Source organism: Marmota flaviventris, chromosome 16, assembly GCF_047511675.1.
Source record: "Marmota flaviventris isolate mMarFla1 chromosome 16, mMarFla1.hap1, whole genome shotgun sequence".
NCBI classification, from domain to species: Eukaryota; Metazoa; Chordata; class Mammalia; order Rodentia; family Sciuridae; genus Marmota; species Marmota flaviventris.
This window is the reverse complement of record NC_092513.1, coordinates 16,880,084-17,024,262: the sequence shown is the minus strand read 5'-3', so window position 1 is coordinate 17,024,262 and position 144,179 is coordinate 16,880,084. Positions and strand designations below refer to the sequence as shown.

General features: G+C 43.9%; 1 protein-coding gene across 1 annotated transcript; it reads right to left on the bottom strand.

The window, feature by feature from the left end:
• Nucleotides 1-27,246: 27,246 nt before the first annotated feature.
• Nucleotides 27,247-139,890, bottom strand: Alpk2 (alpha kinase 2). Its single transcript, XM_071602713.1, has 13 exons — nucleotides 139,328-139,890; nucleotides 126,269-126,396; nucleotides 123,319-123,436; nucleotides 102,315-104,028; nucleotides 65,323-68,683; nucleotides 60,948-61,095; nucleotides 58,190-58,317; nucleotides 58,056-58,091; nucleotides 52,867-53,141; nucleotides 51,198-51,286; nucleotides 47,649-47,866; nucleotides 42,563-42,611; nucleotides 27,247-28,118 (listed from the first exon to the last, which is right to left on the bottom strand). The coding sequence occupies exons 2-13, from the start codon at nucleotides 126,375-126,377 to the stop codon at nucleotides 27,911-27,913; spliced, it is 6,453 nt and encodes a 2,150-aa protein (XP_071458814.1). The 5' UTR covers nucleotides 126,378-126,396; nucleotides 139,328-139,890; the 3' UTR covers nucleotides 27,247-27,910.
• Nucleotides 139,891-144,179: the final 4,289 nt, after the last annotated feature.

The window sequence follows — 144,179 nt, the reverse complement described above, 5'->3', positions numbered from 1 at the left end:
ATTGGCACCTGAACTTCTCAGCCTAACACTGGACCGAGAGAGAGGCAGAGGGAACATTATCATAGTGATCAAGTGGCTCATAATTTCTGACCAAGTCCCCTTTTCAAGGACTCCATGAAAAAAATATATGTTGCCTTGTGAACTGTTCCATATAGCTGGCCACAGCTTTCCAGAAAATTATAGCAGAGACCACCAAGATGGGTACATTTCAGACTGTCAAGAGTGTGGGGTCACTCTGTTCCTTTAACTCTTAAAAATCTAGATTATTGCTGGGCATGGTGGTGCACACCTCCCAGTGGCTTGGGAGACTGAGGCGGAAAGATCACAAGTTCAAAACCAGCCTCAGCATCTTAGTGAGGCCCGAAACAAACGTCTCAAATAAAAAAAATGAAAAAAGATTGGGCATGTGGCTCAGTGGTTAAATGCCCTGGGTTAAAAAAAAAAAATCTAGATCACCTTGGGATTATACCTAGAAGGCTCATGACGCTCCTGGGGAGCAGGTTAGGGACAGAGATAATTCTAGCCCAAACCCCAGGAGCAGCTGTCTAGTATGCAGCAATGAATGAATGCAGCAACTAAGTCCTTTCTTCATGTGGCATCTTATGAAATGCCTTGGCTTTTTCCAAATGAGGTCTCTGATGATGAACGGGCAGGTGCAGTCAGAGTGACTTTGAAGTGGAAATGCCACATCAGTACAAGTCCCTGTGATAACCTGGAAGGCCCCACAACCTCGACCCTCTCTCACATTACTGGCTTAACTGTTCTGGGATATGTCTGCATGTAGGTCCATCCGCCAGGGAAGGTTCTTTCCTCCGATATCCTTGTGGTTTACCTTTAGTTTATCCTGATACAAGAGGTGGCACCCAGGCCTCATGCATGCTAGGCAAGTGCTTTGCCACACGCAACCCTCATGTTTTACTCTTGAACCTACCTCATCAGCTCTCTGATCAAACCCCACCACAGTGGGGCCCTGCCTACTCACACACTCTACTCTAATTGAGTCTGTCCCTAAAACTCACTGCCCCCACCCCCGCCCCGCCCAGGATTTTCCTTATTTTGTATATTATCTGTTTCCTGAATGGAATCTTCCAGAAGGAAGAAGGAAGGCCTTTTCCTGTGATTATGTTTGCTTTCTTGTTTGTGTTGCTGCCTTGAGCTCACACCAGGCTGGACTTCAACAAGTGACTCTTAAATGAATAAATTAGCGCAGACACTCTGGAGGTTCCTGTTGGTGTTGATGGAAGATCCCCTCTGAGAGTGTTTGCTCGTCCCCAGCGGGGGAGGCCATGAGAGAGGGGGGCCAGGTGAAGGGTCAGAGAGCCTGCATCCTGGGACTCTCTTCTCAGAAATCCAAGAAGAGGGGCCAATCTCTGGAGAAACTGTGGCAGCAACAAACCCTTGACAGAATGTGGAGAGTGTCTGATTAATTCTGTTATTAGCATATGAAGAAAAAAATGTAATCTAGAATCTTGACTGCATCTTAGGTTTAAAAGTGTGTATGTGTGTGTGGTATAGTATGAGAGAGAGAGAGGAGTATTGATTTGGGGGATGGTTGAGAAATTTGAAAATGAGCTGAATATTAGATGCTGCTCTAGGGAATCACTATCAACTTAGCTCTGATAGTGGTACTCAGGTTCTAAGTAAAATATTCTTTGGGGATATGTACCAAAGTGTTTAGAGGAGAAAAATCATAATGTCTGCAATTAATTTTCAAGTGACTCCTGAGAGTGGGTACTATTCACTCATATGACAATTCCTACTTTGTCCCCACCAAGATACCACCAGCGTTTTGGGCCTGTTTCCACCCATAAGAGGAAGACCTTAGTGGGCAGTGATTTGTACGACGACAATGAGAAGCCACAGGTTGCTGTCAACATTTGGTTTTCACTTGGGTCCTGGACTGTGACATTGATTTGAAAGTGATTCTGGTTCCCTTAGTCACATATCAGAGGCATCCTCCAGTCCCGCTGTGCTCTGCCCTCTTCTTGCACATACCAGGTTGGACTCCTCTGGTCTCTTTCTTTACTAGGGGAATACATAACCAATTAGTCAATACAGCCCATGACCTTTGTAATTTCTCTACTTCCATCTTTGTTTTTCTCTATTCATTACTAAAGACTAATCCACCTCTGTTTCACCTGAGGTTTCAGAGCAAATGACGAGCAAGTATTCTCGGTTTTGCTACATAGACAGGAAACCAGTCTCAGAAATAAAGTGTCTTGTCCAAAGGCAAAAACCCAAATGGCAAAGAATCTTGAATGAGTCTCAGGATTCCCACTTCCCAAACCTCAGCACCCCTCCTGGCAAAAATGTAGCATTCTTCACTCAACCTGATCACCTCCGCCCACCCACCCAATTTCAAAACGCCTGCAGCTCATGGTGGGAAGATGAGGAGTCTGTCACCTACCAGGGTGGAGCCTGCTTCCAGCTGCAGCCTGTAGAAGGTTGCCTGGTTTCGTTTTGCCCCCCTTGGTGAAGCCCACTTTTGCAGCCTGTACCTGAGCACAAACATTAGTGATTTCGATTTTTCCAGCTGATCTGCAACCTTGTGGGATTCAAAGCTATCTTCTCTCAAAATGAAGATCTTCCATTTTATTTCTTAAAAAAATAAAAACAAAAAGTTTTAAAAATGGCCGAGGAAGGATTTGTATGGTTTACCAGAAGAAGTTTGGAAAAGATTTATCCTGTCTCTCAAATTCAAAATCCTTGCAAGCACCACGGCTGAGAATTCAAACAAAATAATCTGTGAGTTGAACATGTGCTTCATCCTGGTTTTCAAAACGAAGGGGAAACTTTCAGCCAACAGACATCACAGACCAAGAGGAGTGAAGGACAGTGACCTCAGATGAGCTTCGGGGTGAAGCCTGGTGAGGAGGGGAGGTTGTCCTGCCCTTGGAGAAAATGTCCATGTGGGCAACCCTCAGGAATCTGTTTCACTTTAAAAGAGAAAATCCTACAGTGATTCTGAAAGACATATGATTGCTGTGACCAAGAGAAGCAAGAAAATACAAGGCAGCTCCGCCACTGCAGTGCCAGGCATGTGACCTTTAAAAAGACCATGGAGACGCCATCTCCACTGGACAAAGCTGGAGAGCACAGGGCCTTGGGGAATTCCAGAGGGCCTTAGGGTGGTACCTGCATTTCACCATGGACTTTGGAGTTTTACCAAGATGTGCCACACAAGCCCTCAGCACTCGTGGGCTCCTGTCTTTTCTAGGGCCGAGGGGCAGCACCACCTCAGTTGGTCAGACGACCCCAGGGAAGGACCTTGGTCCCCCAAGGGAGGTTCAGGAGCAGGAGCAGGACCAGGCCTGACAGGCAGCAGCAACTCCTTGGGCTCACTTCTTGAGACGGGCTCTCAGGCAGGAGCCAGAAAGGGCAGAGCATATTTTACCTGGAAAGAAATAGGGCAACTAAGAGGAAGTGAGGGATGGGGTGATGGTACCAGCTGGTCAAGGCTGCCTATCTCCTCGCTCATCACCAGCTTCCACCAGAAAAGCCAGACCCGCTTCAGATGGAGTCACTCTCTTTAGTTATTCTCTTTAGAAAGAGGAACGAAACTGTTTCCTTTTAAAGCTTCAGAAAGCAAACTGCCTATATGGCCTGAAGAGGAAAAGAAATGATGGGATGTTAAAAGTCACAGCTGGCAAGAGGATTCATTTAGGACCAAGGCAGCCTGCACAGGCGGTGGCTGTCGCTTTATGTCCCTCCTGACTCCAGGTTGTGAGCTCGGTTGGCCTCGCTCCCCTGGTGGCCCCAAGCTTAGAGATAGTAGGAGGAGCTTCATAAATAATGGCTGGTGTGAACCAGTGAACAGATCACAAGTCCGCCAGGAAGGGCCAGCTCGAGAGGAGCATGAGATTGGTTTCCAAATATTGGTCAAGAGCTCTAAGTTAGGATGTGCCAAGGATAGAGTTAATTTAATGTGTTCATATGCCTGGGTGGCTTTTCTGCTTCTAGAAGCCTGAGGGGAAGACAAGGTAATGCACTGGGGTCGTCCTGGGAGGAGAGAACTAAACAAGGTTAGGGAAGGTCTCTGCCGGTGCAGCTGCCTTCTCTACCCCTTGGGCCTCCATGCCTGCCTGCCTGCTGGCAGTGTTTGACCAAAGGTGATACTGACTTAGTGGACTAAGGTCATGCCCTCCCTTCCCCCACAATCGATCATTTAATGTGACTTATCAGAAAGAGAAAGAACTGTTTACTTTTAAGCCCTGAATCCCATAAAGGGAGAGGGGAAAGGCCTAAAAGCCACAGAAGCTCAGGGCTCTCACCCACAACTTCCTCCTGCACAGCCGGCAGATATAGGGAACATGGACCCAACCATCCTGCTGGCCAGAGGAGCGCCCCTGGGCTTGAGAAGACCAGCACAAAATGAGGTAAGTGCCTCTCTCCAGGGGCCCAGCGGAATGAGAGTGAACTGCTAACTCAGGTGTTTAAAGACCCACACATCACCTGAGCATCCCCAAGTGTGGAACACACTATGTTTGAATTTTCTGCATGACTCTTCTTCACTTTCTTCAGAAAACCTGGGGGAAACTGGAGACTTTATGGAAGATTCTTCTTAGTTCTGTGGAGAAGAAGGGTGAGGCTAGGGATAAGTGGAGGGCCAGAGGCAATGTGAACTTCCATTTCTGCCCTGGAGTGACAGCACTAAGGTACTTCCCATATTACAAGAATCTGATTTATTGATAACACCAAGGGCTTCAATCAGAATTCCACCTGTGTGAGTGACTTAGGTTTATTTGACCAGGAATCCTTTCCTTTCCTGTGCTTTAGGGCAAGCACACAGGCAAAATCCACTGTGCATTGTTCTTGTACATCTAAAGTACGGGTATTGGAGCTGCTTCTTTTGTGTCTAACTTGTATTGTTTCCTCAATGGCTCTAGAAATAGCTGGCCACCTGTACAGAAATAATACTGGTCTCCAAGCCTCAGCCATTGTTTTTAAAAGAGTCCACAACTTGGTGGAGAATTTACCTAGCGATTTGCTCTCCAGCCTTGGTTGGTGGTAAACACAAATAATAGATGCATGAAGAAGGAACTTTCCAGATTTTCCTGGGTTTTTTTCCTTCTACCTGGGTTTCTAAGAGAAGATGCTGCTTTGCCCTCTGTTGTCAAGAACCTTCTATTTTAAAAGTTCCACGTGCTTTTAAAATGACATGACTCAGAAATATGATACTGACTTCCTTTGTCTTCACCTAGACTATAACAGCCTAAAAAAAAATCAAATCAATGCATTTAACACATCTATTTCATATGACAGTAAATGTGGGTTTGGAATAAAAGTGCATCTTATGTATTTTTTTTAAAGAAATCTTTTTTTGGGGGGGCGGGGGTTACTAATAGGTTTTGCAGGAAGGAGGCAATTCACAGTCCCTAAAGCACTCTCTCTCTTCTTGGCCCTGTGGGGTTGGCCTTTGAATAGTCTTAGCTCCCAGGAATAAAATACTGAAGCATAGATAAGCGGAAATCTGACCTGAGAAAGAATAGCAGCTCTGCAGCATTCCTGGCACTTGTGAGTCTAATGTGTCTTGCTGGGAGGTTTAGTGTGCACAGATACTTACAGGTGACAATTTTGCTGAAACCAAGCCCTGCTTGTTTCTCATACTCACAGTTCAAAGAGAAAACTGCGTTGAGAATTGACCACAGCAGCTAGAAATGCCTACAGATTCAGTCTCACTTAGTTTCCTAGACAGCCATTAGGAACAGCTTTAGTTTCAACAGCCACTGAGGAATGCCTCACACTCAACCCCCCTGAAGGAGATCTCAGGAAGTAAGGCACTCAGAGAGACAGTGGGCGATTCATAGGATGAGATCAGAGGCCTTGAGACGCTGAGATCCTGCAGGACCTTAGCTAAGCTGTGGACAACTCTGTTGGCATTTGAATAAGTCACCCTGGTTGATATCCAACATCTTTTCCTTAAGCATTATTTTCCCCCACAGGAAAAAACAGGTGTTATTATTTCCCAACCATCTTATGAACTCTGTGTGTGTGTGTGTGTGTGTGTGTGTGTCTGTCTGTTGGGACTTGAACCCAAGGCTTTGTGCAATGCTAGGCAAGCATTCCACCACTGAGCTATTTCCTAGCCCCTCTATTGGATATTACCCAGTATACTTTAATTTCAATTGTTAAATTTGAAATATAACTATTAAATATAACTATTTAATCTGCAGAATAAGAGACTGTGTGAATATATATATGTATATATGTGCATATATATGCATATACATATATATGAACAAGAGTAGCCCCTGGCATTAACCTGAGGACCCTCTCTCAGCAGCACCAACATTTCATGTTTGTGGCAGACTATAGGGTATTTAAGTAAGGTGGATCACAGCTTCTAAATACCAGAAAAGAATTTGGCAAGAAGAAATTTTTATTAGAGAATCCAGAAGGGAAAAAAAAAAAGACTTAACATTTTAAAAAATCTAAGCAGTTACCGTGGAACACATCTATAATCCCAGGTACTTGGGAGGCTGAGGCAGGAGGATAGAAAGTGCTAGGCCAGCCTAGGCACCATAGCAAGACTCTGACTCAAAATGAAAAATAAAAGGGGCTGGGGATGTAACCAGTGGTAGAGTACCCCTGGGTTCAATTCTTCTCCCAGAACAAATTTAAAATTATAGTTATTTTTCTCATTACAAAAGTATTACATAAATTGCAAAAATTAATAAATGCAGAGACGTGTAACCATAATTCTTCTACCCGAAGGTAGCTGCGATTAACATTTGATGTTTTTGCTTCAGGGTATATACACTTTTCACAGTAAGGGGCTCATGCCGTGTATGTTGCTTTGTAAATTACTTCTTTATTCGATAACAAATCTTGAATTTCTTTCCAAGTCAAAACCATTTTTCTACAACAACAAGTAAATAACCATGATGTATCAGAAATACATAGCCCTTCTCCTATAGTTAGACATTTAGGTTGTTTCCAATTTTTACTGCTATAAACAACATCACTATGGACAACTTTGGGGGTAAATTTTTCTACAAATTTTTTACTTTTTCCTTGACATGGATTTATGGACCCTAGAAACAGAGTGGAGGAATTTGGCTGAGACTTTAACTATAATACATTAACTTCCTCCTCTCTTTTCTTCCCCCCTTGTTTATTTTTCCTTCCTTTTCCATTTGCAGATTATCCAAAGCCCAGAGCAAACAGAGCTCTCATGGAGCAGTGAGCTCAGGCAATGCACCAAGGCCCTGAGGCGTGGGCCGAGCCCTGACCCAGTGTGGCCTTCTCTGGGGATATCCTGGCAGGACCCTTTCCTCTAATGAACACTTGGCTTCTCCTCGCCTCTTCCCAATCGAGCTGAGATTCCTAGAGCCGCATTGTGATGGCAGCAACATCCCTGGTGTGACCTGGAGGTGGAGATCTCTGTTCTAAATTCCTCCAGCTGACAAAGTAGAATGAGCCGGTGGACTTGTTAGGAAGAGTAGCAAGGAAAGGGAAGGACACACAGTCCATCACATGAAGTGCTAAGGTCTGTGGTAGGGACTGGGGCCAGTTAGAACTCCAGGGTTTGCATCCATTGTCTGAGTCAAGTGGAGCCCACTGCATGGGGAGTGCCACCTGAAAGACAGGTGGGTCAGCTGGCACTTTCCTGCCGCCTCACAAGTGACAGCGTCCTGGGACGTCAAGCTGGGGCCACAGACTGGAACTGAAGGAAGTCAGTCATGTAGTGGAACATAAGTAAATCTACAAAAAGGAAAGAGGAAAGGGGAAAAAATAGGTGGGGTTCAGCACTCCAACCCCATGGAAGCTGGGTTGCCTGGGGATCAGGGGCATTTTACCAAAAAATACAGAAAAGTTCATTCCCAGTTGCTCAGTCCAGGCCAGTTTCATGGTTAAAGCAAGGCTCTGGTCAAATGTTAACCACTCAGTTATCCTGGGGGAGGGGGGAAATAGCCCACCCCCAGCTGTCCCTTTTCCCAGCATTTGGGGAAAATGAAAGAGTAGGTAAAATGTGCTTATTTCCTTTCATTCTCTAGTGTGGGCAGGGGTTCACATAATAGTTGGAAACCATTTTTAACAGGAAATCTGAGTGAATCCAGAAGGGATTTATTCACAGAGCTCCCTTGCTACAAAATGAGTATTATTAACCAAAACTTGACTCGTTCCCTCTTCTTTTCTCCTTGTTTAGCTGCCCCCAGCTGCCACCCACCACCGTAGTGGAAAATGATGGTGGTGAATAAGATTTAAAGTTTGAGCCCAGCAGGCTGCCTCCCCAGCCAACAGAAGCCACTGAGAGGAGCTCACGGCGAAATGCTATATCGCCATCCAAAAAAAGTCATTCTAATTTTCTTAGACTGCAGTTTGATCCCATTTACTGATGATGGACTGGGAGATATGGTCAGATGAGTTTTGGGGAGAATCCATTAATCCAGTGTTATTCCCATTTATAATGTGGTCTTCTGCTAAGTATTTGTGTTCTAAAATCTGTTCCCTCTGGGGATTCTTTCTCTCAGTCCTCTTAGAAAACTGATGAAAATAGATTTGCCATCCATTTCCAACGGGGGTCTTTGCTCCTGTCTGTGGGAGGCCTTTTCTGGGTGGTAGGAACGCACACCCGGCAGAGGAACCCTTTATTACCTCTCCTCTCACAGAACACAACCCTTCCCTCCGCGAGTCCTTCTCTCTCCCTGTCGCTGAACTTGCTGGACACCCACGATGCCTCTTTCCTCTGCTCAGGTCACCTATATGGAGCTGGCGAGGATTCCTGATGGCCGGCAGTGACAGTGGTGGAATGTGGGGACGAAGATGACTTCTTCCCAGCGACAGATTTTCCTTAGCAGAGCTGTGGAGTGTGACAATGGTGTTTGTGTCCAAACTATCAAACGCCATTATCACACTAAATAGCTACTGTTAGGCAATCCTTCCGCTCAATAAGTATCTTGGCATCTGTTCGGTCTGGGAAAGAAGGTTTGTCATATACCAGTGCTCTCAATTTCTGAATAAAAGTCTGGTGCTCTTGTGCTTATGTGTCTGTCTGAACGCTGCCTCTCCCCTGCCGTTGTTAAATAGATGGTGATTCTGATGATGGAGGAAGGAAAACCAGCTCAAACTTGGTTTCTCCTCTGTCCTCTCACAATACAGATGGCTTCTGGCACCAGATGTGTGGGGATTTCTTCCCACTAGCAAGTAAGCAATTAATTCTGCAGGTGACACCAACTGGGTGTCCTCTAATCCACTGCAGTTCTGACACTGACTACCTGGAGACGGCACCAGATTCCACAGAGTGGGGGGCTCAGTCCCCAAGACAGCCCCTTCCCTCCACTTCAGATGCCAATCGCAAGCCCCGGGTCATTTTCCCTCGTGCTTCTGAGCTGCCGGCCTAAATCAGAGGTCCCAACAACAGTCTCCGTGGGTTCAACTAATTTGCTTGAGTGGCTCCCAGACTCAGGGAAATGCTCACTTACATCTGTTAAGTTGTTGTAAAGGGGACAAAAAAGGACATAGAGGGAAAGACGCACAGCGCAAGGTATGAGTGACTGAGCCTCCGTGCCCTCTCCAAGAGTGTCATCCTCCAGGAACCTCCTCGTGCTCAGCCACCTGGAAACTCTCCAAACGCTATTTCTTATTTGTTCGTTTTGGTACCAAGGATTGAATCCAGGGGCACTTAAACACCAAGCTCCATCCCCTGACCCCCCCCCTTTTTTTTTCAGAGACAGGGTCTCAGTAAGTGGCTTAGGGCCTCACTAAGTTGCTGAGGCTGGGTTTGAACTCCCAATCCTCCTGCCTCAGCTTCTCAAGCCGCTGGGAATACAGGTGTGCACCACTGGCCTGGCCTTTTGGAGTTTATAAAAACTCTATTGCGTAGGTATGAGTGAAGCATAGGCAAACGTGTCAAAATGTGATTGGATAAAAAGGGGATGCTCTTTTGCTAAGACTGGGTGGGAAACCCAGCAAGGTTGTCTGTTCCAATTCTTCTTGGCCTCTGTGTGCAGAACTCCTCCTGCGGGCATGGAGCAGGACGCCCTGGAATGAAGAGGTTTTAATGACCTGCCATGAGACAAGGTAGGTCAGAATTATGAGCCAGGAACTGAGGGCAAAACCCCCAAAATATCATGATATCACCATAGTGATGAATTTTCTTATTTTCCTGGGTTAATGAAAAGATTAGAGTCCCCCAGTGTACCCAGCACCAAGTTAGGTATCTGGTAATCATTCAACCCGTGCTTGTTGAGTTGAGTGAATAGTTTTGGAAGTATGAGATGCACAAAACTGAAACTGTGTTAAATCTGGTTATGCAAACCACAGGCACAGGGGTGTTAAAGTAAATAACTCCTTTTCATCATAAAAAAAAACCCTTATAATAAATTTGTACGTGGCTTAAATAACCTTCCAGAAATTCTAGAATATATTTTATTTCTACCGATTTTAACCAATTACCAGGCTGATTGCGAATTTGTATGCAAGGTCCTTCTTTAAGTTTTGATGAATTACCATCAGAAAATTACATATAAACAGTAATGTTAGTGGCCACGGAAAACCTGAACATGTTAAAGCCCTGCAGCTTCTGAAAGAGTTGGCCCAACTGGGTGGTCTGGTTGGGAACACATTCTCTTTCTGAGAGGCATCCAGAGTAAGGAGCAGTTTCTCTATGTGGCTAAGGCCTCCCTCCTGTGACTTGGCTACATGAACTAGTCTGTTTAATCAAATTTGCAGGGTTGGATCAACCATCAGAAACAAATTCATTCACTCAATCAACCATTTATTTATCAAATAAATATGTATAGAGTGACTCCCACATGCCCAGCACTTTCCTAGACCCTGGAGAAAGTTTTGAATTAAATATGCCTGACATTATTTCCAGAGATAGACATTCACTGGCACACATTCTGTTTGGGATCTTCTAATGATTCCAATTGCATTTACTGTGAAACCCAATGAGCAAGTTGATTCCAAGTTCCTTGCTAGAAAGCACCACAGAAATGCAGCCCACACTGTCAAAAAGAGACCCAGACCCTCTTCCCCATGAAATAATTAACACACTTTCCTTTGTATGTGTGTGTTTTCTGGAGAGATTACTAATTGAATGAGCATTGCTAGAGGGCTTTACTATTGCAGGAAAGTTACTCTCATGCACACTGTTTGATTTGATCTATACAACACAGGGAAAAGAAGGCAAGTTGTGGTCCCCTCCCACAGAGGGCAAACAGAGACTCCGGATGCTCCGGAACCATCTGGTCATGCAACCACAACTCAACATGGGGCTCTTACATCTAAAGTTAGGTGCTTTATGTGTAGCCTGCCTTGGCCTGGTTATTCCACAAAACCTCAAGCTCCATGGCTGAGTCTGTGTAGAAACCAGGTCAATCACGCCACTGTTGGATCGATACCCTCCACCTCCCACCTGCTTGGTCAACGGACTCTGAGGGAAAACCCTAAATAAGAGAGGACTGTGTCATGCGAGGGTTCCCAATTCAGGGAAAGCCCAACACTGTCATGGAAAAACGAGAGGAAAGAGAAGGAACATCTATGCGGTGGTTTTGAGGTCAGGAAGGAGCAGACATCTCAGTGACTTGGCCAACTGAGACACCCCTGAAGGCTTCTGACTTTTCAGTCTCCAAATTGTTCCCAGGTTTGAGGACAATGTGAGCGCTTGGCCCTATTGACTCCTCTTCCCTCCACTCATCCTGAGACTTTGCTCTGATGGATATGAACTGGGAAGAAGAGAAGGGCAAACTTTCTTTTCTACTAGCTTGGCTAATTTGTTGTCTTATTACAATGACTGCCTGGGTTAGTTCTGCATTCACATTTGAAGGCCTGTTTTTTCTGTAGATCTCTAAGGAACATACATAGAAGGCCAAAGTTCCACATCCACACTTTAAAGACACATTTTACAAAATCCTGCTGCTCCAAATCTGTGTCGATAGGGCATCCTGCCCCAGACCAGCTTTCTTCTTCTCCCCTGCCCCAGAGATTTCCAGCCAGTCATTTCCAATAAAGTATTCCTGGGGTCACTTATTGACTCCAAATTTGTCAGATGAAAAAGTCCACGTACTTGGGCATGCCTTACATTCACACCGGAAAGGGGGCAGCAGAGCACAGGCAGCCTCAGTGACTTGTTTTCCTCTCCAGGAGACAGACCACTTGAGTCTGCCTTTGCTTTGTGGATCACGCTGGTAAGGCCCTAAGAGTCCTTTCATCTTAGCACAGTGTGTTCCTTGAACATGACAATTTCCACTTAGGGCCTGCCCTACTTTTCATCCAGCGCCAGGGGAGGTTCTGTGAAATTACGTGGCAGTTACCATATGTCAGTGGTTCATCCACACATATTTCTCAACTCTTTTTTTTTTTAACCTATAAAATTCTCCACTTGCATAATTTTTTTTCACAGTATTATCTTTATTTAAGTATCAGAAATATTTTCAGTTTTAAAAAAATGAACCCAATTTTAAAAAAATGGTTTCAGTAGTTTGAAGTATTAGTAACTTGATGGAATGGAAAAAATGGGAGTGTTATCTTTTTTATGCTGTTGTTCTTATTAGTTATACATGACATGGAGTATAACGTCCCATTCTTGTGGTTGTACATGATGTGGAGTAACACTGGTCGTGTATTCATATATGAACACAGGGAAGTTACAGTCTTTCCCATTCCAACCCCTTGCCTCCCCACCACTCCCTCCTGTCCAATCTGGTGAACTTCTACTCCCCTCAACCCGCCCCTTGTGAGTCAGCATCTGCATACCAGAGAGAACATTCAGCCTTTGGTTTGGGGGGATTGGCTTATTTTTGCTTAGCATGATTCCACTTGTATACTTTTCAGAGAAGATAATAGTATTCTAGAACTGGAAACCCAGTTTACTTTTTGTTCTAATGAGGAAATTGAAAATAGGATATTCTAGAATTCACTGACTGGGTCCATGTTTATGATCTCTGTCTCTGGCATCATAATCCATTCACTAAGTAGACCTGTTGGGTGGCTGCTCTGAGCCTGGTATTGTGCAGGGCTTCAGGGTACAAAAAGGAATGGGACTGGGTCCTTTACTTGAGCTGCTCTCCATCTAGGAGTTGAATAAATGCCTGAACACACCTGTGCTTCACTGGTCCCAAGGTGAACAGAGACACAGAAACCTGAGATACTTGGATTAGGCCCTTCATTTCCTTCCAGATGAGGAAACCCTGATCCTTGAATGTCACGATCTCTTTTGTTACTATTGTTTATTTTGGTGGATTCAATGCCACCAGGTCACAGAGAAGGGCATGCCTTTATTTGGGGTGGCAGTGCTGTAATGTGGTCTTGCTGCTTTTATTTTGCCCCTTGACAACCTAATGAGGAGCCCAGGATCTGCTGGAGGTTAGAGGATGGCTCCGGATGCTTTTCAGTTATGTGTGTGAAGAACTTTAATTTCCCACAGGAGCTGGCGAGGATGTGAGCTGGCTGTTCATATTGCAGACGGGGCTGATAATGTAGGAACCAGGCCAGGCCCCGGGGCTGTTCCCTCCCAGTGCTGCCTCATCCATAGGCACAAAATGCCTACTCCAAGATCCCAATGAACACTGCACTGCCCCTCAGCTGCTTCTCCCTCAGGACAGGCTCAATGAAGCTGCTGATCCAAAGCCACGGGAGTGCTCTCAGGGCCTGTGTGGGAGTGGAGGGATGGGGTATCCACCGTCCTCTCTTTAATATCCAAATTTCTTTCCAAGTTTCCAAAGGAAAAGGAAAGGGTCCATAGTACACACAAAAATGCTCACAGAAATGTGATTCTGGAGATTCTGAAGGACCTGGGCACATGACATCTTAATTTAGAAAACAGTATCACACGTGATCTGAAAAAAGATTTATGTGACACAAATTTAGGCACTTAGAGTATTTAACCACAGTGCACAGGAGGCAAGGACAAGAACACAAACTCTGGCACTGACTCACTCACTCATTCATTCAACCAAGTTCAACCACATGTTCCCACAAGGTGCCAGACCTTACAGAGTCACTGGTCACTGAGAATTCAAAGATGAGATGATCACCCAATCTAGCAAAGGACACAGACAGGCCATGAGTAATGGCTTCGTGGAGTTAAAATAGACAGAGGCATCTCGGGGCTTAAGGAAGGAAACACCGTCTGTAGTAGGTGAGCAAGGTGTGAATGAGCAAAAGAGCCAAGTGCTCCAGTGCTTCCGGTACTTCTGGCAGCCGTGGAGTGAAAGTCAACATTGTGATCTCAGCAAGTCAAGCAGAGAGGTTTCCACCTTGGCAAGAGGCTGGGTTACCTTCAAGTTCCCAAAGCATTGCCCGCCATTTCTCTCCAGAGAACAATTGAACTGTGAACCTGAAATTTATTTGAAGGGGATTTTCCTCTCTCAAAATGCAGCCAAACACCCACAAAAAGAGATCAGCTTTAATTAAAAGAAGCACATTGCTCTACTTAGCAAGTGTGTGTGTGTGTGTGTGTGTGTGTGTGTGTGTGTGTGTTATGCACATGGAGAATTTCAATTTCTGAAAAGACCTAGGTAAAATGCTTTTAAAGTCTTAGTCAACTAGGACTTTTTTTTTTTTTTTTGAACCAGGAAAACCAGTGCTAGAGCTCTGACATGGGCTGAGCCTAGGCCACATTTTGCCTGGGACACTGCCCCCTAGTGGTAGGCTATGCCTCTGCCCGTCACAGCAGTCCTGGGTCTAAAGGATTTCAGGTTTGCTCCTAAGTATTCCACAGCGATTGCATTAGGCCTTCCCCTGACCACGAAATCCGGCTTTAATTTTTGTAAATTTCATTTTCAAAGGCTTGGGGGAGAGAGGGAAGAGAGTGTAAGTGACTGTTCTATTGAATATCTGTTGACCCATTAAATACAACAGACAAGAACTAATTTTGTCCTACCTACATGACTAGTTTCTTCCTTTTCATTTTCCTGGCACATTTAGCCCGGTAAAGAGCTAATTAAAGTCCTTCCCATTTCTTAGGGTTGCTTGTCTTCCCTGTAGCACATCTTGCCCTGTTTCTCTGCTTGGCTTCACATTGCAGCTGGGTACGAAGACGTCAGAGATTGTCTCCCACATACTTGGAGGCGCCAGCTACTGTATTTCTAGTCTCTCTCACTGACAACTGTGTCTGAGATTTTTCTAGTCTCTCCCATGTCTCTGCAGGAGCCAACTATATATCTCAGAGTAGGTCTTTTGCTCAGCAATTAGAATGCTGGATTGGGAGAGACAGAAAAGGACAGCTATGTGTCCTTTAGGACACACCACATCACCACCCCAAAGTGTAAGATATTTTATTTGCAAGAAGCAATTTTTTTCCTTTGGTTATCTCAAGTAATTCATTCTTAGGGCAGTATTTTTAAGGATCTATTATATGCAAGGCACTGTATTTCTTCTGGTGGAAAGACAGGGGAAGAAGTCTCAGGCAAAGGAAATAACACAAGGGAGTTTTTGAATGGGATGGACTTTGACCAGCCAAGGAACTGGAAGCACATTGGTGTGGCAGGAACATGACAGGCAAGAGGAAGATGGAGAATGGACAGAGACTGCTGCAAGTTCCTGGTGTCAGGACAGAGAAAGAACTCACAAGGAGGGCAGGCATGGTGAACATCATCTCCAGTGGTCATGCCTTTTACTGATGGGATCACTGAGACTGGGGACTGGGGACTGAGAGCCTGCAGGCCAAATCTGACCTGCTATCTGCTTTTGTATGAACTAAGTATTGTCATTATGTTGAGGGCCACAGCCGAGTCAGGATGACGCATGGCATTTTTGCCAGAAGTAGTGGTTGAGAGGTGACGCCAGCGAGCCATTAAGATGATGACTTTTGAGTTCTCGTGGAGTTCCCGTGGAGTTCCGGTTGAGCTCTCCCGGGGATTCCTGAAGAGTTCTCAAGTTGGTTGGAAAATTTCCGGGAGAGGGAGTTCCGGTTGGTGTGTGGTGTGTTCCTGGAGGAGCCGCGTGGGTGGCATTCGGGAGAGTTCCCGGGGAGTGTGCTGGTGGGGTTCGGAAATAAAGTTTGTTCCTGCTTGAGTGGCTTGTGATTTGTGCCCAGCCAGACTGAGGCATCATTACACTTTTACAAAGTTGAAAAATAATAAAAGAATACTTCATGATATGAGAAATTTGTATGAAATTCAATTGCAAGGGAGATTTGTGTGAAAATTCAAGAATATTTTAATAGTCGAATATGAAATCTCATTCCACCAGATTTTATGTGAAAAATCTCAGGCACAGTTAGTGCTCAGTGAGAGGGACTGGAAATACAGTAGCTGGTACATTCACATAAGTGGGAGATAATCTCAAAGTCTTTGTATCCAGCTGCAACTGGAATATGAATAAATAATGTTTTATTGGAAGTTACCAATGGTCCCTGTCTGCCCAGATTATTTAAGTTTAGAACTGATAGTCTTAAGTCTTGGAGAACTTATCAGTCTCAGACGAGGAAGATTTTTCACCTGGGTGGTTGAGTAGTTAGGACAAAGACCACATGGTCCAGTGAAGTTTGAAACATTTGTTCTCTGGTCCTTGACAGAAAAAGGTTGCTGATACCTGATCAAGAAGACCAAGGGGCTGGGGTTGTGGCTCAGTGGTGGAGTGCTGGCCTAGCATATGTGAGGCACTGGTTTGATCCTCAGCACCACATAAAAAACAAGTTAATAAACAAAGATATTGTGTGTCCCTCTACAACAACAAAAAAAAAATGGAAAAAGAAAACCAAGAAGGTTTTAGATATCTATATAAACATACTGACCAGCGATATATAATAATAGAGCAACAGATAAAGCAAGACAACATAACTATACAATACAACTTCAGGAGCATGTGGATGGAGCTTCTTTATTTTCCCGTTAGAAGTTGACTCATTTTAAAACTTAAACAAGATTGTGTCACTCTCCTGCTCAAAATCCTTCTATGGCTTCCCATCCCATTGGAAATAAGATCCAAGACCTCCCCTCCTTTCATCTGCACCTTACTTGCTCCACTACACCCATCTCCTTGTCGCCAGCCATGCTAAGTGCCCTCTTGCCTCAGGACCTTTGCAATTGCTGTTCCTTTTATCTGGACAATTGTCCCTAGATAAATATATGCTACACTTCTTCATTTATGTATCAATACAAAGTCATCTTTTTTTTTTTTTTTTCCTGGACCAGTGATTGAACTCAGGGGCGTTCAACCACTGAGCCATACCCTCTTTTTTACTTTTTTTATTTTGAGACAGGATCTCACTAAGTTGCTTAGGACCTCAATAAGTTGCTGAGGCTGGCTTTGAACCCTCCTACCTCAGCCTCTCGAGCTGCTGGGATTACAAATATGTGCCACCATGCCTGGGGGCTCCAAGTGGCCTTTTTAGAGGCTTCCCCATCATCATAGAACCCTGTGCCACCTATCACTTGTCAGTATATTTATATTCTGTGTCCATGCTTGAAGGTCAGACATATGAGGACATGGACCTGACTGTATTTCCAGTTCAAAGAACAGAGATAATTGTGTGATGGGTTGGTATCAAATATTTACTGAATAAATCAATGGCTAGTGAAGTCAAGGATTTTTTTTTATGTCTCCAGGATTATGTACCTACTCAATGGCTTGTATTATTGCTAATCAGTATTTCATTTTACCAATATTCATCCTGTTACAATTATGGAGCTGGCTGTCTCGGTCACTCACTGGCCTTGTTTCCTACCAAACACCTAGTCTTTGATCTTCTGGAATCTACCCTGTGTATCCCATACCAGATACCAGCCTGAAATGCTGCCCCTTCTCTCTTCCTAGGGATGCAGTCCATCCAGAGGTGGACTCAGGGTGATTTCTTCAACTCCCTGAAACTGGCAATGACAATTTATGCATAGATGCATTTTTCTGGGGTGAGGATCCAGAGCTGTCAGCTAATCCATAAGAGTCCTCAAGCCTCAGAAGGCCAAGGAGTTCTGAATTTAAGTGACAACAGTCCTGTGTCCACAGCGTCTAGTCTGTGGGGTGCTTTCTGCTCTCTGTACCTTGCCTTGCCTGCGTTCTTCCTGCTCTCATTGGTGCCTCCTTTCTGTCAATTTCTGAAACCATGGATTCAAGTTCAAAAAGGGACGTGACCTAAGCATGTGGCAAGAAGGGTCTTCAGGAAGGGTTTTGAGGAAGAGGGGTAACAGGTGGCAGGCAGGTTTGACCTTGGCAGGGAAGTCATTAGGTCCCAAGGCAACCTAGCAAAGAAGCGACACACCAGGCACTCTGCCTGCACTGACTTCAGCTGGACCCGCTCAGGTTCACCCTGCCTTGAGCAAAGGCCCAACCTGCCTGAAGCCACCTTCTTTCCTTCATGCAGGAAAATTCCTACTGAGTGCTCATGATAGGCTCCCTCCCTGGCACACAGAGATAAAATCTATCCCTGTCTTCACGAAACTAGAAGATTGTACCCAAATGCAAAGAGGTGGACTTGCCAGGGGTTCTCTAAGGACATACACTTGGGGACTCAAAGGAGGATGTCCTGGAGAGGTGACATCTGAGTGCAGGCTTGGAAGACCAGAGGGAGGTTATTCAGATGGAAGAGGAGGGAAAAGCCCTGCATGAGCTTCTGGGTGCCACTGCCTGAAATTCCCTTAGAAGTAACAATCTTTGTGTTCGCCTTTCCATAGAGGGGAAGAGTAAAGCAAATCCAAGACCTACTGGGGCGCCAGCGGTGGGGAGGGCAGGCAACAGGCACAGAGAAGGAGGCTGGGGACAAAAGAAAACACACTTCACCAGCAACCGCTGCGCTCCTGACCAGCATACCAGCATCACCTGGGAGCTTGTTAGAAATGCAAATCATCTGGCAAACCACAGATCCCTGAAATCAGAAACTCTGCTAGGGCAGCACCTGCGTTTGAACAACCTTCCGGGATTCGGATGCAGGCTCAGATTTGAAACCTCCGGCGTGGAAGCCTGATTTACTGTGGTTCTCTTCAGTGTTTATTGAGAGTGACTGAGGCGATCAATCAACCAATTACTCCTCTTTGGAAGGGAAAAGAGTGCGTGTCCTCAGCGCTGGCTGCATCGTTAGACTCGCCCCGAGCTAGAAAGGCCACGCCCCGGCCACGCCCCCCTAAGACCCAGCGAGGGACCCAGACTTGAGTGCTAAAGCACACTAACAACGCCCCGATGCTGGTGCAAGGGTGGAGCACTGCAGTAAAAGGAGGTAAGGTGCTGTGCTTTGAATGGCTTGGAGAACTTTGTTCTTAAACATGTACATCAGAGGTAAAGGTGCGTACCAAGTAACAAGTGATTTAGACAAATGGATCTTTTTTCCCCTTGGTACCAGGGATTGAACTCAGGTGCGCAGGGTCTCACTAAGTTACTTAGAGGTTTGCTGAGTTGTTGAGGCTGGTTTTGAATTTGCACTCCTCCTGCCTCAGCCTCCCGAGCCGCTGGTATTACAGGCCTGCTCGACCGTGCCTGGAAAAATGGATCTTTCTTCCTGCCCCGCCCCCCCCCGTCCCCCCCCCCCCGTCCCCCCCCCCCGTCCCTCCCCGTCCCCCCCCCCCATGATTTAAAAAAAAAAATGGAGGTAGAGAGCTTTGGACAGCAGATACACAGTGTCCTCAGCAATGAAGTCTCCTTCTGGATGTCCATCTAATCTGCTCCTGGTGGCCACAGAACACTCATCTCCCCCAAAGGAAACACTTACAGGAAACCAAAAAAGTAAACAAAAGGAGGGCCCTGCCTAGCCCTATCCTCTCCCTCAGGAGGCCCCACCCAAACCCCTCCGATTAGATATCACTGTACAGAACTGTGGTATCTGACTACTCTTAGCAGCAAGGGAGTCTGAGTTGTGGCTGAAGCTTAGGTCTTCAAAATCAAAGAGAAGTTCGCCAGTGAGACCCCTGTTCACAGGCCCATCCTGGGCCACCCTGCCCTCCTCCTGGGTGGGAAAAAAGCCCAGTGGTCTGCTTCAGCCTTGGAATCTAAAAAGGAAAATAAGCTTGAGTATGGGCTTCTGCCCTGGAACATTTCGCAAATCCATGCTTGGTTTTTTTCTCCCAGGATTCAGGGTGTGGTGTGCTTCTTTGGTGACTTGGCCAAAGATAAGCATTCAGACATGTCCTTGGGTGTGTGATACTGGCCACTTATGCCACCATACCTCAGTAAAAGGCTGGTGGCAATTGGGATGGTACTCCTGTGTGCTTTGTCCATAGCCACATGCCACTCAAACATAAGCCAGCACTCTACCTGGGCCAGTCCCCTGGTTGCTGCTGCATCATATCCTATCACCAAAGTGAGGAAAAGTCAGCTCAAAACCCCAATGCTCAAGTTCCCCCCAGACCACTTCAGTCCGAAGCCCTGGGGTGCGACCTCATAGGAGTATTTTCTGAAGCCCCCAGTATTCCAGTGGCCAGCCAAGATTGAAGAAGTCTGGCTTAGTGGGCTGAGGGGGGAGAGGTTCCCTGAGGAATCGGGTGGAGATCTAGAGAGAGCCCAGAGAAGGCATTTCTAGAAATAGATAAATAAATAAATGGCAAAAACTAAGGGGATTCGTCCAGTATTCAAAGGAAAATGTCGTATTTGCTTTTAAAAAATTGTTCTCCAGGAAATACTGACCTAAGAATCAAAGATAATGCCCAGAGTCCCCAGATAGGAGGGCAAGTGGAACCTCAAAAATCTCACCCACCGGGAGGATTTTTCTAGGCAGGCAGCCCTCTGCTTCCCCCAGGATATTTAAAACAGGACTTGACAGCAAAGGCTTTTGCTCCATCAGGCTTTGGGGGCTCCCTCTGCTACATAAATGGGTATATGGGGAATTTGGACTCTAGGAGGTGGAGCAGCCAAGACAGGGGACAGGAAGGCAGGGCTAAGTGGGATCATCTATATCTTCCTATGTGGGCAAGGGGCCCAGAGAAGGCTTCTCCCTCATCTCAATCCTGTCCCTGGGAGGCAGAGGGGGAGAAGATGATTTATGGGCCCAGAACCACATCTAATTTAAATCCTCAGTCATCTGGGGCAGTGAGGGATTGGTTTGATTTATTGGTTTCCTGTAACACAGACATGGAGACAACAGTAAAAGCTGTATTGATCTTCAAGACCATATCATGAGGCACCGTTAGAAGGACATATAAATACAGATATAAACCGTGATAAAACAAGACCGTCTCTGGGGAAGCCATGGCAGTACCAAGTGAACTAATTACTGAGGGACAAATTTTCTGATGTCTGTTGATTCTGAGAAATATCTGGGGCTACTTGCAAACATTTGGTTCCTACTCTTGAAATCCATCTGCCTGACCGGAACTGCCAGGGCTTTCCTACCACCAGCCACCCCCCGCCCCCGCCCCATTGCACTCTCAGTCAATGTAGGAACTGCCTCAAAAAAGAAGTTTCTGGATGCTGAAATGGATCCGCCTAGTTTGCTTTGCGCATTGTTCTTCTTCCCTCTGTCTCTGGGTGTCTTAGTTCACTCAGGCTGCTATAACAAAACATCCTGGACTAGGTGGCTTATAAACACAAGTCTATGGCTGGAAGTCCGAGATGGAGTCAGCAGTGTCCCACTTCCTGATTTGTAGATGGTGTCTTCTCAATGTTTAAGCTCAAGTGGTGGAAAATACAAGGGGTCTCTCTGGAGCCTCTTTTATGAGGCCCTAATCCCATGCATGAGGGCTCCACCCTTAGGTCCTAATCATCTCCCAAAGGCTCCACCTCCTAATACCATGATCGTGGGGGTTAGGATCTCAGCAAATGAACTTGGATAAACTCAAACTTCAGTTCATGGCATTGGGTCACTCTAGCTCCCCTGACGTGCTTCGGAGCCCCCGCTGGAGATGGTGCCTTGCTGGCTCAGAGATGCCTCAGGTGGTCAGGGGCCCCAGTCTCTGCTCCTCCCTTCGATTGCCACAAGGCAAGCAGTCTCCAGGTTCCAGCAGCTCAGCCCATGTCCACAACTAAGGCCCCAGTACCCACGAAGCCCACATAAACAGGCCAAGATCCCTGGGCAGCCAGCAAAGGCTACCTGGAGCCAACCCTAGCCTACTCCTCCTTCCTTCCTGGTGGAACACCTCCTTGTGTCCTTGTTTCTGAGAATTCCTCCCTGGGGGATCTCCTGAGAGTCTCCCCATATGGACCCCCTTTCTTTCTTCTCTCTGCTGGTCCATCACCTCTGCTGATGCTCTATTCAAAATTCACCACTTTTAGAAAGATGGAAGATGACCGAGGAACAGGAAGTGGGAAAGCCTACGGATCAGAGAGGTACCTGTCTGAAACCAGCAATTCCTGGACCAGTTTTAGGCAACAAGAGACTTGATGCTTCAAAGTAAGTTTTTGAAAGACGTGTGGCACAACAATCAAAACTCAAATGCCAAGAACCCTGGGGTGGGCTGACAGAGGGCCTCTACAGGGTGGGCTGAGAACTTTTGAAAACTGAACCTTAAACAAAAATTATTACATAAACCATACATGGCATAATTTCTTCTCATTTTCTTAAATAACAACAATAGTGAAAAATACAGTTAATTTACAGTTGTAAGTCATTTTTCAGTAATGTTTTATTGTACTGTTTCCTCCAGTGAATAGTAAAATGATTTATGAAACTCATTTATCTATTATGAATGAAGTACAGATATTTCTACATGTAGGTCTTCTCTAAAAAACACAAGGTCTGGGGGTTGTAGCTCAGTGATAAAGCACTTGCCTTACATGCACGAGGCCCTGGGTTTGATTTAAAAATAAATCACTAAAATAAAAGTATCCTGTCCATTTATAACTAAAAAAAATATTTTAAAACATTTTAAAAATACAAAGTTTTATAGCTATAATAATGATTCATATTTATGGAATGCCACCCTAAGTCAGTTTTTTTCTGTACATGAATTAATTTTCACATCCCTACAAGATAGGTATCATGACATACCCATTTTTCAGATTGGGCAATTGGGATTCAGAGGGATTGTTGCTCTCTAAACTCACGTAGCAGTTTAGTGTTAGAAGGGCCTGGAGCCTCATTGCTCAGGCTGCCCTTCTGCTTTAGGAAGGTTTTCGGTCTAATAATTGTGCCAAGGATCCAGGGAAGCTAAATTTTAATTACATTTTCCTAAGGGAGGAGGTCAAACTTCTCCATCTGAGAACACCAGCATGGGTGAGGTAACATGCACAGATGGGTGAAAAAATTGATATCAAAGTGTCTTCTACATGCTGGTCATCTTCTAAATATTGAGATGCAGTAGTGAATAAAACAGGAAGAAAAAAATTTTGCTCACAGAAAAATGCCATTGTGGCATGGAGGAGATAGACAATTAAAAAAAAAAAAAGTCTGTTATGTCCCATGGCGATGACAAGGCACAAAGCAGAGAAGAGGTAAGAGGAGCTGGGGGAGGGGCCTGCAATCTTAAATAGGATGGTCAGGGAAGAACTGTCTGAGAAAGTGGCCTATGAGCAGATACTTGAGAGGCACATTCCAGAAGATACAGAAAACGCAACCCCCCCTCCCCCGCCCAAGGCTGGGGAGCTCAAAAGAGAGCGTGAAGACCAGTGTTGCTGGCGCTGAGCAAAGCATCAGTGAGATGAGGTGGGAGGTATTTGGGAGATCGGGGAGGGTCCCATTGACCTGTGTGAGGAGCGTGGCTTTCGCTCTGAGGGAGACAGAAAGCCACTGGAGGCTCTAAGAACAAAAGCAGCCTCTTATTACTAACACGGAATTGACTGCAAGATCGTGGTACAATTTTATTGGCAGAGAGCTCTTGGGACAGATTTTTCCATGAGACCGTTGAGGTCACTCTGCAGGAGGGCTGGACAGGGAGAAGGCAGCCTGGGTGTTGGCCCAGGCGCTGGCATGTGGAGCAGGTGTGCTACAGCAATGCATAGAGGGGAGAGATTTCCCTAAAACTCTACAACAGGAACCTCAGGACCACCACGAGGCCGGGAAAGAGGGTCAATGAAGGGATTGGCAGACACCATCTCTACTTACTGCCACCTGCACCTGAGCCTGAACAGACTGGCCAGAAGTGCATGTAGAGGTGAAAGATGAGGATTGAATTGCTTCCCCCCCGAGTACCTCAGAATACAATATTATTTGAAGAGATGCTCTTTTGCCAAGTTAGGCTGAGGTCATTAAGGTGGACCCTAATCCAATATGGCTGGGGTCCACATAGAATGGGAAATTGGGACAGACGCAGGGAGAACATATGTGAGGACAAGTTAAGCTACCACTGGCCACAAGACTACAGAGACCAGGAGACAGGCCTAGAGAAGAGCCTCTCACACCTCTATCCAGGACTTCAGCCCAACTGAGACCATAAATTTCAGTTGCTAAATCTCCTAAGAGTTGTGGCACTTTGTTCCTGCCTGGAAACAGTCCTGGAATGGCTCACAACAGCAAAACCACAAGCCACTACCTGCCATTCCATGCAGGTATCATCAGAGGGGAGATAATGGGATGGAGGGGGATGGAGGAGGGATCTCCCTAGCAGAGTTGCTTCTGATACTTCTGGGCCATGAAACAGAAAGCCGAAAGACTGCTGGGTGTGGTGGTGCATGCCTGTAATCCCAGTAGCTTGGGAGGCCGAGGCAGGAGTCTGTGAGTTCAAGGTCAGCCTCAGCAACTTAGCAAGGCCTTAAGCAACTCAGCAAGACCCTGTCTCTAAATAAAATATAAAAAAGGGTTGGGAATGTGGCTCAGAGTTAAGTGCCCCTAGGTTCAATACACAGTACCAAAAAAAAAAAAAAAAAAAAAAAACAAAGTTGAAACACTGGCTTTTCTTTTTTTTTAAATAATTTTTTTTAGTTGTTAATGAACCTTTATTCATTTATTTATATGTGGTGCTGAGAATTGAACCCAGTGTCTTACACATGCGAGGCAAGCGCTCTACCACTGAGCCACAACCCCAGCCCAAAAGACTGGCTTTTCTTGAGGTGGAAAAAAAAGTCTCTGAGATGATTAATCTATCCAAGACTATTTGGGCCTCTCATGAAAAGCAAAAAAAAAAAAAAAAATTGATCAATTGACATAATTAATTCCTATAAATATTTGCATATCACATCATAAAATTGAAGGCTGGGCCCACACAATCCTATGGATGAAATTGGCTTCTGTCTTGGTTTTCAGCTTTTAAAAATCACCTCAGAACAAGGAGACTCTCAGTGATTTCAGATCTGCCTGGATTTTGGCAAACAGGTGGAAACTAAATCATGTACTGGGAGACAGACAAGGGTTTTATGCCTCTTTAAAATTTTTTTTTTTAAAACTAGTTAAGCCCAAGTGGCATCTGCAGATCTAAATGGCAGAGAAAGGCTGCTCTGTTCCATTTGGCACACATGGTCCCCCCAGAGCAGAACGTACACAGAGAAAACTAGCAGGCACCGGGCTGGTGCAAGCCCCTCCCATCTGCCTCCAGTTGAACACAAGCCCAACACACACAAAGCAGGATGTATATTTAGAAAGGAGAGTGCTTTGTAATTAGAAAATAATGGTTACTTATTTTGGCATTCTTTTTAATACGACTCTGTTGAAACCCTTTGCTTTTATGAGGCTTGTCAGAAACACGGCTGGGAAGGCCGGGACAATGAGATACCATGAAATATTAATACAAGCCAGCCCTGCACACATCCAACGCTAGACCTCTCCAGAACACCATGCCTACTGGCAAGAAGTCATCGTGTGCCTGCCATTCTAATTAGTGACAAACCTGCCATTGAAAACACAGGCCCATTTTCATGAATCTTTCATTCGTTTTTGTGATCTGCCCATCACAGATCTGCATTGTCGAGCCCATCAGGAAACTGAGACATGTACATATGTGACCACCCTGCAGGCATCAGAAGTTACAAAATCCCCAGCTGGACCCACTGTGCCCTCCTAGCTCAGGGCTGGGCTGAGGAGGCATTGTATTTGGAGTCTTTCTAACGCTGCACCCTTATGGAGACCAGTGGGAGAATCCACTGAAACCAGATGGGTTGCAAACTGAACCAAAACCACCACAGTGGGGGATGGACATTTATGAGGCCCTAGAACCCCATCTTTAGTATAGGAGAGCCCGTTCCATGCTCACCCTGTTCACTGTGTAAGGAAACAGAACTTTGTTTCAGGACGTAAGGGCTTGGGTGGCAGACAGATGGTCACACAGCTACACAGGACCATCCCCAAGAGCCTTGGCTGGGTCGAATCCCACTACAGAGCCCCTTCTGTCTCTGAGCCTCCAAATGTCTGTAAACAGATGAAATCAGATTATGGTCAACAATACAGGCACTTTGAAAAAAAAAAAAAAACAAAAAACCTATGCATCTGTGAAAGGAGCAGGGATATCCAGATCCAGGAGAAGCACACCGTGCACTGACTGCAAATGCACAAAATCTGGGAGCAGAAAATCCTTTCCCTCCAACTGTCCTCTCCAAGTCAGGATTCAAAGCCAGCTAGGGGAGGAGGGTGCCAGGGTGATTTTGCTCTTCATTTTATACCTTCCCATACTTGTGCTGATTTTTTTTAAACATAGAACTATAAATTATTACCAAAAACTGTCTGGTCTGTCAAGAAGGGTCTGGTTGTACATATATAGATAGATGATAGGCAGGTGGATAAATGGATGGATGGACGGATGGATAGAGAACCAAAATGTGCTATTTTTGTTTACTTTTAAGGAACTTTCTAGAACTCTACTATTAAATGCATCCATATGATCTTTATGGGAATAGCAAGCAAAAGGTCAGCTCATAGAAAGGCTGGAAATGGGTAAATTTTCTGAAAAAATATGAACTATAACTGACAAGGGTTTCTTCTTCAAATTCCTTTTTTTGGTACTAGAGATTAAACTCCGTGGCACTCAACCACTGAGCCACATCCCCAGCTCTATTTTGTATTTTATTTAGAGATAAGGTCTCACTGAGTTGCTAAGTGCCTCGCTTTTGCTGAGGCTGGCTTTGAACTCATGATCCTCCTGTCTCAGCCTTCCCAGCCACTGGGATTACAAGCATGTACCACTGCGCTGGCTCAAATTCCTCTTTAAACAAAAATATCAACTATGCTGTCTTTTTTAACAAAATCCCTAGCTTGAGGAAATTATTTTAAAGCTAAAGAAGTCAAGAGTTCTCTAGTGAAGGCCAACTGCCCCTGTAAGAGGACTGCACACATGTTCCCCTCCAGTTTTTGCTTTTCCCAGAATGTTATATAGGAATACATAGGGAAGGAGACAGCACGCAGTCGGGGAGGGCAGGATCCCTGTGAGCTCAGGCCAGGATCAGCCCCTGCCTTCCCCTGCTACACGCTGTGAGTCAGTCCGGGGTTTAGGGAGACCAGAGTTAAGGAGCCGAGTAGAAAGTGACGGAACCTAAATTGCAATGTAAGAACAAGGGAAAACACAGACACGAATATTTTGTGCTCCAGCAAATCTATTAGGAAATGACTAAATGACTAAGTCCTGGGGGAATGTGAAATACGGTACAAATTCCAAAGAACAAGTGTCTATGATGACATATGCAGCTTACGCTTTTTGTTTAAACGTGAATTTGTCAAAACAGAAAATTGTCACTGGCTGTGTGAACAAGGTGGGAAGTGGCCTTGTGTTCCAGAAGCCACCACCCACAGCAGCAGCAGCATCGTGGACACTGGTGCAGCAACTTGACATTCATGATTCTGTTCCCATCACAGCTAGATATGTCTGGAAACCCCGATTAGGCAGGGACGAGAAGCATTGGGGCTTGGAACGGACCCTGCTCAGCACCAAGTCTTTGACAACAAAACCACGTGCAAATAGACAAAGAGGTACGTGACACCAAGTTGGTGCCAACATGCTGTGTGTACAGAGAGCAGACTGCCTTTGACGCTGACGACTGATGTAGTCTCTCCACGAGTCTGGTCACAAATCTGTCCCAAAATCACTTTAGCAGACGGCAGGTGACTGGTATAGAAGCATCTTGGGGCAGATTCTGGTGGGAGTAAGGACGGCCACATACTCTGCAAGGAGTCTCCTGTGTGGGTGATTTTCACTCCCAAGCCCTTGTGCTGCTGGCTGGAGGCCCCCGCTACTGAGGGGTGCTAGGTTTTCTTTTCTGCTGGGGTCCCGGGCTCTGGCTTCTTCACCGTTGTCTGAACTTTGCTTTTCCCGATGCTTGGCCTCTTGGGTTTCTGGGTGTTGTTTTGAAGGGATTTCAGCCCCAGCATTTTACAATACTTGTTACACTGGTGTAGTGCTTTAAACTGATCGATGAAGGTCATGGAACAGTTGCCTTTAAATCCTTTGTACCTGTAAGTTTGTGGGGAAAGGAAATGGATTTTAAAACAGGACACTTCACCAGTTTAGAAAGAAAATTCTGGACAAGTTCCCAGGTCCCCAAGTCTGCCTCTCCACCTGCAGATTCACAAGATCCATCAGGAAAGCTGGTTGAAAGCTTAGACCTCCAGGGCTCTTGACAGAATTTCTAAGGGTAGCAGAGTATTGCTGCTTATTTTGTAGCTGGAAAGTGACCATGCATGTCTCTCTGCCAGCCACCAGAGAATCCCTGTGTTCCACATGCACTGACTCCAGGAACACTCCCTTAGAGAAGAACATGGCTGAACAGAGTGAATGTGCACACCAGCCATACAGTCGCCCGAGACTGGCACCTTCCTGAAATGGTCTTCCCTCTCACCACAGATGAGCTCCCTTGAATCCAAAGGAATTTGTACTTCAATGTGTGTCACCCATAAATAAACACTTAGAAGAAATCTGTTCATATACCTGTATGGCCCATCTTGCATTCACTTGGCCCCTGCCCATTGATGCATTCTGCACATGGCCACCAGAGTGACCTCTACAACACATGAGTCATGCCGTTCCCCTGCTTAAAACTCCACTTCTGTTAAGATGAAGTCAAAGTTCCAACCCTGCCTGCAGTGTCCCTGGCTGGTCACCTCTCCCCACCCCTGACCTCATTTCAGTCTTGGAAGTAACCACGTTGGTATCTTCCAGGTGTCTCTGCCCAGACCATTCCCTCTGCAAGGGATGGCCCTGCTCCCTTCTCTTGTCCTTCCTGTCTTCAGTCCTCCACTTATTCTGCTTCCTCTAACAAGCCTTCCTGACCTCAAAACCAAGTCACATTCCCAGCTGCAGGATATCCAAAGGGAGCACCTCCACCTCACAGCACTCTGACATGCACAATCTGACCTTGTCAGAGGAGGAGTTGCTTAATGTCTCTCCCTCCCTACACTGCAAACCCACGAGGGCAGAACAGAGGCCAGCACCCTCTCCTCACTGGTATGCTCCCAACACCCAATCCAGGGAAACTCCACACCCAGAGGATGGTCTAAAAACAAACTCCGGGGTGGTTGTTCAAAGAGTTTTTTCAATGTTCTCCTGTTGTCTTGTGTCTGGGCTATGTCCTTGAAAATACAGACATATATGAGGAAGGGACAGTTACTTTCCTCCCCCAGCTTCTATACAGTACCTAGCCAAGCTCTGTGCTAGAGGGGACAGGTACAACAGAGGACAAGCAAGCTATTGACCCCATGTCACTTGTTGTCTAGGGAAGGAGACAGATGTCACATCATTATGGTGACATGCGATGCAGGTGAAGCACTTACTGCTGGATTAGTAAGACATTAAGCCTCTCTGATCTGCTATCAGTTTTCTCATCTTTAAAATGGAAAAAATAGTAACACCTAGCCCGTAGGGTTGTCGAGAGGATGAAGTAAGAGAATCCATACAAACTACCCAGCTCAACAACTGCCTCAACAGGACCCCAAAGCTCAGGAAACAAGGCCAAAAATGAACATGGAATGGCATCAAATTAAAAGGCTTCTACACAGCAGAGGAAACAATTAAGAATGTGAAGAGGGAGCCTACAGAATGGGAGAAAAATCTTTGCTAGGTACTCTTCTGACAGATAATTAATATCAAGAATATATAAAGAACTCAAAAAACTTAACACCAAAAAGGCAAATAAGCAATTAAATGGGAACTCAACAGGCACTTCTCAAAAGAAGACATCCAAATGGTCAACAGATATATGAAAAAAAATGTTCAACAATTAGGGAAATGAAAGTGAAACCTACACTGAGATTTCATCTCACTCCATTTAGAATGGCAGCCATCAAGAACACAGACAATAATAAATGCTAGAGAGGATGTAGAGAAGAAGGAACACCTTTACACTGTTGGTGGGATTGTAAATTAGTACAACCACTATGGAAATCAATAAAGAGGCTTCTCCAAAGACTAAGAAATGTAACCACCATATGACCCATCTACACCACTCCTTGTATTTATCCTGAAGAATTAAAGTCATCAAACTATAGTGATATATACATACCCATGTTTCTAGCAGCACAACTCACAGAGCCAAACTATGGAACCAGCCTAGGTGGTGGAACAGATAAAGAAACATGCATACCCATGGAGTTTTATTCAACCATATAGAAGAATGCAATTTTGTCACTTGCAGGAATATGGATGGAATTTGAGAGTATTATGTTAAGCTAAATAAGCCGAACTCAGAAAGTCATGTGTTTTCTCTTCTACGTGGAAACTAGAGAGAAAAAATTAAAAAAAAAAAAAAAGGTGGGGGAATCTTATGAGAGGAGGAGGGGGAGGGGAGGAGAAGGAGGGGGAGGAGGAGGAACAACCAAGGGAAGGGGAAAAGAGAGGGTGGGGGGAAATACTGAGGAACAATATTGACCCAAATTGTGTTGTTATATTGTGTGCATGCACAAATATGTAACCATAAATCCCACGATTACGTATAATTATAATGCACACACACAAAAAAGAAAAAACCCACCTAGCTAAGTACTTGACACATAGAGAAGATTCAGTTGCTATTGGCCTTCTTATATTCATCACTATTATAAGCGGTGCAGATGCTGGGTCTTCCTGTGAAAGGATGTTAAAGTTGAGACCAAAGAATGAGGGATTTTCAGAGGAAAGGAGAGAAACAGGGTGTGCCTGGCCACTGACATGATTTGCAGGGCCCAGGGCAAAATGAAAAGATGAATTTCCTGTTCAAAAATAATGAAAAATTCCAGGAGAAAAACAACAGAGCATTAATCCAAACGCAGAACCCTTCTGCATGGGGGGGCCTCGTGCTAGCACATGGCTGGCAGAACCACAGGGCTAGCTCTGCTGGGGTGAGAGTTCAGACCATTTCTAACTATCAAAACCAGACACAAATTGGTAAGAAGAAGTCTGCAACCCTGGCATGATGTAGATGCGATGGCTGTATGAAGAAGTCGGTGTCCACACAGCTGGAATGAAGGGGGAGTGGACTGTGCTCCTCTCCTACCATCCAAGCTGGGTTTGTGCCCTTTAGGTGTGAAAGCTCTTTCCTTTCTAGAGCTACAGTTCCATCCTGACGGGCTTGCTACAAATCCTGCCTGCCCTCTCCTCCTCCCTGCTAGGGCGTGCTCTGCCCTGGGGAGCCCACAGTCCATTTCTTTCTGAAAAATGACATGGCCTCTATAAGTCAAGTTCATTTGTTGGGGGAAAAAAAGTCAAACAAAGACAGGAGTTGAATCTAGCAGAGTAGGGAAAATTCTCCTGCTAAGCATGTCATTTTTACATCTCTATCTTTCTCTGTAGGAGATCCCAGAAAAGGTCGAAATGCCAGCCCTTCTGCTCTTCCTGAGCACGCCCTGGGGACACACGAGGCCAGCTGAGCCTGCTTGTCAGACACCATGGTAGCCTCTTCCCTTCTGCAGAGGCCTAATTGCTTCTCACCAAATCCCAAACATCTCAGACAAGCTGGGAATGTTATGGACAGCGACAGCCTCCCGGTTCAAGCACATCAAAAATAAGTCCTGGTCATTCATGTCAGGACTGCTTGGGGCTTTTAAACCTTCAAACATCTCATCTCTACAAAAATGAAAAACAACTACCTTATGCTGTGGCCTCCCAGAAAGGTCACGGCTTCCTCCTTTAAGCACTGCCTTGTGACTAGGTGCTAATGCTGGGTAACAAGCAAGCCCTTATCTAATGGTTCCAGCTCTGGAATGGAAAGAGCAGAGTTTGCTCAGAGGAGCATGACTTCTGGGTAGCCCAGAGAAGCACAGATCTCTTCCAAGAATCCAGCTCCTTCCTTTTCTTCTGCTTAACCTTTTACCTTAGATCTTCAGAGAATGCTAATAGCAGACAGCAGAGACTCAACTCAGGGTTGACTGAGATGACCCCATATGGGCACAGTAAGGCCCAAGGGCCAAGGCAGCCCTTCCCTCTCCCAGCCTCCAACTCCCTGTGAGTCCCAGATGGAGTATAATCTCCCTGGAGCCCTTTGGGCTCCATGCCACAAGAAGGAATTCCTCCAATCTTGTCCCTGCATCTTCCTAGATTTTCCATGGAATTAGTGGTGCCTCCACAGGCCATGACCTTTCCCAGGACATTGTGTTATATGCCCAGGACTCCTGTCCAGGGCAGGCTTTTTCTATTAATATTCAAGACCAAATGAATGGATCCCAGCTTCATTCTCAGATACTTAGTCTTGCCCAGGGTGGGTTTTTATATCCATTTCAGTACATTTCTTTCTTTCTCTATATTAGTTTGTTTTCTGTTGCTGTAACAAAAACCTGAGGCTGGATACTTTATAAAGAAAAGAGATGGATTTGGTTGATGATTCTGGTGGCCAGAGGATTCATACATGGCATTGGCATCCTGATAAGGATCTCCTGGCTGCATTATATTATAATATAGGAAAGTTGAAGGAGAAATAGTTGAGTTTTGAAGGGGCCAAGTATGTGGAGTGGCCTTCCTATATAACAACCCACTATCATGAAACTAACTTATTCCACGAGACCAGCATTAATAGGGCCCTACGTCCACAACCTAATCACCTTCCCTAGGCCCTGTCTCTTAAGGATCCCACCTTCTCAACACCACCACACTAGAGACCACTTTTCAAAAAGGTGAACCTTTAGGGGACACACTCAAACTACATCCAAGCCAGTGTATTCCCCTTGTAATGTTGGACTTTCCATTTGGCCTCTCGGGTAACAGCAAACTTCTGTCTCACAGCTTTTGTGGATTTGTTTGTTTTGGGGCTTGATTTTTGCTTCCCAGCATCTACAGAATTAAGACTCTATCTCCTTCACTTCATCTCTGCCTCAGCCAAGAGGTTGGGCCTCTGCTTTGACCTATTGTTCTCTCAAAGCAGCAGCCATTACCATGCTTGCTTGGGAGAAAAACAGAGTGGTGTTCTAATGTTTCTAGGCCAGTTAACCCTGGATTTATTCAAAGTTCAAGTTCAGCAAGCTCTCATCTACCCAAGCAATGGGAAACACAGTCCTCCTGCCTGGGGCCCACTTTGCACGCCACACATGCCATCTGTTGCCCTCGGGACTGGAGGTGACCACAAATCTGGACATTCATGATAGCTCTGTTACATGGCCATCACTGCAGAAATGCACACTGTTTTTCTTGCTGGCTAGATTACGGGGTTGAATGGCATCCCCCAAAGTCACATACTTCCCAGAAGCTCAGAGTGTGCTATTATCTAAGAAATAATGTTGCAGATGTCATTACTTAGAATGAAGTCATTTTAGAATAGGCAGGGCCCTTAATCCAGTAAGACTGGCATCTGTACAAGAAAAGATAGAGGCACATGAGGAGAAGGCCACATGACGTGTGAGGCAGAGATTGGGGTGATGCGCCTACAAGCCAAGGAACACTGAGGACTGGGCACCCATCAGAGGCTGGGAACAGGAAGGAACAGCTCTTCCTTAGCCTCTCCAGAAGTAACCAGCCCTGCCAACACCTTGCTTTCAGACTTCTACCCTCCAGAACTACAAGACCATAAATTCCAAACAAGTTAAGCCTTTAAATGGTGGTGAATAATTACGGCAACCCTAAGAACCTAATACAGTGGATTGAAGAGTGTGGATTTTGAGATTTTTTTTCCCCATATATTTCCATTTTTAGAAACCTTAGCTCTGCTGAATTGGACTAAATTTAACTATCTTTAACCTGTGATTAGCATAATTTCCTAACCTATCTCTATTTGTTTGTTTAACTAGCCATCCTCTCAGAACCCCTGAAGTAGAACAATAAATGTATTCCTGGCTGAGAGTGGTGCAGATTACCCAGAGATCTTGTTAAAATGCTGGTCTGGATCCAGTAGATCTTGAGTGGGGTTTGAAGTTTTGCATTGCTAACAAGCTCAGAGTGACCCAGGGCCTCACTTTGAGTCACAGGGACAAAAACTACTCAAAGTCTTGAGAGATCTCAAATCATTCCCATTTGACCTTGGAAAGGTCTTTACCTTTAAAGCAGGACACAGGCACAACTTGCAGCCTGCATCAGACAACATAATCAAGTCACACTGATGTTCTACTTGAGGAAGAGGTAAGTAGGTGCCTGTTTCCACAGTCCTGTGCTCACTCAACCAAGTGTTGACACTTGCTTTGTGTTAGACGCTGTGTGAGACCATTTCTTGCTGGAAAATGATTTTTCTCTCTTCTCACCCTGATAAAGGATGGCTCAGACTTGCAGACTCACAAACAGCACCACTGGACCGTGCAGCTGGCTTTCCCCCCAGTTGGTTTGCTCCAGGCTTCCCTCTGCAAGGGATTGCCTTCACACACAGCCAGAGTGGGAGGGGCGAGAGCCGGCTGCAGAGCTGCTCGATTCTGGCCATGATGAAGAAAGCAATGTTCCTGAATGGATTCATAAAGGGCTCACTTTAAGAAAACTTAATAAGGCAAGAAAAATCTATATAGAAGGCCCCCCCATAAGTCAATAACCCTTTTAGAAGCAAGCTGGAAAGCTGTTTATAACAGTTTTAGTTCATATCCTTTCTGAAAAAAAATTAATATATAGGAAATGGCTACAAGGGCAAGGAATTCCATTTGAGGGAGCAGGTTAGGTAAAATAAAGCCCAACTTTGGTGTGTGTGTGTGTGTGTGTGTGTGTGTGTGTGTGTGTGTGTGTGTGCAGGATAAAGCCAAGGCTGGATTTGTGCATTGTAGGACAGATTGTCACTTATAATGTAAGGAGAAAGATGAGAGAGGTCTCCCACTATGGAAACATCTAGTAATTCCTGAAATTCCATCAATACCTTTCATTTCTTCTTGTATATTGATTCACTCCTTCATTCAACAGGCACCAACCATATGTCAGACACTATAGGAAAACTAGAGGGGATCATTGAGCTACGTGGCTCTTTCCCAGACACTGCCATCTTGCAGGGCAGACAAACACACCAACTAGTATTGTTAGTATTCTGTGATAAACTGCTGTAGGACCCCAGAAGATACAAGTTTTCACACTTCCTCATGGATTCTGAGAAGGTTTCACAGCAGAACCATGGCTTGGGGCTCATCGGGCTCAGCACCATCAGTTCACAGCTTGCCCTCAGCAAGAGCGGCCATTTTGAGGGGGGTGAGGTTGGAGGACCCTTGTGAATCAGCCATTTTTTTCCCCCTGTGAATTGGTTCTTCCTAAAAATATGTTCTAAGAAGCAAGAATCCCACCAGATGCTTTGAAAAAAAAAATTCTGTGATGTAAATTCTGTGAGAAATGCATTGTAATGTAACCACATCTGTGTTTTCTAGAGAAGTTGTGTTATAAGAGTCTCTTTGGACAGGTGACCTTCAGCAACTAATCTCCACAAACTCCATGGGGACTTTAACAATTTAGATCTGAGGTGACCCCCAAAAGCTCATGTATGAGATAATGCAAGGATTTTTATAGATAAAAGATTCAATAATAAGTGCCTTGACCTAATCAATGGATTAATCCACTGATGTGGATTAACTGGGTAGTAGGCAGGAAGGGTTTGGCTGGGGGAAGCAGGTCCATGGGGGTTTGCCTTTTAGGTTGATATCTTGTCCCTGGTGAGAGGAGTTCTTTGCTTCCTGACTGCCGTGTCTTGAGCTGCCTTCCTCCAACACACTCTTCCACCATGATGTTCTGCCTCACCACTTCCAGCCTAGAGCTGTAGGGTCAGTCGACCGTAGACTGAACTCTTTTTTTTTTTTTTTTTGGTATCAATTATTGAACCCAGGGGTACTTAACCACTGAGCCACATCCCCAGCCCTTTTTATTTTTTATTTTGAGACAGAGTCTCACCAAGTTGCTAAGTGGCTGAGGCTGGCTTTGAACTTGTCATCCTCCTGCCTCAGCTTCCTGAGCTTCTGGGTATATAAGGTGTGCAGCACCACACCTGGTTAGACTGAACTTCTGAAACCATGAGCCAAGATAAACTTTGCCTCTTTATGTTGTTCTTGTCAGTGTTTTAATCACAGTGGTGAAAAAAGCTGACTAAGACAGATACCAGTTCTGGCCCCACCATCCCTCCCTGGCCTGTCCAAGTAGGCTCTTAGTGTTTGGCCCTGGCTTCCTGCCTCATCCAGACAGTGTGTTCTCCCATGGTCACCCGGAGTGTGAATCAGATCAAGGTCAAGCAAGTGCTGCAATGTTCCATCTTCCTTAGTACAAAACCTGGGCTCACAGGCTCCCTGTCCCTAGCTCCTGCCCACTCTCTGCCCTCATCATCCAGCCCCATGGCTCCTCCCTCGGCCTCAGTCTAAGCAACAGCCTGGGCTGCCTCCATGGAAACCAGCGCTGGTCCTTTCTTCCCTCAGCTACCCAGCTGGAAAAAAAAGCAGAACGCTGTGAGTTTCCTCCTTTTGCATAAACATGAGAGAAAGGAGGAAAGGGCACCCTGCCCGCTGGCGAGAACATCCTAGAATATCCCAGCACACAGCAGGGCTCCTGTTCTTGTTGCTGCTGAAGCACCCCCAACCCAAGGGGAGCTCTATGATGGGAGCCCTGAGGAAGAAGAGCAGAGAAGGGCCCGGAGGAGGGGGAAGGGCAGTCATCCAGCCCCTTCTTGAGGTGGCACGTGTTCTGTCCCTGTGAATATGCAAGAAGCAGAGAGTCCACTCCTTGTCTGAAGCTGAGACTGGAACCAAGGGCAAAGAACCAAGGAGGGGACAATGGAGGGAAGATAACCCTCAAATAAGCAGTCTGAGGGTCATCCATTGTTCCAAGCCCAGGGTGCTGGTTCCCAAGGTCACCCTCCTTCCACCTGCGGCAGGGAGCATCTAGGGCCACAGACAGCGAGGGCCAGGGAGGGCCAGGGAGGAGGGTGCTGGAGTCCCTCAGGCACAGACTGCTGGAGATGGCACCCCTCAGGAGAGCACCTGGCTGACGCCTGGACAGGTTAAGGGTGGGGGACAAGGCCACATTTCCAGGGTGTGGCTGGCTGGACAGCGCTGATGCCTGGCCTTCCTTACTGACAAGTTCCAAAGTCCTCAGGGAGACAGACCACTCCAGTCATTAGTCCCCTTCTTTCCTCCAGAGCTCCTGCCCTTTTGCTTCCAGCAAGTGCCTGACTCCCTTACACACACACACACACCACCTCCTTTTCCAGCCCTTTCCTCTAGTGACAGATGTGTTGAGTCCACCCCCTCCTAGAAGCACCTTCCTCTTTGATCCCTGTCACCTGGCTCCCTGCCCCTGCCCCCTTGCACTTGGCTTTGACTGTTCCAAAGGCACTCTAATGTTTTTGTTTCCTTTTTTAACATCTCTGGTCTTTACCCAGTCCTGTCTGCTCAGCCGCCCCTGTGCCCTCCTCTCAGCTCCCTCCTACTGTCACCCAGCCTGTTTGCAAGGGGCAATCTCGAGACCTCAGTCTTCCCTCAGATGTTCTTTCTGTTCAGCTTTGTCTCTGAAACCATATGTCAAATGACAAGAAGCCATCTGTGAGTCTCTTGCAACCTCAACTGGCACCTTCATGAGTGCTTTCCCTAGTCTGCCCAGCACCACCCCCCTCTCACCAGAGCCTTTGTAAGGGTGTGACCTTGAAATTGAGACTCCTTGTCTTCCCCTCTCCAAGTCAGTGTAGGCCCTTCCTCTCCAACATGCCGGTGACTTGGACTGCGTGAAGCAGCTGGGGGGCTTTTATCCCCGCCATTTGCAGTCGCTGTAGGCTGCCTGGCCCTGGGTGGAACTCTGGCCTGTGAATGTGAACCTCTGTCGGGACCTTCCCTCCCTTTCATCACTGGGAGGACAGAACGGGGCAGGCAGAGGTCAGTAGAGCCTGCCTTCTCAAAACAACTGTCCCCCAGGTGTGCCTGCCTTGATATGTGGGCCTCTGTCACCTCCCCTGTGCCTTTCACGATTCTGTCCAGGCCTCCTGAATGTGCTTTCCATGTCAGGGACGCCTGACACTCGCCACACATCCTTAAGCTTCATCCAGTTTTTCTTCCAAGGCTAGAAAGTCCCAAGCACTGGCTGGTGGCCACACAGAGGGGCGTCCTTGGTGGCTATTCATGTCCATCTTCTTTTGGTCATTGCTTACTGACTGGGAAGAATTCTGCTTAGAGTGGTGCTCTTTGTTTTACTCAACCCAGCAATATGAAACTGGCTGGGTTTTTTCACTTTTTGTTTTTGTTTGTTATTGTTTTGTTTAGAGACTATGGAGGACAAAATATTGGCTCTGCTGCCCTCTGGTGGCTGAGTCCCTATCCCACCTTCTCCCCAGATCTCAAGCACTGGGTTTTTGCAAAGTCCTCTCTGACCTGTGTGTGTTTGCTCTCCTCCTCATTGCTTTACAATGATTTGGGGTTGGTTAGGGTAGGTTTTCAAGTTACCAGTAACTTCCCTTTATTTCCTTTAAAGAACTGAACAATTTCAAATCAGAAGCACCTTAAAAGGTCCAGTTAGTATCATAGGTGTAGGTGGAAAATGGATTGCTGCGTGTCAAAACAGTCACACTCTGTCACTTGAAACTTTTGTACTCAACACTGCCAAAAGATGAAGGGTGTCAGAGGTGATGTGCCTCTGGACACGAACATTATCTCCCGCTCCCAGGAGAAATACGACAGGTGTCTGTCTTAAGGATCATACTACCAAGTAAAGTTGAATTAAAATGAGTAAGTCATGGCAGTTCCCTGTTTTCTTTTTGAGATGATAAGTAGCTTATTTACTCCCCAAATAGCATCACAACCTTGGACTTCATTAAACAAGAGAACAAGGCAGGTTGCATTTATTGGGGGGTCCTGCTAGAGACGTGGTGCAGACACATAGGGAATATTTTCTTTGACACAGAGCTCTGCTACTCATGATGGGTCCACGCAGCAGAGACCATACACCAACCTTCCATAGAACTCCATAGAACTAGCAGCTCCCCCTTTCTAATCTAAGCTCACCAGAACATGCTTGCCCGGTCCTATTCACGCATCTCCTCTCCTGCACTCTCTGGAAGCCCTCTGCAGTCTGCCATTCTCTTCTCTGTCTTTCCCCTGTGCACTGGCATCCCACTGGGTCATTTCCCATCCTGTCTTCAAAGTGCCTTTGAACTTAAACCCTTTCCAAATCTGTAGACATTGTTTTTGGACCATTTCGTGGATTTGACTTTCTTTGGAGAATTGCTTCAAATCTTGCCTCCCAGCATTGGGAATCTACCCTTTAACCTCAGATGCTCCTTGCTTACCTCTTCCCTATCAGGGGCACCTGCCCTACCCCTCTTCACCAGGGAAGTGCTGGCAGTGGGCGTGGCCACCGGATTTCATTGCAAGCACAGGGGCTCTGAGGAACTTGTCAAGGGGCCTCTCAACCAATCCTAGAGGAGTACCCTGCTTTTATCAGTTTTAAAAAAACAGGCTTCTAAGATAGTTTTGTGGGGAGAAATAAATCTGTGGCATTAAAAAAAAATCGTAACTTTTTTCTTGAAACGTTTAAAAAGTTTTTTTAAAAACAGACAAGATGATCTAATATTCCTTTTCAAAGCTCTCAAACATTCAGCAGTCCCTTCTCCCCCATCTCTGCCAGTCCCTCAGACCTCTCCGTGGGTGGGCAGACAGTAAGTAACACTTTACAGGCAGTATTTCTCCCTGGGCTCCAGTCATCCTGCTTCTAATGGGTCTTGGGCAGCTTTCCCAGGCCAGATAAGTCACATTAAAGCTGAGAACAAAACCAAAGGCTTGGGTTTCTTTTTAAATGAGGAGCAGGGAAAATGTGCCACTTGAAGCTCTCAAATGGTCTGGGTTCCTGGAAACTGCTGATGTGTTTTGGAAAGATGTCTTAAATCATCACGCTCTTAGGTTCATCCTAGTCTGGGGAACTCTGGGACAGTTTTCTGCTTTGTTTTGATAGGAGGTTGTTCTAAATAGTGGTATTCATTTGCCTGCACTGGTGTCAGGCTGAGGAATTAGAGGGGAGAGAAAATTAGTATTTATCTAGATTACTCGGAGCTTCAGGGTCTAGATGTAGATTAGCTGGAGAACCCTGAGGGCAAGCCCGAGTGTCCCCATTCTGCAGACGAGTGCCTTCCAGAAGGCAGTGTCACATTCCACACAGCTGGAATGATGGGAAGCCAGGGCTCAAACCAGGTCTGGCCAATGAGGGTATTTTCCATGTGCTGCAGAGAACATAGAGATTTAAAGAAAAGCTCCTTTTGGGAAATTCCCCCTTGGGACCAGTGACTTTCATAAATAGGGTACCACTGAATTTATCTTCAAAATGTGAACACTTTCAGAACAACGCTAACGTGGATGGAAAGCAAGGACATCAGACACAATGATTCTGTCCTGGGGACACTAGCGCACCATCTTATTGATTTGTATTTCTGATGCTTACTGGCTCTAGAAAGACAGCCCCTGTTAGGGCTAGCCACTCCCCGAAGATAGTAAGTGACTCTTTTCCAGAGCACTTTCATATACAAACCAACTGATCCAGAGCCCAAGCCCACCACCTCCTCCATCAGCTTTAACACTCGGAGCACCATGTACCTGCCTTTATCACCGCAGGACAGGTACCAGATAATGAGGGACAACACCTATGCCCCCTAGCCCATTGAAAAATTTCAAAGTAGCTAGGCCTGCTTACCCAACTTTGTCCAATCTAAAAAAAAAAAAAATTAAGGTTCTTACCCATGTTTCCTCTTACTTCCTCTGCGTCCTTACTGCCCCTGTGTATTATGCACCCTTCTCCTGGAAACTGTGAGCAACAAACTAGTTTTCAACCATGGTTGCATCCTAATCCATTGGCTTCACCATACCTAATCAATAATAAACCTGCATGTTTAAAACAGAGGTCATCCCCTCCAAAAGCCATCTGCCTCTTCTTCTTCTTGCAGAGGGTCTTAAAGAGCAGTCAAAGGCACTGGCCACTCCAACAGAGTTTCATTCTCACCAAGAACCACAAGCAGCCAGCTTGGTCCTCAGTAAGGGTCAAGTGAAGCAGAGGGAAGGGACAGTTGTTTAGATGATTTGCTGGTAGAAAGTTCTTATAGTATCATCCGTGCCAGCAACTGAGCAAAGCAACACTACACTAAATTAAATGGACAAATGAACTAAACAGACACTTCTCCAAAGAAGAAATATAAATGGTCAACAAATACATGAAAAGATGTTCAACATCTAGCCATTAGGGACATAAAAATCAAAACTACACTAAAACTTCACCTCACTCCAGTTAGAATGGCAGCCATCAGAAATACAAACAATTACAAATGCTGGAGGAGATGTGTTAAAAAGGAACATGTTTACACTGTTGGTGGGATTGCAAATTAGTATGACCACTATGGAAATCAATATGGAAGTTCCTCGAAAAACTAGGAATGAAACCACCAAATGACGTAGCTATAGCAGTCCTTGCTATTTGTCCTAAACAATTAAAGTCATTATACCACAGCATTACATGTTTATCCATGTTTACAGCAACACAATTCACAATAGTCACATTATGGAACCAGTCTAGGTATCTGTCAATAGATAAATAGATAATGTGGCATATGGATAATAAAGAAAACACACTATATATACTCAATGGAGTTCTACTCAGCCATAAAGAAGAATGAAATTATGTCATTTGCAGGAAAATGGATGGAACTTGAAAGCATTATGTTAAGTGAAAAAAGGCCAAACTCAAAAGGCCAAAGGTCAGGTTTTCTCTCATGTGGAAGCTAAAGAAAAAAAGGGGAAAAAAGTGAAGAAATATCATGAAAAATAGAAGAGAAACCAGTAGAGTAGAGAAAAAGTTCAGGTTTGGGGGCAGGGGGAGGAAGGAAAGGAGAGATACTAGAGAATGAAATTGACCAAATTATAATGTTATATTGTGTGCATGTACAAATATATAATGATGAATTTCACTATTATGAATGATTATAATGCACCAATAAAAAAGAAAATACATGAATAAATAAATTATGGAAACAAAACCACAATCAACAACAGCTCTTTGGCAGCCATTAGCTCCTGCAATAATCATCCTAGTGTCTGTGAGTGTCTACAGTAGTTTTGGAGAAATAACTTGATTAAAAATATACAAATTGAATTTACTATGCTCAACTGCAAAAAAAAAATATATATATATATACACATATATACATATCATATATGTATATATGCCTTTAAGGAGCTTTTAAAAGTGAAGATATTAGATGTATAAAAATGGAATATTCATAGTTAAAAGACATCCCCCCAAAAAATGCTGGCACGTATCCCTCCATGACATCCCTGTGAGTGATTAATCTAGAAATGTGTTTGCAAAAGTTCTTGTTTGTTTCAAAGTTAGGAAACAAATGTGTTTCCCTGCGAGAACAAAGTCCATAAATATTTTATGTAAGTGAGAGAAGTGAATTGAATTCATCCCAAGAACATTTGTCACCCACAGTGAGGACCAGAAATCCACTCTGCCCACATCAGCCTCACAGTGTTTGCCCGGAAGGTGTTTGGAGGCCTAGTGTTAATGACATGCTCTCCATTTTATATCTTACTCACCCTTTAGCCAGTGTTGCTATGCCAACGTCAGTTAACTTCATTCCTACACCTATGGGAAGAGAGAGCAAGGACAGTTTGAGTTACTCAGGGATACTCAGAAAGGATCAGGGATCCACTCAGGGAAGGAGTAGAGAGCTCCAATGTCACCTCCCTTCCTGCAGAAATGCACACATTCCTCCTGGTTTCCACCTCCAGAGGCCCAGAGACTGACAGCCTTTCGACATGCACCCCACCTCAGGGGGTGAAATGGGAAAGGCAGACCCCTGATGCGTCAGTGCCTGTGACTCAAGTTTTGCCTGGCTCATCTCGCCCCTGGGATGGAGGAGGCTCAGCTGCTCTCTGATGCATCTGAAGTCTGTCTCTTTCCGTGAGCCTCCTCCCCAGAATTACTCTGACTTGGGCTTCCTTCTGGTTCCTAATTCCTCATTGAAAGTGGAAACCCTTACACAACAGAAGGACAAACAGTCATGGGCTGTGGTGGTCAAAGTCAACAGTGAGAAAATTCAAGGTGACATCTCCTTAGCTCAAAGCCAAACCATGTTCCCATTTCCAAGAACATGGTTTCCCATCCACAGCTGAAGATTGTCTGGATTGGCTTTAGGCCCAGAGTTCTAGTCTTTTAAATAGTGGCCTGGGCATGCTGACATTTGGGATCCATGGTCTGCCCCTTTGGCACTTGCCCTAACCTCTATTCATTGAACTGTGGTTGGTTGGCAGGGAGGGTACCAAACCCCAAACTATAAAACAGCTACCTGAGCTACCAGCTCAGCAGAGAGCCATAGGTGTTTATGGTAGAATCCCAAACACACAACAGGGGCAGCTGGAAGAGTACCCAATAATGCAAGGAGGATGGACAATCTATTGCCTTCCACCGTGAGGAGGGCAAGAGCCCGACTTTCTGCAGCAGAAGAATCACCTGTTATGGTTTAGGTATGAGGTGTCTTTTGTGCTCGTTTGTGAGACAATGCAAGAATTTTCAGAAGTGAAATAATTAGATTATGAGACCTAATCAGTGGATTAATCCACTGGTATAGATGAAGTGGGTATGGCTGGAGGAAGTAGGTCATAGAGGGCATGTCTCTGGGGTTTATATTTTGAGCCGAGCTTCTCTCTGCCTCCTGGTTATTCTGTCCTGTGCTGCTTTTCTCTGCCAGGCCCTTCTGCTAGGATATTCTGCCTCCCTTCAGGGCCCAGAGCCGTGGAGTCAGCGGACCCTGGACTGAACCTTTGAAACTATGGGCCAAAAGAGACTTTTCCCCTCACGTTGTTCTGTCAGGCCTTTTGGTCACCGACTCTCAATATCTGACTGAAGCACCCCCCTTGCTCACTCTGCCCCACCTCATCCTGCATCTGTTACCTCTCCCTGTTCTAGCAGGAAGAAAAGACACCTCTCTGATGCTCAGAGTGTGGAAGCACCGGGGCCTTTCTAGCATATTTCCCCCCTAACCAAGTACCCATTCTTTTCCTGTCTTTCCAGGGTGGCTCCTGCCCCAACCCAGTGGACCCCACCTATGTGATATAGTTTTATCACAGGGCATAGCATCCAAAATGCCACCCTACCAGCATCTGATCTGCTGGATGACAGGCGGGGGTCTTCTCCTCTCCTCTCTCACCTCTGACTCTGGTTCTATATGGGCCAGGCTCTAAGGACCAGTCTTCCACCACCAGCTGATGACCTGGCCACAAGAAGGCCAGCAGCCTAGAAACCAGTCTGGCATGTGCAAGAAGGAACAAGTGTCTCCCACAAAGCCAACCCTGAGGATCGTATCTGATGACAATCTAGTTCTAGGGTTCTCCATCCCAGAGGCCCAGGAAAGGAAAGTTTGAAGGGTAAACGCTCTGATTCGGCAGTATCTGCTTGAAGCACGTCAAACCATGGGACATGCTGCTTTTCAGACTGGTTAGTCAGACAGAAGCAATGAGCCGGGCTTTTCTGGAGTGCACCTGTGAGCTAAATTAGACATGGCACTTTGGGGGTGCCAGCGAGCATTTTAAAAGCCTCTTTCACAGTTGGTAACTAATTCATCTCATTTTCTGAAAGCTGCTAACCACTTAAACATATGTAAAAATACTCAACATGCTTTTATTATGGGGACTGTTTTTTTTTTTTTAAGATATCAAATTGCAAAAGCTCTCTTTGGCCATCTTGTTTCATGGAAAGTATACTTAAAAATCACAGCTCTAAGTTGCACAAAAGTCTAATTTTTAAAGTCATTTGGCAAAAGGTCCTTGAACTTGGAGAATTGTTCTCCCTTGCTTCTCACAATTACCAACTGTCATTTTCAGTTTAGAAAAATAGAATATAATCTTTAAAAAGAAACTTCTCTCTCTGGGTTTAATAATTTGTCAGCAATTCAATCAAGGTTATTAACAATCACTAGAGAACAATGAATTAAATTCCAGTGTGCAGCTATTAAACTGAGCTGTGGATAATAGTGACCCACAGGTTGTTTCTGGTGGAAGGAAGGAAGTTGGCAGCACCAGGAGTCTATTATCCAGAATTTGAGTTCTTGGGTCTTTCTGGCTCCTTAGAAGGCCTAATGATCTTACCAGTGAGCCAGGTCTTGGTTCCAAATCACAGACCCACTTTAACCCCACAAACCTGCAGGCCCCAGCACAATCCTATAAACAAATCAATGCACCAAGGGATGGAATAACTTTTAAGAGTTCAAGAAGAGGATGATTGATTTGGGGGTTTGCTTTAATTCTAGTTCCAATATCCCAGTAAAATTATAAGAAGGGGGAGATATTACTTAGAGAATGGATGTGTTATTTCATGCCACATTGGTAGTGACAATAAAAACATTTTTTTCCCAGCAGCAAAGTAAGTAGACACCATTATGAAATTCCATGCCAGCACATTTAATTGCACACATCATTTACAGAGAGATGTAATATTTCACTATAGTTGTTTACTAGTGCCTAAAAGCAAAACTAGCTGTGCATGAAGCTCCAGGGCATTTAGACAAACTCTATTTAATGCAAAATAAACTCTGAAGGAGGAAAGATGGTGGGGGGGTTGGGGAGGCAACAACTATACCAACAGAGTCTAACTAGCATGAATAACCGTTAAGACAATGTTTCTGGTGTGTGAGTGTGTGGCAGCCAACGCTCTTCAAAGACTGAATGGTTATGGCTTACCATAAATTTGCATATCTGCCCATCTGCAGGACAGTAATGTTGCAGTCCTAGTTGGTCTGCAAGGAGTCTCCAAGTGGGCTTAGGGGGACAAAGGACAGTGTACATGCTGCTACCTTCTAACATCAGAGGACACTTGGAAAGATTGGGAAGTAAATCTCTTGCAAATTTGTTCATTTGTGGTGTAGTGGGAAAGCTTGCAATTCAGAGTCAGAGAATATGGGTTGGAATCTTGGACCGACTTATTAGCGGAGTGGCAGCAATTAAATCACTGCTTCCCAGCCTCAGTTTTCTCATCTATAAAATTGGGATCATGGTATCTTCTTTGTAAGATTATTATAAAGATTAAGTGTATGTAGAAATCAGTGAAATCCAAGTCAAGTCTATAGTCTAGTTAATTATGCTGTGCCAAAGGCAGTCTCCTGATTCTACAGACAATGTGCTATAGTCATGTTAGATGTTGTCGTTAGACAAAGCCGGATGAAAGGTACATGGGGATCTATATATATTGCAAATTTTTGTGAATCTATAATTATTTCAAAAATAGGGAATATTTTGCTATGTGGCCATGCTGCAATAAACATTTCAGTATCTCACTCAATCGTCACAACAACCTCACCTGGAAATACTGAAACAGAGAAGTGAGTCATTGACCAAAGGCTGACAGCTAGGAAGTGGCAGGAAGGACACGTGTAGACAATCCTGTTCTCACTCTAGCCACTTCTGAACACCATGGTTCCATGGGCAGTGCCACCACCAGCATTTCTTTGCCCAAGAACTATCTCTGCCCACTCTTTGCCCAGCTTGGCTTGCCCAAATGTCAGGCGGGTGTGCAAACAGTTAAGGTCCCTATGAGGGGCAGCCTTCAGCTGGTGCAGTGGGAGCTGGAGGATAAACACTGGGTGGTTCTGGGAAGTGCACTCTGCACAGGCTCCTGGCAGAGCGACTCCCGTTACCCACGGCAGTAACTGGCTGTGTATCCATGTGCCCTGTCAGCTGCCCATCCCTCTTTAGTCTCACTTCCTCACTCCTCTGTGTTGTTTCCAGGGACATCCCCCCACCAATGGCTATTTGTACTCAAATACAATGGCCTTCAGGTCCTTCCTCTGCATCTGTAGCTTCCTCATCTTCAAATTCAACAGAAAATATTCCTCCAAAACTGAACCTCTATTGAATATGTACAAAGGGGGTCTGTTTGTTTGTTTGTTTGTTTGGTCATTATTCCCTAAACAATACAGAATTACTGTTTACATAGCATTTACATTGTATCGGGTACTACACTCTAAAGATGGTTTCAAACATGCAGGAGAATATGTGTAGCTTATGTGCAAACACTATGCCATTTTAAGTCAGGGGCTTAAGCATCCCCAGACTTGGGTATCCATTAGGGGTCCCAGAACCAATCCCCTGTATTACTAAGGGATGACAGTACTTTCCTTGCTCTGTTCCTGGTGAACCCTAATTATGACAACCCCTTTTCTTAAAGAAATGGTATTCCTAAAAATGTGTGTATACATTGAAAGCTTGCCTTAAATTCACCAGGGGGGGGGGGACATAAGATCTGAAGCATTGTAAGGCCCTTTCACATATTAAGAATGGAATGTCACATCTCAATTTATCTTTTCCTGCATCTGGATTTTCATATGTACTTCTGAGTTTGCACCTATTGAGGATATAACAATGAAGCCAATCTCTTTTGAGGTGGGAAAGCATTATGGGCATGAATATTAAAGAGAACTTCATGATCGCATTCAGCAGGCCATTTCGGGGCTCCGGGGTCAAACTGTGTTTCTGATGAGATATTAGGAACACCTTCTTTGGGTAAAGGTGCCTCAGGGTGTGCAGCAGACCCTCTTTCCCCTTCCCTTCCCTCCTTTCCTCATTCCTCCCCCTTAGGAGCATCCCAGACCCGCAGGGTCCCTGCAGCCAGGCAAGCCACGGTCCTCACCCTGCATGTCCGTGACCAGGAGGCAGCCGCTGGTTTTCTGGTACACCCAGTGCTGGAAGGTACAACACTTCTGACCAGCCTCCGTTTCTCTTCTCAAGAAGTTTATTTCCTTCCCATCTCTGATGGAATACTTCACAAATTCTCCAATCAGCTCCTCTTCCACTGTTGCATAAGGGATGTTGTTCTCAGGCCGATGGATGAGAAAAATCGGAATGATCCTGCAAGGCAGCAGAACATGGACACACATCGAATTTCAGATGGAAAGAAAAACTGCTGGGCCATTCTATGCCCACGTGGAGCAGTGGGAGCTGCACAATCAACCCCTGGGTTCTGGGTTCCATTAGATTTGGTTGTTTGGGTACCGAGGATGGAAAATGGACCTTGCACATACTAGGCAAAAGTTCTACCACTGAGCTACACTCCAGCCCTATCCATTAGATTTAGACTAAAAAAAAAAAAAAAAAAAAAAATCCCCCAATTATTACTTAATGATAAAGAAAATGCATTTGTGTTTTTATTTATTTCTAGAATTAGAAATTCCTCCTTAGGTTTTATTTCAATTGCTCATGTAGAAATGAATGTCTTCATATATTAATACCTTAATGTTGTGTTAGTCAAGGATTATAATCCATCTATCCATCCACCACCTCCCCACCCATCCTACCTCCCCTCCACCCACCCATCTGTGCATCCTCCTTTCCTTCCATTCAGTTCACAAATGTTCATTCAGGAGCTTCCGTGTCAGACACTCTTCCAGACACTTCCACAAGCAGCAGTAAAGGAAACAGAGGCTCTGCTCTTGTGGATCTCACATTGAATGAGAGAGACAGACAAGAAACAAGTAAAAGCTCACAGCTGAGTGTTGGGTGGAAATAGGAAGGGGCGGAGAGGAGACACACGGTGGGAAAGGGTGACATTTTATTTAAGGGGCATCAGAGGAGTCCTTGTTGATGAATAAAGAGCATTTGAGGAGAGACCTGTGGGAAGTGAGTGGAGAACCATAAGGAATTCTAAGGCAAGATCATTCCAGGGGAAGGAAAGAATTAGTTCTAATTTTAAGATGAAAGTTCTGTGTGTCTTGTTAAAGAAATTTCAGGTGTTTCAGCTGAGGACAGAAGGCCAGATGGAAGCGGGCACATTTGGGGCAGTAGCCCTGCCCCCTCTCACTGCAATCAGCCTGGCTGCCCAGGCTTCCTCAGCTGTGCTTGTCAATTTTGCAGGATTCAGGGGACGCTCTGAGGAACCCCTCTGCCAGTAACCCTGTACCAAGCACAAAGGTTCAAGGTTTGTCTGGGTTCTTATTAATCATGCAGCCCTGGCAGGGTGTGGGGACAGGGACAGAAACAAAGGTTGGGCATTATTCGGGTTCTTTATTAGCCTGGTCTCTGCCCAGTGGGACCCATTTGCATAGACAATGTGATGCCATTGATATTCATGAATTCAAAAACAAGCTGCTCCAGTGTGGAGTGTTTTGTTTTTTTTTCTTCAAGATCCCATGTGCTTCTAAAAGAGAACTTCTCCAGGACCAAGCGCCATTGTCTGGAATTAAACACAGGGGTCACCCAAAGGGTCCAGAGCCTCTCTTTAGGCTGCAACTGTGGTTAAGCATGGGGGCTTCGAAAGAAAGCAAGAATGTCCATGGCTAGCTCTGTGTGTGTGAGTGAGTGGTGTGTGTGTGTATGCGCGCGCGCACGCGCATGTTCTTCCTCTAAAATCCTCTGATTTAGGTTCCTTGAGCGTGGAATCTTTCCCAGATGTCCTTCTGAGGACCCTTACTCCTCTTTATATTGTCATCATCCATGTGGTCACAAATCCTCCCGTTGCAAGAAAGGGAAAGCAGTTTTTCACAGAAAAATGTCCTCACTGATATTCTCTCTGTCTTGGGCCTTGGCTAGTTTACTGCAGTGCTGATTGCTGATGAAGCCCATTAAGCTCTTACCTCCCCTGCCCCCCATCCCCCAGGGTGGGCCCTTTCCAAGTCCCTATACCAATCTGATCTTAATAATTTTGTGTTCTTTTCTCCCAGAGGGCCCCGAATATGGGAAGAGACAAGCTGCACAAAACCTGGGTCTACCCCTGCAGGGGAGGATTAGTGGCTTCAATCTTCCCTTCCTGAAAGAGGACCCCTGACACAGAGACTGGGAAGAGGGGGGACCAAACAAGAAGGATGACAGGGCGAGATTTGTGACACAGAACTGAACTCATCCCAGATTGCTGTTTCCGTATATTTAACAGAGAAGCTGAAGGATAAGGACAGTAGGCCCTAGGGACTTTCCCTAACTGTCGCCCTACCTGCCCTCCTGCCTTACCCAAATGAGTCACCAAAACTCCTCCCATGACCTGGCCCTGCTAAAACCCTACAAAACCCAGGCCCTTGCTGCAGCCCACCCCCGTTCTCCCCTCGAAAACGTGCCTCTCTGATGCTTACTAAAGAATGGCTGGTCCTTTTTCTTTTTGTATTCTCTTTCATGTACTTTCAAAAGCAATTGTGTTTTTTCTTTGCATTACATTATTATTTTTTCATCTGCTGACAGATACTTATGTAGTAAATAAGTATGTTAAATTTTTTTTTTGGTAACGAGCGAGCGGAAAGGATTAGAGACGCTACTGGTTTTGCTCAACAACAGACCACCTAAGGGAAAGTATTGTTACCAGTCTGTGAGCCAGCAGGGGCACTTGGACAAGCTCCCTCCTCCTTTCCCCTCCCAGGCCTGCTGTATAAATGGCTGCAGCTTCCTCCTTCCACTTAGCATGCAAATATGATCACACCCAGACACACAGGCCAGTAAACACAAGCTCCAGACTCCTCCAAATTGGCTGAGGCCAAAAAATATTGCTTCAATGACTGGATAAAAGCAATCGGTGTAATTTATCTCTGTAGGATTCCAGGAAGTGGCTACTGTGTTACCAGTAGCCTGATCACTGGTCCACTCTTACTTGTCACATCACCACATCTTATTTTCATCATAGGATTAATTACATTTGGACAGTGTCCTGTGTTTGCTCATTGTTTAGACACTGTTATACCCATGAGAATAGATACCGTTTCTTTTCTATTTAATGTGGTAGATATATTTATTGAATGAATTAATCTAGCCAGTCATTTATTTACCCATGCATATTTGGGGAGGTGAGGTAGGGTACCAGGGATTGAACTCAGGGACACTCAACCTCAACCACTGAGCCACATCACCAGCTCTATTTTGTATTTTTATTTAGAGATAGGGTCTCACTGAGTTGCTTAGTGCCTTGCTTTTGCTGAGGCTGGCCTTGAACTCCTGATCCTACTGCCTCAGCCCCCCCAACTGCTGGGGTTATAGGAATGTGCCACAGCACCTGCCCTTGCATACATTTTTAAAGGATATCTATCAGTTATCTCTCTGTGTGTCCCTGGAGTCCAGACAAACAGGACAGCAGGCATGGGATCCTCATGGGATTTATAGACAGAGACCAACCTTATCACTTGACATAACTCTCACCCTCACCCCTCCAGCCCTCCGACCCCAGCAAATCAGATGGTAACAACCAAGTCAGGGTAGACTCACTTACTCGGGCACTTCTCCAAAGCCTTCCAGGGGCTGTGCTTCAGCAGCGTAGATCTTGGCATAGTGTCTGGCAGTATTTTGAACACAGCATTCCTACATCACCAAACACGTGGGAAATCCAAGTGATTAAAAGGAATCAGAGTATCACCCAGTAATACCATTCCAGCAATTTTCCCAGTGTAGGTCACACCAATGGATTCCTGAACCCATCAAAGCACACATTTATTAATTTTGTTGTTCATGCTGGGGGTCAAACACTTCACCTGAGCTACATCTCTAGTCCCTGAAGCAGTAATTATCATAACCTAGAGTTGGCCTCATACAGAGGAGATCTGAGACATGAAGGGACTACCCAGGCCAAGGTCAAGGGTATTCCAAACTATCACACTTCTAAACCAGCTGAAATTCACCCCTGAACTACTGAGGCTGGCCCCTTGTCATGATGACAGACAACGCTGGGGTTGGGGGCTCCTGGTTTTCCTCTGAGATATCCCCCTGCAATTCCTTTTCTAAGTTGTAATTTGCATAGTAAATAAGGACACTTTGACAAGATTTCTGGCTCAGGAAAACCAAAGTGCATCCTGCTTCCCCCTCTTTTCTTTTCTGAGTGGGAGTCTGTGTGCTGGGGGATTTTCTATGAGTGGCCATACTCAAGATGGAAAGCTCAATGAAAGAAAAGAAAAAGAGGTGTGGGTTCAGAGGAGAAAGGAACATGATGGGAAAAGCCCCATACTTGGAGAAGAGTGGCTGCCCTCATAAGCACATGGTCTCACAGACATCACCACACCTGAATCGGGGATGGTTTATGATTGACAGGACCCGGGAGAGTCATCCAAGCTCAATCCACTAGGTTATGGGTAAAAATGTTGAAAGGGCACTTAGTCTGTGAAAGAGCTAGCCCCAACCCTCCTGACAGCTTACCAGTGCTGGTGTGGAGAGTGAACCACAGGAGTCAAGGGGAGCTGGGGAGGGGAGAAGTCAAAACTACTCCTCCCCTGCCCTCCCCTGCCCTCCCCTGTCCTCTCTCCCCTCTCCTCTCCTCCTCTCTGGCCTCAAGTTCTGCAACTCGGTGACAGAGAGAGATGGGAACTTAGCTGGAGACTTGGGCCAATCTCTCTTTGTAGTTTATAGGCTGAACCAAACTCAGGAAAGCAGGAAATACGACAAATGCTGACCCTTTTGAATACACCCCCCTGCTCCCTGCTCCATAAAACAAAACACTCAAGAGTTTAGCGCTGATTTAATCTGTCACTGTTGCTTCCAACCTCCACCTGCCCTATCATCCCATGTCCAAGTAGATTCAAATCCCCAGGGGTCTCCTGGGGCCTCCTAGGAACAGAAATGACCATGTTCAAATCAGAATTGGAGAGGGGTTTCCAGGCATTGGTGAAGTCCCAAATATCTGGTAAGAGACCAAGAAATTCTTCCAAGAACTAAGTGACCCCCCACCACTTGACTTTTATCTGTACTCCAAGACTAACAGGCCCCCAGCATTCAGACTTGATCCACATCCCAAACTGAGCAACCCCCTGTATTCAGCTTTGATTTCTACACCCCCCAAAAAGAGAAACACCTTTGGGAGACACTCTCATTCATTCTGAGTCTGATTTTCATCTCAGGTTACCTTGGTCACTCTCCTACCTGAAGGGACACCTTTGGGCAGACAGACCCACCTGGGCAGCAAGTTTGTAGTTCCTTTGGATGAGCTCGTCGTTGTTTCTGGTCCCATAGGCGACTGCGTTGTGTACCTTGAGCACGCAGGCGTGACCCGGCTGGAAGACGGGTGTGAGGCCCTGCATCACGGTGCTGCGGAAGGCTTTGCGGTGGACCCCCTCCCCGAAGTGCAGCGCCTCGGTGGCAATCTGTCCACGCAGGCGGTCCCCAAAGTAGTGGTCATTGAGGAAGTCCTCTTTGAAGATGAGCTGACTAAATTCAATCTCTTCACACCCTAAAACATAGCATAGTTTGGTTGGACAGATTATCTCCCAGTCCTGATCCTTGGAGAACTAGTGTCTCCCATCATGTAAGGGCGAGGACAGGGTTGACCTGTTGAACCAAGAGGGAGGAACCACACTTAACTGCTAACAGAGACACAGCTAAAGGGAGAGATGGGGAGAGGAAGCGTCACTGAAGGAGGATGTAGGAGGATCCTGGAAGACCCCCATAGGACACATGCAAGAGGAGACCAGTTGGAGTGAAACTGGGGAGACCAGGAAAAGAATTGTAGACAGATCTGGAAATTAAAAGTAGAACCAGGCAGAAAAACTAAAAGCAAGTCAAAAAGATGGGCCAAGTCTAGTGTAGAAGAGAGGGAAAGGACAAATGACCAGATCCAATAGCGTTGTATCAATCTTTTATCATGATTGGTGCCTTTTTTGGGCATTTTTTCTAAGAATTCCCCTGCAAAAATCTTAACACTACAAATCACACACGCATACACACACTCACTCATGTACCATGTGTATATCTGTACTATACACAAAAAAGGAAGGTTTTTTGCCCCCTTAAGAGTGATACTGCCTCACTTGAGAAAGCACATGAGATATATATTAAATAGGCAAAAATATAGAACAAAATATGAAAAGAATATTCTTTGAAGACAAGTTGAAAAGAGTAGACTTATTTTGGATTTATTTGTAAAAAGAAAAGTAGAATTGTTTCCTGAGTTTCCAAGCAGCTGTTTTTTTGGAGTTGATTCTATACATGCGTCAGATGATAATGGATTCAATCAGGATGCTCCATTTTAAACTAGAGATGACCAAATCAGACTTCTGACTTGCTGATAGAGGAAATAAGATGGCTTTCAATGAAACAAGATTGTTTAGATTTTTAAAAACACCTATTTCTCAGAGCTGATAGTTTTCTATACTTTTAAAAGATAAAAGTAGTCAGGGGTCGTGTGAAAATCCCACTTTGTTTTTACACGGTATGTTTAGAGAAATGTTTTTCTCTTCTTTACAAAATATTTTCAGATCATGTGCTTCAAGAGTAGCCTGTGAGGGGTACTAGCTATTAAAACTGGAAGGAAACGGAGCCTACGCTTAAGGAATACCGGTTAATGTCTAGGCCTAGTTATTGTCAGAAAGAAAGAGGAAGGGAGGGGATTTTCAGATAGAAAACATGGGTGAATTGCTGGAGGCTGCCAGAAGGAAGAGGGTCTTCAGAAAAAGTGCTGTAAATGATTTCAAAGAGGCTATCTGAAGGCTGGGGGACCAGAATGGGCCTCTTGAGCAAAAGGACTGTGAACTGCAGATAATTAAGAAGCAGATGCAGGAAAGCCTTTGGCCTTCCTCTATTTGCCAAAATTAAAACATACATTTACAAAGACAAAAGATATCCCACCTACCCTTCTCTACCAGGGAGAATAAAGATTATGCACTATGGACAGCTTGGACCCCTGAGAGTCTGGAGATAGCCCAAGGCAATCTACATTAATCAACTTCACTTGCTAGCCCTTATCCACCATTTATGTGCCTTCTGCAAGAAGCCACTTCTAGAACTCAAAAGTCCTTCTCTCTATCTCGTCAATTCTCTAACAATTTACTGCTTCTTGTTTGAAGATGCTCTGTAAACTGGAATTCAAAATCACCTTTCAGGGAATGACTCATTTCCTGGGTGTCTCCAATGTAGACATAAAACATAACACGATAGTACACTTCGGCTTGTATTTCTCCTTATACCTATCTTTTGTTACAGGGGCCTGTTCCAACAAGACCTCAGGAGGTTGAAGAAAAATATTTTTCTTCCCCTACAACTCCTGAGTAAACTGTCCTGGATTCCAATGGGGTGTTTTCTCAGGTGAGCTCTTAGGCGAGAGTTGTAACAGGTTGCATCGTAAGTGACAGAACCAGAATAAAACTTTTAATTTATAATGAACAGTGTAGTTTCAATTTATAACAGTTAAATTTTAAAAAATAGGTGGAAAATGAATAGGAACTGCTTTTTATACAACCCAAACCTTCTCAATTCTAGTGACATGATGAATTTCAGTTTAACAATTTGTTTCAAATACCACTTAAAGAATATGGAAAATGTTTTAATGCCATAACCCAATAAACATGAGTCATATTTGCCACATCCTGTTTTCCTTCAAAATCCCCAGATTTCTAAAATTCAGATAGAAAATTCAAAGGTTAAAAAGTTTAGGTTTATGCTTTTGAATGAATCAGTTCTGGGCTGGGAATGTAGCTCGGTGGTGGAGCTCTGGTCTAGCTTGAGGCCTGGCTTGGATACCAGTGCTGCAAACCTCCTTCCATTAAAACAACCCACCCCCCCATAAAAAATTAAATTAAAAAAAAACATTAAATTTAATTAAAAAACAAAAGTTGTTCCAGACAATATACTTAGAAATAGGAAGAAAAATAAATTTTGGTACAGTATTATATGTGGTATAGTTAACAATCATGTCAGTTCCAACAGAAATGTCTACTTAACAAGGATAAACCATGAAAGAAAGAAAAACAATTTAGTACTGTTCTCTGTCTCTGGAAAGCCCCGTGGGGAAAGAGCTGGAGTTTTAGCTGGAATGTGACTCCCTTTGCAGAGGAAGCAGGTTTGCACCTGCAACTTGGCAGAAACTGTGAGAGAATGTCCTGTCCAAGGGATATCTGCTGCGGCAGTGCCTGAAATGTCACTGTTCCTGAGGGCGTCACCTCAGAGCTCAGACCTCTTCTGCAGGGGGAGATGGCAGGAAGCATGCCTTATTTAGACCAGTTTCTTCACTGGGAAGGGTGACTCAAATAACAGGAACACGGAGCACCTGGGGGGGGGGTGTCTCAGAAAAGACCAGAGTGTGGCAGTTCAAGTCTCAGGCTAGACAGACCCCTCCATTGCCCTGCTCACCTGCCCACACCGCTGCCTCCAGCACCTGCGGGGGCAGTCCCTGAGAGAACCGGAAAGGCTGGAGCAGGTGCCTGTGAGTGTCAGGAGACCAAAACAACTCCCTGAGGTTCTCTGCTACACCCAGAAGTTGCAAAATCCAAACTCTAAACACACAGAGAAACCATGTGGCTACCTGCAGCCCCTGTGGCAAAGACTGCTAAGAGGGAGGGAAGAGCAAATCACGAATATATTAATAAAATGTAATGACATCATTAAGTTGGGTTACTTGTGTTTAATTTGGCCCATCATTCATTTCAGGCTTTCCCGTGAGTTTAGCTTTATTAGTTTTTTAATTAGAGACTGACTTACAAAATGCTATTTGTTTCTCCTGTAGAGAATTCAATGAATATTTAGTGAAAGATTTCTCTAAATAATAATTTTTAAAAAGGTGATTAAAAGCAACTTTCAGCTGATCCAAATAAAGGTACAGTATCAAGTGAGGCCAGGTATGGCCTCCCCAGTCTGGTGAGTCACTGAAAGTGGACGCCCTCTCAGAGGGGCAGAAGCTGGGAGCAGGGGATGTCTTCAAGGACTCTGGCTGGAGTCAGCAGGCCCTACCAGTGGCACCACTTCCATCTGCTGGTCTGTGACATGTCCCCATTAGGGTCTCATTCTTGACTGGTGAAAGCCTTGTGACACGAGTTTATGCAAACCAAAATCAAGAATGTCATAGCAAATGTCAGATGTGAATGCCAATCAGTGCTAAGAAGCTGACTGCAACCGCGAAGCCCTCATCAAAGTCGGTTTGTTTTCTAGAGCAGAAGGAGGAAGGGAATGGATTCTTTTGCATATTTTGACTTTTGGGGATGTGAAACAGAAATGAGGGAGGATTTTAAATTAAAACACAAGTACACTACACATTGAAGATGGGGATTTAGCATGGGGGGGTTATGAAGAGCTTGCATTTAAATTTATTGTTTTGGATCAATATCACAATATTTGCTAGACCATTCCCAGCCTTGATCCAGTTTCTTGCTTTTGGCATCCTGGATCTTAGTGCACCTGGATCACTTCAATTGTCCTATTTTTACAGAGATCTCAGGTGTTTTGGTTGCTTTAAAACTCAGCACTAACAATACAACTTTAAGACGCTAACCCAATTTAATCATCCGAGTTTTACCCATATCCTCCCTAAAGCCGAACAAGGGTCCTATGCTGTGCTAAGAGTTAGTAACATGGTGGTGGGGCGGGGCACTGAGGGGTATTCGGAGCCACCTTGCTCTGGCTCCCAAGAGCTGATTGTGGGCATCTCCACCAGCTTCACAATTTGTGACCACATGGATAGAGTAAAATTAGCCGTGCAGAGGGTGTCTGCTCCATGGAAACTGGAAAAATACAGACCAGGTAGGGGTGGGCATGGGTCGACCTAGGCAGATGGGTGATTTCCCCTAAGAGGGAATACATGACAAATGTGGATTCCACCAAACTGTGGGAGACTCAATGAATGGCCCTCTGGTGGCAGAAGCGTCCAGGAGCAGCAGCTGTTAGGCTGTGGCGATGCCAGATAGGAGGCACAAAAACCCATCTTTCATTTTCATTAAATGAACGAACAGGGTTATACTCCAGCCCTCGACTCTCTCTGCTCAGCTAGTTATTCTAAAAAGGGAATCGAAGAAACAAAACATGCTGTGTAAGTGTCACAGGCTGGAGAACCCCACACAGCAGGGCTGAGCGCCAGCCAGTGTGGACGCCGACAGAAAAAGGTCAGATCCAAACTCCCCCCAACCGGTGTTCCCAGCATCCCCATCACTACAAGGTCACCCTCTTTCATCAACGATGTGCCTGAGGGTATTTGCAGCCCAGTGACAGGACACAGGAGGACAGCCCTTACAATCTCATGGAAATGGCTCCTGAATCGCCCCTCGTTTCTCTGGCCATTCCTGAGCTCCCCACTGGGTTGGAAGGGTCTGTGGGGACATGCACGCTGGGAGCTGTCACGGGGAGCCCACTTCCTCTAACAGGCCAACTCACGTTGGCTTACCTTTAATATCCCCGTGACTGGAAAGCTGTCTGAGAACTAGAAGAAGACAAAGAAGAGACTGGCTTCAGTCCAGGTGTCCGTTCGCGAGTGGGCGGGGCCAGGGCTTCCACCTGAGACTGAGGAGCCGCGGTTACCTTGGGCGGTGAGGTGGAACTCGGAAGCCACTTTTCCACAGCTGTTCTTGATGCAGCAGCAGTAGAGACCCTGGTCCTTCTGACTGGCTTGAACGATGGTCAAGGAAACAGCGGAGTTGTCCCCTGCACTGTAAAGGGGGACATTAACATGCACAGACCTAATCATTCCTAAGTCGCATTCTCCTAGTGCCCTAAAGGAGAGACAAGGTAATGATTCCCCCCTTTGTGTTCCCCCCCTCCCCCTGTGGTCCAGCGAAAGGACTAGACCCCGACCGGCTATCTGAGCATCCATTTATCCGCGGAGGACCATGACCCTTAGGTTTAACCCCCCCACACACTCTAACTGGCAGGAGGAGTCCACAGAAACAAGCCTGAGGCTCAACTGCCAGGCTCAGCTGCAGAGCCCAGAATTACAACAGTCACCTGGGAGTTGTCAACAACACATCTGCTCAGAATTCACCTCAATTATGCACTTGAAGAAAACCTGGTGACTCCATACCCTAACCTAAACCCAGAAAACAGGGGACAAAACGGGTCCTTTGTTTTACATAAAACATCACCACTGAGGCCCACCTCCTTTTGGTGATGTCTTAAAAGACAGAGTCTTGCTGTGTTGCCCAGGCTGGTCTTGAACTCCTTAAGTGATCGTCCTGCCAAATCCTCCCTAGCAGCAGGGACTACAGGTGTGTGCCACCAGCTTGGATTTGGGGGACTCCTTTAAAATAGTGTCTTCCCCTGGCGAATACTACCCACCTATCCAATATCATTAAGTTCCAGACATCATGCTCTGAATACAAAACAGAGTGGTGGCAGGTATTGGTGCTGAAGGTGGTGACAGCTAGTGCACACTGAGCACTTGGTAGGTATTGGGCATTGTGCTAAAGCACTTAGAGGTCTATGCTCAGAATGACCCCGTAGGGAAGATGGTTACTCTTCTCATTTCACAGATGAGGACCTGAGACTTTGAGAAATTCAAGCCAAGGGCCTCCACACAGCCAAAACATCTCACTGTCACATGCACAAGCAGAGCATGCTACCACTTTCTTCTTGGTTTCCTCCACATCTACTTTTCTTTTGCTTCCTAGCCATGAGGTGAGCAGTTTGCTCTCGGACATTGCCACCCAACATACCCACCAGAAGCCAAAAGCAACAAGTCTGCCAAATATTGGACTGAAACTTCAAAAACTATGCACCAACATGAACCCTTTTTCTTCATAAGTTAATTATTTCAGGTGCTCTGTCATAGTGATGGAAAGCTGAATAACACAATAAGGCAGTGAGATATTTCATGGAGGGACTTTTAAAAGAAAACACTCAACTAAAAGTAGGGATGAGAGATTTTACCTAATATTTGAAAACCCACCTGAAATAATATAAATGATCTCTCAATATACAAAGGAATTATCATTTCCAAACATTCTCAAGTGTTAGTGTAGAGCAGATGGGTTCAACTAAGCTATTGCCAACATGAAATGAAGCAAATACTACTAAGAATTTAAAAGACTTCAGTGCTTACTATTGACATATGCTCCCTAGAGGGAGGTGAGGTTTTTGTAAATATGCCTCAAATGGAAAAGGAACCTGGAAAATTTAAGCACCAATCAAGCCTGTTTAATTGAAAAACACTGAAAACATTAGTTAATTGTTCTTGGCTGACAGGTTCAGCAAAAAAAGTTAAAATGAATACTTAGTACTTTTAAAATAAAGTTCTAGGGGACCTCCTTGACTTAAAAGTCAGTCTACTTCTTCTCCATTATAATAATCTTTTAAAGCCATACATAGGACAGGCAGGGTCATGGTGACCTTTTAAGCTAAGTGATTACTGGATCAATCACGTCTAATTAGATTTTCTGGGGTGATGCTGATAGAAAGGAAACCACAGCTCTCGTCTTCCATAGCTGCATTTGGGAAAGAACTTCCAGATGTTTGTTCCAAGAAGACAAATCTGATTTAACTGCACAGAAACCGTCCGATTTTCTTCCATTTTCAATCTATACACAACAAGCTGAAGGGCATGTGAACACCTCTGTGGCCCCAGGGCTGACCTGGGGCCTCCTGGAGCAGGAGTGGGTGCCTGCAGGCTGTTTGGGTTACGCTGGTTTCCTGGAGGCAGGTGATTTGTGTCTAGAATGCAGCAGAGGAAGCCTGCGTTCATCAGGTCAGCTGAACAATCATTAACTGCCAAGAGGCAGGTTCAGCCCACACCAGTGTCCACGGCAAGAATCCTCACTCATCTCTTCCTCAGGGTCCCCTCCTGTGCTGTCCTAGGGACCCAGAAACTAACTGGTCTCCCCACCTCAGAGACAGCTGCCTGTCATCCTGAGTAGCTATTACGTTTTGGTAAACTCATGGAACTTTTCTTCTTTTTATTCACCTTTGTCAGATTAATAAGAGTTTATGCAGCAGAAAACACTCATTGGCGACACACAGACACACAGAAGAGAGTTCTTTAGCCTCAAGACCACAGATCCTCAGTCAAGAATACTAGCATGTTTCCTGAGTTTAAACTGTAAGGAAAGGTCCTGTGACTTCCTAAGAACACGGAGCTCTCGGGCGGCAGAGCCCAGGTGAGAGGCCAGGTGAGATGCCCCGTTCAGGCATCTGTATGCCATTCCCACTCTTCTTGGAGCTGTGGGCAGGGGATCTTTACTTCCATTTGCCTTTTCACTTCCTATAATTTATGATTTTATTTTGTAACTACTTATTAAAAAATAAGTGTGTATCAACTGTGAAAAGCAACCAGGATCAAATACCCCACCTTCTCTGGACTTGAGCTATTGACTTTGAATCTTTTGTCCACCAGATGGTAGAATCTTCGTGAACTTCTGCAAACTGGCAGCTTAAGTTTACATTTTCAGGGTGGTCAGGGAACATCTCGGCCTGGATCTTTTTCAATACGACTGGAGCTAGAAACAAGAGAGGTGTAGGTCAGTGCGGGCAGAAGACTTTCCCATGGCATCTTATTTAATTCTCACAATTCTGAGAGACAGGAATAACACCCCCAAATTATGAATGAGGAAAATGAGTGAGAGGTGATGTGCTTGCTTGGACAGTTAGAAAGTGAGCAAACCACTCTGATGGAAAACTCCTGTTTTTCATTACTTAAAACTCCTTGGGTGAGGTCTATAGTGCCCTCTGTGAGACAGAACTTGAAAGACTTTTTTTTTTTTTTTTTTTTTTTAAAGGGTGGAGCAACCTAGTCTGTAGGACCTGGGCTAAATAAAGATGCTTTTAAATAATTACCAGGTGATCCAGGTCAAAATTAGATCCAGAGATTAGGAAGTAGAATAAAATATGAACTACTCAGGTAACTGCAGTTAAGTCTCCAAATGTAAAAGACAATTCAAGAATAAATTATTTGTTGAAAAATGCTCGATCCTCAAAGCTGTCTTTGCTAAAGATGGCCTATGGACTGGAGTGATGTGGACATTGCTCTCACTCTCCAAAGAGGTGTCTACTTGAATGAAACAGGAACCAAACGGAAATGATTTCAGGGGCTGGAATGAGACCTTTAAATATCACCTTTTATTTTTATTGGTGAGGAGCGCAGAGCCTGACCTGCAAATGTGTAGTTAGTCAGGGAAGCCACTGGGTGGCAACATAGACGCCAGAACACCCGGAGGACAGAGTCAGATGTGCGAGATGATTGAAAACGTGCTCTGCAGCTTCAGGAACAAATGTTACAAACATTATATGATCCACAGGCAAGCCAAAAGTATCCCTCGGGAGGCTTTGTTTACTCGTGTTCCACTCCAGTGAAGAGTGTTGTGTTGTGTTAAATGAGCTTCCCATTTTTCCTGGGCCCCCCGCAGACACTTGGCTATAAGAACGCATATTTTAAAGCTAACTATGTGCCCAGGAAGCGGCAACGGGCTGGTTGGTAACAAATCCCTCAACCAGAGAGTAGCTGAGACTACTAACAACATGACTGGAGCCAAGTGCGTCATCATCCAGAGAGAAAACACTCCACGTCCTTACTGATGGCAAATCTCATTTGGTTCTTTGGGCTCTGCAGCTCCTGCCCAAGCGGAGGCTGTTCCAGGGCACAGCCTCAGATGCTAGACCCAGGTCTTGACCAACTCACCTCCACCTGGGCTATTCCCTTGAAGTCCCTTCCACGTGGTGGCAATCTTCCTGGGCCATCTGGGGACACCTACATGTTCTGAAGGCTGTTTTAAGTGTTGAAGACGAAAAAAGTGGGATGGTGGAGAGAAGGGCCTTAAATGGGTATAGAACTGAAGGGTGGGCTCTGGGAGACAGGAAACTGGTTCAGCAAGGAGCCTGGGGGCCTTGGGAAGGATTGTCTGAGTGTGAGAGAAGAGCACTGCAGCCAAATGAGTCAGAGGAGGCCCAGGAGCGTGGCTGTTTATCAAGTGTTGAGCAAACACCACACAGAAGTCCTCTGGTGGACCTGAGGCTTCCACTGTCCTGAGGATGCCTCGAAAAGGTTACCTGGCCTTTGTTTTCTTTCTTTCAGAATCATCCAAGTCCCTCCCCACCCCCTGCCACACGCACACTTCCAACTCCTAGCCCACCAGGTCACTGACGGGGGGCACTGAATCTGGGCTGCTCCAGGGGAGGGGAGGGTGAGCTTCAGACTGTGGGTACACAGGCAAGGTGTCACCACAGGTCTGAAGGGCAATACTGAGCAGAGATGAAGACTCTGCACCAGGCAGAATGGGAACTTCTTAGCCTGGTGTCTTCCTAGTGGTAACATTAAAAAAAAAAAAAAAATGAAATTGCTGTACCTTACCCTGGAAAGACAAAACTAAAAATCTTTTGAGTATGTGTTGGTGGAGTAGGTTCTAAAGAAGGCATATTTAGAATCCGTGATGGACAGACAACTCGAAGGTAACAAGTTACAAGGAAGAGGCAGACCATTGTTGAAGGGGAGCCTATACAATCTGCCATGCCAAGTGGTAAGAGCCAGAAGAGAATCATCTCTCCTGTCACTTGTCCTTGTCTTTGTTGCTTCATATGGATTAGGGCACACGGAAGATTCTTATTGAATAAGTACTCGCTGCACTAATTATCACAAGTAATTGGGGTCACTGTATAAAACAGTATGTCCTTAATAAATGAATAGTCAGGCAGTTGTAGACCAAGCCAGGTAAGGGCTCTTTCAGAGAAATGGCCTCGTGCTTGTTTGTAGTTAGGGCCAGAAGCTGGAAGGACCGAGGCACTGTCCTACCTTTCCCTGAAAAGGAAAGACCCACCCAACAGGCATCTCCCCCACCACTGGGGAAGGACATAGAATCAGAGCCTACCTGGGTGTGAGCAAAGCCCTCCTGGGACTCAAGAAGAATTCAGGGGAGAGTGCCCTGAATGCTCCCTCACCAGAGGCTCCCCTTTCCGTGAGGCCTGGTGTTCCTCAGAGAAGAGAGGCTGTGCATTAGGAAGCACTCTTTCTTCTGATACTCAGTTGGTATCGAGTCAGACACAATGACCCTGTGTCTGAACGAAGTTCTGAATTTATTTCATGGGCATTTGCTTCATGTTCCTTTGCACTTGTATGTGGGGATGAGTCCTATTATCAGCACCCCCATTTGATAGGTGAGGAAAGCGAGGTTTCCAGAGGCTGAGGCATTTGTCCAAGGCTGCCCAGTTCCTGGGAGAAGCCGGACTTGAACCCAAGCAACCCAGCTTCTAATCTGGGCCCTAAACCACCGCATCACAGCTCCCTCCCACATGGGCCCAAACACCTGCAAACATCCCAAATCTCATTTGCCTCTTCATGGTCCCCACAGCCCTGGGGGCATTGGTAATGGTCCTTCACTGCCACATTGGGTTGGTCTGGTCTGGAAAAGTGTTTGTGTCTATCTCAAGGTCTCTTCAGGCCCCTGAGCCTGTGGCCCACTGCCCTTGGTCCCAGCTCGGCTAGCACTGTGCCTTTGAGAATGTGGCCCACCCTGTCATCAGCCCTCAGTGCTTGGGGTGGCGATGCTGGGCTCAAACTCTCCCACAGCACGGCTCTCGGCATCACCCTTCCTTCCACAGGCAACTTGAATAGTTGTGGTCAAGAATCCCAAATAAAATTTTTCCCTTTAGGCTGAAACCACTTCTGAGATTTGTTTTTAAAAAGCATCGCTTCTTTCCCTTTCATATATTTCAAAATATGCACTAAGAAGCTGTTGGAGACCCCCCTCTCTTCAGAAGGCAGTGTCTTCTGCCATCTTTTCAGAACCAGGTCTGAGAAGGTCTGAGAAAAGAAAAGCTCGGGCCTCAGGGTCAGAGGACCCAGGCATAGTAAGGACCAAATTTCTCCTCCAGGTCACCTGGGCCAGAGCTCTGCCCCTGCCTGGGCACTTGTGCTCTGGCTCTCCGTACAGTTTTCCCCGCTGACTTCTGCACTGTGTGTGGAAGGGAAGAGGCATTTGAAATAAAAGAGGCCCGTTTCAGGGTCTGGAATGGAATCGGGGGCTAAAGTGATACTATAACTGCAATTACAAGGGCTTTTGAGGTTCAAGTGGCTTGAAATCTGGAACTCAGCCACCAGAGGTTAGAGGAGGTTAAGTTCAGAGAGCGCGAGGGTGAGTTGGAAAGAAATTTTATACTCATATTTGGAAGAAAACCAAGGTTAAGTTAAGCCATTTTGAGTGAACATCAGTGATTAAAGAGGAGAATCCCAAAAATGCCACTGGAATACTTCTTTCTATATATCCTGCTGTGTTCTTTTTAATTATACTAATTAGCCACATTGTTTATCTTTTTAGATAATTTTTAAAGGATAACTAAAAATAGAAAGGGATTGTAATCATGCTCCCTCAATCAAACACACCTAGAGCAGCCTTTCTCAGCCCTTCTCAGGTGTGCCACCCCGTCCCCCATCACCTGGGAACTTGGTAGGAGTGCAGATTCTTGAGCCCACCTCCCCATGAACACTGCATCAGAACTCTGGTGTGGGACCAGGAAATCTGGGTTGTAACAAGCCCTCCAGGGATCCTGATGCCTGGTCAAGTTTGAGACCCACAGGCCTGCGTCCCAAGCCACTTGTCCACACCATGGCATCAATGGCCACCTGCCGGATGCTTATCTGAATTGCTAAGGGCTCAAGAGGACACAGGAACTTCACACCTCATCTTACAAACCCAAACTTCAACAATGAAGAAAAAAAAAAAGCTACAGAGCCTCACCTTTTCCTTCTCTTTTGCAAGCTACCTTTTTCGGGTCTTTTTTCTCGTCTGAGCATGATAAGGATTTTTCAAGCTTAGGGATCTTTTTAAGAAGACTCAAGTTCTTTCTGACATTTTCCTTCTCTTCCAATCTCAGTCTCAGGGCTGCCACCCTGGACAGAATTTTCTTCTTTACTCCCTCAGCTAAATGTCCACTGCTCGAGGTCTCCTGCTGCTTCCTGACCTCCTCCGACGTGACCACTGCTGGATGGGTCCCTGGTAATTTGCCAGCCTGGGCAGCCACGCGGCTGGGCTTCTTCACGCCCGGCTTCTCCTCCCTGCCCAAGTGGAAGCCCTTCTGCCACAGGTCCTGCAGGAACTCAGAGGAGTTCTCTGACTCACATTCTCCAGAAATGAAAGCCAAAGTCATCTGGGGGGAGCCAGATGAGCCTGAGGGTTTGGTTTCCCCAATTTGAGGCTCTTCTGTTTTCAGTTCCTCAATCTGAGAGCTGAGTGAAGAGTGAGAGATGGTTCCTTCAGGAGGTGAAGCGCAAGGTGACAGCGTAAGATCACTGGAGAAGGGCACACATTTCCCACACTCGTTCTCCATAGTTCCCCTTTCCTTTGAGTCAGAAAATATGTACTGATGGTTTCTGGGTTCAAAAACATCATTTTCAGGTCCATCATAAACTGTGGAGTTGTGAGCATCAACCCCAACAGGTGCATGTGTTATTGAAAGACAACCAGAAAGAGGTGAAGTGGGGGAAATAAATTTGGCTGTGTCCTTTTGACTTTGTTCTGCCTCCCCTGAGATTCTGCCCCTGCCCTCTTGCACTTGGCTTATCCTGCATGTACTTGGAATTCTTTGCCCACCTTCTTCCGCTGGCCACCTGGCAGGTTGGTCTTGCACCCCTGCCTGGTTATATTGACTTCCTTCAACCTCTTCTCTCTCCCTGTCTACTTGGTCTTGGTTGATTCTGGTTTTGCTTGGAATGGTTTCCCCACTGTCCTGGGGACATGGAACTTGCAGAATGGCAGGACAGATGTCCACTCCCTGACCCAAGTTTCCATCAGCTGATGTATTCCCCTCTCTGATGGCCCCTAGTGTGGAGTCAGAAGGTTCCGGTTGCTCAGCCCTGGGGCGCTCCACCACACCTGCCTCACCATCAAGAGGATCTACAGAGGACTCTAGGATGTTAAGGGAGGTCAGAAACTGTTTGAAGAAGACAGTGGGGGCCACCTGGAGCTGGGTTTCCTCCTGGTTAACGTTTTCCTTCCTGCCAGATTCTGAGGCCTCTGATCGTGAATCTGCGAGATGTAATTCCTTTTCATCAACAGGGTCCACAGACGACTCCAGTAGTCTAGATTGGCTCAAGCCCTGGGAAGGAGGAGTGTTCCCATGTGCCCTGCTAACTGTTGCTTCTCCTTCACAGGTTTCCTTGTTGTTGGCCAGAGCTGGACCTGTATCAGCCTGAGGACCATGAGCCCATGCTGCTGTTTCCAGCAGGTCTGCCTCAGACACAGCAGCATCAGGTAGAGCCCAGGCCTTGTCGGGGGCTATGGAACCAGCTTCTGCCTCCCTATACTCAGGGTCTGTCCCTTGTCTTGGTGGCCAAATTTCAGAAACAGAAGCCTCTAGGGTTATAATCTTCAACTTGGCTCCTGCTTCCCAACTCCCTAGTCCAGAATGCTCCTGGGGTGTTTCAGAGACAGATGGAACACCGCTCAGAGGCTGACTATCTTCTTCCGCAGCCGCTTCTGCCATCATGAAGACACTGGTCTCTGGGCCTGAGCTGCACCTTCTTTCTGCCCTAGACTTTGCTGGAGAGGCCTCCAAGAGCACCTTGCTGGCTTCCTCTTGTGCAGCCAATGCCAGGGGCAAACTTTCTTGGAAATCATCTACAGAAAGAGAACCCTGGCAGAATGAGCTGTCCAGTTGGATTCTCTGCTTTGTTTCACTTCCTTTTTCTTGGAAATCCTGTTCAAGGCTCCTGATGTCTGCTCTGTCTGTGGACTGACTCACATCTCTAGACTGATTATCGATCTGAAGAGGGGAAATGTTACAGAAACCCTCTCCCTCAAGAGGTGGGGGAACATGACCAGGATCTTCCAGAACACTGAGGGCCAGGCAAGGTGAATCTTTGTTAGATTCAGTTGTGGAACCACCAAAAATATGACCCAACTGTACGTTGGAAGGTAACAGAACAACAATTTTGTCCGCTGCCTCAGGTGAGCTGTCCTTGGCACCATCTGCAAGGCTGTTCTCAGAAACTGAAGCAACTTGGCACTTGGCTGGGTGGACTTTGGTGGCAACCGCACTCATTGATTTGTCCTCAGTCTCCCTGGGCACCTGAAGACCCTCGACTTGAACAGTCAATGCTGCTGGCTTCTCCTGCCAAAGCTTCAAGATTGAGCCATGATTGGCTGGTGAGCCGGTGGTGACTTGGACACTGGGACTCTGGTCACCTCCTTCCTTAAAGTTCAGGAAAGGGTTATCCTCAGAGGAAGGAAGATGTGTCTCCCCACGCCCTCCCAAGCTGAGTGGGATTGGGCTCTCCTGGCCATCTTGTGCTGTGGAGGGCAAGATGCAGGAGGAATTCTCTACCTCAGTCTGATGTCCCCCTGCATTGGCCTCCTGTGACATGTTCCAGATGAGAGGACTAATGAAAAGAGGGGACACAGCTGTGTTTTTGTCCTTGCTGTTTGCACATGTAGACTGTGAAGGCTCAGAACCTCGTGTTTGTAAAAGAACTGCCAGTGTCTTGTCATCAGAAGGACATAAATCACATACTTTGCTTTGACCTTCTGTGAGCTCATAGTCCATGCAGCAGATTTCTTGAGGCAAATATTTATCAGCTGGTGCCCCAACAGGAGAATCCATGGTATCACAATACATTCCTTGGTCACTGACTCCAAAACACTCTGTCACACATGCTGCTTTTCTGCTCCTTGAGCCCTTGCACACGTTCTCCAAGGGGAGGCTGGTGTCTGCAGAGCCAGGGGAAGCAGCAGAGAGAGGCTCTGGCACCTCGGGCTCCTTGCAGTCAGCACCAGCATCCCAGGGGAGATGTGTTGAGGGCCCAGCCAGGGACATCTTTCCAGCATTGGCTTCTTGGGTGTTCTGTTCATGTTCTCCATCTGCCCCAGAACCACCAGGTGGGTGGCCTTCTCTGCCTGGTTCTTCCTCCTGCTGTGGGCCTTCAGCATGACCCCCTTCCTCTAGGTATTGGGTCCAAGATGCATTTTTCTTGTGGATCCCCCATAAGTTGGAGAAGGAATCCATTGTGGTCCCGGTGAATGGAGACTCCTTCCCAGCAAATTCTGGGAATGCTGGCTTCTGGCTGAGAGAACTTCTCTCCCTGGCTGTTTCCTGAATTTGCCCCTGGGAAGATGAAAAGTGGTATTAATAGAATTGTTCCTGGGAGAGGCCTCAGCAGGACATAACAGCAGTCCTGAGTGTTAATCCTCAATGATTGTAATAATGGACAAGAAGAGCTGGAGTGACTGAAATCTGAACATGAATCCCCCAAATCACCCTAGCTGTTAGAGACTTCCTGGCAAAATACAAATCTAAGCAATTCTATGTTCCACAGGACCCTTGCCCAAATTTACCATCATAAGCAAAAAGCTACCCGACACTCATCATTTACTGAATAATTTTTCTCTTCCTCTCTCTGAGAAAAAGAGATGGAAATAAATTGAATGTTAATGATTTTGCTCTAATAAGTCACAACATGATCTGTGTGCCGCTTTCTAGAAAGATGACTTTCACTTGACCATTACAAAGGAAATACACAGTACTTGTAAAGTAGCAATGAGCAATCTTTGTCCCCCAAATATGACAGTTTTCTAGTTAATAATGATACTAAAGAACAGAGAGAGGCCTGTCCTTTGAGCCCACCTCTAATGAATTAATGGAGTTATAATAGGTTATCAGCACCGCCAATCAGCTTTTGCCCCTGAAAAGATTATAAAAATCCTGACGTGCCTCCCAGACTTTAAAACAGAGGCCCTGTGGCCTTTGGTAAACCAGGGGATTCAGGACTGTCTAGTTTGTTGAGAAAAGGGAAGGGTTGAAAGGAGGGAAGGGAGGAAAAAGAGGAAGTGGGCAGGAGACAGAACTCTCCCAGTCTGAGGACTGAACTCGTCTTGGTACCATCTGAATGTTGTAGATTTTGGATACTGTTCAAGGAAGCTGCAAACTCTGACTACATTCTTGTCTCTTAAAACATTCAGCCCATTGACTATTTCAAAACAAAACAAAATTATGTCCAGTCATGGAGAAGGGAATTAATGCTAATTCTTGGCATTAAAATGACTCCATCTTTGCCCCACCCACCCAGGTCTCCTGCTTTGAAGAGCCCCAAGCAAATGTGCAGAGCATAGAGGACTAGCCTTAGAGAGGGAGAGGGCAAGAGTGGAGGTGCCCTCCCAGCCTCTGATAAGACAGAACTGAGAGGCCATGTGTGCAGGGAGTCCCGGAGTGGAGGCTTATTTCCATAACTCCCACACGAGGGGTCTTCCTGCCTGGCCAGCAATCCCTGCACCTACCACCAACAGGAAGCACTCTCTCTCCACGCTGCTTGCCACCTGCCAGTCAGTCATCCTTCCTCTTCTTAAGCTACACTGAGATTCACTTAACTCCAGATTTTGCTGGCATAAAATTGCTAATGGAACAAGAAGAAGTTCATTATGAACTCCACAAGGGTTCCGTTTTATGTAGCATTCGAGGCCTGTTTCACGGACTAGCACACAGTAGGTGCTTAATAAGTATTTGCTGAAAGAATGAATAAATGAACAAAGCATGTACCAGGTCACCCATTAAACCTCTATGTTGGAAAAGGTTTTAACTTTCATTTGCTCCTAACTTTGCGACAGCCCTATTTTAAAGGAGACTTCTAACCAGAAGCACCACTGGTTCAAATTCTGGTGTTTCTAAAAAGAAAAAATTGCATGTATTTTATTTCTAAATCCTTTTTTCTTCCTCACAATATTAACATGGAAAAGGAAAAACAAGAAAGATAATTTGGGGGACATAAGAAACAAGGCCTTTCTAAAGTATCAAAGAGCTTAATGACAAAATGACATATATATAGTACTTGCAAAGTAGCAATGAACAACCTTTGTCCTCAAAACGGTCCTCTCCATACCTGATCACCTATAACACATGGAGAGAGTGTTCTTTCCCTTTGCTATTTTGGTGTAGATTTTTATTTTAAGCAGCGAAGTGTGGGAAGCTTCCTAGGACTGAGATGAGTACAGAGACCACCCAGTCAAAAACCCTGCTGCTCTGCTCAGGCCTTTTTACTCTGCCTGAATCTGCCCCACCTATGTCAGTCCTTTATTTTAGGGTCTTGCTATCATCACAGAATCATCAGTGCCAATAGATATTCATAGAGTCACTGCCAGGTAGAGAATTCTCTGCCAGGCACCAGGCAATTTTTTTTCTCAAAGGGCTCTGTTTAAAAAACTGCTTTCTGGGACTGTGCCTTTATTCTTACCTACTCGTTATCAGTGATTAGTATATTAACAGAGAAATAGGCTGATTCATAAAAGAGGCTAACATCCAGAGAGAAACACAGGGTGAGTAAGTTCTGATTAGGATAAATTTGGTGATGGCACTACAGTATCATAATATCAAATCTTGGTTGAGAAAAGTCATATTCCTCTTGTGGTATATTCACTCTTTCCTACTCTTGCTTTTAAGGTAAAATCCTACCTGAAAATACCCTAGTGAAGCCCCACAGGTCCAGACACAGGATGAGCCCTTGACAGTCTAAATTCAGACTTTCGACAAACATTGAGTGTCTACAACACACCGGGCACTGTTCTAAGCCCTTGGGAGCACTGGTGAACTTGACAAAGATGGCTGGTCTTTGGGAGGTAGGTTCCACCAACAAACCATGGGATGAGTCCACAGTTGATGTGAAATCCTATAAATCTGACTTCAACCAATGAGATTTTTTTCCAAAGTGGAGCCTTTAGCAGCCCAGTTCCTACTCCCCGAGACTTACGGCAGCAGTTCCGAGAGCAGGCTCCTCACCTTATTCAGAAGCCAGCTCAGAGAGAGAAACCTCAGGCTCACACCTTTCCAGTGAGTCAGACCTTTCTTACAGGAGTAGGCCTCTTAGTCAAATCATGACGGATAGACGTGCTCCAGCAAATGGCACTCCTGCTCAGCGACTCTCACCACAAAGTGAGCGGAGAGACCCAGTGAGACTCAGGAGGGCTTGTTACATAGGAAAATTGTTCTCACTCAGGTAGAAAGGAGTGTTGGAGGCTCTAGGGAAAGTCTACTGTCACGTGTGGTATATAGGACTGGCAACCTGGGTTTATAGCCCAGGTTAGTCCACTATGGCATGAAGGACCCCAGGTAATCTCATTAACCTCCCTGACCCTTTGTCTCCTCCTGTAAGGCTAACCACATGCACGTCAGCATCATCCTGTCAAGTGCCTGGTATATTGCCTGGTGCCCGGAAGGTACGCACTGACATTGGTTTCCTTGTCTCTGTGAAAAGGAAGTACAGCTAAGGCAAAGAGGAAATTGAGCAGCCCCGATGAGTACAACCCTGAGCTGTGGGCTTTAGGAGGACTTTCTCATTTGTTCTGAAAAATAAATCTGAAATAAAGATGCTGAATGCCTCTTTACTGAGAAGGTGAAGAGCCTGGCTCCAGACAGGAGGTAGAAATACAGTAGGTATGACAAGGGAAGTAAAATCTAAAGAAGTGGTAACCGTGATGGAAGAGCACTATAAAATATAAGGATACTCTCTGGTACCCTTCCATGTGAGAGAGAGTCACAGAGGACAGACTTGGATGGGTTGGAGAAAGTATGGTTAGGTCCTAGTTGGAGAAGGTATGGTTAGGTCCTAGTTGGAGAAGGTATGGTTAGGTCACCAGATAGCAGAGAAGTTCACTGGTTTATCCAGACAGAGTTTGTCTGGAGTTGCTGGGCCATCAACAGAGGACCCTTCCAAATGTAGGCAGGGACCAAGTGGTTCCATCCAGTGGCATGGCATTCAGTGGAATCTGAGCACCGAGGAGGAAGAGGCTGAGTCCTCAGACCATGTGTGATAGGGGTGGAATTTGTGGAGGGAACAAGAGTTCCATGTGGGCCAGCGCCTCTGGTGGCCGCATGTGGTCCACATGAGGGCCCGTGGAGGGAGTCCAGGTGTTGGTACAGGAAGGAGGCTGTCAGGGTGGGAGGGCCATGCCAGGCACTAACTTCCAAATAAAGAGGGGTGCAGAAAGGTTGTCACTAAGCTAAGGCTACAAGGTTATGAATGGACCACATTCTGGGCTTGGAGAATGGAGCAGACTCTAGGGATGACCACATATCCCTCTTATCAACATCAGTAATGCTGAAATGACAGGAATCCCCTTTCTCCTGCAATGTCCTTTCAGCACTTTAAAAGAGAAAAGGGGAGTTCTTTTATCATGGAACACATATTAAAGGATGGATATAGAGTTGAGAAGTGTTATTGGAAGTCACCAATGTTCAGGGATTGGAAATCTCCCTGGAGTCCCACAGGCAACAGCAGAGCCTCATCTACATCTGGCTGGCTACAAAGACATTTCCAACCCAGCTTCCCCTCTTCTTTCCTTTCCTCTTTTGTAATTTTGGGGATCAAACTCAAAGCCTTACACAAGCTAAGCAAGTGCTCTAACAATGAACTGCACCCCTAACCCCAAACCCAGCTTTTCTAATCAGAGAAGTTAGAACAATCCCCAACCCACCAAAGGCTGGGAATCCCCTGAACATATGTCCAGAAATTATGAGCTCCAAGGTACTTTGGGTATAAGATTCCAATGCTCCTCCCTGCATATAACATCGTCATCAGTTGATTTGTCTGCTGCCTCAAATTTCTAAGGGCAGGGACACTTGTTATTCATTTCAAAGTGTCCAAACTTAGTACATAGAAGGGAATCAAATCACTTAGTGAATAAACTGAGGAATGAATACAAGGGGAGGAAATGGTAAACTGTTTTCTGTTGCTATAATGAAATATCTGAGACCAGATAATTTATAAAGATAGAAGTTTATTTGGTGCATGGTTCTGGAGTATAGGACATCCAAGAGCATGATTCCACCATCTGCTTGGCATCTGGTGATAGCCTTCTTTCTGCATCATGACATAGCAGAGTGCATCACATGTCGAGATGTGATGACACAGGTCTGTCTTCCTCCTTTTATAAAGCCATTGATGCTATCAGGGGACCCCAACCTCATGATCTCACATTAGCCTAATTACCTCCCAATGGGTCACCCCTACCACCAGATGTCACTAACAAATGAATCTGGGGATTATGTTTGCACCACATGAAATTTGGGAAGAAACATTCAAAACCGTAACGGATGCAGATATTATAGGTGCCTTGTCTAACACCTCCTTTTTCCTTTACTTAAAGTGCAATCAATGCCTGATACTTCAACTGGCTTATTCCAGCCCTGGGGAACAAGCACAAGAAGGAAAAGCTGACATACTTCCTGGCAGGGCAGAGAGAAGGAAGTTGGGGTTTCGTGGGCACCATTAGGTGCCGGATTAACACAAGCTCTCCTAGCCCAGACTCCTTGCGATCAGCGAAGGCCCTGTGTTTTAGTCCACTGTGATTTAGTCATTTTGTTAACACATCTAATATCCTCCTAATGGAGAAAACAAACTATATAGCTGAGGGTTGAAGAAGGTGGCATGCGAGATTCATCCTGGAGCCTCCCGAGGGACTGGGCAGCCCTTGATAGGAATTAGGTGGAAGGACAGTGTCACAACGGGCAAGGGGTGTGGCTCCTGGGAAGAGAGCTCTGGGGCCTGGTGAAGGTGCCAAGGGATCAAAAGGGCCTGAGGCAAGGTGAACTTGAAGTAGAGTCAGGGCGGGGGAACCAGGAAATATGAGAAGATGGATCACCAAAGGACAGGGCCTTGGTCCTAAAGGCCAAATACAACCACCCAGGGCCAGGGCAGTGGAGCCAATCGGAGCTTAGTGTCAGCTGGGCAGTGCCTCCTATGCCAACCTGCCCTTCTATGGGATATGTTTTTCCTCCAACTCCCTTTTCTTAGTGCTCTTTTCCTGGACAAGGTCCAAAAAGCAGTATTTTTCACCTCTGTCTACACATCACCAATTTCCTCCTGTGGTTCCAGGAATCCTTAAATGAGCACTTCCCCTGTCCCCCGTCATCCTGGGCTGCTGTGGCCTCGCCCACAGATAACCTTTCCTAAGTATCTGCTGAGCCCTCATGGCTGAGCGTCACTTGGTCATCCGTCATTCGATAGATCAAATCCATACCACCTGGGGCTGTGAAACCAAAAATAGACAGCCAGGTCCCCCGCCAAAGAGAGCTTAAAGGCAAACTAGAATATTTCAAGAACTTGAGTTTATTTTTAGAAGTTGCCTGATTGCCCAGAAAGAAACTTCACTTAAAGACTTTGTTAAAATAACACATCATGAAGTGGAGCGCTGCGTCTGGTTTGATAGTCATCTAAAGTCCCCAGTGGTCACACTGGCTCCCAGCACTCCTGCCATTTGAACAGCATGTCTTCATTCCATTCTGTTCAGGGAGATAAGAAATCTCCCATCAACTGGTTGTTACAATCCTGTCTTGAATTCCAGGGAAAGTCTTAGGGTTTGGGAAATACCATTAGATGTGTTGGGCAAGGACACGTTTCCGGAATTCCAACCTCCCGAGGGCTAAGGGGCTCTGCGTGTGCAGTGGGTCACCTGTAATGTGGTTCGAGTGGAAGGGCCCCAGCATTCTTCTTAGCCAGGAGCTTCCTGTGTTCACTGTGCATCTCACATTAGCAGGAGCTAACGTTTTGACTGCTTAGCCATATGAAGCCCTCAACACCTGGTGGGCCCTGTGAATCGTTGGAGAGTCATATACCACCGATTCCAACACAGGAGATGCCCAGTTAGTGGCAAACTCTCAAGCAAAGTGGATCAGAAAAGTCGTGCCCTCCCTTTCCTGCATGCATCTGGGTTTTCCTGCATTGGGAGATGAAAGAGAGAGTTCTTATTTCCATAAAGTAAAACCGGGAGACTTGCAAACAGAAGGAAACCTTGGCCTTTCTGTAGATTCTAAGGTGGCTTTTGTTGTTGTTGTGGCTTTGTTTTATTTGGTGTTACTCCATCTTGAGAACAGGACTTGTATGCCAAGGTGAAAGTGGACCAAGGTGATGGAAAAAGGAGTGAGACTCGGAAAACCTGGGTTTGGTCTTGGATCTGCTGCTACACGGAAAGTGGCTTTGGAGAAGTCATGAGATCTCTGAGTATATTTCCTTCACAGTAAATTAAGAGGGTTGGAGGGGGCCTCTTGGCCCTCCACAGCTTTACTGTTCCATGACCTGCTGTCATGTAAACAATACAAACATTGAAATGGGGTTTAAGCCTCGCCCTTCATTTGGAACCAGATTTTCCTTTGACTGCAAAGGTTTCTAGATCTAATCTCATCTAGTAACTGTGAGAGTAGTTCAGGGAAAGAATATATAGCAAGCTGTGTCTGATCCAAGATAGAGCCACTGAGGGCCCCAGGGAGAGACCCTGGGCTGGAGAAGGGAGTTGCCACATGGGTGGGGGAAGGGCCTTCCTCTGGATTCGTGGTCCTTCACCTGCCTGGTCTCTTTGCTTCTCCCTGCCATACACATTAGGAGCCTCATGCCTGGTAGTAAGTGCTGTGGGCATGTGGATCCTGAAAGAGATCCTGCAGCACTCCAGGGGTTCACAGACCTGGTCTGGGTCAATGGAAACCATCATAGCCACAGAATGGAAGACCAGTGGCCATGGAACCCCAACTTTGCTAACCCTTTGTGAGGTGCAGATCACTTTGAAGAGCTGAGGAAAAGTATGGTTTCTTCTCAGAAGTTCTCCTTTTACACACAGTATGTTGCATATAGTTTCAGGGGACTTCACACCCCCGTAGGCCCATAGATCCTCTCCTCGGGGCCCATTGAGCCTCAGAATGAACCCTGCTGTCAACTGCAGACATGGAGGGAGCATGAGAGGGATTGTTTACTTCCCACAGACTGAAACCTCACTGCAGATTTCAGTCTGGATAATAAGGGGAAAAATTAAATCTTACTCAGGTTCTAGGAGAATGTTACCAAATCAATCTCTCTCTTTACAGTTTCTAGATTTGTGAGCAAAATCAAAACCAAAGTAGTAGCAATTACTGTACCACGCTGACAATAATATCTTGTACAAAGCAAGTTCTTGTAAACTTTAGAAACAGGAAATATTTGTCACGGTTACTACACGAGTGCTTTGCCTATTCAGCGTGGGCTTCAAAGCATACAGTAATGGTGGCATTCGGTACTTGGAAAATCTGAATGTAAACATAAATACCAGGGAGATTGCCAGCCACAGATGTTCATTACCAAAGGATGAGGAGAGCACACAGTTTTGGGGGCCTGATATATCCTACAGATCTCCTACAGAAGGTCTAGAGGAAAGCTATGGGTTTGATGTTTTTATCAACAGGAAATATCCCTTTGGACAGTAGGTTACAGAAGGGCAGGGGACCCAGCAGGCAGTAATGTTACCTGATTGAATTCAGAGGCAGCTTCCTGCAACAGGAGACAAAATTCCCTGCCTATTGACAACCACGAGAGGAAGGACAGGCTAGTCTTGTTCAACTTGATGCCAAACACATAGTAGGCACTTCAAAATTTTGTCAAGTTAAGTGAGTATCCATCCAAACTGATGATGGTCCAATGTTCCCCCCAAAACAGATGTAGGAAGGCTTGGCCTCTTTAGGCAGGGTCTTCTCTTGCTCTTTCTCTCTGTTGAGACATTATTTTTCTACCTGGATACAATGCCCCCAGGGTCCTGTGCTTTGGTTAATATATCATTTCTTGGGCTGGGGATGTGGCTCAAGCGGTAGCGCGCTCGCCTGGCATGCGTGCGGCCCGGGTGCGATCCTCAGCACCACATACAAACAAAGATGTTGTGTCCGCCGAAAACTAAAAAATAAATATTAAAAAAATTCTCTCGCTCTCTCTGTCTCTCTTTCTCTAAATATATATAATTTCTACAGAACTAACGCTCTTTTTCACAGATAGCTTGGTGTCTGGTTGTCCTGGTTTTTGTAGGTCTAAGCCAAAATCTTGAGTACAGAAGCATCTTTCTTAACTTCTGAAGTCCCATGAACAATTGAGGTTTCAATATATCCAACCTATTCCACCCTGAGGACATTAGCACAACTGCACCAACGCTCACAGGGCACTGGGCACCAAGGTGGCAGTGTCCTATTTACCTGGACACAGAGTTGTAAAACTACAATGTGCACCTGAAGGGTTCAGTTTAAGACACCTTTAATTCTTTCAAGACGAATCATGAGATATGGAGATAACCACGGAGGAGATGAAACTAAAAACTCAGGCATCCCTTTGGAGAGATCCATCAAAAGGAAATTTCCCCTTGAAAATGCAAACAAAAGTGATTCACAAAGAAGTTTCTGGGAAGCTAATGTTGGTGGGGAAATGCTTTGAAAAGAGGAGGAAAAAAATGTCTGGGATTCAGTTTGGCAGCTCAAGCTTGGAAGGACAGAAGGTACTGAGTTGATATTTGCACCTGGTGCCTTGAACACGCACGCACACACATTATTTCTCAGAGGTGTGCATAAATGCAATTCCTTTATTTTGTCTCTGGAATTGATTTTTTTCTCCTTCATGCCTCACCAGTCCATCACATGTGGAGATTTTGGGGATGAGCAGAGAATAACCCAATTTTCTCTCTGATTAAACTGCTTTTGATCCAATCCTTGGGGATCCTTAGGGAATACTTCATGCTTATAGTTCCTCTTCTCTTGTTCTGCTCTCCTGGAAACTGATGTCTGAGCCGCCCCACATGGGAAAGCCAAGGAGTGGCGGGCTCCTATGTCCTAAAACAAACTCCTGAATCATGGCTCCCTTTAGCTTGCTCTAATACCATTTACTGTCGGGTAAATGAAGTCAGGACCCAAGTACCCCTCTGGCTCTGACTCTGTCCATCAGCTCCCTCCTCTCCGCACATCTCTGAGGGGGCAGAGACAGCCCACTTGCCCACACTTTTTCACGCTTCTTTTATGATCATGCAGAGGTAAGATTCTCGGAATGAAGAAAAAGAAAGAAATCTAGAAAACTTTCCTCTCAACAAAGTCCAATTTTAAATACCATTGCCTTGCTTTAAAAAAAAAAACAAAACTCTTTTCATCTGTTTTCTTTTCAGTATAACTCCAGCATCATCTCCCTCCCTATACCATCCCTATCACTACGTCCACCTCACCCCTGAAGTTACCTCAGTGTCTAGAGATGCTTTGAAAGAGGACCCTGGAAGCAGAAATGAATTTTTTTTTCTGATAATTCCCTCTGTATTGTCAACTGTTGATGTTCTCTCAGGCTTCACTCAGTAACTAATAACTGCAAATGTGGGTTGACTTAAAATGTCACACATTTATCCTCAGTTTGGAGGCTAGTAGTCTAAAATGAAGGTGTCCCCAAGGCCTTGCTCCCTCTGGAGGTGCTAGGGGAGGATCTTCCCTTGCCCCTTCCAGCTTCCGGTAGCTCCTGGCAATGTTGGCTACTCCTTGACCTGTAGATGTCTCACTCCAAACTCTGTCCCCATCTTCATGTGGCCATTTCCCTTCCATATGTGTCTTTGTGGGTCCCCTCTTTTTTTTTTTATAAGGACACCACTCACTGGCTTTAGCCACACTAGTTCATCATAACCTCATCTTGACTAATTGTAGCCTGAGACTTTATTATTAAATGAGATCACATTTTAAGGTTCTAGGAGGACATCAATTTTGAGGGGTCACTCTTTAGCCCTACCTCTCTTTTCCTAGCCTTCCTACCATACCCTGACCACACACCCCCACCACCATTCTCCATTTTGGCAGCCACACTCTGTAGTGAAGATTTCTTACTTGATTGGGTGGTATGGAATTGAGAATAGAAAGGTCTAGAATGATATTCTAACAACAAAGCAATTACAGGGAGCCTGGCTCTCCTCTGGAGGTTAGGTCTGCTTGTATGTAAGCAAAGCCTGTCCTGAGAATAGAATTCAGACGAGCAAGAGTCTACCTCTTGTCACCATCCTGTCACTAACACAGCCCTCCAGACACTATAATCAGTGCTAGCCACTTCAGAGTGTTTTTATGAAGACCAATCCCTGCCTGAGCTGGATGGTCCCCATCTGCTTTGGAGAGGCAATGAATGGGGAGTTGCTTATGCTTGTTGTCAGATTTAGACCCGGATCCAGAACTCTAAAGGATGAAGGGGTAAATGGTTCTTGCAATGGTTATTCTCCCACTCAACCCCATCAGTTTAATGGTAAATGTGAAAGCACTTGTTTTCAAACCATCGGTTTTTAAAAAAAAAAAAAATGTCCCAAATCTCAAGGCAGTATCAAAATACCTGTGCTGACTCAGAAAGATAATTTTTCAAGCATCAGCAAAAAAGGGAACTTACAGAATTTGCAAGTTTACCTCCTGCCCCACCTCTCACCCCTTCTCCAGGTCAGCAAGTGCGTTGGTGGCAGTAAATTAGAGGAGGTGGGGGAATATGGCTTTTCATGTTTCTGTCTTGCCCCTTAAACTAGATTTAGTTCAACAAATATTGATAGGCACTGTGTTTGTTCTGGGCCTTCAAAGATGAACCAGACCCAGCATCTGTTTCCAGGTACCGCACACCCCAGCTGGGTAAACAAACGGACTCTATTACACAGTAAAGTTTGGCATAGAAATAGAAATACCATGACAATGGAGAAATCATTCTAATTTGGGGAGAAGAGAAGGGGTAAGTATGCCCCCCCCAAAAAAATGCTGTCTATACATTTCCATTTATCAATTACTCCATTCCTTTATTCTACAGGTACTTGTTGAAAGCCCACTATGTTCCAGATCTTGTCCTAGCTTCTGGGGAAAGAACATTACCAGCCAAAGGCTCTGTCTTCTTGGAACTTACATTCTGTACAGGGAAGTGGTCAAGACTTAGGGTCAGCAGATGTTCTCTGAGGAGAGAAAGTTATGAGTGGTCTAGAAGGGAAGCTATCACAATGATGAAGACTGGGCTATGGTGGTAGCTCAATAAATGAAGAGTAAGTTGAAGTGTGTCCTCTAAAAAGACCTGTCAAGTCACAACCCCTGGTACCTGTGAATGTGTGAATGTGACCTTATTTGGAAAGGGGGTTTTACAGGTACAATCCAGTTAGGATGAGGTCATCCTAGATGAGACTGGGCCCTGATTCAATGACTAATATCTTTGTAAGAAGAGGGAAATATGAACCCAGAGGCACAGAGGGGAGAAGGCCATGGGATGTTGGTGGCAGAGATTGGAGCGATGCAACTACTAGCCAGGGCACGTCAAGAAATACCAGCAACCCACAGAAGCTAAGAGCATGGAATGGTTTCTCCTTCAGAGCTTTCAGAGAAACAATCCCTGCCCACAATTTGATTCCAATAAATTTCTTTTGTTTGAAGTCCCCCAGTTTATGGTAATGTTATGGCAACCACCGGAACCTAATATAGAGGGGAGATTTCTAATTCAAAAGGTCTCATAGAATTAGGATGACAGGATTTGGCAACTGGTCAGACCCAGGAAGACTAGGAGTGCATCAGGGAGTCCCCTTAGAGTCCCCTCAGAGGTTTACAGTAAACATCTCTTTGACGGACTGGGACTGCTTACCACAGTATTTGATGCACAAAGTAAGTAGTAAGGTGTATAGTAAACGTATTAGCTCAGTGGTCATCTCTGGAGCCGTTTGGGAACCCCTGTACAACTTAGTCATTTGTATCAAAGTTCCAGGATCAGGGGAAGGGGAAGGCTGTTGCCAGTGCTGCTGGGAGGTACCAATAAATTCAGAGCCTAACAGTAGAAAATCTGCTCTCCCAAGTCTCAGCTTGCAGGGGCCTGGGGAAGACATTAGACACCCCATTGCTGTTCAGAGTTCATCTTATACTCTGTCACCTCAGGCCATATTCTGAACTTGGCTCCTCCTGCCATGATCCCCGGGATAGTGACATCTCTCAGTGGGCAATGACCACTGGACAGGCCATGCTTTCTCTCCAGCAGCCTGCTGTGTCTCCCTAGCCTCTGCTTCTCTTGAGGATCCTGCCTGAGATCGCCAGGATAAGTGTCTCTGCAGCCTCACCTGGTCCTTTGGATGAGTCACAGATCTGCAGGCTTATCTGAGCTCCCTCTTCTCAGAGGCTCAGAGACTTGAAGGATGTGGCCACACTGACTTGCTGGAACGAGCTCAGCCTGCATGTGGCAGAGTCCACTGGTGCAGTCTTATTATGTGACACACCAAGAGGATGGGAACTTAAAGCATCACAGAAAACCAGAGGTCCAAGGAGATCTGAAAAAAAATCTAGGCAAGACGATGTCACAGGAGGAGCCACATGCCAGATGGGAGCCAGATGTCATCTTCCCTGTTCTTGTTCTCAGTTTCCCCCAGCCCTTGCCCCTCTAGATGAAGGTAACTGAGAGAAGAAATTGGTGCACCAGGGAGCAGCTGAGGGGTTGACTGCAGTTTGCTTAGGTTTGAGGCCACACCTGCTGCTCTGAACCTTGACTTTCTCTAGGTTCAAATTTGCTCACGCCTTTGCAAGCCAATACCTGAGTTTTTGGGTCCTGTGAAAGATGGAGCTCAGAAGCAATGATAAAGGCCAGGTTCAGATGTGGGATTACTATGTTCAGCAGCTCTGAACACTCTTGCTTTCCATAAATCTTTGTGCTGCCCATTGCCATTCCTGTGAGTCCTCTTGAGGGCAAGATGGCTCCTGTGGAACCTCCACGCAGAAATTTGAACTGGTGGAATCAGAGACACAGTGAGGCCCCGTTGCAGACATGACCCTGCCCACCCATATTCCCATCCCCTTGTAGTTGAAGGATGTTACACTCTGGTTGCTTTTCCCATTGACTCTCCTTGCTCTGTCACTATTGAGCACAAGGTTATCCCTCTCTGCCTGGGAAGGGTTTGGAGGAGAATCAGCTGCTCTCCAAACTGTCAGGTTCCTGGTCAAACTGAGAGCAACTTAGAGGCTTTTCAGAACAGTTAGAAGATTCAAAGAGGCTCGCTATTCTTCCTGAAGTAGCATCCCTCACTGCTTCCCCTCCTGCTTTGCCTTTCCATCACTCATCACTAGCTGAGGCCACAGGGCGAGCCTGTGTGTCCATGGCAGCCTTCCTCCCCCACAAGAAGGCCAGCACCCTCAGGGCTGGGATTTGGCACAGCTCATTGTTGCGTCCCTGGCATAGAAAGGAGCATAATACTCAATGTGTGTTCAATGAGTGCTTGTTGGATGATCACAGGACATGGAAGGAGCCTTTCTACCAGAGATAAAGGGAGTCTGACTTCTCCCAATAAGAACGAGATTACTGGTCTGGGGATGAAGGAGAAGGAAAACTCTGGGTTGCCTTTCCTTCCAGCTTCCTGGAGGCTTGTTGCTGGGGAGGCAGGAAGAGTGGAGGGAGGGCCTGGCTGCATGGTGTCCTGCAAGATGGGACATCAGGCCCCTGGTGCAAAAGGCAGGGAGCCAGAAGACCTGAGGTCACCTGGGTCAGGGTGATGGCTATCTCCTAGCAGTGACCTCAGTAGACGAGTAGCACAAGGACAGTGTTGCCATACCCTGTGTGTTTCCTGCAGTCTGCAGTATGGGACTCAAAATGGCCCTCAGGCAGAGCTGCAGCAATCCTTACACCTGAGTAAGGATTTTATTCCAGTGACTTCTGTGTGATGTACTGTGCACATGTGCCTATACTATTTCTGTGAATGATAAGCGTGATCAGAGGAACAGGACTCTGTGGTTATATGTGCTTCATCACATGTGTGAAGCAAATTAAGACATTTGGACTAGTGGTTCCTTTGGGGGCTGGGTAGAGATGCCCAAAGCTATTTCAAATATAACAGAAACACGTTACTTGTTTGGCATTTGGTGGCTTTTCTCCCCACTCCATATGTCATTATTGGAGTATAAATTGGCTTAGGAGAAGGCAATGGCCAGTGTGACTGGAACATGGTTACATAGATGACACTAGGAAGCTGGTAGGGCCTATGTAACCATGTTCCAGTCACACTGGCCATTGCCTTCTCCTAAGCCAATATATACTCCAATAATGGCATTCTTAACAATGACTCATTAAATTGGAAGCTTATCTATTCAGTAAAAAACAGTTAGGCCAGAACCTCTTTTTGAAACTTTTCTTCACAATTACATTCGCTGCTTGCTAGATGGATTTGGAATTAATTAACCTTCATTGCTTTAAAATTCATGTTAAAATTCACATTTTTATGATCACAGCAATTAGCTTCAATTGATAAGATGACACTAATGTTTGAATCACATCTAGGTGCCCACAATGGCTAAGGTTAATACAATTTTCTCCTCTTTTTTAATGTGGAATATCACAGAAGAGAAACACTGGGCAATCAGACTCCTGCCAAGCTGTCTGAAAGAAGGAATTCTCATATCTGCTTTTGAATAGCATCATTTTTACTATTGTTATCCACTTAGCAAACTGCTCCTATAGTCTACCTACTGCAGAAAAGTCCTAGTCAACCAGGTAGCAATTGCACCATTTATCATCTGGTGGGAGGTTGCAGGCCAGCCTAGTTTTGCATATTTCCAGAGGATGCAAAGTGCACCACCAGAGTCCGAAAGAGCCCCCCTCCCCTGCATCTCCACAGTGATTCATTCTGAATGCCCAACATGGAGGCCTAAGAAAGGCCCAGCTATTAGTGTTAAGTTTTAACTATGAAGGCTACGGGCTAATTTTTTTTCTTTTTGACAAACTGTCTTTCAAAACTATTCATTAATTTATACACACAGAGTACAAAATCCACAAGGTATCCAGAATAATAGTATATAGTGACAAATATATGACCCTCCCACCCCAGCCACCCAGTTATTCCATCCCCTTCACCAGAGGCAAGCCCACTTATCCATGAGTTTATTTTAGTTCCAAAAGAAGTTACAGAACTCAGGCCTAAAATGGCATTAGGAAAGCTGTTCCACATTGTGGACAGAGACAAGGGCCTCCAGTGGGTTGAACTCTGCTCAAAGCGAGGCGTCACTGCTTCCCGCTGAAGAGCCTGGATAAGAGCAGGGTTTATCTCACAGGGTGGCTGAGATAATGAAATGAGTTAACCCAAGCAGAGGGCTTAGCACAGTCCCTGGCACACATTTCCACTCAGAATGTGTCAGCTCTGATCAGCGACTGGGCAACGGAGTGTGGCAGAGGAAGGTTGGGGAGGATGGGGCACGCTGAACACTGGGGGAAGCCCTAAGACCTTGTTATCCAAAGTGTCGTCTCTGGAAACCCCAGGAGTTTGTTAGAAACTCAGGATCTCAGGCTTCCCACCACCAAGTCCTATTGAGTCAAAATCCTCACAATGGCAAGCTCCCAGGAGGACAGGCATCTGATCCCCCAAAGCCTGAGGGGCCGGGGCTGTAGATCTCCGCTCTTTCTTCACCTGCAGGCATGAGCCCTTGGACTTGTGATGAAAACCCATGAGAACACGCACATCCCTCCCCACCACATTCATCCACGGCTATTCCGTATCTGATTTCCCAAGCCCAATAACCTGTGACCTCAAAGATGACTGGAATGTGTCCTCTTTTGTCCTGTAGCTCGTGGGTAACCTGATAGATAACCCTGGGGCAGAGTGGCATGTTGTTTTTAAAGTGATACAAGAGACACAGTGGAGCCTGCCCAACAAGCAGCGGGGCTGCCAGGATGCCAACTGGGACACCTAAGCCCTGGCAGCAGGGGCTGCCTCAGCCAGAGCTGGTCATTAGAAATAAGGTCTGCAGGGGTTGAGAGGACAGAGGGGCTCCCAGGTGATCATTTCTGCTGTTTGCCACTTATTCCAAACCAGCAGACCTTGGCTGGGAATCTATAGCACATAGGAAAGAGCCATTTAGAACAGAATTACAGACTCTAGTGGTGGATACAGTCATAACACATTTGTGGGGACCCGTAGCATGCACAACATTAAGAGTAAGCCCTGATGTAAACTCTGGACTTTGTGTGATGGCGATGTCATATAAGGTGATTGATTGTGCCAGTGGGGGTACCTGTACCTATGTGGGGGCAGGAGGTGCAGAGGAACTTTCTGTACTTCCTGTTCAGTTTTGCTGTGAACTAAAATATGTTCTGAAAAATAATGTCTACTTTTAAAGAGAGAGAGAATTTCAGCTCATCACTAGATAAGCTGCACGAGAGAAAAGCAGTGGACTTTTAAAAAATCAGAATGAGGCCAAGTGTGATGGCGCACACCTGTAATCCCAGCGGCGCAGGAGGCTGAGGCAGGAGGATCGCAAGTTCAAAACCAGCCTCAGCAAAAGTGAGGCACTAAGCAACTCAGTGAGACCCTGTCTCTAAACAAAAAATACAAAATAGGGCTGGAGATATGACTCAGTGGTTGAGTGCCCAAGTTCAATCCAGTACCCTCCCCTTTCAATAAAAAAAACACTGAATGAAAACCAAAATGACTAAGAGCTGGCCTAGCCAACCTAGGAGCCCCAGTTAGGTGTGGTTAGCAAGCATCTGAAATGTGCCTACAAAGGAACTAAACTTTAAACTTTATTTAATTTTAATCAATGCACAGTAAACTTTAAAATGTGTAATTCTGTTAGGGAAAATTTTAAATCAGTTCGGAACAACGTGGGCATATAAATCTACCCTTTCAACTGTTAATTTTGTGAATTCTAAATACAGATCAGATGTTCCCAATGAGTAGTTAGCACCCAAACTGAGATATATCACAAGAGTAAAACAAGCACCAGACTTGAAGACATAATAACAATGTAAGTTTCTTATTAATGATCATATATTGTTTACATGATGAAATAATACTTTGGTTAAGTTGGGTTAATCCAATATATTAGTAAAATTTACTTCACCTGTATTTTGGTACTTTTCAAAAATATAGCTTCCAAAAAATGTAAAATTATATATGTAGCCTCATATACTGTTGATGGGAATGCAAAGTGGTACAACTACTTTGAAAACCAACATGATGGTTCCTCCAAACGTGACACAAGTATTACCCAGAAATTCTGTTCCTGGGTATTTACCCAAGAACACTGAAAACATAAGTCCACACATAAGAGCCACAAAGTGAAACCAATCCAAATGTCCCTCAACTTATGCATGGCTAAAAACACATGTGATCTATCCATACATCATAGTATTATTCATCCATAAAAAGTAATTAAGTATTGTCAGATGCTCCTCCATGATGACCCTTGGTGACATAATGCAGAATAAAAAAAAAAAAAAAGACACACAAAAGTCATATACTGTATGTTTCCATTTATAGGAAATGTCCAGAATAAGTAGATCCACAGAGAAAGTAGATCAGGGTTTGCCAAGGGCTGGAGGTGACTTCTAATTAGCAGGGAGTACATCCTAACAGGTATGGGCTCCTTTGGGAAATGATGAAAATGTTCTGGAATGAAATTATGGTGATGGTTGCACCATTTATAGTTGGACTTGCATATGTAACTTGTATTAATATGTAACTTTCATATGTAACTTGTATTAATTTCTGTTGGACAAAGTTGATTTTAATGAAAAAGCTATTTTCTTTCCCAATTAGCCAGAGCTAATCAATTAAGGTTGATTTTCACTTTCTTTCCACTCCAGGGGACATTTGGCAATGTTTGGAGATATTTTTGATAGTCACCACTGGGGTGGGGTGAGGGAAAAGATCTCTACTGGTTGGGAGTGGTGCCAAGCGTCCTACAATGCACAGGACAGCTGTCCATAACCAAGAATTCCCTCCCAGGAGGTCGGTGGTGTGGAGGTTGGGAACCCGTGTGGAAGGCTGCTCTGATGTCCCCTTCTCCAATCACTGCTTCCTTTGCACCTTCTCCTTCTCCTCCCATTTCCCCCAGGGTCAGATTCCAGGTGTGACTTTCTCCTGGAACCCACAAATAGGCATCTTTAGACCCTGAGCTCCTCGAGACAACAGTAACTCTATAGACACGGAACAGTTTAAATAGTGGCCTAGACAACAGGGACTGACTAGAGACCTTGATTCTGGCCTTACTCTCTGAGTCTTCCTGGGTTCCAAAATGTTGAACTTACTTTAAGCTGGCCTGTTTCAGGTAGATTCCCATTTTTCTTGTTGTTTTCTCTTCCACCTCAGATTTTCCAAGCCAAAGACCACTGAAATTTGCAAAGTCTGTGTCACAAACAGGCTCTTTTGTCTGACAGCTGAAGAAGGATATCCTACTTTGGTTTACTTTGTTTTCAAACCACCCATTCTGTCTGTATTAGTTTCTTGATGGTTGCTATAACAATTACCACTAACTTAGTGGCTTAAAAGTGCATGAATTTATTACCTTATAATTCTGGAGGTCAGAAGTCCAACTTGATCTCCCTGGGCTAAAATAAAGGTATGAGCAGGGCTGTGTCCTTTCTGGAGACTTTTTGGAAAAGAATCCCTTTCTTTTTCCAGCTCATCTAGAGAGGGACAGCATTCCTTGGCTCATGGTCTCATCCTCCATCTTTAAAGTCAACAGAGTAGTCCTTCAAATCTTTCTATCTTCCTCTTTCACCTATTTCACCCTTGTGATTACACAGACCCATCTGCATAATCCAAACTCTTCCCCAACTCAAGATCAATAATTTAATCCCATTTCTTTTGCTCAGTATGGTAACATATTCACAGGTTCTGAAGATCAGGATGAGAATGTCTTTGGGGGGCATTATCCTGTTTAGGATACAGTTAAGTGGGCATGGAAAATCTGTTGAGATGTCTCTCTTATCCACACTTTGCAGCCTAAATTCCACAAGGAAAAGGAATTTAGCATTTTTGCTTTTCTAGAGTTGGGGGTTTTATTCAATATGAGTTTTGAGCTAGTTATATGCTAACTTTCCAGATCCTAATTCTTGTGGACCTATGCCCTAGAATGGTCACTAAGACTTTTATAAACTACTGTTCCATATTTATACCTTTATATAGTTTAAAATAAATTAATACAGTTAGATATTTATTTTGGTGGTTTGTTGTTTATGGTGTTAACAAAATTGATGTCCCAACTGCTGAGTTTAAATCCCTTTTACAATGTGAACCCACTGGATCCCATGATGATTTTCAACTCAATATTTATTGAGTTTTTCTCACTGTCAGGTACTAGGTGTGCTCAGTAAAGCTAAAAGTTGATCCACAAAGAATTTATAGTCTAGCAGGGGGACAAACCAGTATACTGTCAATCTAATCCAAGGTGACTTACAGCAAAGCTTCTAAATTCAGTTAAATAAAGAGTTGCTAGATTAATCAGTTCTTAGTGAGGACTACTACTTATCAGGACTACAGAGGAGAGCATGAATCAGGACAGGGTGGTCATGCAGGAGATTAAGTCTTGAAAGTGCAATGAAATCTTTCAGGATTGGGCCAGAATCCTTTAAGGTCAAACTTATATAGGAATTACCCTCAGTGTTCTGGAGCCTTGGAGATTCAACCTTCATGGGAAGCCTTAGGAAGTTGTCTTGATTTGAGTTTCCACCAAAAAAACAACCCAAGACAAGAACTTGAACACAGTTAGTTTGTTTGGGAGGTAATCCCGGGAAGCATGGAGAAAGAGGGGGAATGTGAGATAGAGAAAGAGAAAATAGCAAGTTTTCTGCATGAATGAATATGTTGCTTATGAGGACAACAGGGGTCTGATCACATGGGGACCCTATATGTTGTGTGACACTTGCATGAGAATCATTCCATGAGCAGGACATGCTGAGATATTATCTATCAACTGCCCCACCCCCAACACACACAGACACACACAGGTTAAGAATTTCCCTGACCTCCAGATGCACTGTCCGGTGTGGCTAAGTGACCTCCCAGGACATGAAGAAGGTTCTCAGGCATTGGGGAGTTGTCAGGTGCTGGAAACTCTCAGGTGGACCAAGTTGCTATGGGATAGGGAATCCTTAACATCTGCCTCAGAAACAATAAGGTAAATTCAAAAATAGTCCAGATGTTGGAGCTAGTCAATGGGATTTTTTTTTTTTTTTTTTTGCCTGAATGATTCTGACTCTACTCTCAGTCAAAATTCAGCAGAGTCATAATCTCTACCAACTTCCATTTGTTCAGTGATGGTCTGAATTCCTTATGGAATTTGAATCCCAGTTTTGCAACTTAAAATAGATGTGCCCTGGGCAAGTTATTTTGCCTCTTAGAGCCCTATTACCAGCTCACAATTGTGTTCTATGAATTGCAGGAAATAGCAAATGTCATGCTTTAATATAGCACTGGGAACAAACACTCAATGAATGATTATTTCTTGGTAGATGATAACAACTCTTATTTCCCCCACCATCAGTGCAAACTTCTGACCAGGTATAGAAGTTGAAATGGTGATCTGAAAATGGCCCTCCCAGAATGGTTCCATCTTTGGGATTTCTGACTATACATACAATGGACTGAGAGGATTTGTGACTTATTGCTTAGTTTTGGTAAACAATAATTCTATTTCAGAAAAATGCCTCACTAAAATGTCATCCAAGTGCAGTGAACACACTAACCTCTGATTCATAGAAGCACATGGGAAAGATATTTGAGACTACAAGGGGACCTTTTCATAGTTTATTACATTTGTGTACCGAATCCCAAATGACTTGGGATTCTGAATATAATTACTTAGGATTCTGAGTGTGACCTTAAATCTTAGTTCAGGCTACTATCACAAAATGCCATAGACAAAGAGGCTTAATTAAGCAAAAGACACTGATTTCTCATAGTTCTGGAGACTGAGCAATTTAAGATCAAGATTAATCAGTTTTCTTAGTGAGAATCCTCTCCCTGGCTATCAGATGTCCACCTTCTCACCATATCCTCACATGGCAAAGCAAGAAAGAGGAAGCAAGTTCTCAGTGCCTCTTCTTATATGGGCACTAATTGTGCTTATAACCTCATCTACCCATAATCACCTCCCAAAGGCACTTCCTTCTACTTCCATCATCTTGGAGGTTAGGGCTTCAACATGAGTTTTTAGGAGTCATAAACATTCCACCTTACTTGCCATGATTAAGTTGCTTTCCACCTGTGGGGATTGGGTACCTCATATACTATAGTCTCATGGAATATGAATCTAGAAAAATGATAATAAAGGAGATTTTACCCATATTGATTGGTTCTGCTCTGTGTAATATTAACTCATATTTAGAGCCCTTGGGATCTCAGGGAGCCTCTAACCAGCATCTAACTTTACACTCTGTGTTCATGTCCATGCCATCCTCTCAGATAGCAAAGAAAAACATCCCCTTGCTAGCTTTTGGGTAGTCCCTTAAAGGATTTAAAAAACTATAGTGTTGTAATATATAAACTATCTTTTTCAGTAAAATGGAGTGAAGATTGCAAAGTAGCTACTAGAGGAAAGTAGAAACTATTTTTTGCTTAATACTATAAATATATTGCCAGTTGTTCTAAATAAGAACAAAAGAAATGACCTCAAGACTGATCAGACTTATTCTAGAATCACAATTAGTTGTAAAGGCATTAAATTGATAAACATGAATAGGAATTTGACCCAGGGTCTGCCAATGACAAAATGGTGTGACTACAGGCAAATATCTTAATTTTTCTGCCATAAAACCATGGAACTTTCTTAAAGGAAGAGACAATTTATATACATGTGATTTGCTTCAGTGAGACTCTGTCTCTAAATAAAATACAAAATAGGATTCAGGATGTGGCTTAGTTGTCAAGTGCCCCTGAGTTCAATCCCCAGGACCACCCCCCAAAAGAATATCATTATTCAGATGAATCTATTTATACCTCTGATAATCTCACTAGGTTAATAACTGGGCTGAAATTTACATTATGAAGATATTAGTAAACAGTGTCAATTGCCATCCAGAAAGGTTGTAGCAATTTGCACTTCCATCAACAGTGTAGGAGAAAACCTGTTTCCTCACAGTCTTCTCAGTTGTATTAATACTTTCAAAACAATATCAGAAAATTGAGAAAGAGAGGAAAGGATGAAAGGAAGGATGATGGGAATTGATAAGCTTATGGTGTATCTATACATCCTTTTGTGAATTGCCTTTTGATCCCTTTGCACACTTTTGGTTAAGGGAACCACCTTTTCTTACATCATTTTCTTTGCCTGTACACCACAAACACTTTCCTAGTTTTCAGTTTTTCAATTCTGCTTATGGTGGGGGTTATGCAAATTCTTACATCTCAAATTTGTCCATTTCCCCCTTTTATGCTTAGAAAGTCTTTCCTTGTCTTGAGAGCCATATTTTCTTCCACTTAATATTGATATTCACTTTGACAGCTGATACAAAATTCAGGATTCACAGGCCTTGGAGATCTTTGTGTTTGACCTCTTTGTTATGGTTTGGGTATAAAGTGTCCCCCAAAAGCTCACGTGTGACACAATGCAAGATGGTTTGGAGGAGAAATGATTGGGCTATAGCCTTAACCTAAACCATTAATTTTTCCCTGATGGGATTAACTGAGTGGTAACTGAAGGCAGGTGAGGTGTGACTGGAGGAAGTGGTTCGTTGGGGGTGTGGCTATGGGGTACATATTTTATATCTGGCCAGCGGAGTCTCTCTTCCTGCTTCCTGTTCACGTTGTGAGCTGCTTCCCTCTGCCACACTGTCCCGCCATGATGGTCAGCCTTGCCTTGAGCCTGAAAAAATGCAGCTGGCCTTCTATGAACTAAGACCTCTGAAACTGTGAACCCTCAAATAAACTCTTCTCCTCTACCATTGTTCTGGTCAGATCTTTCAGTCACAGCAGTGAAAAAGCTGACTAAAACAATCTTCCTTTGAGGAAAGGAATATCTCTTAAAAATAGATGCTGAGAACAGCAGGGCACAGTGGCACACACCTGTAATCTCAGTGGCTCAAGAGGCTGAGGCAGGAGCTTCAAAGCCAGTCTCAGCAATTTAGCGAGGCCCTAAGCAACTTAATGAAACTCTGTCTCTAAATAAAATATAAAAAAGGGTTGGGGATATACTCAGTGGTTAAGCACCGCTGGGTTCAATACCTAGTACAAAAAATGAAACAGATATTGAGAAATGAAACTATTTTGTCATGGGTGATACTGGTCTTATTTTTAAAAGATATTGCTAAATTACACTCCTGCTGTCAATGCCCCCATTTCCCCAAAAGCTCAACTTGATATCACCCTTCTTTTTTCTGTTATATTTCTTAATATTTTTTTCTATTATATTTTTTAAATTTGCATTTTCCTAATTACTCATGAACTTGAGCATCATCTGTGTTTATTGACCATTTGTTTCTTCTGTGAACTTCATATTTATTTACCTTTAAATTTTTTTTCCAGGGTATTTTCTTATCTGCTTACAAAATACTTTGGAAATTAATTTTTGTTACATTTGTTACTGTCACATATTTCTCCCATTATGTGACTTTCTCTTGATTTGATATTCCTTTTTATATAAAAAATTTAATTAGATATCAAAATCATGCAATTTTTTTTCTTCTTTTTTTTAAAAGAGAGAGAGATAATTTTTTAATATTTATTTTTCAGTTTTCAGTGGACACAACATTTTTATTTTTATGTGGTGCTGAGCATCGAACCCAGTGCCCCGCGCATGCCAGGCGAGCATGCTACATCCCCAGCCCTTTTTCTTCATTTTTAAAAAATCCCAAGAAGGCATTCTCTCTAGAGTTAAAGATCATAAAAATGTTAGTAGTTTGGCCAGGAGTTTATAATTTTGTTTTTTATGTTTAACCCAGAAATTCATCTAAAGTTATTTGGGGTCTATTGGGATATACTGGTATTTTCTCTACATGATAGCTAATTGTGGCAGCATTGGAGATGTTGTTTTTTCCCTAAAAATTGAAAGGTTACCTTTGTCATAAACCAAATTCCAATACTGGAGTTGATTCTGTTCTCTCTACTCAGTTTATTTATTCTTATACTGGGCGGGGGGGGGGGGGGTCCTACCACACTGTTTGGATTACCCCAGCTTTATCATTTAGTTGGTTAGTTTAATATTTTTCCAGCTTATTTCAAAGATGCAAGATCATCATCACTCATGGAAAAAAAAAAAAGTGACCCCCAAAGCATGTCTCTGGCACCCTGCTTCAACCAAAGACCATGGTAAGAGATTTGCTACAGGCACAAAAACCCACCCTTTGCAGCCAAGTGACCCTCCTTCCACCAGCTTCCCCTGCTGCCACCCAAATTCCTGTCACTACACTACTCCTCAAAATAAAACTCAGCTGCAAATGGCACACCTGTTTTGGATTAGTTACAATAAATCAGGGCCTGTGTTTATTTCAGTCGTGCGGACAGGTGAAGAACAAGCTGAGTTTATAGCGGGCCAAGTAGAAAGCAAAGAATACAAATCATGAGGGGTTTCTGTTTGTTTGTTTGTTTCCTGTTTTTGTTTTTTCCTCTTAGGATAAGGAGTTATGCTGGTCAAGCCCTAACCTTCCTTGATCACTCCTGTGATTCTGTAGATAAATGCCTCCAATTACAGTAGTCATTCCATGTCTGCATGATTAAACCTATGGTTTCCAAGCTTTGTTACCCAGATAGCTTATGAAAAATGCAAGTTCAGAAAATCTGGGGTGAATTTAGAGGTCTTTGTCTCCTTAGGTCATTCCATGCCAATAATCCAGGCCTTGACTTTGAGAAACTGCCCTGAGGACTCAAAGCAAACCTAGGCCACCTGAGCAGAAGGCAACCGTGGTTCCTCAAAGCAGTCCCCCTTGCTGCCACAGGTCCCTGTAACGTGCTAATGAAGTCATGTTGCTGCCCTGGTCTGTGTGCAGCATCTCCTGAGCAGAGAGAGCCTAAATAGCTGGAATGCATTCTAGAATCTTGAGAAGGAAAGGACAAAGCCTTCAACTTAGCTTTTGTCTCTGCAGCAAGGCCCCTTTCAAGGTGTAAACTTCAGCAAAATTTAAAATAGAGCCTGCCCCAGGGATCCTTTGCCTAAGCAGCTCACTCCTGGCCTGGGTGTCAAAGGGCAGGCTGCACTGCCTCCCAGGCCCACCTCAACAGCAGCGAGGACAGCCCAGAGAAACACTTCTGCTTTCAAGGTCTCAGAACCTCCAGCTTGTTCTGACTAGTGGGTGGGCAGCATTTTGCTCTGTTGCATATTTTTAATACCTGCCTTGGCAGCCACTAGCCCCTCTGAGCTACCTCCCTGGGCAACTCAAGTGAGCTCCTCAGATGTTTTGTTTTAAATGGTTTTAAAATATTCTGTTTCCTAAATGACCTGCAGAGACTTGGATTTTCCCCAGAAGCCCTAGTATGTTAAGTGTGAGATTTTGTAGAATGTGAGATCTTTCAGAAATATATACAGGGAAGAAACATTTTAAGTGGAAAGAATACCATTTGCCACTGTTAGAAAAGTTTAGTGTTGACTAATTGGATGCTTTGTTCCTTGGCTAAAATTGTGGGAAGTCAGGGGAAGGGCTCCAGAATCCCTGAGAAAGCTTTTTAAGATATGCACAGCTTTTACACCTCTGAAGTCCTACTCAGCAGGGGTAGCCCAGAGCCCCCAGGACAACCCTTGCATTCCACTCCTGGGCTCCTGGACTCTGTCCAGGTTGTGCTTCAATTTACATGGAGTTACGAAGAGATTTCCAAAAGCGCCTGCCCTAGTCCTACCCTAGAACTTCTGTATCAGAATCAGGACCTCCCGGACAGGGCTTGGGCATTTGTGTGTTTAGAAGTTACCAAGCTTGGTTCAAAAAGGTCCTCCACCTTAAAGGGATAAAGAGTCACCTAGCAGCTTTTAAAATTCTTGATGTGCAAGCCACAGTGCAGACCTAATCACATGGGAATCCCTGCATTGTGGTGGCAGTGGGTGAGGGAGTGGCATGTTCAGGCAGCTCCCAGGTGATCCCATGTACAGCGAAGGATAAGACTACTGTCTTGGGCTTTTCCAATCTGAGAAAGATTTTATACTCAGTAGACCATGCTTTCCGGAACTTCAGTGTACATAGAAATCTCCTAGAAATTTAGTTAAGATGCAGATTCAGTAGAACTGGACCGAGACTCTAGAGTCTGCATTTCTAACCAGATGATCCAGACACACAGTGAGTTGCAGATCTACAAATATTTAACAACGACTTTCATTTTTGATTACTTACATGGACTGAGTAAAGTGGCCGCAGACAGCCTAGACACTAAAGCATCTTGTCCACCCAGGATGGTTACTGGTATTTGGCAGAAGTGGTGCAGCAGGCTTTGTGATTAAAAACAAAACAAATGTTTGTGTTACTCCCTCTGTCAGCTCTGGAGTGGTGCTGACAAGAGGCTCCACTGCCATGTGCTGAGAGATGAGCCAGTGTGACCTCTGCCCTTCCCATCATCAGTGAGGTCTGGCTACCAGGCCTCTCTGGAACATTCATTGGATTAATAGTAGCTGTTTGGAGGAGGTTACCACACATTTTGTTATGTAAACAAATTTGTAATCTCAAGTTATTCTGTCCCAGATATGAAAACTGCATTGCAAGAAGGTTTTAAATATCTGCTTTTATTTTCCTACACCCCCAAAATATATTCGCTAGAGACCTGCTATGCCCCCTGCCTGTTGCTGGATGGCCACACAGTTTTCAAATTGCTATGTCGTTATTCTTTCTTGCCTACAGAGCATCTAGGTTGAAATTAGATTAACAGAAAGTGTACCCCCATCAGGTCAAACCTGATTAGCTCCAAAGAGGTAATTCCTCTGTTGTTTCTTAAAACAGCTGCAAACTAGTCACTAGTGGAACTAGTCGAGGGTCGCAGTTGGCCACCTTAGGAGCCATGTTTACCCTCAAGGCATGAACATATCCTTAAGAACTGCTAGACTTGGACTTTAAAGAATCTCTGTTTCTTTTACCTCTGGATTTCTGTTTAAATTCTTCAATGCTCAGAATGTGAGCAATCTAGGAACAACAGCCCACCTAGATTTGTCCCTTCATTCCTAATCACACCCGTAGTCCCTTAAAAATGAAAATTCCTTTGGTTTCTTTGACCCCTAGTTCAATTTAGCTTGGGTATCTATTTGGTCTGATAGGTCCGTCTGGGCCCCTCTTTTCTAATTAGAATCCCAGTGCTTGACTCTGAGCTGCTGTTGTCCTAGCCACTGGGAAAAAATCTCTGGCAGAAAAGCAGTCAATAGCTTTTATCTGAACCAAAAGAGGGGATGAGACTTTAACATATTTATTGAGCACTTACTAGGTGAGTGGAGATGTGCTAAGTATTCTTTTTAAAAATAGGTAAAAGCTTTACCAATAAATGGTATTGGAAGATTGAATATCCAGAGGCATAAGGAGAACCTCAATCTAAACCTCATGCCTTCTACAAAACCCAGCTCGAAATGAATTATAGAACTCATTGTTAGAACATAAAGCTTAGAAACTTATAGGAAAAACAGAATATTATTAGGGTCTAGGGCCAAGGAGGCCATTAGTGACACTAAAGCACAAGCCAGAAAACTGATAAATCGGACCTTATCAAAAGGTCCAATCAAAGCTCACAGAAAGAGGATAAAAAAACAAGTCACAGACTAGGAGGAAATATTTGTAAACCAACAAAAGGACTAGTATCTAGAATATATAGAGAACTCTCAAAACTCAACCATGAAGAACAAACAGTCCAATTACAAAATGAATGCAACCAAAAAAGAATATGTATAGTTAACAAAGAAGCACATAAAAAAATGTTGAACATCACTAGCAATTAGGGAAATGCAAATTAAACTACATTAAGATATTACAACACACATATCAGAATGGCTACAGGAAAAAAATAATGCTTAATACCAACTGCCAGCAAGTATGGAAGAGATTGGACCATTGACCCTTGCTGCTTTGAGTGTAAAGGGCCACAGTCACCCGTGTAAAAGAGTGAGCAATTTCTCTAAAAACTAAACATGCTGCCACCCTCTAACACAGAGGGTGCAGTCCTGGGTATTGGTCCCAGAGAAATGAAGACCTATGTTTATACAAAATCTGTACACACGTGTTTTATTCATAACAGCGAACACTGGAATCAGCCCAAATATTCTTCAGGTGGTGAATAATTAGACGAGCCTCAGGACACACATCAGCAATAAAAGGAATGAACTTGTGACACACATAACTTGGATGAATTTCTGGGAATTGTGCTGAGTGGGGTGGGGAAAAAGTTCTCCAAAGCTTATATACTTTCTGATTCTATTTACATAATATTTTTGAAATGATAAAGTTTTAGAATTTTGAGGACAGATTAATGGCTGCCAGAGAAGAGGGTGGGCAGGAGAGAAGTGTATGTGATTATTAAGGGTAACACAAGAGATCTTTATGGTGTCGGGGCTGTATCTCACCTCTAGTGGGAGATATGGGAACCTACATGTGATAAATACTACCAATTTTGTGTGTGCGTGCTGAGGATTGAACCTAAGGCCTGTACATGCTAAGCACACACTTGACCTCTGAGCTACACCCTAAGCCCCTATGTCTATAGATTTTAATACACACACACACATACACACACACACACAAATACAAGTAAACTGGAGAAATCTGAATAAGATCAGTAGGCTGTATCAATATCCATTTCCAGGTTATGATATTATACTACAGTTTTGGAAATTTTTATCTTTGGAGGAAACTGAGCAAACTTGGAGGAAACAGGGCCATCTCAGTTTCCTCATCTTATTCCTTACAACTGCACATGAATGTACAGTTATCTCAATAAAATTTTCAATTAAAAACAGGTTTAAAACCATTTGCAGCCAGCCCTCCAGAAATCTTTAATATGAGGAAAAAAGACAGGTGTTAAGAAGGTAAGTAATAAACAAACTCAGGTCTCAAGCCACTATCCTATACAGTGCTCCCACCTTATCCATGGGGGGATACATTCAAGGACTTTTAATGGATGCCTAAAGCCATAGGTAGTACCTAACCTTATCATTTAATACCTTTTCTATCATAACTAAATATTTATCATGCACTGTAGCTATAACTTTTGCAACGTGATGTGCAATAGCAAAACTAGTACAGAATTTCTTTCTCCTTCACAATTTAACAGATAGAATATTCATTCTTACCATAGATTTAAGCAACCTCAGCATGTGGGTTTTTTTTTCTTTCATTATTGAGAACTTTCACATTTTCAGTTAAAAGAAGAATTTACAGCTTTTCTTTGGCCCATCTCAATTTCCAGTATCACTATTGTACTTCAAGTAAAATAATGGTTACTTGAACATAAGCATTGCAATACTGTGACAGTCAATCTGACAACCAAGATACCTACAAGTGACTATTGGGTGGGTAGCACATACAATGTGGATACTCTGAATAAAGGGATGATTCATGAGTCACGTACAACAAAACTGTTGGTACAAGATTTCATGACATTGCTCACAATGGTGCAAAATTTAAAATTTATGAATTGCTTATTTCCAAAACCACAGGAAGCAAAACTGTAAAGAAGAGATGGAAGAATGAAAACAAGAATGCCATGAGTTTCTCTGAAGGAAGAAATCACAGTTAGGGATGAGGAAAGCAACTTCAAGGGCTTGGGCCTCGATGCACCAGGAGGGCTGAGCTAAAAATAAGCGGGCAGGTATTCCAGACCAGAAAATGTACTACATGTACCAGCTTGTATGCTTGCTTTGCCTCCCAGAAATAGACAAAATGAAAATGGTAGAAGGTCTTGCGTGCTGGATGAATGTGATAAGACCTTTCTGGGTCCAATTAGCAATTTGTGAGATAATAAAGCAGGACTAATGCCAAGTGAATCACCAGAAGGGAAATTCAAAGTGTGGATGGTTTAGAACCAATTCTTTCCCAGAGCCAAGGGAAGTACATCCTATTAGTAAGAGGTTGGCAGCAGCATTTGTATGTGAGGGCCATCAAAGAATGTGTTCAGGAAAATAAAGGCTGTCTGGTGGTTCAGATCAGTGATGATCAGAATTGCAATAACTAGGCATTTGATCTTGTATTACATGGCTTCAATGATTGAGAAGCCATTATGTGGCAGTCACTATTCCAGGGGGTTGGAATTTATTGATGGCAAACTACACTGAGCAAATTACCTCCCAGATGGGGTTCACCTTCTATACTTAGGGCTGATTCCTGGTCAGAGAGATTCTTAACATTTCCACACTGTACGTTTGCCATCTCATGACCACAAACAGAAAAGCAAAGCTCTCTGGGGTGAAGCTGGGAAGAAGGACAGACACAGCACTTCTGACTTAAGAGTGAGAATGATCTTACCCCAGGGTGACTGGAGAAGGAAACTTAAGATGGGCAGATTGGCAGGCCTTGCCTCTGAGTTGAATCAGGAAAGTGAGCTCAAAACCAAGGTGAAAAGTTGGCAGTGTGACCCTTGAAGAGAATTCAAGTTAGCCTGGGGTACCCTCTCTGTTTTCCACTCCCAAACTAGGATTAACTTTGGAATCTTCCATAAATGTAGAAAAACTGGGGGCTTTCCAATCCTAGCTTGGGTAAGTACTATTTCAAGACTAATCATAACAAGATGGCCTTGTGTTGTAAAAGAGAGAAAGAAAGAGAGGGGGACATAAAGAGATACCTAGAGACAATGTTTAGGCAGGAGATATTCTGCAAGATAGCCTTGTTCATAAAACAGAAAACTAGAGACATGGAATTTTCCTCAGAAAGCTAAAAGCAATATGCAGATGAAGATACAAAAATCTAAGCTGCTGGTCACTTTCTACAAAAAGACAACTCAAGGTAAGTGAATCAGGCAAGACTCAAGAGTGGGAAGATTTATTAATATTATCCCTAACCCAGGATTTTTAATCATTTAAAGTTTTTAGGTGCTCACAAGCCTCAAATGTCTTGAGAATAAGTATATAAAATGTCTTTGGATTTAGTTACAGAAGATTCACCAATATATTTTTTTTCCTGAACAGTATTCTAAAAAGTTTCGTTTAATTCCCAGTGAACCCCACATTTCTGTGTCACATTTGAAATGATAATCAGCCATGTTCTATCACTTTAGCCACATTTTGTAGAGTGAAAGAAATACAGACATCTCCTATAATTAAATACTCAACATTTTTGCATGGGCAAAGGAATCTGCATTTTCAAATATGCCAGTCCTCTGGCAAAATTTTCCTGTTTCGGTCCAGGGAAAATAATGCTACAGGCACAAAGATCCCTTTTTAGCTTAAGGCTGTGCAGGACTGCTCTTGAATGTCCAGCTTCCATTCAAGTTTCTGGCTGTCCCTTGAGTGAGAGGTCAGCCTGCTACTGACCACTGCAAGGTGAGACTCAGTCTCATTGCCTGTAGAAAATGCAAAACTCTTTGGTTGGCTTTCTGACTAGCAATGTCCTCAGTTTGGAGATAATTGCCTTTAGTCATACCACAAAGCACAGGTCAAGGTAGGATGGATGTGAAGTCATGAATGTGTATGTGAGTGTGAGCAAGAGTTCCATAAGAACTTCCATAGAGACATGGCCCATTTTATTTAGCTGTATTGCCAGTAAACAAGCCTGCTAGTCAAAGGTGCTCTTCACCCCAGAATTCAGTTAAAGCCACAACCTGAGAATAATAACAGAGGTTCTTTCCTGCTGCTCCTTAAAATCTTCCACAGTTGGAGGAGGGAGATATTGCCTCCCTTAGCGATGAATCTAAAACTGCCTTTGTCAATAGCCCTTTCTATTCTGTTTCTGAGCCACTTTATCTTTCCCCCAACCTATAGTAATAAAACTGATTTGTCCAATGAAGCACACTAAAAATGGACAAGCAACTGCAAAAAGGCATCTTAGCTGAGCAAGGAATTTGAGCAAGCAAGAATTTGAGCTGAGCAAGAATTTCTGAACAGAAATGGAAATGCTGTGTGACATGAAAAGGTTAACGCTGCTGCTTTATTTTGTATTAGTATTAGACCAGCCACCTCTGTAAACTTATCTCGGGCATGAATCTGGGGTCACTGGTGTGTGCTGCTAAGTGGCATGCTTAAAGAACTAAATAGGATCAAGCTGGCTTGCATGAAAAGAAAAAAAAAAGTAGAAATGTGGCTTTTATCTGGCTAATTTGACCAGCAGACAGAACGATTGGCTCAGTCAAAGCTACCTTGGAACTGGAGATTTGTAGACTGGCTGTTTTAATACAGGATCTTTAGAAAGCTGTGTATAAATTTTTGTTGTTTCACAGAGAGTTCAGTAATTTGCATTAGGTAATATTTTGTCTTCTACAAATATAAGGCCAGATTCCTACTATAAGTCTGGGGGGAGAGGAAACATGAAGAATAGCCAAAATAATTGATAAATTACTTTTTAAAGGTATTTATTTACAAAAGTCAAATTTTGGCCACAGTGCAGCACCAGTCCAAAGTCCACTTGGAAATCTTTAATATGTAAAATACGAGTGGCTTTCCAGCATAGCATTCTTTGTACATTAATTATTTTTATGAATGTAATTTTGTCTCTTTTAAAATCATCCTAAATCAAAATTAGGGGGAGAATGAATTTTCTTCCTGGCAGTGTGTTTTCTTGGCATCTTTTATACTTTGTGGACTAATAAAATCAAAATGAATGTGTATGTGTATCCGATCAAAACCATCCCACCAGCAAGGCAAAATCAACTTTGTCTCCTTTCTCCAGCATCACCAAATAAACCCTGCAGACACACTGAAATCCTTACATTTGTACTATGAATTCTGATTAAAATCAAAACCTATCAATTTCAAAATAGATCCCCCCAAAGAAGTGGTTTTCCCCCTATAAAGCCTATGCCCCAAATCATTGCTTGAGAAACTTTCTGAATAGCGAACATTGCCTAGTAAAACACATGCAGTAGACAAAATATCAGATTTCTTTTTCCAGCTGTCCAGAATCCCATTAGTGCCTCTCACTTCTATCAGTCTTTTGCTATAATTAGGATGGCTCAGGGTTTATCTGGGCCTTTTTCAAAACCAGATTTCCTTCCTAGCAGCAGCAGCTGTCATTCACAAGTACCCTGATGGTCCTCGGAGACTTCTTTTGATTTACATTATGGTACAGCAATCGTGACTGTAAAGTGAAGGAAAGCGTGCACACACACACACACAAAAAAAACGCTGTTGACCTTGTAGATTTTAAAAAGAGGGTTCTTACCTGAGGATGATCACTCAGGTCTGGAACCTGGCTTGTTGTAAACAGGTTATTCTCCGGCATCCCTTCTCCTTCCAAGTTTGTAGCCCCTTCCTTGGGGAGAGAGTCTGCTGAAGGTGGAAGGGCTCTCGCGTCTTGCGCTGCCTCTGGTGAAATTGCACATTCTCCTGTGTGGAGGTGGGAATCCCCACCAGGAGCTGCTGCTTTGGCCCGGGGAGTCTCTCTGTGACGGCTCCACACTGGTGGGTGCCTGATGGGTTCCTTGGGAGGGGAAGCGAGGGTGCCTCCTGCTGCACTTTCTTTGGGGGTCAGCTTCTTGGCTTTACCCTTCGCCCCCGCTCGCTGCACCCTGGCAGGTGTCCGGATGCCCTTCCTGCTGCCTAAGTCCCTCTCCTCTCCTCTTTCTTCGACCGCAATCTCCAAACCCTGTTTCATCCCTGACTTTTCCAACCCCCCAGACGAGGGCTTCACCTCTGTCTCTGTCACCGCTTCATCCATGGTTAGCAGATTGTCACTGGCAAATTCCTCTCCTGCTTGGTGGCTATCTCTGGTTTCTCCTTGAATTCCTGGATAATCATTTTCAGCAGCCTCAGGCAGTGTGGGGAGTGGACATCTCCCCTGTTCACTCACTAAAGCTGTCCTATCCTGGTGAGGTTCCAAAGCAAGAGTTCTCCCTGTTCGCAGGGATGAGGGACTGTGCCTGGAGGCTCCGCTGCTCTTGATCTCCACTTCTTGGAGTTGTGAGTGATAACCACAGAAGCCAGTGGTGGCATCCATAGGCCCTGTGTTACCTGACACCCGAGGCCCACAACCCATTTCACTGAGGAAATGCTCACGCCCACCCAGGCCACACTCACTGAATTCCTTCTCTTCGTCATCGCTTTCTAATAAAAAAACATGCTCAGTCCCCTGCAGGTTCCTTTGCCAAACTGCATTAGTGTAATCTGTCATAACATCAGAACATTCCAGATACTCCAGGTCATCATCTGAAAACTCCTCCGTGCAGGTTAGGGTTATCTCTGGGCAAAGTTCATAGTCACTGTCGGAGTCTTCGCTGGAAACCTGGGGACTGGGTTGCTTGTTGACCGGGGCGCTGTCCCCTGGGTAAATGCATGCAATCGCCTCTGAGAGTGGAAGGCTGAAGCTGATGTATTTCTGTGCTTTGGGGTTTTTTTGAGTAGAGGTTAAGATCTCATCATTAGGGCCATCACTGTTTAGACCTCCATGCGTTGGCTGGGAGACCAAGGAACACTCTGTTCTGTGGCAACATATATCTTGTTTTTGAGGAGTATTATTTGAATTGAGGAAAATTTCTCCTGTGCTCTTTGGATCATAAGCCTCTGCAGTTTGCCTTGTTCCTTTAGTATCCGGAACATTTTCAGAGCTGGATGCACTAATATCATTATTGGCCAATAATTGGGGTGAGCATAAGTGGTCGAATTTGAAGGAGGAAGAATCGGCTGGTGTGGGAGCCCCTGCAGAGATGTTTCCTTCTTCCTTACAAGGGTGTTTGCTCTCATCAGTTTGGTTTGTGCTTTTCTCCTCATTTGTCTCTTGTATGTCACATTTCCACCCTGTGTCCCTGTCATCTCCCAGGTCAGGAGGGGGTCGTGGGTTCTCTGATGGACACTCGACCTCAATGGTAGCAGAGCAGCAGATCATCCCCGCAGAGCTTTTAGCTGAGATTTGGTAAACGGCAGCATCGCTTTTGGTACAGCTAGGATGAAGAGAACACACAGGTAAGTGTGGACACGCACGCCAATGTTTTACACGTCATGGTGCACAAGGAAATAGCTGTCCTTTTTCTGCATGCTCAGAGAGATCTGTGGTATCCCTGGAAAAGGGGATTGTGGTCAGCTGCCCCTAGTGCTGAAATCCTGGGAAGTTCAGCATTTCCCCTTACGGCTTTCCACAATCTCACCCTAAATTGAAAATGCCAATGATTACTTGGATAAATAGAGGAAATATTTTATTTAGTTTCTCCTTCTCCCCTTTTAAGTCAGTTTTGTGTTGTAGGAATTTCAAAGAGCAATATTTCTTTCTGGAGGGAGACATTGTACACAAGTAACTGAAGTATCGTACCTCATGTGGTGGAACATAGTCAACAGTAACTGCTTTTAAGACCACGCTGAAGGAGTGTAAAGAGAGCACCACAACAGGATTGTGTATGAAGGGCAGTGCCATTTCCTCCTTAATTTAACACGACTAAAGCCTGACACCCATTGGCTGGAAACCTATATCCACATGTCATCCCAACTAACATAGATCAAGCCAGGTGCTTGGCTTTGGCCCAGCAGGGAAGAAAAGAATCCTGAATCAGACTGAGCCTGCTCTCCCTGTTCCAAGAGGAACAGTGCTCCTGTGGCTCCTCTATTGAATAGGGCCACAATGAGTTGGAGACTGGAGTGCTTTACTGCCTCATTTCCTGCCAGGATCTTTTCCCAGGCTTTGCAGTCCCAAGAAATCTCATTATATCTGTATACGTTGCATTCTTGTTTCTCTTGCATTTGACATCATTGTGATATTGCCGACTTCCCTCTATGTGTCATTTGGCTCAGAAGTCAACAAGCATTTTCAGAAGGCAAGAGCTGTAGGTCTCACTTGGACTTAGAGCAATGTTTAGATCTTCATTGATGATACCCTGTGTAAAAGAGGCACAGATGTCTAACTCGGAGGATGGGGAGTGGTGGTCAATGTTAGACACAGAAACTCTAACTCTTTCTACCACATACTTTCTGTTCTTCACTGGAGGGAGCCCTCGGCCTTCTCAGACCCATACATGCGCATAAGCTTTAATTCACCAGGTACCTATTCACATGGGCCTTGTTTTGAGAAATCAGAGATCAGTTCCAATGTCAATAATGTTCAAAGGAGTGAAAGGAGGACACACCACTGTGGGTCAGGCTTGGACATGACCCAGAGCTGATATCTGGCTCTGCCCTGGCCAACAGCTCAAGAATTCTGAAATTTAAGACAACTTTCTGAAGGAAACAGTACCTGTTCCTATCCATTTTGCAAACTTATTCAGGTTTGAATGGGAAAATCAGGGTGAAGGAGCTTCATAAAGCCAAAACTTCACACCAAATGTGTTCTCCAAAAATATGGAAGTGCCAGGCAACCCCTGGCTCTTAAGAAACATACAGAAGAATCATCCCAACACTCTACTGGAAATTCTTAGATCAGAGTCCCTGGTTGAGGAACTGTGCACATGTTTCACATGTTTTTAAAGATCTGGAGCCATTCTAGAACACATGGTCCTCGGCCACGCTCAGAGCTGTCCGCATCCTCATCCTCCTTGACTGGGCTTAGGTCTCCTGGTGAAAGCTGAATGTTTAGCTGAAGAAGAGGGACTTTTGCTGCAGTTTCACATTGCAAACGTCATTCCCTTCAGGAACTTTGTCAATTAATTCTTGGGGTTTTAGCCCTTAATTAAGAGTTTATAGGGAGCATAAAAGAACACCATGGACTACTGGAAAATCCCAAACAATTCAGATTTTCTGACCCATTTAGCCCATGCAACCGCTGCCACAGAAACCACCTACCCTGAGGCTACCTACCCATGACTTAGGTGGAAAGAAAAGGAAAAAAAGAAAGTAAGACTGAGAGGCTCAAAGGGCCAATTAAGAAACAAGAGGAAGAGAGATGATTCCCAAGACTAAAGGAGAGACAATAAAAAGAGTTTTAGAAAAATGTGGAGAAAATAATTAAGTATATTCAACTTAATGACTAACAAGAGGTTATCATGACTTAGTCATTAATAATTTTATGACCCATGTGTTTTAGTTGACATAGGATTTATAATCCCTCCTAGGTATACTAAGTAAAGAGGAAAAGGAACTGGATTAAGCATAATTAACTTCTTGCTGGTAAATGAAGGCCTTTGAGTTATGCTTTGCAGTTGACACATCCTTGATAATTATCACTAAGTAGCTTATAAAAGAGGAGGAGAAAATTGGGAAAGGATTCCAATGTCTGCTGAGCGCCTTCTATGTTAAACTTCTATGTGTTTTAGTCAGCTTTTTTTTATTTATCACTGTGGCCAAAAGACCTGACCAGAACAACATAGAGGAGGAAAAGTTTATTTTGTCTCATGGTTTCAGAGGTCTCAGTCCATAAGACGGCCAACGCCATAGCTCTAGGTCTGAGTTGAAGCAGTACATCATGACAAAGAGCATGGTGGGTGGGGTGGGGGAGCAGCTCAGGACATGTCCACAGGAAGCAGAGAGAGAAAGAGCTCTGCTCAACCGGAGACAAAATATAAATCCCAAAGGCACACCCCCAGTGACCTCCAATCACACCTCACCTGCCTGCAGTCACCACCTACTTAATCCATATCAGTGGATTAATCCACTGACTGAGTTAGGACTCTCAATCTAATCTTTCCACCTCTGAAAATTCTTGCATTGTCTTACACACAAACTTTTGGGGACACCTCATATTTAAACCATAACACAGTGTCGAGCTATTCCCTGTGGGCAAAACAGAGGCTCAAAGGAGTGAAGCAACTTCCCCCAAATGACAAAGCTGGGGAGTGGTAAAACTGGAATAAAAAAGCAGACTTCGGATTCCAATGCCTGGCACTGTGTGTGCTGTTAGACAACTACGTTCAGAGAAGGAAACAGTGGGATGCAGAGGTCACTGTGCAAAGGAAGAGTCTCTGTCTCAAGCCTTTGCCTTGATCAATTGGCCAACATGAGCAGGGGATGTGCTAATGCCGAGCACTGTTAATTACTGAGAAGCCAAGGAGGTGTGTGAGAAATTCTCAGAGAGTATTGTGGGTCACTTCTGTGCTCAGCTGTACAGTCCACACTGGAAAGAGAAGAGACTCACAGAAGAGACTTCAGTGGGAACGGCTAAGACGATAGGGGATAAGGGGGAGTATAGAATCTTTGTAAGATGCTGGCACATGTGTGCCCCACAGTGATTTCACAGGAATACAAAGCCGCCCCAGAAGAAATTCCCTCAACCAGTGAGTTCCCTCTTTGCCTATCTTTTCTTTGGGTTAAAGGACGTAATATCATTTCTCCACCATGTTCAGAAAGCCTACCTCAAGTTCTCTAGGTTCTTTCTAAATTAATCATTTCCTGGTAAAGTAAAAGACATTCATATTACTGTATTGGGTGGGGCTTCTTCTGAGCAGAACCCCCAGAATCAGTCTGAACTAGAAAGTCTGAAAGCATTTTGGTATCAAGTCTCTTTTGTATCCTTCAAAATAACTGAGGACTCTAAAGAACCTCAGTTTGTGTGGCTTTTATCTATCAACATTTTATCAATCAAAGATTAAAATTTTTAAAAATTTAACTATTTATTAATTCAATTAAAATAAAAATAAATGCATTACACACCAGCATAAATAATAATCTTATGAAAACCATTTTTTCCAAAACAAAGCAAAATTTTATTAAAGGAGCATTGTTTTAATTTTTTCATATATTTTTAATATGAGGCTTAATCAAAGGTAGCTGTATTTTTCAAAATCTTTTTATGCATTCAGTGTGATGAAATACAGTGTTTGGGTTGAAGAATATGAAGAATATCTGGCCCATACATTAATGAGAATGTTACCGAAAGCTTGGTCCTTCTCCCCATGACAATCCAATAATAAAGATTAAGGCTTTGAGAAAATGGAAAAAGAAATTTATTGCTTTGCTAGCAAAGGAGAAACACAGGGGACTCCTGTCCCAGAGTCTATAATTCTCCCATCAGATGAAACAGTGAATTTTTGAAAAGATGATTCAAAGGCTATAGTCCAGGTGTTCCCTGTCCAGAGTTGTAATTCACTTGCTAATTGGAGAGAGAGTCATTTCTTAGATCTTTTGGCACCATCCCTGAAGTCTGCAATGTGACTTACTTCGTTCTTGTGGAGGGTGTGTGCAAAGGGACAGAACTGGATAAATGGGGAAGAAATGTAATCCTAATTTCCCTGAGATTAGGGAGGGGGTGTGGAAGAGAAGAAGAAAAGGAAATCTGTCCATTTTAAAAATAAGTCACAGTGGCAGAGCAGCAAGGGCTATATTCAAAGCATGAAGTGGACCACTGTTACAAGTATGTCAGAAAGAGGAAATAGAGAAAGAGGAAGAAAGAATATTTGAGGAAACTGCAAATCACTAGTTCAGAGAAGGGACTGGATGATATTTTTGGTTTTCTTTGAAGTGCTAGGTTCACTTTGTTCATTTGGGGGAACATCAGCCAAATATCCACGTTTGAATAACCATCATTTGTCCATTATTCTTTCAGGGAAAGACTTGTTATCCATGAGAAAAGTGGCTAGTTCAGTTTGCAACTTAAGCAGCGACACGGGTGCTCTGCCTCACCAGCTGAGGCACCTCTGCATGTTACCCACTTGATCACATGGGCACTAAAAGGGCTTTTGCTGAGTTTTCAAGATTTAATAGCCATTTTTACTGTTGTATCAGGGACGTTATTAAGTAAAACACTTTGCTGTTTTTAACTATAGCCATCAGGTGGTAAAGGAACCTATGACAGCTAATGCAGTCTGGGGGTGTTGCCTTGATTCAGCGCAAAGACACCAACCTACTCACCCTCCACTGCTTTTCTATCATCAGTGCACAGGTCAACACAGTGAAAAAGGCAAATACTGCCTGAGTTTTTTGTGATAATAGTTTTGACCTCATGAATGCCCACCAAGATTTTTAGGAACCACCAGAGGTCCATGGAACACACTTTGAGAAACTCTAAATTGGAGAGAGCTATTCCAAAGGGAAGCTGTCATGCACAGTCATCTCATGGGATAACACCCAATGGTGGAACCTGGAAGATGGACCTTCACTTGGACGGTTGGCTATTTTATTTGGTATGGCCATTGATGGGTCCTCTTGGGCAGATGTCTTAATCTCTGTTTTTCCTTATTTGCCAAGGGAAAAGAAGACATATGTCTGGGCTCCCCCTCTAGAGATTCTGACTCAGTGCTTAATGCATGGGTCTATGTGATTTATTGGGGGCAGAGGAGGCTGCTTCCATCAATTCTAGAAGAGCTAATCCTGGAAGTTCCTCAGGACCCAACCAACTAAGCAGGATTTTTGTGCTTTGGGAATAAGGGGTAAAAATGTACAAACTAAAAGGGACAAGAATCCACAAGTCTAGTAACCTTGTCAAGTAAAAATATAAAAACATTGGGCTGGGAAATAGATGTAATGAATGCAAAAGGAAAACACAAGAGTAGAAATTTATTTTCTCTGGTGAGAAAGAGAAATGTGCTTCTCAAAACTGATATCTTTAAATCCTTGCATTTTAGTGGTCATCATCACACAGCCCTAAGGGTTCTGTATTTTCCTTGCATTATTCACACATCTCATTGGCCATTAAGGTGGGTGGCCCCACTGGCACAAACAAAAATAAAATCAGGACAAGTTTTCCCATTTGAACTGTGGGTTATCCTGGCTATCGCTGCTGCCACCTTGCCTTTTGTCTGCCCCAAGGCCATCTTCCCACTCCCAAACCCCATTACCAGCAATCCTAAAATTGCTAAAGTTCAAACTGCCACTTGACCAGGTGTCCTGAAGATGGGGTTCATGGGAGAAGCTGGAACTATGGGCTAGAAGTAAGATTTGGAATCCCCTCTGGATTGTAGGTATTACACAGCCACCAGCATTCCATTTTATCATGCATCCCACTTTCCTGTGAAAGAAAACAAGATCTGAGAGAGACGCATCTGCAGGGTCTTCACCCAACCAGCCAGGACTGTGGGGGTAGACTGAAGCTTCCCATCTGGATGTCCACTGTATAAGCCTTGCACACCCATGCCACAGGGAAGGGAAAGAGGTCTTAGTTGAGAAATGCTTGCACGATGACATCTGTGTCCTTTGGTTGGTCATAGCACCATGTTAAGGTCATAATGTTTTCTTAGGCAATGTTACTCTATTTTATTACTTGCCTAACTGATGTTGTCAATGATCTTAATCAAATTATTCAGATAACTGAAGAAATAAGAAGGCTTTGATGGAGTTTTTTTGTTGGTATTTATCCATTTTGCTTTTTTTTGGTTTGTCCTGGGCATCCTCCATGCTAAACATGAGCTGTACCACTGAACAACACCCACAGCCCAAGACTTTGTTGCTGTTTTTTTCCCAAGCCCCAAAGTTCTGTCATAGACATGGAGGAATTATAATCTCGAAACACACAGAATTTCTGGATCATATTTTCTACAATCTATTAGATATCTTTTGAAATAAATGAGGAGATTCCTCAATCATTTACCAATTTATCCAGTAATTTATCCAACAGATGGGTGGGACCCACCTAAAAGGGACCTCTGAGCTGTGCCTGGACCTGTTTTTCTCTCACCCACTTGGGGCCTTCACTATTCTGCTCTCTACCACTAGGGCTGACCCCTTGAGGTGGTCACTTGAGTGACCACCACTCCCAGGCTGCCATGGCCTCCAGCGTCCTATGGTGCTTGAAGTAGGAGAGACAGGAGATTGTGGGGTGGGAAGAAGGGAGAAGTGAGCTTCAGGTAGCATTCCCACATGTGGCTGCACCTCCATGGTGGCTCCAGGTCCCACAGAACAGCCCACCAGGGATCTGGCTTCTGGCTCATGGTCTGTGACCCAAACTTCTAGTCTTGCTCCTCCCTTGGTCTCTTATCTCAGAAAGTGATGGCTTCCTGCTGATGCCCATCTCAGGGTGACCTCACTGTTCCTTGCTTGGCTACTACATAACCCTGCTTGAATGTGCAGGGTGTTGTTTGTTTTTGTCTTCCTGGTTGACCCTAACAGATACAGAAATAGATTTGAACCTGAGACCAGAGATGTGATTTGTCCTCCCAGCTTAAAAAAAATGATAGGAAATATCTACCATGTATAAGACCTTGTGTTAACCACTCTATAGAAGATAAAGATGCTTAGTTCCTAGATCCTTTCCTCGGGAGCTTCCCATCTAATAAAGGAAATGAAGTGTCCATACAAATAGCTATAATACAGGACAGTGTGTGCTAAGTGCCATTGAAAATCACACCAATTATAATGACTCAGGGCAGAGGGCAAGAGAGTGAGGGAAGGTTTCCTGGGGAACTTAGCAGCTGAGGCAGGTCTAAGAAACATGGCATGATAGTGGCAGGAAAGATGGCTCGTGCCCTGTGTTGGGGAGGGAGCTAGTCATCCCGGGCAGAAGGAACAGCCTATAGGTGGGAGAAAGTAGGAAATCTCCAGGCCCTACAGGAAACAACCAATTTTTATTTGGAAAGTGAGGGCAAAATAGGCAGACAAGTAGAGCTATTTACTATTTAAACAGGAACTTGAAACAGTGAAAAGAGATACTCTTACTTTACCAAAACAACAGGCAGAGACTGGGGCCATGCCAGGGAAGCGGAGGGTGATCCAGGTGAATCAGGAGAAGCAGCAGAGCCCAGACAGGAGAAGGTTTTTTAACCCATTCTAAGGGCTTTGGAACTCAGGCTCCAGTTCACTGGGAAGCAGATCAAATAACCATTCAGGGAAAGATGAAAGGTGATTCTATAAGGTCCTCACTGTGTTCTGCATGCAGAGCCAAGTGAGGAGAGAACACTTGCTCTCCACATCTGATATGGCCTATGGCCCTGATTGAGCAGGAACACCCCATTCTCCCATATGTCCAGCTCTATATGCCTGGCACACCCCATGGGACCGAAATTGGTCTGACTTGGCTCCTTCCCTGGGCAAGCTGTCAACGTTGCTGAGAGGGAAGGCTTTGGGTGCTAAACAGGGAGCACTACGTGATTTACAAACCCTAGTGTCATTGAATTCCAAAGGCACAGTTGAGGCAGCAACTGCTTCTGGTGGTTAGAAGGGGAGAGGTCAGGGTGGCCTAGATCTCCAGGGAACAGAGCCAGCACATGGAACTTGAACCCAGTGGGTAGGGATTAAACTTTGGCCTGGTGGCCAAGAGGGGAGGGCATTCCGGGCAGATGTACCAGAGCTCATATGAGCAGGTCATGTGTGGGGGTCAGCAAAGCAATGAGCTGGCATGGCAGTGACAGAAGGAAGAGCTGGAGGTGGGGAGGGCCCTGAGGACAGGAGTGGTGTTGGAAGAAGCTTCTGAGCAGAAGGCACAGAGAAAGGCTGAGGGAGAAATCTGCAGGACAGATTTCCGTTTCCTCTTGCTCAAGTGCAACTCTGAGCAGATCATAAAGTCAGTAAGGTGTCCTGTTTAAGGGACAGACTTAGCAACAAGCAAGCCTGGGAATACACACCAGCCCATACACTGTGTGACCTTGGACGAGCTACTTAACAGCTCTGGACGGTAGCTGTACCTACACCAATGGGAAATGACATAAGGATTAAGAGAGTTGATTCCTATAAAGTTCTTAAAGCAGAGGCTGGCACACAGTAAGTATAAAATCAGCAGTTCTCAATCCTGGCTGAATATTAGAATTTTTTGGCGCACTTTTTAAAAATACCAGTGCCAAAGGAGTTTCAGGGCAGTGAAATCACTCTACCCATTATTGTCATGGTAGACACATGTCATAATGTAAGGTCTGTGAATTTTAGCAAAGGTACCACCATGATGCTTGATGCAGTTCCTCATAAACTGAGGAAAGGCAATATATAGGTCATCTCTGGACCTACTGCCCAGTTTTAGAACAGATGAACCTAAAAGTGCTCTAAAAAATAAAAATCTATTTAATAATACCAGTGCCAAGCCCCTCCCAAATATATATATATATATATATATATATATATATATATATATATATATACACACACACACACATATATATTTGTGTGTGTATGTGTGTGTGTATGTATGTATGTATATGTGTGTGTGTGTGTGTGTGTGTGTGTGTGTGTATATATATATATATATATATATATATATATATATATATATATATATATAGCAGCATCTTAGGTGAAACTGCCATTGTATTTTTTAAGCTTCCCAGTGATTGGAATGGGAAGCCAGAGCTAAGAAGCACTGAGCTAAATGAATATCAGATCTTGTGCCTTAAAGTCTCAGCTCAGGGAATAAGATCTTTTCCTGGGGCTATTTGGGGAGTGGCTTCTTGGCTTTCCTTGGGCACAAAAAGCACTTCATTTTGACAGCTCTCTGAGCTCCTGGGAGCATTGCAGAGACACCACAGATACTTTGAACACAAAACGAGCAAAGTGAATTTAGAAAGGAAGAAAATCCTGTGGCATAACTACTACCACCACACTTAGTTAACAGAGAAATGACTCTTCTTATCAAAAGAGAATTTAGGCCGGGTGCAGTGGCACATGCCTGTAATCCCAGCCACTGGAGAGGCTGAGGAAGGAGGATCACGAGTTCAAAGCCAGCCTCAGCAATAGCAAGGTGCTAAAAAACTCAGTGAGACCCTGTCTCTAAATAAAATACAAAATAGGGCTGGGGATGTGACTCAGTGGTTGAGTGCTCCTGAGTTTAATCTCCAATACCCACCCTTCTAAAAAAAAAAAAGCAACTAGAAATACCCACACTTTCAGCACCTAACAGATCACCAGCCTAGCTAGCATAATGTTCCAGAAATCTCTAAGCCATTGTGACAGTATTTTAAAATCCTAAATTAAATTGTAAATCAGTTTGATTTAAAGCCCAGCATTATGGGTACAAGAGGAGAATGTAACATTAGACCACAGCAGGTGGTCACAGGGCCCCATTTCATAAGTGTCACTTGCCAGAGGTCCCAGCATGCTTTAGAACAGCCAGATAGCATAGAATTCTGAAGAACCATTATTGCTAATTCATCAAGAGCCCAGCACACTCCAAATTAGCCTTTGCCTGATCTAGCCCAAACCTGCTTCTGGTCTGAAAAACCCTACCATTCCATTCTACCAACTGCTCAGACAAAATGACAACCCCAAATCCATCTTTCACTCCCCTCCTGCATACAGTCCAACAGCGACTCCTACCAGATATAGCCAGAACCTGGCTGCTTCCTGCCACCTTTTCTAGGACCCTCCTGGCTTGAGCCACCATCTCAATTCCTGCAATGGCTGCTTGTGGGAGTGGGGCCCAGCTGTCCCCTTAGTCCTCTGTAAACATTCATGGCCTGGCAACCAGAGTCAGTATTTTAAAACTAAACCAGAAGGGGTTGGGGTTGTGGCTCAACAGTAGAGTGCTTGCCTAGCATGTGTGAGGCACTGGGTTTGATCCCCAGCACCACAAAAACAAACTAAATAAACAAGATAAAGATATTCTGTTCATCTACAACTAAAAAATTATTTTAAAAAAACTAAACCAGAAAATATCATTTCTTTGTTTAGAAACCCTACAACATGTCTCATCTCATTCAAAATAACCTTCAAGTCACACATGATCAGATCCACATTGACCCTCCAATCCCTCCTTTGCATTACAAACTCAGTCCCAGTGGCCTGGCATGTTCCCAACCTCTGGCTTCTATCCTTGTTCTACCCTCTGACATCATTCTTTCTCCAGGCAATGACCTCATCACCCTCCCACCCTGCCCTTCCCCTTCTGCTCATAGGATACCTTCAGAGAGATCTCCTTCCCTAAGACTCTTCTCCTCCTTCACCCTCCTTTATTCTTTGTCACCTGACACATCGAATAGCTGCTGGTTTGTTAAAAGTCTCACTTCTTGTGTTATCTCTGAAGAGGTGAGGGACTCTCACATTTACTGCTGTATCTGCAGGGTCTAGAATGGTCGCTGGAATATGACAGACCCTCAACTAATCCTCATTTTAAAGGAAGTCCTTATGATAAGTGCTTTTGAGTTATAGACCAGCAGTAAATTTTGTTTGGAGGATGGTACGGGTAGGCTGTGAACCATCTAATGGAATTCTTTGGGTTCCAAGCCTAACTTTGTTCCTAATCAACCATGTTACTTTAGGTGGGTTCCATTATTCCTCTGGGCCTTCGATGACCTATAAAGTTCAAAGAGTGAACTAGACCAACTATATTTGACCAACTAAAGCAGAATTCCTCAAGGGAGGGAATCTAGATGTGGTATTTTCTTGAGTTCCCCAGGTGTCATATATGACCAGGACAGGGATCACCCCTAGAGCAGGGCTTCTCATTCCTTCATCATGTACATAAGTCCCTGGAGATCTTGGTAAAGTACAATGTCCAATTGGCTAGGTCTGGAGTTGGAGATGGATTTCTGTGTAACAAGCTCCCAGAAGATGCTGATGCTGATGGTCCAAACTCAAGCTGCAAGGTCTTAGAGTCACTTCCAGCTCTGTGATGCCAAAGTCCTACAAAGGACAAAAGTCTATTTATTTATTAAATTCTCAGAAAAACACCAGCTGTTACTTGACTCACTGCTCAATTTGAGCTGAGTTCCCTATTCATTGCCTGTCAAGATGTCTGCCCCAGCCCCCCATCAGCCCCATGCAACTCTGTGACTCTCAAAAGTTGCTCTTTTTTTTTTTAATGAATTGCTGGGCACAGAGAGGGGAATGAGCAAAACCAGAGCAGAAAATTTTTCTCTCTCAAAAGCTGGCTCACCAAGCATGCACCAGGCTCAGAGACCTTCAGCCTGCAGGAAACTCACTGCCATTTAATTGCTTTTCTTTGCCTGATGTTCTTTGTCAGGGCCTCAATGCCTGCTGTGACCTTTTTTGTCTTCTTATCCAACCATCGCATCTTGTCTCTGCCTCCCCCACCAACTCTGGTGCCCCCTGGGAAAGTGTGGGTTAAATGGCAACTGGCGGGCAAAGGGGAAAGCTGCCTGGGACCTGGGGGATGCAGCCCCTCATTGGAGAAGGCTGGTTAAGGAGGCCAGGAAGTCACTCTAACTGGAAGAAGAACCTCCACATGCTGGAGCAGCAGCCCAGGGATTGGTGGGTGACAAGGACAGAAAAGGGCAGCACAGAACAAACAGAAGCTTGATGTCCTACAGCTCAAATGATAACAAGAGCAAGCAACACAGTGACCTCCTACAGTTACTGCAAGAGTCCTTTTAAAAAATCATTGTCTTCCCAATGCCCTTAAACTAGTAGGCCCACCACCAAAAAGCCACAGTAAGTCAAAATATGTGCCCAGGTGCAAGTGACTGTGCATGGAATGCTTCCTTCCCCAGGCTCTGAAGAACAGAGACAAACCACCAGATGCACTGTTAACTCATTCCAGAAATCTTAACTGAATGTAGACTAGGAGATAGGTGCTATGCTAGGTGCTAGAGCTACAGCAGGGGACAGATGGGACAAGTCAAACATCTTTTCAGTTTTCAGAAGCATCAAACCATGACTCTAACTATAAAGCAGCACCAAGAACTTCCCTAAGGGGAGGTTGACTCCGTCTTCAGAATGGGTAGATGAAGGGACATTTCAAGGGTCGTGCAGCATGTGTCCCATCTTTAGATGGAAACAGTCACCAAATTTCTGACTCCAGGCAAAGGTGAGCAAGTGCCCCATGGCCTGGTCTATGACATTCTCCTCTGAGACACTCACTTACTTAAGACACAATTGGAATGTGATGATGGACAGAAGATTCTTGGAACAGACCTATTACCCCAGGGACTAAATGGGAGTTTCTCGTCAGACTCTCAGAATCATTCAAGCAAGGCTCTAGGCATGGTGTGAGCAATGACCATGATGCACACCTGCTTCATTCATTCAAGAAGAATGCCATGGGAGCCCCCTCAGCCCTGTGCTGGGAACACAGAGGTCTCCCAGGTGCTGGAAAATTCTATCAGTCATCCTTAAGACTTGTTACACCTACTTAAGATCACAGAACACAAAGTTCACAAAATGCCTTCCAGACTTGGATGAAAGACATTGCTCTCTTAGCCAAGACATGGTGAGATTTAGTCATCTTTATTTCTACCCAATGATTCCTTGATCAAGAATGTTAATTACATTTTATCTCTGAGAAGAAAATAGCAGAGAGGAAAAATTCTGCCAATCTAAGCTAACTCTCTTATCTCCAAACTGCCATATTTTAATCCATTCCAAAATTATAGTTCTGTGTAGAGGACATGTTTAAAGCACATGAAATAATATTTATTAAGTATTCTAAACTTTTTGCCTAGGTTGATTTAATCTCCACAACAACTCAATAAAGTGGACACTATTAATATCCCCATTTTACACATGAGGAACTCAGGCATAGAGAGGTTAAATAACTTGCCAGGTAAGATGCATCTTGCAGATCTAGGACTTCAGTCCACACAATTTGGCTTCAGATTCTTCTCTCAATGGGGGAAATAATATCCTGTCCATTGTAAGAGAGGTTCATGGTGACAGTTCTACCATTAGAGGATGTTTGTTTTGAGACCTTTCTTCCAGCAATGGGGACATCTTTAACTAAATTTCTGATCCTTACCCACCCAGGTCTCAGTCACAGCTAACCATTTGTGCTGGTCCAGTGTCTGGCAAAAGGTTTAGTTTTCTTTGAGTGACCATGGATAGAAAGAGGCTAATTGTTCTCCCAGAGTCTGGGAAAAGTCTTTCACATACACGACAAGCACTTACAACCAAATCAAATCAGACCAGACTTAGGAATGTAACACCATGTCCTGCAGCTCCTGGGGTCTGTCAGCCCACTCAGCTGTGAATAACTGAGCAAGCCCGAGATGTTACCACAATCACAGATTTCACTTTGTAAACACCATCCAAGCATGGTCACAAATATCACCATGTATAACAGAACCAGCTTAAACTCTTATGTCTGGGGGACAGTGTTCCTAGTAAATATCCACCTTTTTTACATTCCTGTTTCCTCCATTGCACTGTGAGATCATAGGAGACTTTGCATTCCTTTATATGGCATTGTGGATAGAACACATTAAGTGCTCTTAATAGTCATTTAATAAACAAATGGATTAAAATGAAGAAAATTATTCAACAGGCAGGGGGTAGCCACAGATGGTGGGTTTTTGTATGTTTTGTTTAAGCAGGACAAAGACATTTACAGATAGGTGATTTAAAAGATTAACTAGGTGTTCTAGTGATAGAAAAGGTTACACCTTGCTGCAATGTGACTCTGCCATTCCACTCTTAAGAGCTAGAGTCTATTTTCCTACCTCTTCAATCTGGACTGGCCCAGTGGCTTACTTTGGCCAAGAGACTGTTGTGGGGATTGTTGTTGGGGTGGGCTCCATTATATTGGAACACTGCCCAAGACTGCCATGTATGGAAGCCAGCTCCCTGCTCCTATAGGAGAAGAGCCCACAGGGAGAACTGGGAGGACCTAGCCAACAGCAGCATCGACTGCCAGACATGGCATTCAAGCCATTTTGGACCTTCAAGTCCAACCAATCTTCAAATCAACGTGATGGCATGAATGAGCATGGTAAGCCAAGCAAAACCAGCCCACAGAGTCAGGAAAAATAACCCACTGGTCATTTAAGGCCCTCAGTTTCTTGGTTCTTTGTTAGTTCTTCAACTTTTAACCTTTTAGATTGGATAATTCTTTATTGTTGGGGGCTGCTCTGTGCATTGTGCAAGGTTTAGCAGCATCCTTGCCCTCTACCCACTTGATACCAGTAGCGCCCCTACCCTCTCCAGTTGTGACTATCAAAAATGTTTCCAGATATCTCCAAGTGTAACCTGAGGCCAAAAACATAAGCGACCCAGGAAATCTTTTTTATTTCTCCTTTGAAATCTTTAATAACCAATGCCTGCTGTGGTTTGGATAGGGTCCCCAAAGGTCCATGTGAGAAAGGTTTGGTTCCCAGCCCATGGCCACCACTGGGACATGATAGAACCTTTAAGAAGTGGAGCTGTATGGAGGTCTTTGTCTTTTGAAGGTATTCCCTTGAAGGGAATTGTGGGAGGCCAGCCCCTTTCTCAGTCCCTCTTACTTTCTGGCCATAGTATGAGTAAATTGGTCCACCATGTACTCCCACCATGATGGCCCAGAAGCAAAGGGGCCAACCAATCATGGACTACAACCTCCAAAACTGGGAGCCAAAATAACATTCTCTCTATAAGTTCATTATCTCAGATAATGATATAAAGCTGACTAACACAATACCCAACTTGGGATAGAATTGGAAAATGTTTTCCCTTTGACCTATAGACCTCCAGATGGCCTGGATGAGCTCAGCTGGAGTATTTGAAGACACTCTACACTGCCAGATGACACCACCAACCTTTATGTCAAGGTAGGCAAAGGGCAGCACTTTTTCTTATTCAACTGTTCAGATACACATGTTCATTTCCCAGAGCCGTTGTAACAAACTACCACAAATTGGGTGGTCTGTAGCAATAGAGCTTTATTTTTTCATGGATCTGGAGACTAGAAGTGCAAAGTCAAGGTGTCATCAAAGTTCTAAAGGAGAATCTTTCCTTGCTTAGCTCCTGGTCGTTGCTTGAAATCTTTGGCATTTCTTGGCTGAGAGCTCCATCACCCCAATCTCTGCCTGTCTGCCCTCACTTTCCCTTTGTGTCTATCTCTATGTCTCTGTTTTCTCTTTATCTAAGGACATAACTCACTGGATTAGAGGTTACTCTGCTCCAGTATGAATTCAATTTAACTAATTACACCTGCAAAGATCCTTCTTCCAAATAAGTCACATTCTGAGGTTCCAGGTGGATTTGGACTTGGTGGGGATACTCTCCAGCCCCATACACTCCACAAGCAGATTGGCTTGAAGGGGCTGCCATTATCTGGTCATTGTCCCCAACCAGTCAATACTCAGCAGGGCCTGCACCAGCCCAGCCAATGCCAGGCTGAGTTGCCAGCACACCATGGGGGCTGCTTTGCCCCACTGGCCGAGGCAGTGGCTGAGCTCTGCCACTCTCACCTCACTTGTAATCTGTGCTCTTTCAGCACAACGGAACATGACTGTGACCTTCAAAAGGGGCCTCCTTGCTGCGAAAAGGAGCCTCTCTTTCTAGGTGTGGGTTCCTGGACAGATTTTTATCTGTTGTTTTGCTACCTTTCTTTAATTTGTATTCATAAGAGACCACAATTCCCCATTTATACACACAGCGGTGCCACCTGCTTTCAGTATGGGGTTGAAAACATCTATTTGCATTTTCCTCTCAAATCCCACATCTTTTCAATAAAAAAAACAAAGCTCCTTTTCAAGCTATAGTACATACCCTAATATTATGATTGAAGTTTCTCTCCCTTTGAGTATAGTCTTGGCTATCCATTTCTCCTTCCTGCCAAGCACCTGTGGCCACATAAAAGTTACAACAGCTGCACTGAAGCCTCTTTTCCACAGTGGTGAGAGGACAATGAAGGGATGAGGGGTAAGGGACCCCACCAGGTCAAATGTAAGTGCCAAAGGTGGATAAATATAGCCACAGAGCCTCAAAGTAGAACTGTAGATTAGATTTGTTGAACCCCAAAAAGTTCTTGAGAAACAAACACACAGGAGCTTTCAAATATCTAAGAGCTCAGATTTAAAGACCCAAAGTCTAAGCACAAGTAGATTTTTTTTAAATGTGCTTTTCTTTGGATTATGAGCTAATCTAGTGATTTATGGTATATTGATATTGGCAGGAAATTTTGAGATTAATATTACAACTAACAACTAATTTCTAATCTTTAAAAAGCATTTGCACAAAACCCTGTTGATTGTCCTAACTAGCCTTTAATATACTGGTATAAATAAATTGACTTTTCAGATGAAATATTAAGGATGCAAAACAATTTTCATCTTGGGCAATACACTGGAATCACTTGGGGTTCAGATTTAATCAGATGATGTTCAGTGATGTTTGGTGAAGCCCAAACATTAAGGAAATTCATAGGTCCCCAGAACATCAATGGGCAACTCTAATTCAGAACTACTGGTGCAAAAGTCAGAACTTTTAAAGGTCATGAGTACCTAGAAAATTTACTACTAAGCAGTAAAATGTGACCATATCTGGTGTCATATCACTCTATCATCATTTCTTGCATTAGAACCAAATACTTCTCCCAGTAGTTTGGCTAGTTTTCAAAAAGGCAGGCCTAGGACTTGAAAAAGTGATTCTGTTGCATTAAATCTTTGATTTGTTACAAAATCTGCTGCCCTGATGGACCTGAAAGCAAAGAATGGTGACTCCTTTCCCCTTCCACAGTGAGGCTCCCTTCCTCAGTTGCTCCTCCATGTTTTTCTCACTCTAGCCTGGTCACTTGTGTTTGGACCTCATCATGGCCTCTCCATCCCTTAACACCTAAACCTGTATAAACAGCAAAAACATTAATACCAAGTCTCAATTCTTAAAAGAACACACATCAAACTTCTCTCCTAGACAAAATGTGAGTACTGTATTTTGCTTTAGTGTGAGAATAAAATTAATCAACCAAGAAACATATAGCGAGTACTTAGAGTGGAGAAAAAGAAGAACAGGAAACAGACACAGAAGTTTAATATGTATATTCTCAAATGTGACTCCCTACTGATTTTTTTTAAAAAAGTTTGATTTGAATGGCTATGCTATTTTTTAAGCACATATTTCCTGTGGCTGCTCTTGCACCAAGTGGTAGCGTTGAATAACTGTGCCCTATTTTTCCATCTGGCAGGCAAAGCCTAACATATTTACTGTCTGGCCTTTTATGAAAACAGTTTGCCAACACTGATCCATATAAAATAACTAACAGCAACACCAAATGCACACATATATTCATACATATCCTCATCAATTCTTTCAACAAATGTTTATGTGTAAGGCATTGTATCAGGCTCTAGGGGATCCATCTCTGTGAAGTGGGAAAGGCTCCTTGACTCCTCTGAGGCCCACAGGCTACTAACCTATCCACCTATCCTGATGTATGCAATAGAGAACACCCAAGGGGAAGCCTGCGCAATAAAATCGAAGGAGAAGAGAATGAGACTGGGAAGGTTCATTACTAATCGGAGCTTCCTGTGAACCTCAAGAGGTGGATTCTAACCTGAATGAGGTGAAGACGAGGAGCTGGAGGTGTTGGCAAGATTGGAATGAAGAGGCAGAAGGGTTCAAGCCTCTAAATGTTCAAGTGCCAATTTGGTGTGTTGGCCTGCAGAGGGAAAGAATGGCTTAGTGTGTCCACCACCTGTCTTCCATCTCAAGTGGAAGTTCTGTGAGGGTGTGGACAGTGTTTGTGTTACTCCATCTTCAGCATTAACAAAATGCTTGGCATATGGTGCTTGATGGAATATTATCTAAAGAGTTATAGAATAGAAAAATGGAGCCTTGAGTGTCGGGGTAGTTCTGTTGCAAATCACAGGAATCAAACATGGAAAGATGATCTCTGACCTTACTTTAAACAAAAAAAGATGCATGAAGGGTAATAAAGCTGGTGTTTATTGAACAACTGTTCATTTAAAAATACTGTTATAAGCATAAAGTCATTTAATTCTCTCTGTCACCCTTTTGTTCTTCATCTGTATATGAAGAAATCCAAAGGTTAAATATAGGCTAAGATCATGCTGCAAGAATATGGCAGAGCAAGAATTCAAATCTGTCTTATTTTCTTATCCTCAGACCATTGGCACGTCCTTATCCTGCCTGACATTTTCATCCCATGCTCCTTGGATCCCCATAAGGGCACTGTAATCAGTTCAGTGAGTGATTCTCATTTTCTCTATATATTGACCTTCCTCATTTCATCCAAATAAATAGCTCCTGGGAGAACAAAAAAGACTTAGGAACCAGTGTGCTGGATCACCATTAGTTCCTAAAATAAAGTCAGAAAACATGTTTTCTAGTCTTCATTTCATCATCAGTTTGCTGGGGAATAGGTCAGTCCCTTCTCCTTTCTTCTTAAACATGGTAGGTTAGATGACAGTGCTGAGATCCTATCTCACTTTCTTAACTTTCCCCAAAGAGAAAATTAAGTGAAAATCTCATCTTGTGAATAAAAATGGCTAGGACATTAAATAAAATTCTAGATTAAGCTTAACTCTATCAAAGGCAGTAAACTAGAGAAGTGTAGTTGGTGACCACACTCAGCAAAGACAAGATTGGTTGATCTGCAGATGTGGAACCTGCAGATATGGAAGGATGACTGTAGTCACCACCAGATGCCTTGGCTGATGTCTGTCAGTAGCATCCAAAGTCAGGACATCAGAGGCAAACATGAGCCAATCTTTTGATCTTACCTCATAGTCCCCAGCACACACCAGAATAGAGAATGTTAATAAATAGTCCAAAGGGCCAAAGTCACTTACCAAGAGAGATGTAGCACATGGATATACTGATGCTTGAAGAACTCATAACTGGAAATAATGTCACACTCATCTATGGCTTGGCCATTCTTATACCACGTTACTTCTGGTTTGGGCTCACCTGATGACAAAATTAAGAATATTATTATAATTTTAAGTATGTTTTGAAAAAAAATCATAAAGTTATAAACAAGAATGAGCAACAATGCGTATGATGGATTATTTCAGAGGGGAACTGAAAAGCTTTCTCCCGCTGACATAAACGTGTGACTCAGTAAACACTATTGGGCATGTTATATGCATAAGATGGTGCTGGGCTGGGGGACAGGGAAACAAAATAAAAATGCCAACTTTAATATCAAGGATCTGTTGAGAAAAATTATCCAATAGCCAAATATGTAGATGGAATTTTTTTTTTAAGTTATATGGGTGACAGAGGCTCATCCAGAAATGATTTTGGGAAATGTACTCTGTTTTACTCCATGGTTACTACTGACTAAAACTCCCAGATTTAGTGAAATTATATGTTAATTTATAGGTTTTTATCCAATAATATGCAAATAATCTCTAACAGAAAAGATTAAGCCCATAAGTTGTTTCCTGCCCTAGAGGACATTAACAGTGTCATACCTAACCCAGTAACTTTATCCAAACATTATTAAATTGCCTATAAATACCTAGCTTCTCAGACCTTAATATTTTTTGGTTCCCTCGTTAATTAATGAGTTGAATAAAACCTCTGAGATGTTCATTTCATGGAAATCCCTTTACCTTTTTGAAAATGATACTTCAACAGTGCTCAAAGTCGAGTGTATGTGTTATGATACAAAAAGGAAAACACAGCAGATTAGAACACAAGAGTCATTTTCTTCATGAGGAGGAGTTCAGATTTCCCAGGCTGGCACTGAGCATCTGTGACTGATATCATCACAGGAATGGGCCCATGCTGTCTCCCTCAGAAGGAGTTCATCCTTCTCTGTGATCATTAACCGGATATGATGCTAGTGGGCTAAGCTGGTAAAACCCCCAAGAATTTCACCCAGCCCTTGGGATTTTTTCCCCTCCTGTTATAGGGCAGGAGAGTTTCTAATGTGTCCAAAAGAGCTTTCTCACTAGCCTCCATGTCCCTGAAAAATTATCAAAATGTACCATATATACAGGAAGAAAAGTCCAACATTCGGAAATAATGCACTGTTCTGAACCCATCCTGGGAATGTTCTTGTGTTTTGTCTTATTTATGGTATGGCAAGCAACCCCAGAGATCACTAAGATCTCTCTGTTCTTCTAAGTTCATAAAAAGGGGAGAGCTAAAAGAGATGGGGAAGGTAACATTGAAACCTCTAGAATGCTCTGAGTCCCTCTCCCTCCTTCTCTCGGTTCTGATGCCATGAATATACTTTTTAGCAACCGTGAATTTTTCTTCCTTATCTGTTCCTTCAAGTCAGTGCCTGAGTAGTTGTCCTGGGGCTAGGAACATGGAGAGCCACATGCAAGGACATATCCTTCTCCAGCCACTGTTTGCCTGAGCCTCTTACAGTCAGATGACTCAACCACTCAAAATGAGCTTCCCTGAAAACCCATCAGTAGGTACAGATCATCACTTGTTTCTGCCTGTTCTTATCAACCTGTGTCTCCCAGTTTTATTTAGGTTCCTTTTTAGGAAGAGTTTCATGGCTCTTTTTGTGTGTGTGCATGACTTTTTTGAAGGAAGTACATAAAAGAAGCATGAGGTGGGCCAGAATAATGGCATTCCGACCTCCCGGACTCCAGTTGCTCATTCAAATTGATCAGGGCTGGTTGGTTTCCCCCAGTCTCTTCATGGCTGACTGTTTTTTTCCCTTCGTGCAGTATAGATCTGAACCATAAGCCAGAAATGAGACTTGCCTAGGGAAGTGGTATCTCGTACCTTGTGGGTGGTTCTCTTTTCTCTCCCTCCACTTGCTGGAAATCTCACATGAAAATCCTCCCCTTGTTTGATTTTTTTTTCCTTTCAAGATACTGGGGATGGGACCAAGTCTTGTGCATGCTGGGCAAGGGCTCTATCATTGAGCTACACCCCCAGCTCTTCCTCCCCTTGTTTTTTGAAACTCGCTGTTAAGTCACATATTGAGATCCACCTCCTGAATGTTTCAGAATTATTTGGCTAAGGTGTGCAGGGACTGGCAGCCAAGTTTAGGGTCTAACACATGGGGCTCTCCCTAGAGACTCAAGGTCAACTTGTGTCTCTCTGTTTGTCTCAATGATAACTGGTAAGTGTGGAGAAAGCAAGCGCTGGGCTTGCTGAGATGAAGTGCGCAGTCTGGCCCTCCAGCTTCCAGACCATGCAGCCATCTCCAGGTCTGGCTCTTCTCCTCTATGGATTTAGGAAAAAGGATCAAGGGGACAAGAGTTTTCTGTCTACCCCCAGGAAACACTGCTGGTGCCTTCATGTTTTCAAGGGTAGAGACCTAGTACTAAGGATTGGTCCTTTTGCCACTGAAGGTACAAATACCTGATCAACTCTGAGTGACTTATTCTCCAGTCTAAGGGCAATTCCTTCCTTGGCTTTTCCTCTCTTTACTAGCATGCCTGAGGAAAGCGAGCAGTGGGGAGCAAATTTAACCAATTTGGGGAGATCAGTTAAAGAGTTACTGGAGAGTTGGGTAGATATTCTGAAGTGAGATTATTCATGCCATTCCTGTGTACCACAGGAAGTAAAGAGTGGATTATCTGAAAAACTATCCAGCGTGAGAGCTGCTTAACCGAGAACCACGATATGAAGTCAGAAGACCACTAACCAATATCCAGGAAGTCACTTGAAAAACTTCATGAAGATTTAGTTGCTTAATTAATTCCTCAGGATAAACTTCCCATCAATTTTCCCAACGGATGTTTTCATAATGCCATTGTGAGCCTAAACCCCTGGTCTGCAGGAAGAAGTTAGAGGGTGAGTGAATAGTCTAGGGATGATTACCGGATATCATGCAGCAGAGCACAAGGTCTGTCTTCTCAGGAACCTTCTGGGATAGGAGTGTAGACAAAAAACAGAGTGCGTGCCTCTGGGGCCCTCCTGCGTCTGTCATCCTTTCATGCCACGGGAATCTGAAAAACAGACATGCCCAACATCACTCTATTTCTGGGATTCCTGCAGCTTCCCCGAGCATCCAGAAAGTCCTCGGGCAGCCTGGTGCCACCTGCACACTGCGCTGCAGGCCATCCTGGACAGCATCCCCGGCCTCTCGCCACTGGACACCCGCAGCACTCCCCAGCTCTCCGTGTATGAGACTGGGGTGGAGCAGGGGCAACCCTGGTTGAGAGCCACTGGCCCTAGAGTCCTAGGCCAATCCCAGGACTACCAGAGCGGCCTCTCTTTTTCTATTGGATTCAAAAAAGTATATATGCATATTTGTCTCCCAAAAGAAGAGTGGAATATATTCAGACAAATCTCCAGATGGGAGATATTTTGAAATTGGGAAGCTACTCCTCCTTCTGAGCACAAGACAGATTCCCCAGGGGAGGACAGGTACTGGGCTTGCATTTTTGAGCCAGTGTGCATTCCTTGATAGAAATAGACATTAAGTACTTGGTTAGTCAGCAGATGTTATTTCATTCCACCTCTCTTAAACTACCTGAAGGTGTTTATTAATGCCTCCTATGTTATTTTGTATGAAAACGTAAGTATCAGAGAAGTTCACCAACTTGCTGAAGATCTTACAGCCCCAGCAGCTGCCACCTGAGGCTGCCTATGGGGCTGTGCAGGCTGGCACCTTTAGCACACAATGGGCAGACAGAGTTCTGCAGGGCACAACTTGGCAGATAAGAGGCAGACTTGAGAAGACAGGTGGGTCTGAATCCAGAGGACCTCTCCTTCCCACTCAACCAAACACACATTAGCACCACTCAACCAAGACTATCTTGTGTGGAGCCTTGAGCTTGGAAATCACTTTGAGCTCTATCCAAACAGTAGGGTCCCACTTCCTCTTAGCTTGGTGAGCAGCCCTCATATACCACGGAGCTCAGAAAAAAGTAGGAACCACAATGTGGTGAAGTGTGGTGAGCAAGAAGAGGGAAAAGACAGAAACTGCAGACAGTGAGCCCAGGAAGACTGGGGACCTCAAGACAGAAGTCTGAGCCAAGCTTGTGGTGGGAGAAGCCTATCTAATGGGCCACAGTTGTAATGCAGAAGGAGAACCCCTTCTACGTGGAGTCAGAGTTGGATACATACTTCACCTTCTCCTCCCAATTTTCCAGGTTGTCTGCTACCCTGAGAGATGGTTGGCAGAGACAAGTTCCCTGACAACAGTTGAAGGTTTGCTAACAACTGAAACTCCTCCTCCTCATGGGAACAAGGAGAGGAAGCCCCACTGGGAGTCAAAGGATGTTTGGAAACCTTGCCTCAGTAGCAGGATTCAAGATGAAAATGAGGGGTTCCTTGTTCAAATGGGATTAGGTTTTTAGAATAACAGCAGAGTATTAAAGAAAGGGCCCTTCTCTGGCTCATCCCTGGCCAAAAACATAGACCCAAGCCTCTAGACCAGCCCTGCTTGGTAGATGCTCACAAATGCTGAAACTAGGATCTACCCGGGCCTGACTGAGACGCTACCTGCTGCTTCTGAAATTCAGTGTTCACCTTATCCCTGAATGTTCCTTTAAGAATAAGGTGAGGGGGGCTGGAGTTGTGGCTCAGTGATAGAGCACTTGCCTAGCATGGGTGAGGCACTGGGTTCATTTCTCAGCACCATATTAAAAAATAAATAAATAAAATAAAGGTATTGTGTCCTTTAAAAATATTTTTAAAAAAAAGAAGAAGAAGAAAGAAAGGGGCTGGGGATATATAGCTCAGCTGGTGGAGTGCCTGCCTCACATGCACAAGGCCCTGAATTCAATCCCCAGCACCACCAAAATAAAATAAGGCGAATACCTGAAAACAAAAAGAATTCTCAAACTTCCCCTGCATGAAACACCCATGCTCTCTGAGTATTAGAGGAAAAAGCAATTAACTCAGAAGGATAATGCTGCTTTCCCTTCCTTAGAGGGCGTGCAGGAAGCATCTCTAAGCTTGAACCTGAAGTTAAACTGGTTCACTTGATGGGTAGAAAGCACTGTAAAGTTGAAGAGGTACAGTTCACAGCAAAAAGAAAGACAGGTGTTCCAACAGACTTGGGGCAGAACTGTGAGGACTGGGAGAGAAGTTAGCAGAGAAAGTATACACGGCTGAATGCTGCCAGGTCCTGATAGAAGGATGGAAAAGAAGGTTTTAAAAATATTTGCTCTGCAATTGTGAATTGGATCCTTTTGCATTCTTTAAGACAGACTTGAAATGCACTTCCCATTATTTTTGGTTACAGGATTTCTTTCAATGCAGTTGTGCAAAGAGAAACTGGACCACATAAGGTGACCATGTTATAGTTAAGAATCAGGTAAGCCTTTCACAGTGTAGATGGCAAATTAGTTGCACACAAGATTTTTCTGCAAGAAAATTCCTCTGCAAGATGGACAAATGGATATCTCCATTGCCAATTAGGTTACAAGTACACTTTTAGGCTGATAAATTTAAACCAACTTGTATAAAAATCCTAGTTTCAATTCATATTATTATATTTGTCCCTCAGTATCCTCAGGGGATTATTTCTTGGTTACCTCAGATATCAAAATCCGTGGATGTTCAAGTCCCTTATATAAAATGATGTAGAATTTGCATATAACTTATGCAGATCCTCTTGTACACTTTAAATCATCTCTAGAGTACTTATTATACCTCATACAATGTAAATAATTGTTGTACAGTGTTGTTAAGGGAGTAATAACAGAAAAAGTCTCTACGTAATCAGTACAGGTACAATTATTTCCCAAATATTTTTGATCTGCATTGGTTGCATCACAGATGTGGAATCCTCCCAGATACAGAGGGCTGACAGTATCTCTTAGAAGATATTAGAATGGGTAAGTTATTCCCAACTAGGTTGAAGGAAGTATCTAAAATTTAAAAAATCAAAAGGGCAACTTTTATGGCAGCCATCTTGCACCAGAATGAAAATGTTTCAAGAAAACTTGATGAACGCTGGGCATATAGTTCAGGGTGGAGCTCTTGTCCAGCATGCTCAAGGCCCTAGATTCCATCCCCATCACTGAAGAAAGAAGGAAGGAAGGAAGGAAGGAAAGAAGGAAGGAAGGTAGGTAGATCAAGTTATTACAATGAATATTCCAGAGTGAGTGCAGGTCCATCAGTGCACAGCAAACCAAAAAAAGCAACTAGGACCTCACACAATTGGCAGAAACAGCTTTTCTATCAGTAGCAGTGCATTTACACACCCATGTTAGAGGTTCAAACTGTCAATGAAAGCCAGAACTGTGATTTTTTTTTTTTTTTTTTAGGTGCTGGGGATTGAACCCAAGGCCTTATGCATGCAAGGCAAGCAACTCTCTCGACTGAGCTATATCCCCAGCCCCAGAACTGTAAATTTGATCTGAGATTAAAAAGTTGCCATTGCTTATCATACAGCAAATTATTTTAGAGCTAAATATAAACATATGTCAGAATAGAATCTAAGTCCAATTTTTTTTTTGTGTGTGTGTGTGTGTGTGTATGTGTGCACGCGAGCACACGTGCAGCACTGGTGATCAAACCCAGGGTTTCAGGCCCCAAATTTCTGTTTTTCAACCAGTGATTTTACAACCAGTGCTGCAAATTGTGTTCATATACTCATCTTCTGCCCTCAGTACAACACAAGGATGGAACAGGGGTCCACAAATATATAAAACTGTGGCTTCAAGTCAGAAAGCCCAGCTCCTGTGAATTGTTAACCCATAATGATGCTGTCTCTCTTATCATCTCCCTTTATAAAGACAGGTTTAGCCTGCAGATGTAGCTCAGTGATAGAGCACTTGCCTGGCATGCATGAGGCCCTGGGTTCAATCCCCCAGTACAAAAATAATAATAAATTAAATTAAAGACAAGTTTAATGAGATAATCCATATAACATATAATTCACTCACTTAAAATGTGACATTCATGCAACCCTAGCAACAATCACTTTAGAATGTTCTCATTGCCCCCAAAAGCCCAATACCACTTAGCTTTAACCTCCTGCCTATTTCCATGCCCAGTACCAACACACACACTGGTCTAGGTAACTACTAACCTACTTCCTATCTATATAGATTTGCCTATTCTGGACATTTGGATAAATAGAACTTTCACTTAGCATGTTTTCAAGGCTCATCCATGTTGTAGCATGTATCAGTACTTAGTTCCTTTTTTGGGACAATCTACAACACTTTTTTGGAGCAACTATTGGGCAAGAGGATATCTACCCTGTCTCACCACATTCCTAAGTGACTTTCCAGCAATTTGGGAGATCTTATAGCTGGAAAATGCTCTCCTAACTGGGAGGCATCATAGGCCTGGGGACACAATCCAAGTTAGCAGGGACAAATCTATATCTATTTACCTGGGCAAGGTATTGAGCTTATTTCCTCCTCTGTAAAAGGAGATGATGTTCTGAGGACTAGAATATTGTATGTCAATTTCAGTGTAAGAAACTGTTACATAATTGCTTTCATACTAGTAATCAGGAGGCTCTAAGGAAAGACTTGGCTTGTTTCATGTGTTTCCTTTTCTGCTGTGGGTTACCACAATGATTTGTTTTTTAAGTGATGTACTAATTAGTGGGTGAACATGTCTCCAAGAGTAATCCTTATCTGTAAAAGTAATTTCAGGGCATGATTCCTTCGGCTCCTGTTCCTGAGACCACTGCTGTGGATGGGAAGGGAAAAAGGACACGCCCAGGCATCAAGAGCTGGGCCCACGGTGAGGACCCTGTGCGTCAGCCGTGACTCCTCCCTAAGTGGCTACTTCCTGACGGTGGCACCCCGCACGTGAAAACACTGACACGCACACACACCCCGTCTGACTCACACAGGCAGGTTAGTTACCATGCATCTCAGCAAGGGCACTGACTGTTCTCTGGAAAGAAAGAGGACAGTTAAGTCAGGCCACAGTTCATGTTTCGCGGCTTCTCTAAGGGTGAGAATGCATGAGGACCCATTTATCATTCTCTGCTAGAGATGACAAGTCAACGTGGAATTGCTAGTATTAGCAGAGGGGGCCGTGGTGGGCTTCACAGATGACTTCACAGGAACGGCATGTTAACTGGAAAGAACACTGGGCTGTCTTCCTTCCTCCCTTTCTCTCTTTATTTCAGTTGTATAGTCCAGAGAAGGTTTATCACTTGTTTAAAAATGTTAAATGCCTTTACTTAAATGGAGCCTGATTGTATATGCTTTCCTTACAGTTGCCTTATTTTACTTTATAATAAGTTTCAGGAATCTTACAATATCCATCCAATCCCTAAAGGGCTCCATCCTTTCTTAAAAACTGTTAGGTGATATTGGTATCCCACAGCATGGCAGTACCAGGCTTTCTCTCTCTGCTTTTGTTCGATAATGATGCCTAGCTTGGCTGGAGGTTTCCCGATTACAAATGCTATCTCATTGAACATCCTGGCACATGCTTCCTTGTGCATGTAGTTTTCTAGACTAGATACCAAGAAACAGAATCGTCAGGTGGAAGAGTATTCACATGTGCATATTATTGGGTCTTCCACAACAGCAGGTCCTTTAGGGGAATGGCAGTATGCTATAGTGCTGAAGAGTGCAGATTCCTGCACCGTGCTCCCTCAGTTCAAGTCTTAGCTCTGCCACTTCTTTCTGCCTCAGTTTCTTCATCTATGAAACTAAGATAATAGCAGTATCTACTCAGTTTGGCTGCTATGAAAATGGAGTCAGTCTGAATGAAGCTCTTTTGAACAGCATAGTGAGCCTAGTATAAATGTTATCTATTATCAAGGACTTTGGATTTAACATCAACAAAATTCCAAAAATAAAGCCTTTTTTCTCAAATTGGTGGAGAGCAAGTGAGAGGCTAGAGGATTTCTTGGAACATTTAAAACACTCAAATGATGCCAGGTTTCATTTTGGCCAATCTGCCTCACACAGAAAGCCAGTGGCATGGCTGCTGGCAGCAGAAAGGCTGCTGGCAGTTGAAGGGATCAGGAAAGAGGCCACAGCCCACACACAGACCATGGAGCTGGCAGGAAAGCCAGTCGTCAGAGTGCCTTCACACTGGGGACAGGAGGGATTAGTTCTGATTAACCAGCCTAATCCAATGGCAATGGTGTTCCTAAATTTGCCTTCTGAATTACTGAAGATTTGGACACCACACCCACTGTCACTTAATACCCAGTCCCATGTTAGTTAGAGGAAGTACCCTCCCCAAAGATGGGTTCTTGACATTTGGGGCAGGGATGGAGACAGACCATGCAGGAAGAGACAATTAACACATTTTGGTGCCTCCCATGTGTCAGTCCCGTGGCTGGGCACCACATAGACATAGAGTCCTCACAGCGAAACCCCCCATGTAGATATTCTTTCCCACCTCACAGATAATGACCTGGAAGCTTAAGTAAAGGGTTGATATAACAAGCCTAATTTCTTAGGGCCTGCAAGTGGCAGAGCTGAGCTAGGAGCCCAGGTTTTCTGGAACACAAATATTAAGCTTCTTTCTTAGGCATGATTTTAGGGTTGTATGTGAGAAATAGAGGCAATAAAATAAGCACAAGAAAAGATGCTCAACATCATTAGTCATTATGGAAATGCAAATTAAAACCATAATGAGATACCACTACATACCCACTAGGATGGCTATAATAAATACCAAATGTTGCAGTGAGAATGTGGAGAACAGGAAGAATCCTCATATATTGATAGTGGGGATTTAAAAATAGTAAAGACATTTTGAAAACCAATCCAGAAGTTTCTAAAGAAATTAAACCTAAATTTCCCACATGACCTAACCATTCAACACCTAGGTATCTTACCAAGAGAAATAAAAGCAGATTTCTGCACTAAGACTTGTACACAAACATTCTTTGCAGTATTATTCAGAATAGCCCCAAATTGAAAACAACTCAAATCTCCAGCTAGTGAGTAGTTAAACAAAATATGGCATGGCTGTACAACTGATGGATGAAAAGGGCCAAAGCAAATGTACATGATATGACATGGATGAACCTCCAATAATGCTTTTATTACACTGAGTAAAAGGACCAGACGCAAGTGACCACATGTTGTATGATTCTGTTTATGCAAAATAACCAAAAGAAGCAACAGAGACAGAAAGTAAGTTAGCAACTACTGGAGGTATGAACAATGGAGAGAACACTAATAAATCCACATGAAGGATAAGTATTTTTTCAGGGGACAAAACTGTTCTAAAAGTTATCTATAGCAATGGTCATGCAATTTGGTAAATTAACTAAAAAGTTGTTGAAATGAACAGTTAGAAAGGGCGAATGACATGATACTTAAAATATGTCTCACGTTAAATTTTGTATTAGCACAGGAGACAAGCACTTAAGGAGCACCTACAATATTCATTGCAGCATTTCTTGTAATAACAAAATTAAATATTCATTCTTAGGAATATGGTTATGGTATATCTAAACAATGGAATTTTTAATTTTTTTTCTTTTTTTCTTTTTTCTTTTTTATTATTAGTTGTTCAAAACATTACAAAGCTCTTGAAATATTAATTCTTAGGAATATGGTTATGGTATATCTAAACAATGGAATTTCTTAAATAGAAGAGGGCATTAAAAAAGAACAAGGCAGTTCTGTACACACAGACATGGAATAATCTCCAAGATATATTATTGTTAAGTAAAATAGAGTATAGAAGTGCAGACTATGCTATCCATGTATTAGAAAAGAAGAATTTCCTGCCAGGCAAGGTAGTTGCATGACTATAATCCCAGTGACTTGAGAGGCTGAGGCAGGAGGATAGCAAGTTCAAGGCCAGACTCAGCAATTGAGCAAGAACCTGTCTCAAAAAATAAAAAACACTGGGAATGTAGCTTAGTGAGAAAGCACCCCTGGGTTCAATCCCCAAAACCAAAAAAAAAAAATGAAAAAGACAAAAAGAATATCCTAATATGTTTATTTAGACATATAATGACTTTAGAAATATACAAGAAATTTGTAATCTGGTTGCCCCTGGAAGAGGGCCCCAGTGTGTGTGTGGGGGGTAATATTACTTAAGATAGTAACTTTATATATGTTAGCTAATAAAGAAATGAAATTTAATTTTTCATTATTAATAGTGAACACCTCTGCATGTGCAAGTGTGTCTGGATACAGACACTCACAGAGACATGAGAAAGGCTGAGCTGTAGCTGCTGCTTTCTTTCAATTTTGTTTTGAACTTTCTTTTTAAAATTTTTTAAATGGATGGAGGGTCTTCCCAATGATTCTCTTCTCCTCTCTTTAAAACCTGTGCCAATTTCCAATTCCTTAAGGGAAGGCTAAAACAAATTGTTAGATATTAAATGAAACCTGTGCAAGAGCTTAGTCCCTTCCCCAATTTTACAGTTTGAAAACACATCTGAAACACAGGCAGGTTAAGTGAATTTTCCCAGGTCACACAGCTTGTTAGTAGCAGAATCTAGGTTTCTTGATTCTGATTCTCAGTGTGTTGTATTCAAAGGATACAGTCCCCTGCTCATCTCATCCTTGATCTCTCTCAGAGTAAAGACAGGGATGAGAGGAGAGCTTATAAGGCTAAAAGTGCACAGGTTGTGGAGGTGTAATGAGACCAACTTTCATGAATTAACTGATTAATATCATTCTGGTTTGAAGTTAAATGTTGCAGGCTGATTGTAGTGAGCAATCTGGTAATGTGCCAGCAGGGCCATCAATAAGAACACCACATAGTAAAGACATCCTCCTCTGGCTCCTCCTCTCATCCTCCACATTTGCCCAGACTCCCAGAGTCCTCCAGCTCCTTTACCCTGTAACAGAACTCCCAGGGCAACTCTGTAGAGAGCATTTATTTTAAATGGGTCCAAGAGATGAAATGATGTGGAATTTCAGGAACCAGGCAATATAGAAGAGAACCTAGGAAATCTTCGGTTCTCTTCTATCTAACCCACTCCTTGCCCTGCACACAAGAATAAGATCCACTCTGGGAGTAATGTACTGAGCCTGAATTCATTATGCTGAACTAACCACCTCTCAGTACACTGACTCAAAGCACATCAGCTGTGTGGGGATATGGTAGTGGTGGGTGGTAGTCACCTCTGCACACCTTTTACTATCATCCTTCAACTCAGCCAGTTACAGCATCTTAGGAGCCAAGGTTCATTCCGTTGACAGTAAGCCTATTTTGTGGAAGAATATTTTAATTTGTCGGGGCTGAACTTGAAAGCAGGTTCATCCTAAATCTTTAAAACATGGCCGCTGCTCATAGCTAACCTTATGACTAAAGGAAGTGACAGTATGAGTTTTAGAGACTTTTCTTAAAAAAAAAAAAAAAAAAAAAAAAAAAAAAAAAAAAAATCCTGAAACTCTAAAGCATCCTCTTAACAGTTCCATGGGTCTCCTATCGCTTGGCCGCCTGGTGACTAGAGCAGGCAGGACCTCGCCCTTCCTGCTCCGTGGACTCTGATTGGTCTAAACTGATAAGCACTCTTGCCCACTGATTGGTTCACTAACCAAAGTCTAAGCCAATCATCACGTAGCACTCTCAGACAGTGGTGGCAGTGATCCAATCAGTGCGAAGCTTACGTCTTTCCCTTGGTCCTCCACAGGAAAAAGAAAGCCGGCAGAAGGCAGGGTACCTTTCTGGAGAGCCCAGCATCCCCCATACATAGCCATACTGTAACGGGTTTGCGTGCAGGATACTCGATTGATTTTTCTTTTGTGTTCAGTACAGCACTAGTACATTGTATCAGTGACCTGGGTGTCTCTGAGAAGGAAGGCAAGTTCAGTGATTGAAAATAAGAAGCATAAGCAGGTTTTCTTGAGGAACTGCAGGCCAGAGAAATGTCTGAAGCAGGGCATTTCACCATCAGCATCACCAGGAAAAAAATGCAAATTCTTGGGGCCCTCAGAATCAGAGACTCTGGGGGTAGAGCCCAGCAACTGGTATTTTAACAACATTCACTTTAAATGGATGCACTTGAAAGTTTGAGAATAATTGGACTCAGGAAAATGTCTTAGACAAGGATTGAGGGGAAAAATGAGCCTGGTTATCTAAGAGCTGGGTGAGGATCAATTGAAGATCCAGGTGACTGGTGCCACCCCAGATGTGTCATTAGGAGCCATGCAGAGTTTGGCCCTTGAGAGGTAGGTTCCGGGTGTCCAGACCTGAGCTTTCCAGGACTGAGCCTCTCTTTAGCCTGCTGTCTGTCTCTTCAATCAGAGGTCCAGTGCCCTGATTGGTTGTGCCCTTTTAGACCATGCCAGGAGGACGCACATCTGCAGAAATCCTAATAAAGCCTCTAAACTTTTTAAAATGTTCTTTTCTCTTGTGTAGGCTGGGTATTTACGCCTTCATTTTTGCTAGCCCCTAGATGACACCATTTTCTCCCAAGTTTTTTTTTTACATTTCTCCAATTCCAGTTTTCCTTTTTGGCATTTCCATGTGAACCAGTCGGTAGCTCAAACAGAAAATCCATCAAAATCACCCTGATTTTGTCTGGGGAAAGCTGTGGAGTGATACTTTTGACTAAGATGGTAAAAACAAGGGCTAATAAGAATGACATCTGTAAAGTTCTCTGGAGCTATCTCACAAGTCCGGTGATTCTCACCTGCCCTTCCTGTGCCTGACTCACCCTCTCTTCAGAACAAGGGAGCGCCTTGCTCACTGTGAACTTTCACCATGGACCTTGCGATTTCAGCCCGCAGGGTGGTCCCTAGCACTGGAAACTGCACTGCTCCTGAGACAGCCCATCCAGGTACTATCTCTGCTCAGCCCCCCACATACTGACAATCCTCTTCAGAGTCATCACCTCCACTTCTATCCACTCCACTCCATAGCACCTACGTCTAATCAATGCAGGTCTCAACTATCATCTTTGAGGAAAGTCTGGACTTGGGCCTCAGTTTTCATAGTTTCCATAATAATCATGGACATCACCTTATATATAGATTGACTCCATCTTCCATTCCTATCCATTCCCAAACACTCATATCTAAATATGGTATTGCTAGATAAAAGTAGTCTAAGATGATGTTGATAAATCTCTATCTCTCTTTTTATTTTTTTTTAAATATTTATTTTTTAATTTTCGGCGGACACAACATCTTTGTTTGTATGTGGTGCTGAGGATCGAACCTGGGCCGCAAGCATGCCAGGCGAGCGCGCTACCTCTTGAGCCACATCCCCAGCCCCACTATCTCTCTTTTTAGATAGTAAACATATGGCCAATAATTTTCTGTAAAATGTTTTTCTTATTTATTAGATGCATTCCAAAACATAGTTCTTTTTTAAAATTAATTTTATTTCCAAACGCACTATTTCCAAATACAGAATTTTCCTCAGAGTCTAATTTTCCATGTTGTTTGTTTAATCACCCTACCAATATCCCTAAGGTATAGTTTCTATTACTTCATAGAGTTAATATTAGAATCATATCCTGAAGTCTTAGCAACAAGAAAGAGAGAGAAAGAAGCTTTGAATGAACAAAGGTGATGAACTAACTTGTTGAGAAACTAAGTTGTGGCAGATATGTTAGATATATTTACTCATCTAATCACACATCAATTCTGGTAAAGTGGATGTCATTTTCTTCATTTTACAGATGAAAAAAAAAACTGGGGTTCAGACATTTGGAAAAACTGTGCTGGAGTCAGAAGTTGATTCCGAATCTGACTGCGATGCCTGGGCTCCCTTCGTTCCCAGCTCCATCCAGATGAGACTACTCACAATGGCCCTCCCCTTGCACATAGGCTGAGAGCTACATGTAAGTGTGCATGGAGCTGTAAAAAACTAATGTTTCTATTTTTTTGGGGGGGTCAGGTGATAAAAACAGGAATTCTGTCCTACCTAAAAGAATCCCCAAATTTTGATCAAGTGTTTTATATAAACATTAAAGGAGGAATGTTATTTGGGAGCCGAAAGACAATTAGTTGGTTTCAAATCCTGGTTTCCAAGATCTGAATATGTCTATTGGCCATCAGCACCTTTTAGTACAGGATTTGTAGAGTTGCTCATTCAGAAGGTAGCTCTCAGCATCCCGGGTTCCAAGCCCATTCTTTACCCCTAGAACGCACAGTGTTGTGAAATAAACCATATGCCTCCAGAGCAGTAAGAATGACTACCATTCCTGATTAATTATTCTTCAAAAATGAGGGCTTCCTTTGCACAAGGGGAAGGTTGAGGAAAGGAAATAATTTAAGCAGAAGCAATTCTAAATGCTGTTCTTGCTTTTATCTATTTTTAAATGATTGTCAGATGTCTGTAACTGACACCCTTAATCAGTGGCTCTAAAGTTTAGATGTGTTGATTAAAATGTAACATGATGGTGGTGCCTTTTTATCAGCAGGCATTTTTTTTTACTGACTTTTTGCCTTACATTAAAAAAAAAAAAAAACCTACTTAACAACTGGATGAATATTTGCATGAGCCATTGAGCCATTTTGAAATAATCAGAGAACTTTTTAGCAACTTGCATTACCTGTTATCAGAAAAATTACTGCTGTGTCCTCCAGAAAGGGCAAATTTTCAAATTTTCAATTGTTCAGATAATCCAAGGGAAGAGGAATAACTTTTGACTAAAATACTCATTTATATCAGGCAGAAGTATCCGGGGTCAGAATTACCCAGATAACTGTCTCAATTTTTCATGTTACTTTGCAAAGCCCCTGCAGACCACTCCTTTCAGTTATCCTCTGTTTTATCTAGTTGTTAAGACAGACACAATTTGAAGGAAACTATTTTAATTATTGTCAAGCCAAAATAAAAAACATTTTTAAATAATCATAATTTAAAAAAGAAAAAGAAAAGAAAGGTCAGAGTGGACTTAAATTACCAGACCAAGAGAATTTGGCCACATTAAAACTGTGGTATGCCCCAGCGTCCCACCCAGATACCCCTTGCTTCATCTTGTTTTAGTTCTTAAGGAAGCAGTCTGCTAAATGATTATGTATTTAAAGCACAGCCATCCCTTCAGTAAGAACCAGTCTCCATACTTACTTTTCAGTACTGTTTGTCCAAGAGATGTTATTGGAGGGCTGGATCCGTGGTGGGCTCCCCAGGCTGTATCTGAGACATTGATCGGGTGACACGGTTTCTGGGACAGGGATTCAAATTCAAGGTCTTTTCCAAAAACTGATCAAAGCACAATTGGGAGTCCTGTCTTCCTAAGAGGAAAACTCTGTGCCTGGGCAAGTTCTGGAAGAAGGGCATTTTTTCCCCTGCCCTTGAATGAACTAGGTCATTGCTGAAGCTGGAGAATATTTTTGAGCATCACTGTGATGAAACTTGAGGGCTGTTTCTGCAGTAGGTGCGACACTTGTTGACGCCGGGGAGGCTCTGGCAAAGGGGCCTGGTGAAACGCTGCCCCAGAGAGCTGATGAAACCCAGATGAGCTGTCACTGACTGCTGCTGTGGGGACACCGACAGCTCCTTGCACAGACCCTGCAGGAGTTAATGGCTCCTCTCTTAGGAAAGCAAAACGGCTCCAGGAGGCTGGAGTAACACACACCAGAGTTTTGTACCACAGGGAGCAGGCGCTTGAAGTACATAGGAAACCTGAAGGGAGGGCAGAGAAGAGGTGAAAATAAGAGTCATGTGTTGTTCATTTAGAAATGGCACTATAGTCGTCCTCGGAAGTTCTCTGAGCCACAGAAACAAGGCAGGACCCATTCTCCCCTGCCCTCCCTACCCCGCCTCCCCCTCCACATGCACATCCACACCCTCTTCCTATTTTGACTATACTAGTAAGAAATAAAAGAATACACAAAGATCAGAAGAAAGTCACAGAAGAAATACCATGAGCTCTATTCCTTCAGATTGCCAGAAACTCTCCCTGTTTTGCAAAGTCAACTTGTACTGTGGACATTTCTATGGTTGAATTTTGTCCAAATCCAAGAAAAAAAAAAAAAAACAAAATCCAGATGTATACTTCTGAAGCTATTTTGTCTCACGACAAAAGTATTTGAATGCATGGCACCTGAATACTGACAGCTTAGAAAGAAACCTCTTGTGAGACCCAGAGACAGCTAAAATTAGCAGCTCCAAGTGGGTGACTTTGAAAGGGACATAACTATAAATTTTCACTCTGGTATGAGCACTATAATCCTCAAAAGCAAAGTTGTTTTGCAGACCAAAAACAATTATCTAAAATGGTTAAACATGAATAAGTGTACTGTAGAATCAATTTGTTTCTGAATATTATCTTCTTACAGGAAGATAGACGTTGAATGCTAAGAATCTAAAACATTTTGTTTAATAATGTGGGTTTGTTTTCTTTTTTCTAGCATCATAGTAAATATTTTTTAGTATTTTTTCCCTCCCCCAGGGTAGTTTGTATTCTACCCTTACAGGTCATGCCAAAAATTAATAAAAGTTTAAATGCCAAAATGTTTATGAAACTGCTGTCTAAATACTGATTGATTGCACAGTTTAAATAAAAGTTTTCCTTTAGTTAAAAAAGAAAAATAAAATAAAATAACACCTGTCAAATAAACACTAGTATTGCTGTATGTAAATATGTGGCCATATAACCAATGTGATTCTGCAACCTATACACTTGGAAAAATGAGAAATTATACCCCATTTGATTCAAATGTATGATATGTCAAGATCATTGCATTGTCATGAGCAACTAATAAAAAAAATAAAAAATAAAATAAAATAACACCTGTCTCTGAGATCACACCTTTGCAATGCAACAGAATGCACGAGTTACCAAGGATCACTGACTATGGGTATTTTTTTGGTTTTCTGTAAAGCTGAACATTTCACAGGGGCTTTTCTAGACAAAGAGAGATAACTTGAAGATGGGAATAAAGAGAGGAGGAGGAGTAATGGTAAATAATAAACAAATGTCACACACAGCAGAAGAGGACAAAGCTGAAAGTATACACATGCCCCAAAGCAACAGATGAATCTGATATGGTTATGAAAGACAAGTTACCTGGGAGTGCTTTAATCTAAACCTTGAAACTTTTTTTAAAATATTTTATTTGTTCTTTTTTAGTTATACATGACAGTAGAATGTATTTCACTGTGAAACTTAATTTTCCTTCTCACAAACAAGTTGAAAAACGAACTCCTTCAATCTCTAGAATTCATCTCACAAAAAAATAATGGAGCAGAAGAAGAAGAAATAGGTGATTGATAGAATAACTGACTGATTTGACCATATTTGCTTCATTATCATCTTGTTAGCCTGCAGCCATGGAATTTTTATTTTAATCTTAGGTTTTAAGGAGCAGGGATAGAAGAAAATCAGAGATCTTGAAATTAAGTTCAATTAGTTCAGGACCCTTGCTTTGAATTTTCTGTGATTATTAAAGGAGAGATGGAAGGAGTAAGATGTTGGAGAGAAAAAAGAAGTCCTAAGTTAGTGTACCTCAATTGCACCAAAAAAATACATGAGTTTGTGATTAAATGTAAAGACATAAAAACTTGAGTATAATTCCAAGTCAAGCAGTATGGAGTATTAAAAAAAAACATGTTTTAAGTAATCTATTTTTCTAAACCTATAAAAAAAGGAAAAGAACTATTTGTAGAGGTATTGTCCTTCTAAGGACCTTAGAACTCTTGAGAGTTCCTTTTGGGCTTCCCCAAAATTCCCACTATTATTTTTTGGGGTTCCCAAATGAATTGGAGCCACTGTAGTCACAGCCACCTTAGGCTTGCTGGGGACAGGAATATAATCAGTTCCTGACTTGTTGTGATTTTTTTTTTTTTTTTTTTGTACTGAGGATTGAAACCAGGGCCTTGTACATGTAAGGCAAGCACTCTACCAAGTGAGCTATATCCCCAACCCCTTAGTGTAATCTGAACACTTAGAGCAAATTTATTCATTTCTTGTGCTGCTCTTCTCTTCTATAACTTGAGTTAGGATGGTACGTGAGTAGTTTATCTGCTCATTTTCGTCTGCCTGGCACAAAAAGTCCTAAATGCTGGTGTAGAATGGCACAAGTGATGTCATGCCCTTCCCAGCTGAGCACATTCTTGGCTGAGACTTACACCAATCACATGTCAGGTGAGAGGTCCTGCCAGGGTCCTCCGGCCAAGAACTAAGCAGGTCACTCCTGCTGCACAGAGCAGTCAATGTTTGGGGTAGGGTCCTCCCAGCTCTGAGAGAATTTCCTCCCAACAATTCATCCTTCTCCAGGGTCCAGGGCTTCTCCTGGGTGGGCATGACCTGAAACATGCATTTGCAACCTTCATTCAGCTCACCTATTTAAAATGGCTGCCAGTCACTCAGGTAGGTCCAGGAAACAGGCAGTTTCCCCCCTCAAGTACCATGGTAAAAAAATATTATAAGCAATTACTCTGTCCTGTTGTGGCATTTTTCATCCCAGTTAATAGATTCCTATAAAATTCTTAAAGAGAAGATGAAGTTCTAAAATACTTGCAAAATATTAATAAAAAATACAATTTTATCAGAATCGGTATATCTTTTTTAAATTATTAATTTATTTGTTTATTTATTTTAATTAGGTATATATGACAGCAGAATGCATTTTGGTTCATAGTACACAATTACAGCACAACTTTTCATTCCTCTGGCTGTACATGATGTAGAGTCGCACCATATGTGCAGTCATACATGTACCTAGGGTAATGACGTCCATCTCATTCCACCATCTTTCCTGCCCCCATGCTCTCCCCTCCCTCCCCTTTGCCCAATAATGTTTTCAAGGTTTAAGACATATTACCAAACAAAACTCTAGCAGTTGTACTGCATTATGTTTCCACCACCAGCTATAAGATGGCCCACATCCCCAAGAAAGTAATCTTGGCACTGATCACTGTCCTTTAAATGTTTGCACCTTGATGGGGATGTATCTCAGTGGTGAAATGCTTGCCAAGTTATGTGCCAAGTCCTGAGTTCAATTCTCAACACTAAAAATATAAATAAAAATTGGTATCTGGTTTAATATGCATTTCTTTCACTATTATTGAGGTTATAAAAGTTCTTTAACCCTTTTTCATACATGGGTTGTCTTTTTAAATTTTTTTGATCAGCTTTGCTGTGGTTTGGATATTGTTTAATTGTGTGCCCTCCCAAAGGTTCATGTTTGGAGGCTTGATCCCTAGGATGGTGCTATTGGGGGGTGGTGAGACTTTTTAAACAGGGGCCCTGTAGGAGGTTCTTTGGTCATACTGCTATAGTGTAAAGAGCAAGGTTAGGTTCAAATCAAGCCTTTCCCCCAATTTTTCATGTTACTTGCTAATGTACTAGATCAGTTTGTGCCTTTTTTCTCAACCTGGATATCTAAGATTATCAATTTTCTCTGCTTTTATGGGGTCCTCAACTTTTTGCAACTAAGAGTTTAACACAGACATAATAGTTAGGACTTGGGATTTTTCCTCCGTTAAAAACAGAATTTCAGAAAACCTTCTTCCCAAAAACCAATAATAAAATGGACAATATAGACAAATCACTATATTGGTGCTCTGGAATTCAACAGAAGACATATAACACTTTGAGAAGCATTTGTGCTTAAAAAAGTTTTTGACTTTGGGTAATAACAATTAATCTACAATATTCTTGCCTGAAACAGCTCTCATTCCCTTTTCTTACTCTGATATCAGAGATGTTCTATAGGCAAGCTCTGAGCATGGGCATTTTCATTGACATGATCGAAGAAGGCTCACTATATATGGGGCATTAGAAAATGCTTATGCCCAGAAGTGTTACTGATGGATGTGACCTTGGCAGCCACAAATGAATAGGACCAAAAGCTCTACTAGCCAAAGATGAGATTGGGTTGAGACAAACATCTGACAGATTGATGCTGCATACATGCACATTGGAGAACCCAGCAATCTACACATTCTTAGCATATCCAGAGGAGATTCAACA

Coding starts and splice junctions, on each gene's coding strand:
- Alpk2 (XM_071602713.1), bottom strand. CDS start 126,377: ATGACAGACGCAGGAGGGCCCCAGAGGCACGCACTCTGTTTTTTGTCT. Junction 53,142..58,055: donor CAGTCACGGGGATATTAAAG/GTAAGCCAACGT, acceptor GCTATGTTTTAG/GGTGTGAAGAGATTGAATTT. Junction 42,612..47,648: donor CCTGGTCACGGACATGCAGG/GTGAGGACCGTG, acceptor CTCTTCCCATAG/GTGTAGGAATGAAGTTAACT.